This window comes from Diadema setosum, chromosome 20, assembly GCF_964275005.1.
Source record: "Diadema setosum chromosome 20, eeDiaSeto1, whole genome shotgun sequence".
NCBI classification, from domain to species: Eukaryota; Metazoa; Echinodermata; class Echinoidea; order Diadematoida; family Diadematidae; genus Diadema; species Diadema setosum.
Genome location: NC_092704.1, coordinates 1 through 144,179, shown reverse-complemented (window position 1 = coordinate 144,179; position 144,179 = coordinate 1). Strand labels below are relative to the sequence as shown.

The 144,179-nt window shown below is 38.1% G+C and overlaps 6 protein-coding genes across 6 annotated transcripts; 3 read left to right on the top strand and 3 right to left on the bottom strand.

The window, feature by feature from the left end:
- Window positions 1–8,403: 8,403 nt before the first annotated feature.
- On the top strand, window positions 8,404–14,090 carry LOC140243246 (uncharacterized). Its single transcript, XM_072322917.1, has 7 exons — window positions 8,404–8,527; window positions 9,008–10,036; window positions 10,418–10,553; window positions 11,143–11,307; window positions 11,495–11,643; window positions 12,048–12,139; window positions 13,872–14,090. Exons 1-7 carry the CDS (start codon window positions 8,404–8,406, stop codon window positions 14,088–14,090), a joined length of 1,914 nt encoding a protein of 637 aa, XP_072179018.1.
- A 3,297-nt stretch (window positions 14,091–17,387) lies between these two features.
- On the bottom strand, window positions 17,388–20,216 carry LOC140243291 (uncharacterized). The gene is made up of 2 exons (XM_072322960.1): window positions 19,946–20,216; window positions 17,388–18,832 (listed from the first exon to the last, which is right to left on the bottom strand). The coding sequence occupies exons 1-2, from the start codon at window positions 20,214–20,216 to the stop codon at window positions 17,388–17,390; spliced, it is 1,716 nt and encodes a 571-aa protein (XP_072179061.1).
- A 12,908-nt stretch (window positions 20,217–33,124) lies between these two features.
- Window positions 33,125–39,344, bottom strand: LOC140243781 (retinol dehydrogenase 7-like). The gene is made up of 6 exons (XM_072323451.1): window positions 39,315–39,344; window positions 37,934–38,074; window positions 36,738–36,964; window positions 35,481–35,739; window positions 34,573–34,742; window positions 33,125–33,315 (listed from the first exon to the last, which is right to left on the bottom strand). The coding sequence occupies exons 2-6, from the start codon at window positions 38,038–38,040 to the stop codon at window positions 33,125–33,127; spliced, it is 954 nt and encodes a 317-aa protein (XP_072179552.1). The 5' UTR covers window positions 38,041–38,074; window positions 39,315–39,344.
- Window positions 39,345–45,346: 6,002 nt separating this feature from the next.
- On the top strand, window positions 45,347–54,898 carry LOC140243973 (uncharacterized). The gene is made up of 7 exons (XM_072323635.1): window positions 45,347–45,473; window positions 47,143–48,171; window positions 48,779–48,917; window positions 49,861–50,025; window positions 52,309–52,451; window positions 53,675–53,772; window positions 54,647–54,898. The coding sequence occupies exons 1-7, from the start codon at window positions 45,347–45,349 to the stop codon at window positions 54,896–54,898; spliced, it is 1,953 nt and encodes a 650-aa protein (XP_072179736.1).
- A 9,393-nt stretch (window positions 54,899–64,291) lies between these two features.
- Window positions 64,292–89,276, top strand: LOC140243972 (BRCA1-associated RING domain protein 1-like). Its single transcript, XM_072323634.1, has 9 exons — window positions 64,292–64,377; window positions 66,490–66,546; window positions 69,214–70,531; window positions 71,923–72,003; window positions 72,613–72,785; window positions 78,287–78,447; window positions 80,363–80,548; window positions 81,080–81,201; window positions 88,935–89,276. Exons 1-9 carry the CDS (start codon window positions 64,292–64,294, stop codon window positions 89,274–89,276), a joined length of 2,526 nt encoding a protein of 841 aa, XP_072179735.1.
- A 7,513-nt stretch (window positions 89,277–96,789) lies between these two features.
- Window positions 96,790–139,008, bottom strand: LOC140243314 (histone acetyltransferase KAT2A-like). The gene is made up of 19 exons (XM_072322986.1): window positions 138,811–139,008; window positions 135,996–136,131; window positions 133,893–134,038; window positions 129,409–129,498; window positions 127,437–127,618; window positions 124,872–125,063; window positions 124,337–124,449; window positions 121,496–121,666; window positions 120,896–120,961; window positions 116,308–116,381; window positions 115,447–115,655; window positions 114,811–114,937; window positions 108,838–108,948; window positions 107,551–107,694; window positions 106,197–106,311; window positions 104,289–104,389; window positions 103,048–103,132; window positions 101,608–101,881; window positions 96,790–98,651 (listed from the first exon to the last, which is right to left on the bottom strand). The coding sequence occupies exons 1-18, from the start codon at window positions 139,006–139,008 to the stop codon at window positions 101,688–101,690; spliced, it is 2,454 nt and encodes an 817-aa protein (XP_072179087.1). The 3' UTR covers window positions 96,790–98,651; window positions 101,608–101,687.
- Between the last annotated feature and the right edge of the window lie 5,171 nt (window positions 139,009–144,179).

Genomic DNA, 144,179 nt, shown 5'->3' with positions numbered 1-144,179 from the left:
GACTGTGGTTTTTCTGATTGACTAGTGACAAGTGATCAAAGAAAATGTTTGATTTCAAAGTTCAAGTGAAGTAGGAACTGCATCTAGAGATGGAGTATATAATATGTAAAGTTTAAAAGTTCACTTCAAGTGCGTCTGTTTTTTTTTTTTTGTGTGTGTGTGTGTGCTTAAAGTACGCCAAGTGGTTCCTTCGATTAAAGTGATAACGCTGGCAGATCATTATCATTGGGACGTCCTATTCACTTGACAAGTTTTCGTGCTTGTCATTATAAATCTCTCTAAGATTTACAATGTTTGTTTTATGTTAAGTGCTGTCTGGGGCAAATTATTTGTATAGGGCCCATTCTCTCTCTCTCTCTCTCTCTCTCTCTTCTTTCGTTCTTTAAAACAATAACAACTCTCGTGCTTACTGAGCATGACGTTGTGGACCTCTATTATATGTAATATAATACTGCTAGATATAAAGATTATGAATATATGTAAACTAAACATATGGGCAAGAGGCTGCGGGGAATGGAAGTGAAGATAGAGGAAAGGAAGGAGACCGTTATCAAGTCAACTGCATTTTTTTTTTTCAAAACGACAGCAACGTACTGCATATCGCACAGAGAAGGATAAATCTAGGTTTGAGTATTCATACCGTACGATAAGCATAACTTATTGCAATGTCTTTAGGAGGGAAGATTCCAAAGCTACTTTACAAATTAGACTTTGGACTTCGCGATTTTACGTCGTTTGTCTGATGTAAAGACTTCCTCAATGAAGGTATGAGGTTGCTATAATAGCACACGACGATGTTGAATTCTCCTGCCAAAATGCCGACTGCTATCTTAGTAAAACTGCATTTCATAAAACTCTGACACTACAATGCCAGCTTGACAGCATAGGAATTTACATTGTCAACTTGAATGATCAGCCTGATTTCAGTGAATGACCCGTTTGTGCGCATGCACTCATTCATTGCAGTGATTTCTTTTTCGTTTTTTATGTCGCCTGATTTGATAGTATTGTAGCACACGCGAGTGCGTTGTGCTTGTTGTTGGTGGTTTTGTGTTACAACATCGCGAGTATCATGGGTGAACGGGGTCAACCTCTATACCGCTAGACCGGGTTCGAGGTATCATATTTCTGTGCACACATACAGTACGGTACATTAAATTATCCGAGCAAAGGCTCATTCAGGATGAGATCTTCGCATGCATTATCCTAAACGAATTTCAGAGTGTGGTGACGCTGGCCGCGCTGCGATTGACAGGTTTGTCACGTAAATTAAATGTAAATTATAAGATTTCCTAATGAAGATACCTACAATATTTAAAAGAGTATAAAGGCCAACGTTCCCTTGTATATCAACACAATTACCAAACCAAGGGTACTTTATAATCGTCTCTAGCTTTATGCGTTATATAATATGTGATTATGACTGGAGGGAGTACGAAGTGCGAACAAGCAAACGTGATCGAGCTTCAATATAATGCGACGTACGCGCGGTCGTCGTGCCTAGCGTATATATTGCTTTTTTTTAAATGCAAGGTATAATAAAGATACTAATAATCACATCATGTTTTAAACAATCCCAAATTAGAAATTGAAGGGGTCGGTGCAATATAGTGCTGACCCACACTTTTGTCAAGATTGAGTTACATGCATTTTCATAATCCTTATCCTTCAATCTAACCTCCGTGAAAATAATCATATTTGAATTCAACCTATAACATGTTAAAAAGCGGAATGCATTCATGTTTTATTAATGTACAATGTATGGACTTTCCAAATATTCAACAGCGATTACCTCAAAATGACTATTGTGTGGGTTAGCACTATATATATTCCACCGACCCCTTCAATTATTTCAAAGCTACATGAAAGCAAAAGACTTGATGTCGTGTAACTGATGAAGTTTGCAGGGGCGGCGCAGCCGTGGGGGCCGTGGGGGCTCGGGCCCCCACACTTTTTGTGCACCATACAAAGGAATACATAAGGTGTCATCACTTTGGCCCACTTTTTTCAACCCGGAAGTACGTAAGAGGCACTACAATGGGAGGGGAGAGAATGAGCCGAGGACCTGTTTTTTTGTTTGTTTGTTTGTTTGTTTGTTTTTTCTTTTGCTTGTTAGCTCATGAAACCCGGAAGTGGGCCCCCACACTTTTGAAAACAGTGCGCCGGCCCTGGTTTGTGACATGGAACTTACCTATATACAAAAGTCAATTGCAGTTTTGGTAATAGCCAATTAATGCAACATAGATCACATGTGATTTTATGGGAAGCATAAGGATACCATATTAAAACGCTCGTGAAGATTCGATCACCAGATAATGCATACTGGTCATTTACCTAGAATCTCAGCATATTGATATGTCATTTAGTGGTGTTCGGTGTATTCATTGTGATTAAGATTAAGTTATATAACATGTCAATCCGAGTGGCTATATTTGGGTAAGGCCACTGCAATATTGTTTGGTGCTCACACCTAATAAATATTGGTATCTTTGTATAATCATAAGAAGAACTTATGTATCAGCTCATTTCTCAAGCAACACAGGACCGTTGTAACTTTTCAAACAACTCTACTTGGATTTGAAATGAATAATTATGCTGTGCATATAAGGGCCTAAGCTGCACTGGTGTGAAGAACAGCGCCGGTCGCATCAATATAATGACCTTGTAAATTGGAATTCACACTTTGTGTCATCAAACTGGTCGTCCGGTCTGTCTTTCTATGATGTGAACCACTCCTGTAACAGTGAAACAATATCTTGTAAACATAATATGTGTATCTTAGTCTCTCTGTATTTAAGCTGTCCCTAAAAATCATCCCCTTTCTCAAGACCCAGTTATCGAAAAGCACATGGTAGGTAACTGTGTTGTCATAGCATAGCAGTATGTTGTCGTACGTAGATATGTCCTGTGACAAATTTTGACGCTTCAATACAGACAAGGCCAACGGCGTAGCCAGGATTTGATCTTAGGAGGGGCGATTAGTCTGCGAGGGAGCGAAGCGACCGAGCCCGAGCTAGCGGAGCGAGCGAGGGGGGGGGGGGGGGGTGTGGGAGGGGGGTGTCCCCCCTCCCACGGTAAGAACTTTTTGCATTTTGATGTTGCAAATGTGCAATTTGATGCATGTTTTTGCGCGTTTTATCGACGAGAATCAGTCCCACTTGTTTAAGGTAGCAGTATATTTTGATGTAGATTATTATTGAACAATTTCCCTGTAAAATGATATAATGTTACACTTCTTGTATTAATTCTTTTCACTGAATATCATGAACGCGACTGAACCCGAGCGAGCGGAGCGAGCGAGGGGGAGCGGAGGGTGTGGGAGGGGGTTGTCCCCCCTCCCATGGTAAGAACTTTTTGCATTTTGATGTTGCAAATGGTGCAATTTGATGCATGTTTTTGCTCGTTTTATCGACGTGAAACAATCCCACTTGTTTAAGGTAGCAGTATATTTTAGTGTAGATTATTATTGAACAATTTGCCTATAAAATGGTATAATCAACACACACTTCTTGTATTAATTCTTTTCACTGAATATCATGAACGCGACTGAACCCGAGCGAGCGGAGCGAGCGAGGGGGAGGGGAGGGTGTGTCCCCCCTCCCACGGTAAGAACTTTTTGCATTTTGATGTTGCAAATGGTGTAGTTTGATGCATGTTTTTGCTCGTTTTATCGGCGTGAAACAATCCCACTTGTTTAAGGTAGCAGTATATTTTAGTGTAGATTATTATTGAACAATTTGCCTATAAAATGGTATAATCCCAACACACTTCTTGTATTAATTCTTTTCACTGAATATCATGAACGCGACTGAACCCGAGCTAGCGGAGCGAGCGAGGGGGAGGGGAGGGTGTTGGAGGGGGGTGTCCCCCCTCCCACGGTAAGAACTTTTTGCATTTTGATGTTGCAAATGGTGCAATTTGATGCATGTTTTTGCTCGTTTTATCGACATGAAACAGTCCCACTTGTTTAAGGTAGCAGTATATTTTAGTGTAGATTATTATTGAACAATTTGCCTATAAAATGGTATAATTTAAACACACTTCTTGTATTAATTCTTTTCACTGAATATCATGAACGCGACTGAACCCGAGCGAGCGGAGCGAGCGAGGGGGGAGGGGAGGGTGTGGGAGGGGGGTGTCCCCACTCCCACGGTAAGAGCTTTTTGCATTTTGATGTTGTAAATGGTGCAATTTGATGCATATTTTTGCGCGTTTTATTGACGAGAAACAGTCCCACTTGTTTAAGGTAGCAGTATATTTTGATGTAGATTATCATTGAACAATTTGCCTATAAAATGATACAATTTAAATACACTTCTTGTATTAATCCTTTTCACTGAATATCATGAACGCTACTGAACCCGAGCGAGCGGAGCGAGCGAGGGGGAGGGGAGGGTGTAGGAGGGGGTGTCCCCCCTCCCACGGTAAGAACTTTTTGCATTTTGGTGTTGCAAATGGTGCAATTTGATGCATGTTTTTGCTCGTTTTATCGACGTGAAACAGTCCCACTTGTTTAAGGTAGCAGTATATTTTAGTGTAGATTATTATTGAACAATTTGCCTATAAAATGGTATAATTTAAACACACTTCTTGTATTAATTCTTTTCACTGAATATCATGAACGCGACTGAACCCGAGCGAGCGGAGCGAGCGAGGGGGGAGGGGAGGGTGTGGGAGGGTGTGGGAGGGGGTGTCCCCCCTCCCACGGTAAGAACTTTTTGCATTTTGATGTTGTAAATGGTGCAATTTGATGCATGTTTTTGCGCGTTTTATTGACGAGGAACAGTCCCTCTTGTTTAAGGTAGCAGTATATTTTGATGTAGATTATCATTGAACAATTTGCCTATAAAATGGTGCAATTTAAATACACTTCTTGTATTAATTCTTTTCACTGAATATCATGAATGCGACTGAACCCGAGCGAGCGGAGCGAGCGAAGGGGGAGGGGAGGGTGTGGGAGGGGAGTGTCCCCCTCCCACGGTAAGAACTTTTTGCATTTTGATGTTGTAAATGGTGCAATTTGATGCATGTTTTTGCGCGTTTTAACGAGTTGAAACAGTCCCACTTGTTTAAGGTTGCAGTATATTTTAGTGTAGATTATTATTGAACAATTTGCCTATAAAATGGTATCATTTAAATAATCTTCTTGTATTAATTCTTACTCTGAATATCATGAACGCTGTTTACAGTTCAGCAATCAAACAGAAAAAGCATGCACACGAGGGTGTAGATAGGGGCATATCCCCTCCCTCACGAAGGTGATTTTGCGTTTTCAGACCTGAAATTCAGCGATCTGGTGCAAATTTTTGGTGCAATACTTTTTCATCGAAGTGTTAAAATCACGGAATTTAGTTCATATTCCGAATGTGCACCATCTGTGTGAATGTATAAAGTCTAGTGAGGTAGAGCTTAGGGGAAGGGGGATTTCCCCTCCCGCTCGGGGAGCTTTTGCGTTTTTAGAATTGAAATAAAGCGATCTGGGTATAACCACAGTCTACTTCTATGCATGGCGGAAGGGGGGGGGGGGGGGGAGGGGCGGGCGAGCAGGGAGAAGGCGTGGGCGACTGTTATCTCCACCCTTCCCTTCCGATGGAGCTTTTGCCTTTTTAAGGTTGAAATTGAGATATCTCGTATACGCATATTTGATGGAATCAACATTAATTTTGGGAAATCACAAAAAAAAAAAGACTGATGGGGGGGGGCTGAGGGAGGAAAGGGTCGATTAAAAGGAGAAATTCCCCTTATACATGAGGGAACCTTGAGTTTTTTTTAATATAAGTGATAAGTCTTGTGCACTCAGAATTATTCATTTTTTTTTTTGTAAATCTAAAAAGTGTACTAAGCTAGGGAAAGAGGCACAGAGGGGGAGGGTTAGCACGAGAGATTTTGCATATTTTGAATTGAAATTCAACGATCTGGTGCACACTTTGAGTGAAATATTCAAAAAAAAATATCTTATTTGATGAAAGGTTGCAAAGGAGACCCGCTTCATGTGCATGCATACACTATACACGCATTTTTTTTCGCCTCCCAAATCCCCGGTCCAAATCTTAGGGGGGGGGGGGGGGCAACCGCCCCCATCGGCCCCCCTGGCTACGCCAGTGGACAAGGCTGCATCAAATCTTTATCGCCTCAGCGACAAGGACATCAATCATGCAACCTGGTCTTTCTGGTCGAACACCAGAAAAAAATGAAAAGATTTGAACTTCGCACGTTTGGCTCTTATACCCCTAAAACTCAACTGTTGCACAAATATTGTGTACCTACGCCTTATGAGTCCCTTACGAACGCCTTATTATACCCTCGAAGAGTTGTTTGACGTAAGAACTTGTTCGTATAAGAACGTGGTACAAATCTCCGTTCGTAAGGCATTCTTACGAAAGACGTAAGAGCCCTCTATGAACGACTTAAGGCGTTCTTACAATCATCGTAAGGATTTAAGGCTTCTAGAATTGTCTCTCGACCCTACAAAATCTTGCGTTAATTGTTCTTACGATGTTCGTACGACGTTCGTACGGCCGCCTTGCGAAGAGGGTGTTTCGTACGAAGTTAAAAAAAAATCGCGGACAAGACCATCGACCAGGCTACGAACTTACGAACGGTCTACGAACGGTCTAAGAACGCTGGTTTCGTACGGCCTTCTTAAGAAATTCTTACGAAATGGTCTAAAAATCGCTCGTACGGCGTTCGTAGCAGTTCGTCAAGGCATTTGTGACCGATCCTTATTCTATGTAGCCTATACACGAGTGAACATATATTGGCTATATATCCTTTTGGATCCGTACATACGGGACAATAATATATATATATATATATATATCACATGAAACATGGTAATTAACAGTTAGAGACAGGACTTGGGCTGAAAATACGTGGTTAGAAACTCTTCATATGTCAAAATAGTTTTTCAGCAGATTTTCTTTTTATATGAGGGGGGCCTATAATAGTAATAATGAAAATAATGCTGAATAACAGTTATATCGCACTTCATACAGGCGTTTCAGAGCGCATTAATCATGGAAGAAATATCAAATTAAAATACAGCATTTGTTTTCTATTACGAATAATGTACATACATTACTTTAAAAAATAGAATTGAGTAAATACATAGGCTTTACGCAATGATTCAAATTTATCTACAACACTTTGAACAAACATTTCCAACGTTAAAAAAAAAACAATGTTTGGCGGTATTGATATATTGCATGAGGCTAGCTGCATATATAAACTTTCTTAGTTTTTGAACATTTTGTGGTCTTGGCAAAATGTAAGTAAAAAACAGAGTACTTAATAGCCTAAAAGAGAGGGAATTTGGGAACCCACCTTGAAAAATGGTCCGTGTCCCTAATAGATTAATGCCCATTATTGGAATAATAGTTATTTAAAACAAATATAAGATTTTCTTTTGTTGATATGCTTTGTGATTGGTAGGTGTATACGTGTTTGATATCACAAAATGTATGATTGTACATGTATGTGCATGTATGCCCCATGATTTTACACTGTAATCTTTGTATGTTTACACATTTTATCAACATTTCGATAAATACAAAAAGAGAGCGGAAAAAGGATTACATCATCATGACGTGAGCACCACGAACAATCCCTTCCCTCCTGGAGCACCGAATGTGGTCCAAGAGCCTACAAATAAAAGCCCAGAGAGGATCTCAAGTACGAATATTCTTCAATAAGACCTGAAATGCTCTGAGTTAATGCGTGTACTTCAAGTTTTGTTTAATTTTGCTTTGCGTATTTTTTATCCATTTTTTTTTTTGGCCAGATTCAGGGGTAGCACCTGTCCATGCGTGACTAATAATGGGCAAGTTTCAAATTTTTTATCTTCTTTTTTTTTTTTGCGGAGTGTATTTATAATGTCCATGCGTGAATAACAGTGGGCAAGTTTCAACATTTTTTTTCTCTTCTTTTTATTTTTGCGGAGCGTATTTATAATAGTAATTATTTTTTTTTCTTCTACAAACTAGGTTGGCATTATTGCCAGCGAAAGATAATATGCAGGTAAACACCTTGCCCCAGGAGACCCAAACGACCCCCAAGTTTGCTTTGTACTTCCTTCAGATAACAGTTTACAAAATGCATAGGAGGTGAACTTGCAATACACTAGCACAGGTAAATGGATCTTTCGACGTGACAGTGAAAAGTAAACTGGACTTTGCAATCTATCATGTCAGACTATATGCTTCTCCGATTGGCTAGTGATGACACGGATTGTGTGTGACCGAAGAAATGTTTAATTTCGAAGATCGAGTAAAATGAGATCTGTATTGATAGACTCTGAGTATTAAATGTTTACTTCACTCCAAGTGACTCTGCATTCTTTCTTGTGTTGGCCTTAGTTCAGGTTCCTTCGATTGAAGTAGTCACATTACAAGACATCACAACATCATGGCGTCCTATTCTCTTTACAATCGTCTGAGAGTACTGAGCACCACTTTATTTCTCCTATCCGGACTACTCTTCTGGACTGCTCTGTCTGATTCACCGAGGCTGTGGCTTCGTCTCATATCTGGTAATTTCTAGCTGTCCACATAGCAATTTAGACGTGGACTACTCAGAGGGTGATTGTCCTTCAAAAATGAAGCGGAATATAAGATAAAACAGCAAGAGCAATAAAGCCGTTCTTTCAGCAGTTTCCGCTCTATTGTGTCTACTTTCAATGAACGATTGTCAAACCACTTGAATATTTTGATAGACAATCTGTCGATTAAAGTGATCTTTCAAAACACAAATCTTTCAAAAACCTATGAATATTTACTGTGAGAATCACGGCAATTACTAATACTTTCCCGAAATGATGTTTTACTTTAAGACATTCTTCCTTCGTGAGTGTCCACATCTCCATGTCCGAAGATGTTTGCTCATAGTTATCTCATTGGTAATGATGTCTCATTAATCACTGTTGTTAACGAATCGGAAAGTTTCTTTCACACAATTCCATGTTTATTTGCAAATAGTGCTTTCATTTCATATTTGTCTTATCTCCCTATAGGAACTCTTGGCCTATGTCTTCTACTTACAGCATTTCTTTATTTCTGGATTCTTATCCAACAACCAACACATCGTCAAAGCTTAACGACTGTGACAGCTCACTTCATTATAAGCTTTTTAATGAATTTTTTTGGAAAGAGAGAACTGAATAAGCTTTTTCATCGCTGCAAGAATCCAATGTACCATCAAGAGCGCCTCTTGCGGGAAATAATCAAGCGAAATGGAGCCACTGAGTACGGGCGCAAGCACCGCCTCATGGAGATAAATTCACTCGAACAATTTCGCAGGCAACATCCTCTCACAAACTATGAACACTTCCGGAGCTACGTTGATCGAATGATGGAAGGTGAGAGAGACGTCCTCATTCACGGTCAGCCTACGTCATACATCAGGACAACTGGAACAACAGGCAAATCCAAATACATCCCGCAGATTAAACGAATGGATATCATAATGCAGTTCATGGCCATTTTGAACTATGTCTATAATGATCTTTATCAAGTTGGTCCACTTAGGAAGAGCCTCTACTTATATGTTGCACCAGAAATTCAGAAAACGAAGTCAGGAGTAGATATTGAGACAGGAGCCACAATTGCTGAAGGGTACGATTGGGGTCTGAGTGGCTTCTCCACTCCTCCAGCTGGATTCAAGATTACCACCTTGCATGAAGCTTTATATGTGCAGCTACTTTTTAGTCTCCTTGATCCAGATATAGGTTCCATGGTATTGGGGTTTGTCCACTTTTTGGAGAGTGCCATGAAAATGTTGGAAACCAACTGGAAACAACTCGTCTATGACATAAGGCATGGAACTCTTAATCCAGCACTGAAGCTCCCAGCCGAGATACGCCGAAAACTCTCCGAAGACCTCGCCCGACACGGAGCCGACCCGAAGAGAGCCGCTCAACTTGAGAAGGAGTTTGAAAAAGGTTTTCGACGGATTATCCAGAGAATCTGGCCTCGAATTCGTGGGATCCATGGCGTCGATTCGTCTGGAAGCTGGCCGCGGATTAGTCAGACATATGCTGAAGGTACAAAATCGGTCTGTTCAGTTGCCTTGTACAGCTTAAGAGTCATTCGGTAAAAACCCCTTTAATGAAGCTAACGTGTAATTCAAGGTTCATTTTTTTCTTAAATAAAACATGCTTTTCAGAGCTTTGCATGCATATCTCTGTGAAGGAAAGCCTCAACACTTTCTACCGGTATTCACCTTAATAAGTAAAAGTAGACGCCTAACAGAAACTTAATTATATCGATTTTCTTCTCTGGTGAAGCAATTTATTAGGACGCGTAGAAAGACATGAATCACTAATCTGAGTTTACTTAATGGCAGCAAATACAACAACAGATGTTCCTTTTTAAGCATTCATCATTATACTGTTGTGTTTATTCACCAACGCTTTTGGCGACAGGACTCCCGTTGGTTACACTAGCCTACCTGTGTTCGGAGGCCTTCATGTGTGTCGGTCCAGGGCCAAAGTTCGTCAGGAACGGCTACCTCCCCCTCGTCCAGCAGATTTTGTTTGAATTCATCAGAGAGAAAGATATGTGAGTTTCAAAAGTTAATTTTAGGATCGTCAACTCTTCGTAAAAGGGAAAATGAAATGACGCTGTGATATATGATTACTTCAGGAATTAAAAAAAAAAGAATACTCCAAAGCAAAGTTGGATATTATTCCATCAGTAATGTCGATGTTACATATAGTTGAAATAAGGAATGATCTTAATCATACTGAGAACTCTTGAAGGAGATCAAAGTGTTGAGCAACACTATTAAGAGAGGAGAGGACTTTTTGTCACTGAGGTGACAATACTTTGTATCTCAAAGTTTGTTGAAAATGACTTTTCCGCGTAGTCATGGTCAGTAATCAGTTAAGTGCTGTTCTGTCCTAATCCTAGCTGTCTAACCCCTAAAATGAAACGACCACGGCATGTCAAAGGAAAGGCTATCTCATTTGAGACAGTTCTTTGGCTTTCATGTTGTTTTTCTGCTGTTATTGTTGTTTTTCTGCTGTTATTGTGTTTTTCCTACTGACAATTGACGTTTTGTAGATGCAGGGTCTTGTCGCCCTAGCCACGTTTTTCAAACATATGTCAGAAACATAGAAAACATCGAAATAATTTCTGTTGGCTACAGGAGTCTCGATAAACCACAAACCTTCTTCTTGAACGAGGTTGAGAAAGGACAGAATTACGAAATAGTCGTCACTCAAGGCTTTGGACTTTATCGGTATCGGATGGGGGACGTGGTGCGAATCGAGGACTTCTACGAGAATGCGCCGGTCATCGAATTCCTGTATAGGTCGGCCTTTTCTTTATCTATTTATTTCTTTACGCATGCTGTATTGATGTGACAGGGATAATAGTTATCTCTTCAGAATCATTTCAGAGAGCATTATTCCATATATATTTAGCGTGTTTTCCACTTTGATTAGATTTATTGAAAAGTCTCAAAATGTTTGCAATGTAACATGTTCCTTATTGTGTAGGACCGGTCAAATGCTGAACCTCCGTTTTGAGAAGCTGGACCAAACCGTGGTATTGGAGAGTGTACGAGCAGCAGTCAACCGCTGGCCTGGCAGATGCATGCTGGAATTCGCCGTGGCTGAAAGTACGATTCTTTCTCAGGACTGCCAAGGTATGACGACTTAATTTCGCCTTTAACAATATCATCACGGTTTTTCCCACTTTGACTAATGGTCATTCTGCTTGGAAAAGCGTCCATTTCAATTTTTCCACAGACAAACTGACAGACATTCAATGAAAAAAATCCTTTGATCGGGGCACATTGATGAAGCAATTTACACGGTACAGGGTATCATTTTATTTACAATAACGTACTTAACTGTTCTATAATCTGATTGAAAACAGCTATAGCAATATGCATATTCGATTTAAAAAGAGTTCTTCGTGTCATAGTACCTTTGCGATATTCGCCAGGAAAGCGGAATCTACGCCCCATGTTTGTTGTCCATGAAATTAATCAAGATTGTTTGTACCACTTGTTTACCGTGATTATCATTATTGTGTTTGTATGACCAGTGGCCGAACCGGACGAGTTAGCTCCTTACTACCTCTTCTTTATCGAGCTACTGGAAACAGGCAAACCCCTATCGGACGCAGAAAAGCGAGCAGTACGTACCATTGCATGGGTGTCACTCTATTCCTCATTCATGCAAAAAGAATATCTAAGTGGATATTTTGCAATCATGAAAGACATTATGTATTTGCCATTCCAAATCAGGGGAAATACATGGGGTCATCCTACCGAGTCATATACGGCTCACGAGCTGAAAAAAAAAAAAGATCCATAAGCCATACACCCCATGAGCTATAAGCAATAAGGACCATGACATTAGTCTGACATCTGAAAAACATGGCCCACAAATCCGACACTAAGCAAAAAAGGCCCATGAGTCTTACATTAGACAAACAAGGTCCACGATTTCGACACTAGACGAACAAAGCCCACGAGTGCGATATTACGTGTACAACCAGTTGAAAACACGGGGCCAAATATGTTGGCCAACTGTCCCTATTTCCTGCCAAGTTTCGAACTCGTGGGCCTTGTTTGCCAATAATGTCGGACTCGTGGCCCTTGTTTGCTTAATGCTGTTTTAATGGGCCTTATTTGACTAGTGTCGAGCTCATGAATTCTATGACTCGTGACTTGTATGAATTGTAGACAGTATGACTTGTGGGCAATAGCGGGCTGTAGGCTTATGACTGCTGTCACGGGTGTCGAACTTGTGACTTAGGCGTACACCCAAATGAATGTGTTATATAAGAAAGAACGGCAATTATAGAAATTAACTGCAGCTATAAGTTTGTCGTTTGGCTTCGCTTTAACGCATGAACTAATATCAGGCTAAGAATGTTGGCTGTAACTTTTTTCTTTTCTTTTTGATGGTATAAAAGTTGTCTTTGCGTGAATATGTACAAATAGTTACAAATGTAGCAAACAACAACTATAGCATTATACCGCTTGATATTGAATACTAACAGAAATGTTAGAAGCAGATAGCGCATATTCGAATTCAATTCTACCAGGAAGTCTCTGTATTAGTGGTTTATGTTTATGTTTTCAATGCAAAAGAAAGAATATTACATAAAACAGGTAGCAACCCCCCCCCCCCCCAAAAAAAAAAAAGAGTAATAATGATAATAACTGTAATCTCACTGTCAGGTGTAATATACTATATCAATACCGGACGATTTTTTTTATCACTTATGTTGTGTGTGTGTGTGTGTGTGTGTGTGTGTGTGTGTGTGTGTGTGTGTGTGTGTTTCAGAGACTAGCCTATGAACTGGGTTAATGTATTTGCTTATTGTGCTTGTTCTATAAGTTGTCGCAAATGCTGTATTATACACTTGTATATTCTTACTCATCCAACATACAGATTGATCATGTTTTGAATTTTTGTCATAGATGACACATGAAGAAGAGTTTAAGCGACCTGTGATCAATAAAGGAGATTAATTTTGTGTGAGCACAGAATCTTCTCCTCATGCATAAGTAACTTTTAAATTGTTCTACAACATTACAAAGTTCATCCCTGCCTAAAATGAAAGAAATAAAACTCTCGTGACTCTTTAAACTTTGCCGCAAGTTGCGCCCCATCCACTGGGGGGATGACTTGCTGACATCCTACACATTTTCATTTCCTCGTTTCTGATCATCTGATCAGGTTTATTGCATAAAACTACCGATGTTGTATTTCAAATCTACGTCTGAATGGCATGTTAAGTAAAGGCAACTTCTTCCTCGGGAATAAGGAAGAATAGTTCTAGGATTTTCTCAGATAACGTACGTAAAAACTAAAATAATGTTTAATATTTCTTCCCATTTCAATTTGTCCCAACCAGATCGACGAAGAGTTGCGCTTGCGCAACAGTGACTACGAACGGCTCCGTCGCGAAGTGTCCATCTCACATCCAAGAGTCTTCGTTGTTCGACCAGGAACCTTTGACGATCTCAAGAACTATCTGTTGGAAAACACAGGAGCAAGTGCCAACCAGTACAAGGTTCCCCGCAAATTGCGCACCTATGCCATGGTGGACGCTTTACTGAAAGGCGTGGTGTAATTATCACCCCAAATCACTGGGATCTGGGCTGAACTGATCCTCACATTAAGAGAAATGACACCATTACTTTATATCACTTATTACATGTATTATTAGAAAACTTAACATTTGTCTGCGAATCATGGTTTTTCACATTAAACACTTGACTATCAGAACTATGCGTAGGACCTACTTAGAAGTATTCGTTATCATTCCTCATATTCCATCAGGTGTTTTTTTTTTGTGTGTGTGTGTGTGTGTGTGTTTTCTATACCGTGTGTCTCCAAAAAAAACCTATACACTTTTGAAATGGCTGCCAAATAAGAAATATATGATTCTGGCGGAAAAGAATTATATGTATGGATAGCTTATGGACTCACTCAACTTTCATATGACACCAAAAAGTCTAAAAATAATTCATGCTTGAATGAGCACTGTTCACTTTCGTAAAGGGTATGAAAATTAGGCTGCGCAGGAATTAGCCTTCCAATTTTGCGAGAAGTGAGTTCGTTGGAGCTTACAAAACTGAAGTTGATATGTTAGGTAGGGATTATGTAACATTGACTATTCAATTATGGATTGTCCAAAAAAAGAATGTCAAAGATGTAAGCTATTTATTCTTCAGGTCAAAAGGTGTTTTCACATCAGCCCGATGTTTTGAATAGCGCGCTATTTTCTGACTTTTCTCCCAGAATCATATACAATGCATTTCTTATTTGGCAGCCATTTCAAACTTGTATAGTTTTTTTGTTGTTTTTTTGTTTTTTTTTTTTGGAGACACACGGTATACGTATTATGCAAAATTGTATTTGTAATGGGATTTGTTTGGTGGAATGTTTTGAAATATCTTTACATTCCCACCGTACATAGGCATGTAGAGAATATGGATAATTAAAAAAAGAAAGAGAATGATATATATATATATATATATATATATATATATATATATATATATATATATCATATACATATATATGTCTACATCACACGTACTTTGAGTTTGACTTGTTCGCCCATACGTTTATTGTATTCGGTTAGCTTGGTTTCGTGATTGAGTGAGGAAATTCAAGTCCCTGAGTGTAGGGCCGACAGTACATTGGAGGGTTTATTATGTTCTCTCTCCCATGATTTCACGTTTTACGTTTTTCATTATCTCAGAGAGTCATAAATATGGCAGTGATGAACTCAGCATAAATTGTTTAAACATCCGGACCATTATTCATATTACAGTTGTACTTTATTTTCAGTCTCATCAAGGTGAACACACAATTGCTTGTAGCTATCAGGCGCATCTCACAAATTAGCAGAACAGTATAAAGTCTTAAAATTTGTTGGATAAACAAAGTCCTGACGTGGGAGTTTACGAGGCGTGTGGAAGTCACAATCACATGAAAAACTGCTTAGTTTACATAGCCCATATCATACAGGAGTCAGTCAATGACTGCATGTATATATTTCTATTATCTGTTTGCATATCTGATATCAAATAGAGCGATAGGAAAGGAAAACGGTAACCAACGCACTTGAACAGTTTTCAGATGCATGACAATTGCTGCAAAGCTCTTGTATAAAACCCTAATTAAGGTGACGGTCGTACAAACACCCATTAGGTTTATGTGTCTCAATTTGTACTCTGATAGTTTCGAGACTGATATCAACTTCATTATGCTTTCTATAGAAAACGCTTACGTCACGTAAGAAAAAAATCATACTTATTTTGCTTTGACCTTGTTGTTACATCTTATCGCAAAGAGAAAGCAAAGTAAAAATGTCAAGCTATTATGACTGTCAAATAGACGATTATGGCTCAACACGCATCATTTCTGTTACTGCGTCTATTGTTTGTCAGTTTCATAAGATATTACATGTAGTAATACCTTGACATATACCACACTGTAATGAATAAATTTGAGTGATCGCACACCAATTCACGACTATACATACAAAATAAATTTCATCACAGCACATCCTGAGATCTTGAGCGTATTCTAATTGAAATGCTATAAAAGCCTAATATTCAAGTGTATGAGTGCAAGAAATTTGAATCCTTTTTATAGGAAATCTACTGTACGTGTACTACCGATACCGCATTTGTTGAGAAGTGATAATCGTAAATGAAAATCAAAGTGCCTAATGACCACCTGAATGTTTTTTCTACCATTAATAACTCACTCGGAACATCAGTATTGAATCTTGCAATCGCTGACGAGAGGATGATAAATTGAACAAAAAATAAACCTGACTCAAATAAAGTGTAGCTTTATAGATCAAAAAAGTACCAAGCTATTGATTGTTACACTTCACAGAAGGTAAACGGCTTGTCCATATGTAGTTATGGTTATATACCGACTTTTCACTAGAATATTTCAGGGCTCATATCGAGCATGAAATCACTTGTAATTCGTAAAGGGACTCTACAGTACTGGTTGAGGTCACGATTCAGCTTGTAGCGTTTTGCGAGATATTTAGAAACCACTCTCTGAAATGTTAAAGAGCATACAATTCTAAGGAAAATCAAAAGTTTATTCGTTGAAAATTGGTTTTGAAATGACTAAGATATCTAAAAACAAGGAAAAGCAAAGAGATCCTAATGAAAGTCGTGTCCTGTCACTTTTATTAGCATCGCTTTTTTCATATCTCAGCCATTTCAAGGCCAATTTTCATCAAATAAACGTTGAATCCTTCTTGAAACTACACGCTCTTTCATATTCATAAGAGGTTTCTCATTATCTAACCAAAAATGTTATAAACGTGAATCCTCACCTCAACCAGTACTGTATGTAAAGTCCCTTTAATCGAATAGATTTCTCAAACGCGATGTAACAATAACAATGAATAAAGACATTCGCCGCAGAAGCGTCCTTCAAAATTGGGAAAGGATGGAAAGAAATAGTTTCCAAGGTAACTGTTGAGACTTTGATTCGTGATCTTGTCTAAGGACGTAAATAGATATTGACTCTAATTCATCGTAAAACCGATAAAACAGATCAATGTGAGTGACATTGAGTGTAAAAATAAAGAGAAAATAAGTGTGTTCAGTCCGCATGGCATAAACATATTATTTTGTCACGGAACAGGGTGGATGCGAATTAGCAGAAAGCCTAGAAGTATCGAACGGAGACTCTTGAACAAAGTTTCCACGTTTACATTGAGCTGAGGTGTAGTTCTTTAAAAGTAAGGGACATGGGGCTATTTGTTATTCTCTAATCACACTTCAAACGCCATATCGAAGTATTTCGTTATTCTTTTCGGGATATGGGACAGCTTAGATTGAAAAATTCCGTACGCAAAGCGATCTGTTTCTCAATAATAGTCTTATTAATCTCCAAGGATAGTAGACATCATAGAAAGCGTAGGTTTTCGGCGGTAGATGTAGACAGATCCACGATCACAGAGAACAAATTCGTTGGGTGTAAGGCAGGTCAGTTGCAGCCACTCACGATTTTCATGCCACTCCAACTGCAACTCTTCAACCACGCTCTCGAGATGTTCACCCGTTGGAGCATATTTTCTTATCGTGGCGCGACCATCATTTGTCACCATGGCAACGAAAAGATTGCCCATTTCATCGCAGGTCGAAAAAGGAGAACATCCAACTCGGCCAACAATGTGCCCAATGGCACGGCCATCTTGACTCATGACTTCGACGGCATCTCGTAGACCTACGGTACATTCAGTGACGGCGATGTGACCAGACTTCATGATAGACATACACCACGGTTGTAAGACTGTTCCAATGTTCTTGATGAAACCACCGGAAGGCTCAAAGACTTCAATGTTGCTGAACTCAGAGTATCCCATATAGACAGTGTCCTTGCTGTCCACGCAGACACAACATGGCTTGTTGGTCTTTTGTGTAAAGAAGAAGCTGGATACACGTCGGCCTTCCTGTGTGATGATTCCAAGCTTGTTGTCAGTGGTGCACAAGATAAGATTCCCATTGTTCATGAGCGCCATACTACTGATGCGAATGTCGTATGCAATCCTGCTAGTCTTCTTCGTGTCTAGGTTAATGATATCAGCCCCACCGAGTCTGTAGCCTACTACTACCTTGCGGTCAGTCAGCTTTATGCAGACGTTCATTTCTTCTTTCTTATCTTCAGGTAAATCGAACTGCTCAACAAACTCCCATCCAGAAGCCTCCTCCAAGTGGCCTAGATAGGCGGAGGTACAGGGCACAAACTTCATCACCAGTTTGCTCAGGTTCATCAGGGGGCCGTCACCCATCAGAGCATTCCTGATCACTTCAATCTTCGTTACTGCACTCTCAAACTTTTCGGCGTCACTGACAAAGTGGCCGTTCTCTTGAATTTCTTTTAGAGCTTGCTCACAGGATTTTAGCTTCGATAGCGCGAAACCATACACATTGGGACTGGCTGACTTTTCTAAAACCGTAGCCTTTTCGAGGAGCAAGTCTCTCTCCTTTGCTAGCAAATCATGTGTCTCAGAGAAAGCTTTATAAATACCTTCTTTCATTACTTGAATTCCAACATGAGTGGCGGTGATTATACCACTCACTTTAGAGTCCCGCAACTTCTCCAAGCGTTCTCGGACGTCTTCTATCCGTCCTCCGCAGGTTTTCAGCTTTTGTTTAAGTTCGACATGGTAATCATTGATAGCAACAAATGAGTTTGATTTATGGTTATCTTCCAGACATCTCTCACAAATGATTGCTTTACATTTCCTGCAGTAGAAACTTGCTTCCTTGTACTTGTGATCTTTGCAAGTGTATTCAAACGTATCGTCGTTTGTCACGGGCTGGCCTGTTCCCAGAAAAAGAAAAAAAATTAAAGGGATAGTACAGTATTGAAGGAGATGAGAATTGGGCTTTTAACTTTTTGCGAGATACCAAGAAAACACTTATGAAATAGTACAGAGCATACCATTTTAAGAGGAATTCAAAGTTTATTTGATGAAAATCGGGTTTGGAATAACCGAAACATCCAAAAACAAAGTAAAACAAAGCGATCGTAAAAAAGTGTGGGTCCCACACTTATCAGAATTGCTCTGTTTTGGATACCTCAGCCATTTCAAAACCAATTTTTATCAAATAAACGTTGAATTCCTCATGGAATTACATGCTCTTTCATATTTCATTAGAGGTTCCTCATTATCTCACCAAAAAATGTTAGAAACCTGAAATTAGGTCTCAACCAAAACTATACGATCCCTTTAAACTATGACTTCATCACTTCTTCGTCTACAATAGTTCAAGGTTAATTATTTTCTTTGCTTCCTTTAAAAGAGACACACTTTATATACACAAAGTTGACCAATGCTCAAACTGCACCAACTATTCGGAGAGCTGTTGGCATTGCTGGGTTGCTTTTTTTTTTAATCAATTCTGTATTATGAATACCCGCTCTGAATCCCTTCTTCCTTGACACGTTACTTTCGATAGAGAGAGACACCTTATAAATGATTTATGAATATTAGATAGCGATGCCTGACACAGAATGAACGCATGTATCAGGAATGGATAAACCAGATGCTAATTATGGCACATGTATCATGATGTGGCTTCGAAATCACCAACACTTACTGTACGTGAAAATGTAGAATAGGTGTACGAAATGTAAAGACAGAAAGAAGTTAAATACTTCATTTCACTTCAGATCTGTGGATCTGAAGAAAGCGCATTAAGCTCGTGTGGACTCTTATGATTCAATCTTTGTCTAACAATTTTTTCCTTTATTTTATTATTTTTTTTTTGGAGGTAAAATTTATTTCAATTGAAAGGTATAAAACTTTGGTTCATTCAGGATGTGTTGAGATCCTAGAAACCTGAATCATATAATCGAATCTGGTTGCCATGGCCATCTCAATTATATTCATTTTAATAAAAGTACATTCTGTTTGCTAAGTCTGACGGATACCTTTAATTCTCCGTGCCAAATCATCCCTCTCAATGAAAGCAAAAGTGTCGGCCAACCGTTGCCGAGCGGTCTTTGGCTTCACGCTGACGTAGTTTTCCCAACTGAGAATGAGAGCTTTGAAGGCAGCGCCATCATCGTTAGGGTGATCAGCCTTAATTCGTCTCAGTGTAGCTTTGTCGTAATCGAGTTTCAGGCCAATCGGGTAGAAGTCTTCGGGTTGCAGCGAGGACACCAGATCAAGAAGTTCGGCGTCGGACAGTTTCTCGTCCATTGTGCTGATAAAAATTGAGATGGGGATTCAGGTTTAATCTTCTTTTTTGCGAGATAACAAATCACTTGAAGTATTGAAGACCGAAGAATTCTTGGAGAAATTCATCAAGATTATTAGATGAAAATTATTGCAAAAATGGCGAAGATATCCCTTAAACAAAGATGTCCCAATAAAAGGTAGGAACCACCCTTTATTAGGACCATTTCGTTTTGCTTTACTTTTGGATATCTCAGCCATCCAAAAAACAATTTTGATTGAATAAACTTTGAATTCCTTTTAGAATAGTACAATGTATACTCTTCAATATTTCATAAATGGTTTCATGGTAAGCCAGGTGACATTCAGTTACCTAAAAATTTGATTTAAGGGGAGAGTGCACTTATGGGAATCAAGTGAAGACTGAGAATAAAAAAGTGAAAAACAAGTGTAAGAGCCATTCTATAGTATATCATGTTAATGATACAATTTAGATAGACAATTTAAGTTTAACAGATATGTCTAGGTTAAAAATGTACATTAGCAAAATCTTTAGAAATGCAGGCGTTTTTTTAGCTATATCCATATAAAACTTTCTTGAGAAAATTGTCACATCTTTTATTATACAACCACATTGGCATGGTACAATTATGTATGTGATAACATGGTATGTTAAACGCGGATCTAATATCGGTTTAGAGTATCCTAGCAATCTCGCGTGCATTTATTTTCTTTCTTTATTGGGAGATCTTTCCTTTAAAGCATTTTGTAATGATGTATTTCAATTTGATAAAATCAGCCAGATTGGGAAACGTACGTCATTTCATAAAATGAATGACCACACACACATACACACACACACACACACACACACACAAACAAAGAAAATTTCTGTGTTACAAAATACTTACTTATATAAGATGGGGGACTGTGGAAAGCTATCCCGCCAAAGTTTTTGCATGCTTCATCAAGAAAGCATTAATTGATTGTGGATTTGTTAAAAAGAAAAAGAAAATCACAATGGATATGATAGCTTTTGCAAACCAAACGAGAGATAAGTACAAGAGAATGATTTATAGTTACACAAGCCAAGCTACTAAATAGAGACATCCTCCTTTAAAAAAAAAAAGCAATCACATTTTTTAGGACATTTTGCGGTCGGATGACAGGATGAAATCAGGGCAAAATTCTATTTCTAAGCATTGCTAAGTAAAATAGACTGTTTCCTCTTTGTGTTGCTAGGTGATGCTGGGTTGTGCAACAAACTACAATCATATCCCGGTGCAATACGTGAAATGGTAAGACGGTCGTGTCCTGTTAAGTGGTCGAGTTGTGACACTATACGTCAAACTGACTTGTATGTCATGACTTTTTCATTTAATTAGATGAAATGAAGCTCAAGTTATTTTTCTTGGGTAATGATTGATTCGTCATTTCCTTTAATTATTGCAAATAATGATAATTAAGATTGATTATCGTTACAAATACAAGACTTATCTACCTGAAATATTGATAGAAGGTTGTGACGGCGAGTAGCATGTTATCTTAACCTGCATGGGATTCTCAGCAATGCTGATTAGTAAACTAGCCGTAACCCAAGCTCGAGGCTAAGGCATCAATTGATGTACTCCTGATATGTGCTACTGGTATGTCCATTGCTCAACATTTAGAGTACGGCTTGCCCACAATCCACTAGTTTGTTTTTGTTTTTGTAAAGTTTTCAGTTCACTCTTACAATCTAATTAACTTCTTGCATAAACCCTGAGACCTACCGGGGCTACTTCAATACTCTCAATGTGTAAAATAGTATTGATGAAAGAATCGTTCTATATTTACATTATATCAACAACAAAAAAGATGTCGCACTCGAATGCTAGCTGCTTCAGCGTTAATATCGTTCTTAGCTGATCCTGTCATTACGCGATGAACACCATGACGGACATCACGGGTAAAACATCTTGACCAGTAGGACCTAAACATGGTAAGGGTGTATAACCTTTCAGGATTCGAACTAAAGACATCCTGTTTGAAATCCCACGGAAATACCTACTATACATCGTGTCCCAGAAAAAACGAAACCGGGTTTCCCTGCAACTTTTTAGATAGAAATCATACATTTTCTTTATGATATATATATCAATGGAAAGATAAATTTTTCTCCTTTCATTCGATGTACAACTTAATGTTCATTGTTCATGCATGACTGAGATACAACAATGAAAATTGGTGCCATCAAATTTTCATTTGCACGCGCAAATGGTGACTTTAAGTGAATTTTTCAGACATTCAACGTTACGTTTTCGAAAAACAAAGTTCATAACTCAAATATTCATATTTTCTTCTTTCATATGATACCTTATACGCGTCAAATATGAATAACGCATGCTTGAGAAAAATTTGTATGAAAGCATGCTTCATTTCTACCAATTCTATGATACGGATAGTGGAAGAAAAAAAGCAAGCTCTCCCGACTTAGCAGTAGGCAATGGGCTCATTGTGCACCATTGAATTCACACATAACAAATGCAGTGCTACAGTGAATGTTGTTTGGGGTGGGTGGGGGTTGGGTATCTACAGAGAATGCTCTATTACTTGGGTACCTAAGGGGGGGGGGGGGTCACCGTGCACCCCCCCCCCCAGGACTCCTCGAAACTTACATTTTCAGGATCCTCATGACATACCAAAACATAATCAAGATGTTAACAGGAACGAAAAGTGGCTGTTCTAGGTGAAATTTAATGTATTCTATTGTTTTTCATAATTTCTTACGTATTTCTTTGTTTTTCAACTTTTTCAACTTTTGTTTTTTCTTTGTTTTTCTATTGGAAATTGTCACTGACCACTTTTCTACCATAATTAGCACAAAACTAGTCAATGAAAGTGATTAATTATAAAAAAATAATCAGGTTTTCATGACCTTCATGACAGAGCACCTGTTTTCCATAGGAAATGTACACAAAATCACAAAATTGTGCCCGTTTTGGGGAGACATACCGTTACAATAATGGGCGTCACTTCGCAAAAGTATACGCGGATGTTGCAAATTTGGTCTCAAAAGTTGTGCGAGACTTGACCAAACAAAGTCAAGAAGCCTCGCGACAGATTTATAGCGCGAAACTTTGAGGGGGGGGGGGGGGTTGGCGGATCCCCCCCCCCCCATCCTTATGTATGTATGTAATATATAGTGCTTACATGTAGGGCCTACATAGTAGGGTACCTAAGGGGGGGGGGGGGGTCACCATGCACCCCCCAGGACTCCTCAAAACTTACTTGACTTTGTTTTGTTCAAGTCTCACGCAACTTTTGAGACTAAATTTGCAACTTCACCGCATACTTTTGCGAAGTCACGCCCATTTTTGTAACGGAATGTCGTCCCAAAACGGGCACAATTTTGTGCTTTTGTGTACATTTCCTGTGGAAAACAGGTGCTCTGTCATGAAAGTCATGAAAACCTGATTATTTTTACAATTAATCACTTTCATTGATTAGTTTTGTGCTAATTATGGTAGAAAAGTGATCAGTGACAATTTCCAATAGAAAAACAAAGAAAAAACAAAAGTTGAAAAAGTTGAAAAACAAGGAAATACATAAGAAATTATGAAAAACAATAGAATACATTAAATTTCACCTAGAACAGCCACTTTTCGTTCCTGTTAACATCTTGATTATGTTTTGGTGTGTCATGAGGATCCTGAAAATGTAAGTTTCGAGGAGTCCTGGGGGGGGGGGTGCACGGTGACCCCCCCCCCCCCCCTTAGGTACCCGACTATATGAGACGGACAGCCCTTTGTTGTCGGTGTTGATTTATTTAGAATAAGCTATGAGACATAACCAATTATTGAAGACTAATATCGTGAGTATTCTCAGGCTGCACGCAGTCCAATGGTTACGGGGAAGCAACATTACAACAATGATACACATTTTGATGATTTTGTACCTCAAACTTATTTCACTGGTTTTTTTTTTTTCCTCTCTACATTTCCCTCACGCGTGATTAGTCCTTCATCACTGACAGGGTTTTTAAGTTTTTGAAGGGGGAGGCGAAGCAGAAAGAGAGGGTATATCCCTTTATTTATCACTGAACTTGCGCTTCTAACATTTCAAAGGTGCAAGTGCAGGGCAGAAAGTCGTCTTTTTTTTGGGGGGGGGGGGGAAGGCGCCGCGGAACGTTTTTTTTTTTTTTTCGGTCCGTTACTCCCACCCCACCTTCCCAAACATTCCGCTGATGACCACCCTTTGCTCTGTAGTTAGCTGCATGATCACGTGCTAATTTACGACCCTATTCACAACCGAATCGTCTGTAACATTCTCTTTTACCCCCTCCCTTCATGTTTGTGTAGATTCATTGAAGCATGAAGGTCATTGTTATCTGCCAAGTCGGTCAGGCGTCGGGAGGAAAGCTAACTGCTCCTTTTTTACTCTCCATCCATCTGGTTAAAATGTAAGAATATTTTCAAATTAAAGTTTTCTCGAGCAGGCGTTGATAATTTTTTTTTACGCATGGGATATCACAAAAAAAATGTATATTAAAGCTATGATTTTATTTTTCGCAAAAGATTGCTGAAAAAGTCTGAAAAATTCATTCAAAGTCGCCTTTTACTCGTGCAAATGAAAATTTAGTAGCACCACTGTCTATTGTTCTAACTCAGTCATGCATGAATTATGAACAACGCGTTGTGCATGAAAGAAGAGAAGTGTATCTTTCAATCCATGTACATCTCATAGAGCAAATTATGATTATGATCGCAAAGAATTGCAATGAAACTCGGTTTCGTTTTTTTCTGGGACACGCTGTACATACTTAGTTACAGGGACCAATAATCCATCCATTTTTCTCAAACACGCACGCATCACACAAGCACACACACAACCATACACACACACACATACACACACACACACACACACACACACACACACACACACACACACATGAAACGCCCACAATGCATGTACACCGATAGATACTAGTATTCAGAAATTCATTCAAATATTCGAACAGCCCAAAATCTTTGTCACCTTTATTAGACCTACACTGTATTTATTGATAACTAAAAATTCAATACAGCACCAAATCCTACTAAATTAATCACGAAAACATGAAAATGTACATTGCTTCCATACCGATAGGTGGTAAGATAAGGGGATTGATAAACCGTATAGTGTTAGGGGAAGTTTGCTGTCCACATGTAACATATGGAGTAATATAGGAGAACGAGTAACTCACCTGACTTACTTCTGAGTTCTGAGTTTTCAACTGAGTTCTCAAGATCAATAATCCACGAGAAGATATCACTGAGATGCGTTGTGCTATTACTTTATGAGTAGGGATTAAGAACAGAGAAATGGACGATGAAGAAGGGTAAGAATTCTTCGGTGGTGGATGTTTCCTCTCCCCTTGAGTTCCGCTTACCAGCTTAGAGTATCATCCATTCATCCAACAGTCGACTCGTTCCGTTTCTTCAACCTTCCCCTTTACATCATGTCTCCTCTTCCCTCCCTTTCTCCCTCCCTTTCTCCACACCCCTCCCTCTCCCCCATCTCTCTCCATCTCTCTCTCTCTCTCTCTCTCATCCACTCTGTTATCCAGGCCAGATCGCAAACTCGTATCAGACTTCTGCCGTTCAATCGGTATGTCTACTTCTTCAGAGTATTGCTATCTTGCAGACGGGTCATCGGAGAAGGAGGGATGGTATAACCGGATCTCATTGCATGGCATAACCTCAGCACCTTTGATAATTGCAGTTTCCATTGCATCGATAATTGAAATAACCAATCATGTACATACGGGGATTCTGTCACTTGCTGTGATAAATTTCGTTACCACTTTCATACGACAGTTAAAGAATTTATTTGTTTGTAACTCACAGTGACAGAAGTGTGCACACATTCAATCTTCTGTGCATAGGAAAAGAATTAATCTTTGACCAATGGACTTCTTCTATTACTTTGTTATAAAGAATTTTTATATTCCCGAAGAACTCGTTCACCAACATTTCTTTTTTTTAATGCAAAATAAAAAGGAAATGCTACATATCATTATTATCTATGTACTTTTTTTTTTCTCTATGGATTTATCATAAACATAGATACGAGCTCTGCTTGGTATTGCATGTATTTACTTGGGCTCCTTCCGTTCATTCATTACAATTCATTTTATTTCATTTTTTTTTGCATGTTACTTTGTTCATTGATAATCGCAGAAGGAGACTTACTACTAAGATGACTGGCAAAAGCTTTCCGATAACTCCATCTACAACTCTATCCAATTAAAATGGTAGCTGTTTGCACGTCATAAAGAGCTGCTGTAATATTCCACGCCAAGCAATACCAAGATAGCGGACCTCGCACAAAGACTCACCCATATCAGACAGTGCTGACGGATGTGCAGAACGCTGGGAAGGAATTCCAGACGCGCAGGTCACTTGTCTACTTCTATAAATATCAAATCCATCTCGATCAGCTCGTGTACGTCATTCTATACAAGATTCGCTGACATTTAAAGCTCGAGGTTGTATACGTCTGGTGATACATGACTTGGCGTTCCCGAAATATTACTTTTATAAAATGATAATGATTGGCAATGGGATGTGTCGTGTCATTATTTATCGTCCATTGAAAAGGCTGACTCGAAAAGGATTTAAATCACATTTCCTGTCATTTAAACTTATCTAAAGTTCACTATACACATGTAACATACAGTGAATATAGGAGGACACTGGACTATCAGTTAGAATTCATCCACAAAAAGGGGTACTCGTTACTTTGTTAAAGGGTGTGTACAGTTCTGGTCGAGGTGAGGATTTAGCTTTTAACGTTTTGTGAGATATTCAGAAACCACTCTATGAGATGTCAAAGAGCATGCATTTCTACGGGGTATCAAAAGTTTATTCGATGAAAATCGGTTTGGAAATGGCTGAGATATCCAAAAACACGGTGAAACAAAGAGATCCTAATAAAGTTGTGGCATGTCGCCTTTTATTATTAGCACTTTTTTGGATATCTCAGCCATTTGAAAACCAATTTTCATCAAATAAACGTCGAATCCTTCTTAAAATTACATGCTCTTTCATATTTCATTAGAGGCTTTTCATTATCTCACTTAGGAATGTTCAAAACATGAATATCCACCTCAACCAGTACTGTACAGTCCCTTTAAACTAGCACTGTACTTTTTGTTCTGTTCTTCAAAGATACTAATTATTCATAAAGTCCTTGACAACCGCATGGAACACAAACAAGTGTTAATATCACCCTTAACGTTGAAAATATAGTAATATAAATCACACAAACAGTAGGCCTACCATCTTGTGTAATACGCAGAAGACACATACAAAGGCAACAATGGGGGAATTGTTTATTTATTTATTGGGTATGTCTCAGTAAAAGCACACAAATTAGAAATACTGGGAAACCGCATATCTATATGTCATTGAAATGAAAATCTGGTCAGTCATCGTAAATCTGTTCAAGGAATGAACTCTCTTAAGAATATAATTTTAATGGAAAGAAAACACGATAGATTGTGAGTTGCTTTTCAATTTGACAAAATAATCAAATCACGTGAAGAAAAAGCTTTCTAAAAATTGGCCAAAAACTGTGTGAGTTTTGAGTTTTCAAAGTTTCCAGTGCATCATTACTGTATTAAAGGCATCATCAAATATCCAAACTAGATGAGGGAATGACGACATTGTCTTCATTTTCTCGCACTATTATTTCTCGCTATTCGCTTAACACATCAATATCAGAAGACATGGTGCCTCCTTGCCATGTATTAATGCAATTCTAATGTTGCCCATCATTATATTCATGATTTGAATCAGAAAGGTTGCAAAGTTGTCAAACAGCTGACACAAAACGGTCTGATCTTACCAAACTTATTTCGATGTGCAGCCAATCTGTGAGTAAGGTTTATGAGGCATGCACATTCTCGCCCCTTCTGATTTTCGTCTAATTTTCGATATCACTGTGTCGTTGAAACGTCGTTAAACATACAACTTTTAATACTGAAGCTTAGATAGGGCCTTTGATATTTTCTTGAAAATTTTGTTTTGATGTAGCTCGTTAAAGTAGTTTCAAGCATGGAGCGGTGTTCAAGGATGTCAAAGGAAGCCATTTGACTTTGTAAAAGTGTCATAAATTTGTTTTTGTTTTTTTCGTGAGAATGGTCACTGTTTAAAAAAGGAAGGAGATACCTTCTGATCGGTGATGCATCCTTTGAATTTAGGTAGTCTGTAAGGTACAGTTGTTGTTGGTGATGCTTTGTGCATTGTGACTAGAAATAATACAGGCTCTCAGATTTATTCATTTTTGTTGATAGTACCTTAGTTTGATCGAATAGAATCATTCATTGCAGCCCGAGGCTGAATTACAAATGATTTCCCAAAGTCAATCAGTGTCAATCAGTTGCAATGAAAACATCTCGATGGAAGAATTTCATGAATTTGAATAACAAAGCAGTACACGCTGCATGCTATAAGGATTAGAACCAACACTTGTTGTCGGGCGAAAGCTCGGTGGTCTAGTGGAGATGACGCCTGTCCGGTGATCAGGAGGTCGTAGGTTCGAATCCTGCTCGAGTATGTACGCCCATGATTTTTTATCATGGCTCTTACTGAAACACTGATCAATTCAGTGCTTATTTACGTCGATGTAGGGCAATTTGTCAATCAGTTGCAATGAAAACATCTCGATGGAAGAATTTCATGAATTTGAATAACAAAGCAGTACCCGCTGCATGCTATAAGGATTAGAACCAACACTTGTTGTCGGGCGAAAGCTCGGTGGTCTAGTGGAGATGACGCCTGTCCGGTGATCAGGAGGTCGTAGGTTCGAATCCTGCTCGAGTATGTACGCCCATGATTTTTTATCATGGCTCTTACTAAAACACTGATCAATTCAGTGCTTATTTACGTCGATGTAGGGCAATTTGTCAATCAGTTGGAATGAAAACATCTCGATGGAAGAATTTCATGAATTTGAATAACAAAGCAGTACCCGCTGCATGCTATAAGGATTAGAACCAACACTTGTTGTCGGGCGAAAGCTCGGTGGTCTAGTGGAGATGACGCCTGTCCGGTGATCAGGAGGTCGTAGGTTCGAATCCTGCTCGAGTATGTACGCCCATGATTTTTTATCATGGCTCTTACTAAAACACTGATCAATTCAGTGCTTATTTACGTCGATGTAGGGCAATTTGTCAATCAGTTGCAATGAAAACATCTCGATGGAAGAATTTCATGAATTTGAATAACAAAGCAGTACCCGCTGCATGCTATAAGGATTAGAACCAACACTTGTTGTCGGGCGAAAGCTCGGTGGTCTAGTGGAGATGACGCCTGTCCGGTGATCAGGAGGTCGTAGGTTCGAATCCTGCTCGAGTATGTACGCCCATGATTTTTTATCATGGCTCTTACTAAAACACTGATCAATTCAGTGCTTATTTACGTCGATGTAGGGTAATTTGTCAATCAGTTGCAATGAAAACATCTCGATGGAAGAATTTCATGAATTTGAATAACAAAGCAGTACCCGCTGCATGCTATAAGGATTAGAACCAACACTTGTTGTCGGGCGAAAGCTCGGTGGTCTAGTGGAGATGACGCCTGTCCGGTGATCAGGAGGTCGTAGGTTCGAATCCTGCTCGAGTATGTACGCCCATGATTTTTTATCATGGCTCTTACTAAAACACTGATCAATTCAGTGCTTATTTACGTCGATGTAGGGCAATTTGTCAATCAGTTGCAATGAAAACATCTCGATGGAAGAATTTCATGAATTTGAATAACAAAGCAGTACCCGCTGCATGCTATAAGGATTAGAACCAACACTTGTTGTCGGGCGAAAGCTCGGTGGTCTAGTGGAGATGACGCCTGTCCGGTGATCAGGAGGTCGTAGGTTCGAATCCTGCTCGAGTATGTACGCCCATGATTTTTTATCATGGCTCTTACTAAAACACTGATCAATTCAGTGCTTATTTACGTCGATGTAGGGTAATTTGTCAATCAGTTGCAATGAAAACATCTCGATGGAAGAATTTCATGAATTTGAGTAGCATTTTGTAGCCAATGTACAATATAGGTAAAAAAATCAAGTTCAAAGGTCAAAGAAGTCAAAGGTCAAAATTCTGTGTAGAAGTTTTGAAGCCCTCACCTAGTGCCGTCACATAAAGCAAACGGAATCAAAATCGGGTTAGAAATGGCGAAGGAGTAGCATTTTGTAGGCAATGTACAATATAGGTCAAAAATCAAGGTCAAAGGTCAAAGAAGTCAAAGGTCAAAATTCTGTGTGGAAGTTTTGAAGCCCTCACCTAGTGCCATCACATAAAGCAAACGGAATCAAAATCGGGTTAGAAATGGCGAAGGAGTAGCATTTTGTAGGCAATGTACAATATAGGTCAAAAATCAAGGTCAAAGGTCAAAGAAGTCAAAGGTCAAAATTCTGTGTAGAAGTTTTGAAGCCCTCACCTAGTGCCATCATATAAAGCAAACGGAATCAAAATCGGGTTAGAAATGGCGAAGGAGTAGCATTTTGAAGCAAAATGTACAATATAGGTCAAAGGTCAAGGTCAAAGGTCACAACTGAAATTCTGTATAGAAGTTTCAAAGCTCCCATGTAGTGCTATCATATAAAGCAAACAGAATCAAAATCGGGTTAGAAATGGCGAAGGAGTAGCATTTTGAACATTTTGATCACACACGGACGCACACACGGACGGACGGACACACGGACGGACACACACACGTACGGAGCCCGTTTCATAGTCCCCTGCTCGAACTCGTTCGGCGGGGACAAAAAGGAGAAAATTATCAATGAAACAAATTAGAGCCTACGTAAATTAACAATGTGAAATACTGAATGACACTTTAATCATAAACAAAGGTATAATATAATTATGATACATTTCATTTTCCATAGGCAAAAGAAAACAAATGACCATTAACTTAAAATTAAAATAACTGAGAACAACATCACCGCGAGTAGTTCTAATTTGTCATACATTGTACATATGAAATTGAAATACCCATAACTAATAAAATTACTATTCCATGCATTTAGATATCTGAACTATTGAAAAAAAAAAAAAAAGCTTATAAACTCGTTAAAGGGATGGTACAGTATTGGTGGAGATGAGAATTGGGCTTTTAACTTTTTGAGAGATACCAAGAAACACTTATGATATAGTTCAGAGCATACCATTTTAAGAGGTATTCAAAGTTTATTTTATGAAAATCAAGTTTGGAATGACTGAAACATCCAAAAACAAAGTAAAGCAAAGCGATCCTAATAAAGTGTGGGTCCCACACTTTATTAGAATCGCTCTTTTTTGGATATCTCAGCCATTTCAAAATCAATTTTCATCAAATAAACGTTGAATTCCTCATAGAATTACATGATCTTCCACATTTCATAAGAGGTTTCTCATTATCTCACCAAAAAATGTTAGAAACCTGAAATTAGGTCTCAACCAAAACTATACGATCCCTTTAACGTCCACCTTCTGCAATGTTAGTTTATTTTCATATCATATATATTTTGCATAATTACATTGTATTACAAAATTAATGCATTTCAAAAACAAAATTGGAATAAAAAGTCGGTAAAAGCGACTGCTAGGTGTCCGCCACATCTTTTACAATTGAACGACAAAATAAATTAGTTAATACGGGGTACAAAGTTTCAAAATTTATGACGATTGGATAAGAAAAAAGGAATGTTTTCAAAACACTCATTTAGAACAAACCACAAATGAACAAGGATGGTGACATAACAGCTTTACCTGAAGAATGGATGGTTAGGGCTCAAGGAAGCAGAACAAAATAAGAAAGAATGTATGAATTCCCCAAAAGAGAACTCAAGCTGTATTGCAATAGAATATATTTATTACATTCCTTCATTTCTGACATACACTGTATGCAAGCCTTCGATGTTATCATCTTTCTTCAATGTAATATGTTTTGGGTTTTTATGAGTAAGTATAGGTTTCTATGTTCGAGGACCACAAAAATCTATATTGAACTGTCGAGTCATGTGTACATGGTATGAAATTACTTCCCTTTGTGTGGCAGGCAAAATGTCGCGCACATTGCTGGGCCGGCGCAGTGTTTTCAAAAGTGTGGGGGCCCACTTCCGGGTTTCATGAGCTAACAAGCAAAAAAAAAAAAAAAAAAAAAAAAAAAAAGGTCCTCAGCTCATCACCCTGTCCACTTCCGGGTTTCTTCAGCTGACAAGCAAAAAAGGAAACTTACGTACTTCCGGGTTGAAAAAAGTGTGGGGGCCCAAAGTGATGACACCTTATGTACTCCTTTGTATGGTGCGCAAAAAGTGTGGGGCCCCGAGGCCCCACGGCCCCCACGGCTGCGCCGGCCCTGGATTGTATTTAAGTGGGTGATAATGAAACTAAAGTCTTTCAAATGTTTTAGACAGCATGTCAACTATTTGAACTGGACAAGACTGAGGAGGTGGTTCCCATTATACCAGGGGTACCAAAATGAATGGTGATAAATGTAACATTACAATGTAAAAAGAATGGAATGGACATCTTCTGCGACGGGGAATTGAGGTCGTCGTTTCACAATACTGTTATGCCACATTGAATGCCCAGGGAGTCTGCAGAAGTGTGCCAGTGTACTATGAAGATCTAGTACTGACTGCTCACCTTTGAGAATCCAATGTGACAGCAATCAATAGTTGAACTATAACTTCATCCGACAATTCAACGGTTTGACTGAAATTACTTTACTTGAAATGATATAACTAAAACAGTTTTAAAGCAGTTTACAAATACAGACAGCACCGTTTTGGCAAGTCAACCCAGTAACCTGCAAGTACTCTTTGTGTTATTTAGTGTGTGTGCATGTGTATGTGTGTGTGTGCGCGCGTGCGCGCGCGTGTTTAAATGGAATGCGAAGAGTATAAAGAGATTGAACCGTTTATGGGACGAGGATATCGGCAAGACGAGTCGGCAGAAGAGACATGGGAATCCAGGCAAACTTGGCGTCCCAGCCCACCACGTAACGTGTGCGTGGCCACTTGGCGAAGAGGGCGTGCTCCATGGTATCTGTCACTTTCTGAATGTCGGTTGAAAGAAGCGACGCAATCCCGGCAAGTTTCGTATTGAGATCTTGGTTTGAAAACGAGAAAGGAAGTGGCAAGTAGAATGTTTATTAGGTGGCAAGAAATTGTTATGCTCTGCAAAATCACCAATTACGTTTTTAAATCATGTCCATCAGACACAGCCAACGAAACTGACATTCCTGTCCAATAGAGTGACGGTCCCGTAAGTTGGCCAATATTGTATAACCTGGGACCCGTTGCTAGAAACTTTGAACGCTGCAGCTTGAAAAATAAAACGCAAGTCCCCAGAACCGCACTCAACTTTGTGTGTTTTAACGCAAGTGCGTTGCTGAAAAGACTTCTGTTTGATTTCCTTTGCAAATATCAAAGCAACATTGATGTACAAAAAGCAACTTTGCGTTTGATTCTGATTCGTTATGGTCAATGAGTCTGCCGGAAAAAAGAAATGATTGCCTTCACCAGTTTGCTGATATTATGTTCAGCAAATGTTCAGTGGATTGTGTATGGTAAAACCAGTTTCCAAAACAATGCAAAAATAATATGAAGGTCAACTTTCATCACCTATAAATGATAAGTTACATTGTCTGTAAAAGTCCGGAAACAAACGACAGCAAGTGTACGGCGTCTATACGGAGGGAGACCGAGCAAAGGGTCGGAGGGGGATGGTGTACATCCCCCGGCCATTAGAGGGAGCTTTTGCATTTTGTTTTCAAAGTGAAATTCATATCAACGATCTGGCGCACACTTTCGACCTGACTTTAATTGGAATATCCGGAAATTTGTGTAAGAGTAAAAAGATGTGATGTGTAGTAAGAAATGCCCACAGGAGGGTGGTTTTGCATTTTCAGAATCTAAATTCAACGATCTGGTGCACACTTTGGGTAAAGTATTACACTATGGGTAAAATATTTTGACAAGTTTAAAGACGTGTCAGCCAAGACTGAAAAAAAAAACAGAAACTTTTTCTTTTCTTTTTTTTTTCTTCTTCTTCTTCTTTTTGTAACCCGGTTTCAGAGGAGAAGTGGCAGCAAAACCTCCCCTCTTCCCCTTCCGAGACAAAACGACTTCCCTGTTCCCATAAAGTCGGCTCCTTCGCTTTCAAACGTAGAGGCGGCCCTGTATCTGTTGCATCTGGCATAGAAACTATTCTGAGATTATCTACATTTTTGTAATGGAAACAAACTGTAACTGAAGATAAATACATGACTTGAAACTACTCCTTGAAAAGGATATCACAAAATAATATATAGAAGCAGCATGAAATAGTTTATAAAGCATTGTCATGTCATGCGATCAGACTTACACGTGTTAAGCATCTCCTCCGGAAACTCCAGTTGTTCTTCCTTCGTAAGTCGTTGCCAACACGATGTTACAGACTTCGTGGCTACTTCCCTTGATCCTACGTTTGTTGCGAAGAAGCCTGGTTCAATGATACTCACTTGGATTCCATAGCCCAGTGTTCTCACTTGTCGGCTGCAACACAATGACATCCATTTACGATTTCAATTTAACTCGTATTTTGTCCATATTGACCATCGTTTAATTGAACTCGAGTAATTAACTTTTTAAGTAGTGCTGCATTTACCAACCAGTTGCCTTACCCTTCTTATAGCTCTGTAATTGGATGTTGCAGTTTTCTCTTAGGCAACCGAATGAAATTCCCGTGAAGAATAAACAATCGAGCAAACGTAATGATCAAAGAATATATTGTAAAATATACATGGACACCAGATTGTTATGTTTGTGCAGTTTGATAATCATAAATATGCTAAACTGTAGAATTGTACGTTGCAAGATTTCACCCAGAACCTCATTACCACCATTGATGTGACACTCTGTCGGTCCTTCTGACAGGTCCTACTCTCATTCCCAAAGCATCATTACCGACATCGCAATCCCCACGGTCCCTAAGATATTTTTTTTTCTCAAGTTCACCTGAACAGACCTTAATAATTATGTGCAAGTAACATATCAGAAACTACCTGACCTATGTATAACCCAATTGCTGTCTGACACCCAAGCAAGACAGTCATGTGTGATTACTTGTACCAAAGTCATACAGTAACGTACAATGGCGTAAAACATATCGGATCCGAAATCGATAGTCCTATTTATGCGATGCTTTTTGATATTCATGAGTAATCTCATAGACATGTTGGAAATATTCTGTGCCAGTTGAAAGCAGTTTTTCAAGACAAAACTCTCTCTCACCGAACGACGTCAGAAAAAGCTTCCAGTGCGAACTTGGACTCGCAGTAGCCACCCGTCATGGAGGCCAATCGTCCAGCACAACTCGTGACGTTGACCAGTCGACCACGACTCTTCTTAAGAAGTGGTAGGAAGGTCAAAGTGACATCGATAGCTCCTAACAGGTTGACAGAGAGAACTTTTCTGTAGTCGTCTAGTTTACTCCACTCCACGTAGCCAGTGAGATTGGCTATTCCAGCGTTGTTGACCACTCCCCACAATGCTGTAAAATGACCAGTGAAAAATGAGGTATTTTGCCTTTGTCGTTGACATAATTATTATCAAATATTTTGTTTTATACAGCTGTCTTTTGTGATTAACTTTTTCAAGTTTATAAGTAACTTTCTTTTTAAACTCATTTCAAGGGCCAGTTGATAATCTTTCTACATCACATATAAATGAATCACGACATCTAGACGTCATAAACAAAGAATCGTTGGCGTATTTTGTTTTGATATCCATTACGTCCCTCATAACTAAGTATTTATGTAAGAACAATGGAACCTCATAATCTTTTTTTTTTTTATAGGGCTATGTGTACATCAATGTGACTGTGAAGTGACCAGAGTGATAATAATAATATCGACGTTTTCCATGCAAGAGGTTCAGGTTACAGGTTTGGATGGTCCAAAGAATTCCACATTTCGCAATTTCACAAACAAACGTTAAAGGTCCAGTTTACCTTTGGGAGCAGTGATTTCATAAATGTTCAAGATATCACATTTGATGCATATGTGTAGGTCTGTTGTATCATAAAACATCCTACCATATGAAATATTTGCAATAAAACCTAAAATATAAGGAGATATCAGGGTTTTTCTCAATAAACCGTAACTGTATACGGTTTAGTCTGGAAACATTTTTATTATAACTATTGTTCACATTTTGTGTATCTAACAACACTTAAAATCGATTACACGGATTCAAATTTTGACAGTGGTTGTTTCTATCCCTAACTCACATTTTAGAACTATTTTAGAGCACTAATGCTTTCATCTGCAAATGGTAAATTATGCCTTTAATATTTGTACACACATGCACGAACATAATCCGGTATGCAATAATAAAGAGAGATAGGTCCTATACTAATTTCATATAGATTCCTAAAGGCGTCTGGTCCTTGCTGCAAAAATAAATAAAATTATGGTGTATTTGTTCTCATTGTGTTTTCATTTTCTCTTATGTCGTGGTTTTATCTCATCAAAATACTTTGATTCTCACCTGCTTGGCGTGGAATTATTTTCTTCACCTCTGTGAAGACTGAAAGCACACTTTCGTGATTGGTTACATCCATCTGAAGTATGGTAGTGCGCTCAGAGGTCGCATCCCGCAAATTGGTACAGCCCTGTTCAGTCAGACATGTAGCAATCACTTTCACACCTTTGGTATCGAGCTGCCTGGCAAGGCCATTGCCAAAGCCCGTGTCACATCCAGTGATAAATACATACCTTGAAGAAAACAGGGAATGAAATCACATTTCAGTGTACTCATCATGTACATAGTAATGATATAGCTTAGCATGTGAGTCTAATGAAGTCAGATCAACGGACACAGGCCCGTAACTATATATAGGATTTTTATGGGGGGAGGTGTTTAAAATAGGTGGGATTATTATGTGGGGTTCAAAATTGGAAATAGTGGACCTTTCTGAGGGAGGTAAGCAACCAAGCGGGATAGGGTCTCACCCTGGAAGGGGTATATTTTGGACCCTGCTCGCTAGCCGGTGGGGGGCGGTTCGTTCGAACCCCCTGAACCCCCCTTAGTTACGGGCCTGGTACAGTTCAACCACACGATGGCAAATATACATATATATATATATATATATATATATATATATATATATATATATATATATAGTTGTGAGTTAAAGTCGAATCAGTTACAGGTATGATGTTGAGGGAAAATGCCGGAGCAACGTCTGGTCTATACTCGGTGAAACGTATCATAATATTTGCGCTTTATATTTTGGAGAGCCGGTTTTAGTACAATGCGCAGGCCTGATGTTAGAAGAGACGATACGTACGAAAAACGGGCGAACGTTCACTTCGCAGATCGTAACTCAAATGTGGATCTTCACATAAAATCCACTAGAACGAGTCATAATTTCTATCACAGCAATAAATTTCCTATCCTAGCGGAGACACAGGTTTTGCGTGAATTCAACTAGACCTTATCTATACTTAGCTTTACTATATACTTACTCTTAGCATTGGGAAACATTGCTATCTCATAAATTGAGACTTGATAGCAAAGAAAATAACCTCTCGTGGATATAGCTTTCCCGTGGTAAAGAAAAGAATGGTCTACCATTTCATTTACAGTGGTAATAGGACAAGCTAAACTCAGGCGGTTATTATGAGCTCATTATCGGGTAACATAAACATGACAAATTTGACAAATTCTAATTCTATACTTACTTGTCCTTCGTGATGTTTGCGATGTAAGATCTCCTCAGCCATGCTTCAAGTAGTTTAGCCACAACAGATATCAGGACAAAACCGAAAGCTACTAGACAAGCACCCATGGTAGATACACTGGTTGCTCGTGTCCTGTTTGCTCTATATATAAAAGGTAAAATAGTCTGAATAACGTTGAAAGCATAAGCTAACGTTACATGTGACTGTGATCAATGCCATTTCAAATTCTTTGTATTCATATATTATGCGAATCATGGCACACAAACTCAATTCATTTCTGCCCCTCTTCAATCTCATATCTCTCTCCGGAGGTTGTAATTGGTTCGTGGTGTTGAAACATACGGATTTAGAGACATGTTTGAACCCCATTGAGCTTCTCTATACACTAAAGCTCAACATTATCAGGGCCCTGGCCAGGAAAGCACGAAATAACTTCACAGTCTTTTCCCCCTTTTTGTTTGTTTGGCAGCTGTAGACAGCTAGTGTATTATGACCCTATTGTGTTACCTCTCGGAGTCATGCAGTCTTTCTCACCCTTGATTGTTATTATTCTCCGACTCTGATGGCCGCTCGTTCTAACACACACACTATACAAACTGTAGTTAGCTACAATGGCTGGATGAGTTACAAGAAAAGAAACGACATGCATGATTGCTTTCGTGCACTGTGCTATGAAATCAAGGAGGGTAAACGACTGCTATCAAAATAAATTAGATGCTTCTTGTAGTTTGAAATGATCAAGATGACTTCTGTAGAAAATAAGTTCTCCGTGGTGCTTGACAATCAAGTTGCCTTTAAGCAGCATGATTGTGTTGACCTTAATACACCAGTCCTAGATCAGGGGCGGATCCAGGAATTCCGTAAAGAGGGGGCGTGTTTACAAAAATAAAGGGGGGGGGGGCGCACGCACCCCTCCCCCATTTTTTTTCTTTTTATTTCTTTTGTTTCAACAAAAAATAAAGGGGGGGCGTGCGCCGGTTGCTGTCCTCCCTGGATCCGCCCCTGCTAGATTATCCTCTACCTCTGGGCGTTAAAGTATAAAGTAGTAGGTAACAATAATATTAACGACAACAGTATATTCATGGCTGAGAATAAAGACATGTACAAACGTGCAGTGTATGTTACCAACAGAAAACGTTCGGACACTGAATACTTTACATACAAACAGTCTGTTGTAGAGACCTTGGACCTGGCATCTGCACGCCTGCACACTCTGTAAGCTGTTTATCGTAAGCTGTTGATACAACTTTACATTAGATACACGAGGTCTATAGGCCTACTCCCAGCGGCCTACATAGCTGAATTCCGTTAGCGCTTTCATCTCACTAATACAAGCGTGTACATTTGAACTTGAGAATACTTCCTGTATTCAAGTACATACCTTCTAGTGACACTGTGGTTTTACCCTCGAGCTGCTGGTACGACAGGCTTACGCTAATAAGTATAGAGCCTGATGGCCGATGAGCTCTTGTTTGCGAGATATCATTAGACATGTTAGCAGAGTCGTCGAATGAACTATCAGTGGCGGATCCAGGGATTTCCGTATGGGGGGAGGGAGGCGCCTTTCCAAAATTAAATGGGGCGCACGCCCCCGCCTGCCATTTTTCGGCTTTTTTATTTCTTTTCTTTTGACCGAGAGAATAAAATAATAAATAAACCGGGGGGGGGGGGGGTGCCCAGTGCGCATCCCACTGGATCTAGCGGCCTGAGTACAGCATTCTGCAACGCCAACTAAACTTACGTCATCTAATAATCACTGTCTCAAACGCAAATACACACTCGCACAGGTTACAATGAAAGACAACAATATTATTCCTGTAGAATGGAGACTTGCATATATGAGGTGTCAATATCTGAATAGCAAACTATTAATTGCATTATAGACTAAATATGTTTACTACATTAATTACTCATTGTAGAGAAGAACAACGTCACGCTAGTTATGTTAATATACTAGATTTTAACTCGTAAATGGATCTAAAACCACTTATTATAATTGTACGTTAATTGAAAATTGAGTAATGTCAAATGGTTTCTGTATTATTAACTGTTAAGAACTAGGGGAAGAAGAAATTCAAGAAACTAGCAAAAGTCCTGTCTAAATTTGGCAGTAACCTGATCAGCAACAATATCAACAAGAGTGCTCGTGGAACGATTTTTATTCCCTGATTTCCTTATCTGAAACAGGATGCTAGTGGACTATGGATATGAAACAATGTGTAATAGATAGCTGTAAGTGGTTGATGAAGATTGTAGACTGAAATCATTTGCTATTAACTACGTGAAGATGATAAGTTTTTAAACAAAAGCTTAACCGCCGCGTCTGAGATCGATGTAACATTTTCTATGAACGGAGATTTAAATCCGAACCAGAAAAGGACTAACTATATATGAACCTTAGTCATGCATTTATTGGTCATGTTCGGACACAATACAAGCAATAAGGGAGACCCAAAATCAAACAAAGTCTACAAATGGACTTGGACCGAGGAGCGGAAACGAGAGTTCAAGGAAAAGGGGAAATGAAGCTCGTAAAACTCTGCCTCATCAGGCAGCCTCGTGTCGGATTTGCCGTATAAGAGTTTCGGTTTGAAATATTACTGCCAGTTACTCTACTTCCTCTATAGAGAAGCTGTTGCTATTGCAACCATCATGTGGATACATGTGGAAACTATACGGAACATAATACTTTATTTTCCATGTTTATGTGCTCTGTGTATGCATGAAGAAAAAAGGGAAATGGACAATAACACTGAAATCCCCCACTATATAGTTTAACGGGATTTTTTTTTCTGTCACAGTATAAAAGTGGATTTAGTGGATAAAACAATTTTAATAGAACTCATCAGTGAAGTTTGAGGAAAATCAGGCAGTCTACATGATCTATGCACAAGTAAAGAATCTTTAAGATTTTGGTTTAATGCCGTCATAGCTTGATACGAAGCTGCAACAGTTTGTGGTGTCTGAATCGACATAACGAAAACATAAAGAGAATTCCACAAATTTTCAGTTTTTCCAAAAATAACTTGACCTGGTTATTTCAGAAGGCGGGAAAAATGATATTACCCTGTAACATTTTCCAGTTGTTAGTAGTGGAAACGACAGTGCAATTTTCAAGAAAACGATCACATTTCTTTTAATTATCTTTGCGTTTTTCCACTTCTGAAAATGTGATATTGCAATACGAATTGCTGTTTGCAGTCTTCTAATTCGGCAACGTGGCACATGCTCATGGATCTAATCAAAACTTTAAAGACTCGAAAGTTTTGAACGAATTGTTAAAGCGTTCCCCCAAATCAATTTATGGATTCTTCAACACTTTATTGTTTCATTCACTGGTACCACATACAATGGTTGAAACAACTTCCCCTGTCAGATCGATCGGACCAGGAGGACCTCGAGTTCATCTCATTCGACATCAGCCTTCAGCACTCAGCAATATTTTCTGCGACGGGATGGACATAAAGCTGAATTGAAGCCAGGTCCTTCCTCGTTTTAGATTTCTTTAAACGCGGTATATGTCAAGCAAGACATGCAAAAATAAATGTTTGGTTAAAAGTTAACAATGTTGTCAAAAAGAAAGAAAAGCTGACACACACATATATTTTATATATATATATATATATATATATATATATATATATATATATATATATATATATATATATTTATACATATTGTGTGTATATATATTTCGATCAGAGGTACCGAGTTCAAAGCTCGTTTAAGTCTATTATACGTGCTCGGGCAAAATATTTTGTTCCCGTAAGAATCTTTAACGCGTTTTAAATCATAATTATGATCCAGTGCATAACATAGAAATGCAATATTTTGCATTATTCACACATGAAATAAAGAAAGAGATTTGTCTCTCAATGTAACCTTTGTTTTTGGTGGTTGATGGAAATTCTTTCTGTTAGTGTGGATAAGATATATGTATCATACACATGAATATACATAACAATTATACAAAATACATTTCTTTTTTTTTTTTCTTGAGGCTGCAAAAAAGTTTGCATGCGCTTGAGCTTGAAAAAGACCAATATGATGTGAGTCTCACTCCTGATGGGTGAAATTTATTCGTTTGTTTTCATTTTCCATCTGGGAAGATGGCTAGATAGCCCATAAGCTGGTTTTCCATTGGGTCCAGTTGGATGTGAGGGGGGACCACTTCACCGAGATATGCGATGAATAAATGAAGCTGGATCGACATGCATGAGTTATGACTCTCTCACACACGGGGCTTCAATCTAAAAGTCCGAGGGACAGAGTGTTCTGTCTCTTACCGCTCTTTCTAGAGGAGACGGTGTATGATTACACACGACACTACTCAGACCAGGGAATCGAACCCGTGTCCTTGGATCTGGCAGACGCGCTACAGTAACCGGCTGAGCCATCATGGGATTACACGATTCGAGCTTCTATACCCAAGACTCGGTGTGCACTGCGAATGAAAACTTATGGTGACGGCATCAATAAAAACAAATCAGAAAACAAGATGGACTATTACGCTTTGTTAAGAATTGTGATATAGCAAGTGATTTGTGTATGTGTGTATGTGTAAGGTTGTGTGTGTGTGTGTGTGTGTGTGTGTGCGTGTGCGTCGGTTGACACAAGAATTAATCAATACCTGCGAAGACAAGACAGCACTTAAAACGTTTTTCTGTTACGTAACTTTGAAGTGATATCTTATGTGTACATGTCCTCGGTGTGTCCATTGTGTGTCATACTGTTGACGCACTGTGTAGACATTAGTCCAGCTTCCCAACTTCAACTAAACACAATAATGTTAAAGTTAGCTTTGATGCACCATCTAGCTACTATGGCAGTGTTTGGTTTTTGTTTGTTTTTTTGTTTTGTTTTGTTTTTTTTGTCTAAATTATACTAGGTGCAAAGAAATTTATCGAATTTGGTTAACCTTAATATAGGTTTTCCCGGCCAATTTCGCACTTTTGTCAGTCTATTTGATAAAAGGTTCATTCAATTTAGCGAAAATCCTCGTCACTGCACATTCTGTCATTCAAAATTGCAACTTGTTCATTCAATTTAGCATTTCGATCAATGAAATTCGCACATGTGCCTTTCGAATTCGTAAAACGGGCATTCAAATTGGCACGTGATCTTCAGTCATTCAAATTCGCCAGCACTGGCGGAAAATGGTATTTCGGTCATTCAATTTCGCGTATGGGCAGTCAAATTCCAAATATGTTCATTCAAATTGGCGTAATGTTAATTCTATTTTGAAAAGGTGAGAACCGTGGTTTATACGTATTTAAAGGTGAATTTTTGTTTCATCCACACACTGTTAAGTATATAGCAAAGGTATCTTTGACCCTAAATAATTCAAGTTTGTTGTTCTGTAACACCCCTCTTCTTTTATACATGTTATCAGAACTATACATGCACCAGTACCATAGATCACTTCACTTTCGTATGTCCAGTCATGGCAGTACGAGTAAGATACAGGCGTATTTCTCAAGAAGAAAGGGAAACAATTATAGAAGCATTTGAGGGTAACAACCTTGACAAATTGATGGCTAGAGCCGATCCAAGAACTTTATTCTTAATGATGATTAACGCAATATAGCACCCATCAGATGAAAATAATGAAACATGCGGATGAAAGAAATAATCAAGATGTAAGAAACCTCCTTCTCCCAATTAATGTCAAAACAAAACAAGATTAATGTATCTGTGAATGAAATAATGCTATCCAACATTTTAAACGCATACACATATTTTGAAAGTACTGTTGCAAAGGTGACATTAGAATAAAGAATGAATACGAAAAATGAAATGTTAAGATGCTTGCAAACACTACCTATGATGAATGAAAATGGAAAAAAGGAATAAATGCTTAACGTGTCTGCTAAATTGACTGCAGTAAATGCGAAATTGGATGCCCGAGAATGAATTCGAATGAACGAGCGCAGCGTATACGTGATCACGTGACTATATCATGCTAAATTGAATGAACGATTTGCGAATTGGTGCTTGTCTTACGAATTTGAACTGAAAAAGTACTGATTCGAATGATGTTAAATGTAATTTGAATGCTCCAAAATGAATTTGAATGAAAAGATTATAAAATTGAAATACCGAACATGCCATCTAGGCTAAATTCTGCTAAACTGAATGCACAAATTAGGAATTGGACTGAAAAAAGTGCGAAATTGGCCGGGAAAACCTATAGTAAACGTTGCTTGGCACATACGATGTCATCCCCCTCAAAGTTTCCTTCGGACCTGTTGTCTTTTCTGCACTGCATTTTCGTTCTACACCCGTGAAATAAAAGGGACAGGAAAGAATTTGGTCCACAACTCTGGGAATCAACAAAAATTGTAAAGCTTTATTAGCAGCGATTTTCAGGGGCGTTGTCTCTTGAATTTCAAATGCAGCGACTGAGGCTTGTAGTGTTCACTTTACATCACATTATCATGATTTGAGTTCTGCCGTATAGGAACGTATTACATGATACGTTTAATCAACTTACGAAATTTTATGCTGTCACGATGTCATCGCAAAAAGTCGAACTGAATTGCTAATGTACAGCATTGGATGCAGGAATGCAAATGAGGCTGAAAAACACAGAGTTGAAGTACGCGTAGCATGAAAACACACAACATAATGTTTTAGTGGGTCTGTGTACATGTCATCCCCCTCAAGGGGTGGGGGGGGGGGGATGACAACATAATCAAGAACATATGAACGCAAACTTTTAATTTAGGTACAAGAGTATAATAAAATAAAATGCCACTTGTAAAAATCGCCGCATTGTGGAAAGAGTGAAAGTGTTAGATTAAATTGTCCTTTCCATATTCTAGCATAAACACAGCACATAAATTTCTGCTAAATACTGATTTTCTTTGAATGTTCACTTTAAAAAAATCTCATTCTTTCCTTGTCGTGCAGGTTGAGCTTGCTCTCTCTTTCAATAGAACAATTCAACCTATATGAACAGACCAAACCTGCTTGCAATATCAACAACAGCGACATACACAGCGAGACCTTACCGAATACAATAGATCGGCAGACCGTGGAGCTATAACAGTAACTCCATCGGTAAGTTATATGAATTTCACACAGCCTGTTTTGTGCCCGCAGCAACCTTTGTCAAAGCATTGTATGACTTTTTTCCCTCTCATGACGGTAACCAACGCCCTTCTGACTGCTCCTCTGTCCGAACGATTACCCGCATCACCCAGTAGACCTTTCTTTGCCTGTTCACTTAACAGTTCTCTCCACTCATCGCGTGTAACATACTCTAACGACGGCCGTCCTGTTGCTCGCGAACCGAGAAATCGAGGGGATAAGGAATCGAAGACTGTAGAGATTATCCAAGCTTGTTATTTCATATATTATAATTTCATTATTCTAAACATACGTCTGTCAACCACTTTTTTCAAATCCAAGATGATGTCCTCGTCAATTTCCATCAATCAGCAACTTCTCCTCGTCTCTCTTCTGGCCGCCATCGTTGGATCCTGCAGCCTAAACCATGCTGCTAACTCAAGTTCCGGATGGCGACTTGGTCTATCAGGTTTGTCTTTTCATTGATATCTTTTAACCCCTCCTCGTGAACTAAGAGCTTGAGACAATAAACGCACGCAAGAGTATCGCACTCGATCTTACAACCAGTAGTATATACCTGGTTTAAATTGCACAAAGGTTAGGTTTATCTATAGGCTTATGAAGTGGTTGTGTTGCTTGCTAAAAGCAGTACATGTAGTACACAGGAGTTAACAACAGTGGAGGGCTGGGGTGCTTTGTTTGATCAACCTGGTTTGGTTGCCTTAGTTGCCCATTAATATGTAAATAATATCCTGGTTTTAATGCCAAGGTTGTTACCACAATCTAATGCTGTCATGGATTCTTTACCTGTTAGAATACGATCATGATAGACGATACAACCATGGAGCTACTCTCTGTTAGTAGCTCCATGATACAACTATACACTATTGTGACGGGTAGTACAAACTGACCGTGTATAGAGGATTACTCTCGTGATACCATCACCTAGTTCAATGATACAGTGAAAGGTATCAGCATCATGAATGCCACTGCTGCTTATTGTACATTCTATCTATCTATCTATCTATCTATCTATCTATCTATCTATCTATCTATCTATTTATCTACTTATCTATCTCTGTATCTGTATCTATTTCTTTCTCATCTAAATCCCCCACTCTTTTGATATTTCGCTTTTTTGAGGGGGGGGGGGGGTAAAAGATTCAAGTGACATGACATGTAAATTTGTCTTTACTGATAGTAGCGCTCTGATATTTGAATGTGTCAGACAGCGAGACAGCTACAGAGAGAGGGGGGTGGATAGGTAGAAAGATGTAAGATAGACATCAACTCTGAAAATTTTCGAAACTTTTCCATAATGATTGCAATGTATTCATATACATCAAAAGAAACAATCTCGCGTTATACTTGTCTGCTTAGTAAAGCAGACAGGTACTCCAGGTGGGGTAACACGGAATCAGCCATTTTGCTATTCATAGTTTGTTACGTGTAGTCCACATACGCGCTACTCTGCGTAATAAGAGAATCGGAGCATTTTGAATTTTACACTCTACGGAAATTAAAAAAAAAATGTGGGTTTATATACAATATACTAGCATCGCTAGACTGTATCATAAAGGTATTGTATCACTTTAACATTCTAAAGGCATTTCCTAAATGCTTTTTGCACATATTATTGAGAGTAAAGAGTAACTACACGGGACGTTCACACAAGATATGGTGGATAGGCAGCACATTTGCACGCCAACCACACCAAGTCATATCGTCGTTTTCCGATGAAAAGCATCAACGCATGTGTTCAAAAGAGAGCGAGCTTTTTTTTTTTTTTCCCTATCCTCAGTCTAGTTTCGAAATGGCAGGAAGTCCATTCAAATGTCTGGCCGTGAACTTTGAATTTTCATTTCAGTTTGATCTGAATGGCGTCGATTTGTGAGAAAGAATATGTGTGTCTGCAATATTTAAGGGCCTATAGATAGAGCAAGGACACAATTTTTTCCTGTTTGCTCTGTTTACAAGGTCTGTGCTCTGACTGAATCATGGAGCGCGCTGCTTTACTAGTGTCCCTCTATTGTTTTCTGTAGAACAATATGATTTCATGTTTCAAGTAAAGGGATTAGTTCATCAAGACAACCCATGGAAATTGATGCTTGTTTTTCGTTGCTACTTATTGTCAACAGGGTTTACCGGTCTCATAAGCTTTTTCCTGGCCATCGTGTCTCTATGGATGTCCACATATCGCATATCCTACGGGCACAATCTGAAGACAGCATATATCCACTTTACTTTGGTGGTTATCTTCGCCATTATTCGGTTTCGAAAACTGTCAAGTTTGCAGAAGGCATGGAAGACTCCTCGCCAAGCACAAGAAGACTTACTGAAGTCCTTTCTCCAAGCAAACGCAAAGACAGAGTACGGGAAAGATTACAATCTATCGGCAATCTCGTCTTTGGAAGACCTCAGGGAGAAACACACATTAACTGAATACGAGCGATACCAGGCGTATATAGAGCGGATGGCAAAAGGAGAGACGGGTGTCCTTACGGGGGAACCTCCTGTACGATTCTCATTGACCTCCGGGACAACGGGAAACTCCAAAATGCTACCTTATCCAAAGTCTTTCTTCTCAAGAGTATACACAAATTTCATAGCAGTAGTTGGTCACACAACGACGCAAAACTTTGGTAATTCCTATTACCTTCAGCACGAAGTCTACCTATACACTGCCCCTAAGATGCGGTACACTGAAGGAGGTACACTCATGGCCCCTGCCTCTATGATCCCTGCCTACATGAGACCATTACTGGTCATACATTCAACGCCATCAGACGGCTTTGATATTTTCGACCCTTATGATGCAATCTACGTTCACCTCTTGTTTGGCCTGCGGGATCGAAACATCGGAAGCTTCAACGCTAGCTTTACCTCAAATCTCATGTCTGCCATGCGACAACTCGAGAAGTGTTGGCCTGACATCGTTCTCGACATCGAAAATGGGACGGTATCCGCGAAGAAGCTGCCCCCGAAAACTCATCGCGCTTTGGAGCAAGCAATGGGTAATGGAAATCCAGAGCGAGCCGCAGAATTAAGGTCGGAGTTTGAAAAAGGCTTCGAAGGTATCATGGCAAGGGTGTGGCCTTACCTACTCAGAGTACAAGCCATTGACTCTGTAGGCCTGAAAGACGAACTCTTGAGGTCGTATGTGAAAGGTGAATCATATATTTTATATAAAGGCACAGTGTTACTTTTTTCTTCTTTTTTTATTCCACTGGAACTGAAACTAATCTCAGCAACGTATGACTTCGGCCAGGTGTCAGTGCGCACAAAGTACTGAAGTAAGAGAATAGACAGATATTAAGTAGATAAGTAGAACGGACATAATGGTATATATGTCGGAAATTATGAAAGGCAATATCTTTTGGCACGTTTGGTTTTGTTTTAAGGGATTCTCAAGTAATTGGTATGGTCATCCATATCAGATTCGAGACTAGTTGGAAATCTCAACCTCTCATTTGAAAATTTCTCATGAAATGCATTCATGCGAATCCAGCCTTGTTCAGATAATCAGGTATATATGTTCTATTATGGCAAAACAATAACTTTACATTTTGGCGGATTATGCCTCATGTTTAAGGAGAAACGCTCCTCTATCTGTCATCAAAATCTACATCAAGCTATATAGGTGACTCCGGTGGAAATATTTAGTAGGCTGGCAGAACTTGAAAGCATTCATGATCATCAAAATATTCAAAATAAAGCCGATCCAGCTGAGCAGCATTGTATCCAAATGTTGCTTTGCTCTCATTTTGCCACAAGGACTACCCCTTTACGGTGGAGCGCTTGGTGCCACAGAGGGCGTGATGGCAATGAACATCACACCGACCAAAAAGGGAAAGGACGAGTTCGTGCTGATGCCAACATTTACTGTCTTTGAGTTCATCCCTGAAGAAAACATGTAAGAAAAGTGTTTGGGGTTCAGATCCACCCAACAGATTTTCAGTCGACGATGATTATATTTGATATGGTCATGATAAGTCTTTCCAAGTACATTTATGTCACAAAGTATTAATGCAAAACGTGCTGGATAAATCATAACAAAAACAAAAGGCTGTGGATTAATCCCTTGTGCGATGTAGTAACGGTAACATACACCACAGCACAAATTAGTGAAAAATGTTTTTAACATAAACAAAGAAAAAGAAATATAACGATCAAATAAAATGATACGTAGCAATTCAAAAAAGCTGATATGTCAGGAGGTGTTGACAAGAAGATGCTCGAATTTCGATGTAAGCTCATCTTAGATTGTTACTGGGATCACGAATTCAAAAATATCAAAAATGATTTTCACATTATAGATAGTACAGAGCTCTGCCTATTCTTTAATGACTGAAAAGTCATTCTGTTCATATCAAAGCACATGTTTCAGAAGTATTGTATTTCTCGTGAAACAGGCTTTTTCCACACATTAAGTAGAATCAAATTTCCGAAATTTTCAATTTGGAATATTATTTGTATTACTTTTGTTATTATAATTATTATGATTATTATTATTATTATTATCATCATTATCATCATTAGTACCATAATTATTATCATTATTGTCAATTTATTATTAGTAGTAGTATTATTAGCATTGCTATTATCATTATGTATTTTTATAGCATCTCTCTTTCTTTTTTCTTTTTTTATATTGAGCGTTATCATTCGAGAGCCTTTACAGTTTTGTTGGGCAGAACGGATATAAAAGGTATAAATTTGTATTCGAATACCATTTTGTTTTGTTTTTTGTTGCGTTGTTGTTTCGTTTGTTTTAAGAAATATATATATATATATATATATATATATATATATATATATATATGCATGTAATATAATCATATATTTCGTTGTGACAGGCACGAAGAGAGCCCACAAACATTCTTCATTGACGAGTTGAAAGTCGGAGGCGTCTACGAGATGGTAGTCACTCAGATCTTTGGGATCTATCGATTCAGATACGGCGATGTGGTTCGAGTTACACGATATCATGAAAACACGCCAGTTGTCGAGTTCATGTACAGGTTAGTGCCCAGCAAATTTTACCTACCCCCCCCCCCCATATTTTTGTAGGCTCCTACTCCTTTTCTATGGGAACCTTGTCATAATTCCTTCTCTGTAAACTTGACCATGTATTCATGGCTACATAGGGCCCATCTCTCCTCTACCCTGCATGCCCGTATCTGGTACGAAATTGCATTTCAGTCCAATCTTTAACACAATGTATCTATACCCAGCAAATAAAGAACACAAAAAACAGAAACCTGATTTTACAACTTAGAGTAACATTTGCAAACAAGAACAAATATCGAAATGACTAAAGTAACATAACTTAAGCTGTTTTCAGGCATTGTTTAAACAGACAAGAATATTATGTTTGCCGGAAATAATGAATAATACACTCAATCAATCAGTCAGGAGTCGACCCTATACAAAGCAGATGGAAAAGAGTGAATCTAATTGTTATATTTCAATGTTTTCATCACATCTTATTTGAATATACAGATGTATTGCCAATCGAATATTTATGCAAACTACAGAGTATTCCCTTCGAAATGTAAATATGTTTGCCAAGACCAAACACGGATTTTAAACGAAATAGATATTGTTTGATAATATCTGGCGCAATGAATGATTCAATAATCTACCATATATCACATTTTTTATTCGATTCGATTTGATTTGATTTATTGGTTTCTCTGTCATCATTGTACATACACATTCATGTACAAACATAAATATAAGTTGTTCGCAGAGCATTTTCTTCTTTATTGCCTTTGTACAATATACAGCAAAAGTACAACAAAACATACAACAATGAATAATACACAGGGGCTACAGCATAAGCGTGGCTTGATTTACGTGCAGCCCCCGTAGCACTATAACATAATATTATAATATACATCGGAAGGAGAATAGGAGGGAGGGGTGACTTGCGTAGAGATAGGATAGTTGAAAGGAGAAAGGGAAAGGAGAGATTTGTCTGTTTTCAGTAAAGGTTTATACAAAGTAAAATCACCTGTATCACTGATTAGCAAGATATGACAAAATATTTTCTCACCGAGGTACAGGTGAACAGGTACAGGTCATGGTCGGTTACATAATTATTATTACAATAATGAATTGAATGCGTCGATATTTCTGCAAAAAACCTTCGTGTTACGTACATTAACAATGACAATGGAATTACTCATATCCAGAAAACAACATTTTTTTTTTTTTACATTCAATCAAGCAACAAAAAACTGTACTTTTAAACAGAATGTTACAGAATATATGTTTTAGGTTATATTTAGAAATTGGTATCTTTCGGTAATCATTATACCCATTAGGGGGGGGGGGCGCTGTGGTATAGTGGATAAGAGTCCCGACTCCCGAACGGAGGACCGTGAGTTCGAATCCCGCCCAGTGCTTACATCCTTGGACAAGATGTTTTTACCCACAATGTCCCTCTCGACCCAGGTGTATAAATGGGTACCTGGCAACGCTAGGGTAATAGTAATAGCAGGGCCCTCTGGTAGAGCAGTGGCAACACTGAAGAGGCTACCCTGGGTAAATAAGACCTTATTATTATTATTATTATTATTATTATTATTAGTTATTTAGTTGTGATTACCCTTTCGATGATTATTACCACTTTTCTGAATACGATGGCTTATGATTTCATTTATTGTTCTAATGATACTTTCCATATGTCTTTGCATGCAGCCAACACACACTTATATACATTATATTATCGTTTGTAGGCCCTATAGATTTGTGTTTTGTGTTGTTATGTTCATTACAGTTCTTTACATAATTTGCATTTTGTAATCTAGCAGAAGTTTTGAGAGTGATGCTTATCAAGTTTAGTTGAAGTTAAGCATGGGTTATGTTATTCTAACAAAATAGGTTAGTTCAAACCACTTTAGCATCATGCTTCAGAAAACAAAACAAAAACAGTATTGCGAATCTTTAATTTAATTTAATTTCACTTATTTCATATTTCTCAATGAATGATAAAAAATACATCGAATCTTAATCGCAAAAGAGAAACAAAATTCCGACAGGGCTGAGTTCAGATGTTAACTTTTAATTTATGAATGGACCATGATTATTTTCCAATTTCAATCAAACTTACGTTATATGACTTTGTTTTGTTTTGATTTTTTTCCGGCTCAATTTTTGCTCACTATCATCAGCTAGGTATTAACGTGATATGTCACATGTGTTATGCTTATCGAAGGTGTGTACACTTGAATAGGCCTACAAAACATGCACTTTTTATCATTTTGCTATTTTTTGAAACTTTCAATATGTCTATCCAGGAAAGGCCAAATACTGAATGTACACTCTGAAAAGTTAGACCAGCAGACGGTGCAGCAATGCATGGAGGCGGCAGTAGACCAGTGGCCTGGCCTGGAGTTGATGGACTACGCAGTTGCAGAGAGCACTCTTCTTAATCAGCTGGGTTCGTGTCTCAGACTGAGGTGTTATTTATTGCTGACAGGGATTTTAGATTTGAGCTAGGGAAAGATATGCATAATCATTCCTCCCCTGCCCGACACACACACTCACATTTACTTAAGTGAATGTATATCTTATAATCCATAATGTCCTCCCGATATCACTGAACACAATATTGACAAAACGGGGAAATCCCCCGAGCCCGACACCCACAACTCATAACGGCCCAGGAGTTCGACACAAGACAACAGAGGGCCAACGAAATTGACACTGCGTTCATTATGCCTCTTGATGTAATGCCATTTTTGCGACCCTTTTCTTTCTTTCTTTCTTTCTTTTTTTGCCTAGTGTTGGACTCATGGGCCTTATTTCCCTTTATTATTAATATTATATTATCCAGCCCGTGGGCTGCATGGGTCGTGACAAGCACCCGATAAAACAACAAATATGTAATGTCTACAATGATTTCCAGAAAATGATAAATCGAAATTAACGACAGACAATTTCTTATAGGCTGAGAACAACGTGTATTAAAATAATCATGAAGTGCGCAGTTTTTATAGCATTCACATATCCTATACTAGGTATAGTATAAGGAAATTAGATAAAAATTGCCAAGAGACTACAATACAGTTTCAACTTGCAATTGATGTTATAAACGCTTGACATCCATAACTGCCAATAATCAGTGACTTCTTGTGCTCTCAGTATACCATAATAGTTACCATAATGTTTTCAAACGTCTTTAGATAAGAAACGTATTTCCCAACGTTAATGGTTTGGCTTCTGTTTTTGATCGCTTAGATAAAGATTTTCTCTATTAGTCAGGAAGGAGAAGAATTTTTTGCCTAGCTCAAAAGATTCAGATTACGATAGCAGATTAATGTCTATAGCCCCCATATACATGATATACTTATGCAATGTATTATTTATTTATTTCTATATTTATTCATTTATTTATTCATTTATTTATTTCATTTTATTTTGTTTTTTTATTTATGTATGTATTTATTTCTATTTTTATGATTTTTTTTTTTTTTTTTTTTGGGGGGGGGGGGGGATAAGCACACATCTTAATTAAATTCTTTGTAATGATCACGGCCAGGAATAAACCGAGGTGTCTGGTGTCATGTTTCACAGTGTTTCATTAATTCTCGTTAAATGAAAGTTGTTTGTCGTGATAATAACAATGAACCCATTTTAATAATTTCTCTCCCTTGGATGCAGTTAAGACAGGATCTGAACATCGACCCCATTACGTCATCTTCTTGGAGCTAGACCACACACCATCTGAGAGAGAATTGACTCATGCCTGCCTCAATAAGGTGGATGCACTTCTTAGACTGCTCCATTTAGCTTTCTTCACATAATATCTCTTCATTAATATTTTGGTAGTAGCTATTAGGAAAAAGCCACTCAGCCAAGCTGTGGTCATGTCAATCGCTCTGATCTCTCTACAATACTTTGCATATCAATACAGTGTACAACTATCTTAAATTCTTTCTATAGTGAGATAGTCTGAAACATCCCTAACATAATCTGCAATGTGCCATTTTCTGTAATTTAGATGAATATCTCGCAGAGTCATAATCCTTCAATCTCATAATATGTTGCAACACAATGAAGGTGAAAGGGCGTCTGTGGGGGAATCCAGTTGATCCTAACCAAAATGATTGCATCTGATCTGTGACTGCCAAAATCCTAGGGACTTACGAAATCGTTTTGTTGTATCATTTAGACACACCGCTGCCACATAATAAATTAAAAACGAATTCATAATCCGGAAGAACATTCATAGAATATAATCAGTCTGCATGCGTGTTCATTATCAAAATTTGTATTACATGTAATAATAAGGCTCACTTTTTGTATCTGTTTAATGTGAATAAACATCTATTGTTTTGTTTCATCTGAACATTCACATTAAGGACACGCAATTCAGCCTCTGGGCTGCTCTAAAATATACTTTCCTTTTGATGAAATAAACAAATATCTATATCTATCTATCTATCTATCTACCTATCTACTTATCTATCTATCTATCTTCTCTCTATCATAAAGTGAGCGTCGCACTTCGTGAACTTGTATATTGTAAATTAGTGCTGCGGTGTTGCTTGTAAAAAAGGCCAAAGCTCAATTACGTACAGTGACATTGTGCTTCAGTATTTCTTTTTGTTGTTATCGATTTTTTTTTTTCAGGTTGATGATGAGCTGTGCCGGCTTTCGTTCTCTTACAACTCATTTCGGGTAAAAGGTTCCATTGCTCCCCCACATGTTCATATTGTGGAGTGCGGTACTTTCAATCGTCTGCATGAGTTCATTCTCAGAAACAGTGACACTACGCCTAACCAGTACAAGGTACCGAGAAAGCTTCGCACGACTGCCATGTTGGATCTGATGCTGAATGGGTCTATGCTAAGTACCGAAGTTAATGAAAATGCGGCTAAGTAATACCTCAAAGTGGCTCTATGTGGCTTAGAAACAATATTAATTACACAGGGATGAATGTGATTATAGGCCCATGATTTATTATCTCTGCAAGTCAATGTCCCAGTAAATCACCCTATGTCAGTGGTTATCATGTGGGGCAAAATCTGTGTCCCTTACTTCACTGCGGCACGTTGTCAAATCAAAGGACACGTACAATCAAAAGTTATAGTTAAACAAACATGTAAACATGGTAATTCCTAAAACAACCAACGTCGTCGCGTATTTATAAAGCGAGACATTTTCCTGAGAGTGTGTCAATGACAGCATTGTGTCAGTTTTGACTTTGACCGTTTGTTGAACTCCAACTTGTTGAAATAAGCAACTTCCGATGATTCATGATTAGTTTACTCATCGTGATGAGGGAATCCATAAAGGATACGTACAAGTCACGTTGATGATATTCAAAGACAGTATCTTTACATAGACCACCTTTTTGCACACAAGGCATTTAGGCCTATACAGTTCTGATCGGCACAGAAAATCCGATAGCGTTGTACACACTGTCCCAAGTTCCTCAGAAAGAGTTATAGAAAGCAACAATCATATCTAATGTCCCTCGCTATGATAGTACACATATTTATTAGGTTCTTGTCTCTCCCTTCGTTCCTTGCTTCCTTACTCTTCACTTTAAAACACAAACTTGACAAACACAGAGGGGCAAACAATATAAGCTATCACCAATGGACAGGGGGTATATCCCACCTCATAGGTCTAGTAAACTGTATAGGGCTACCTTACGGTCGGTCAACAGGTCGTGAGAAGAACATCTTCACTATAATTATGAGTGTTATGATGTTGTTGTTACTTGTGTTGTACCATCTTATTATCGAATAAAAGTGGTGGAACTGCAAGTGCTCTTTATTGTTGGTACCATTAATCTATACAAACTGCAGAGGTTACATAATGTCTTGGTAATAAATAATATACTTATGTGTGTGGTTTCTTGAATCACAGTTAGATGAGTATAGATGTTGGGTACAATGAGCTGGTGCCTGATATGCAGAAACGAAGAGGAACAATTAAAACAACATGTACCACAATCGACAATTGTATAATTGTGTCTAACGTAATGTATTGTGAATGGCGGCAGATTTAACGGTTCGTGTATATGACTTTGCAGTAGCATTATGTGGACTACAGGGTATTTCTATGGTCACACTGAGGTCAGAAATATATCAGTACATTGTAGTGTAGTTGCACATTAATGCTATGTCTCTCATGGTCATACTTTGAAGTATAAGTGGATTGCCTGTACTATTTTAGGGGGCGTTGAAAGAAAGTTGCAATCAATAACTGCAACGTGCAGTTAGCAACGGAAACTTGAGATTTATTGCAAGTTGCAATATATATTTGCAATCAATTGCAACTCGACTTTCTTACAACGCCCGTTATAGTTCACGGTGTGCGGTACCATTGTACTTCGCTGTGGATTATTGCTGTCTAAAATTGTGCTTTTCATTCAGTATTTTTGGCTGTTACCTTCATGACGATGTGAATGTTATTGTTGTTGTTTTTTTTTATATAATGTTCTTTGTCCCGTTCTTTATGCAGTTTAACCCTAAAAAGACTGGGGGGAGCATCATGCCCCCCCCCCCCCCTCCGGAAATTTCGCGATAACTTCCAAATTATAAGATCTCACCGCAAGACTTCACGACTTTTTTCTTTAGAGTATTACGCATCTTTTAATAGCTAATTTGCGTATATTAACCTGCAGCGGTTACGGTGTTACGTAATATTTTACGGTCACATGTCAGTCAAAAATGGTGTATTTGTATGTGTCTACGTGTAAAATTGAATGAGGTTTTGCAAGATTCTAATGTGTTTCTTTTGTTTTTCTTGCACAGTCCATTTTCAGCTATTGAAATCTGATCTGAAGTTGAAACTAATTGTTCTGAATATAGAAAAAACCATAAAAGAATAGAAATCATAGGAAATAAAAACGATATTTTACATAAGAAATACCGAGATACTCGAGTTTGGTATGTATTACGAGTATTGTTTCATTAATTACCTAATTTTTTATCTTAGACAATCAGTTTTCTTACAGATACACATGTCAAACAATTTCCTTTCACATATTTCACAATTAAGGGATCACTAGACAACCATCTTGTCGGATATGCAGCATAAACTAAGTGCATGACGAATTTGGCGACAATCGGACATTCCATGGCCGAGATTTTTTTTTTTTTTTTTTTTTTTGGGGGGGGGGGGGGGGGGTTTCATGATGTCCCCAGTCCTCAAAACCTTCAAAAAAGCCCAGTCTTTTTAGGGTAAAGGCAGTGTCGCAGTTTCAGATAGAAGTTTGTCTGTACCTTCAAATTAGAAATACATTGAATAATATGCTGATGATTAACTCCACACATAATAATTATGATTAAAGGAGACTAGACATTATACGGTGCACGAAATATTCTAAAAAGTTATTTTCTTTATGTAAGTTACAGATCAATGATTCTCGTTAACCCTCGTTAGAGTGATTCTTCGCACTGCAGTCACCAGCTTTGTCTGTAATTCAGCAATCATTCATTTCCTAGTTTATTATGTTAGGCACCTGTCAGGTGCACAATGTCAGAATTTAGTCAAATAAAAGAATCAGTTGCTTCCGGTAGCCGATTGATTGGGACACTGTCTTTGCTTTTGCTTTCATTTCCTTTTATGCATGACATACTGCTTGTATTTCCAGTTGTTCCAACTTGCAGTACAGGCATTTACAGCAAAGTGAGAACTTTGATTAAGATTCGCGAAATTAAAATGCACGCGAAATTTCTTGTCTACGCTATACATTGAACGCCAGCGGCATTTCGCGAAAATTTCATGCCACGAAAAAGGCCATCGGCTCCAATTCGCGAAAATTTCGTGCCGCAAATATATCATGTTTTACAGTACCTCTCAGGGCGCTAGCAACGAAATATGCATGTGATAGGACCCCGTATCAGCGCACTACCCCCCCCCCCCAAAAAAAAAAAAAACAAACAAACAAACAAACAAAAACAAAAACAAAAACAAAACTAACTAACTAAAAAAAAAAAACCAAAAAAAAAAAAAAAACCAGGTGGTTCTTGTTTTTAATCCTTAGAAAAAAAAATCATCCACAAATTCCTTCTTACCATGCAGGATGTACCACAATGACCAACGGGTAATGCTGAGGGGGGGGGGGGGGATGAAATATAGCATTGATGAAAATTGGTGATAAATATATACACTTTTGTAAGTCCATTTGATAAAAGGTTCATTCAGTTTAGCGAAAATCCTCGTCACTGCACATTCTGTCATTCAAAATTGCAAGTTGGTTGTTCAATTTAGCATTTCGATCAATGAAATTTGCACATGTGCCTTTCGAATTCGTAAAACGGGCATTCAAATTGGCACGTGCTCTTCAGTCATTCAAATTCGCCAGCACTGGCCGAAAGGGGTATTTCAGTCATTCAATTTCCCGTATGGGCAGACAAATTCCAAACATGTTCATTCAAATTAACGTCATGTTATTTATTAGGAAAGGTAATAACATTTAAACACGTATTTCTATGTGACTTTTTGTTTCATCCACGCACTGTTAAACTCGAGATTGTTGTTCTGTAACGCTCATTTTCTTTCATACATGTCATTTTAGGCCTACATGACCAAAACTACAGATTAACTTCATCTTCTAGTCATGACAGCACAAGTTAGATACAGAAGTATTTCTCAAGAAGACAGAAAAAGAATTATAGGAACATAGGAACACACACACAAACACACACACACACACACAAACACACACACACACACACACACACAAACACAAACACACATACACACACACACACACACACACACACACAAACAAACACACACACAAACAAACACTCTTTCTCTACAATTGTGTCCTTCCTTTTTTCATGGGTTTCCCAGACTTTTAGTCTGGTGCTCACAAATACACGCAAAAACAAATGCAAACACGCAATGTGCACCATTTTCTTTTCAATGTATCGTGTCATCATAGTAATTTTGACTGTCTGATTGGGATTAAATTATCTCATATTATTGCCTGAACCGAAATCTGTAACACGAAATTTTTGAGCAGTGAAAGTTTTGGTGACAGAAATATTCAATTAATTTGCTGGATGTCTCCTGCGGTCTTTTATCAAGTGAAAGTTGAAACTTATTCCACCATTTATCATATAATATCGCACACACTATAAGAAAAATAGTTTCAACTTTGCACCTTTTCCTGTGACAAATCATAGCACGTTACGGTTGCAATTTTGCACCTTCAGATCAGTGAGCACCTTAAAAGGCGCAACTTTGCATAATTATTCATGGTCTGAAAGGTGCAAAATTGAATCCGTAAAGGTGCTACAATTGTGTCTCACGTATTTTTCTGTGCAAAGTTGATTCTATTTTTCTTATAGAGTGTATTCATATTAATATTCAGAAAAAAAAAAACACGAACAAATAGAGCGGCGAAATTATCGCTATAGAATTGGTCAAAATAAACACTGGTGAATATTGTGAACTTATATACGCATGTTTTCCTGAGTAGTGATACTATCGTTACTTTATTACATGAACTTGTGATGTCTGTACCTTATGTCAGTATTTAATTGGCTTGCGAAGTAACCTGAAATCATTTCAGATATGATTGTTTTCCACACAAAGAAATATATATTCGAATTTTTCAATAGGTATTGTAGTGAAAAAGAAAGTAGGGTTTGACATGCGTAATAGCAGATTAAAAGGAATATTAAAAACACCCAATTACACAATGTAATGGAACGTTTGAGTAAACAGTCGATTGATTATTTTTTTTAGATGATAATAGAAAATTATGAAATAACACAATGGTTTCAGACAACGACACCAGTTCAACGATGTTGATTGATTGACGTAATGAATTAGCCAAACAAATGAATGAGTGTAACATCACTGTTGGTGTATATTTCATTTCATTTCGTTTCTTTTCATTTCGTTTCTTTTCTGTATGGTACAAAATCAACTTTGTTCACTTTCAGAAATATACACATGGCTCATAATAATTCATGGCTGATTTTGCACATGAAAGGTAAATCATTGTGACAGAGATGGGAGACATAATATAGTATATACAGGCGCGGTGGAGCACCCCAATTATCTCGCAGAAATCCATCGGCAGCCGAGCCTCATTTGCATAAAGTAAACAACATGTACTCGCGTAGTTGAGAAAAAGTAAACAACTTCTCAAGCTAATAACAATTTAAGGAAGCCTATTTTTGGATTAAAATTGAGTTAGTTTGAATTTGAAAACATGTCCGAATATTCACATATAACATATCAAAGGATTTGACAATGATAAAATGTGAAATTTTAGCGAAAACCTGGCGAGCAAAATTACCAAAAATATGCCTCGAAAATCATCCTAAGATTCACGAAGTGTGATTGCGGAACAAAAGCGCCATTCGGACAAAGTACACCGACATTTATTTATCTGCTTGCATTTTAAATGTCATACCGTAATATTCCCGGCCATGGTTGTGTCGGAAAAAACCAGAAGGTGATGTCAAAAATGACACGAACGCTAAGCGTACAGGTCGGTCCCATGTATATATAATCGCGTCACTGTAGCGTTGCATGTCACAGCACACACAACGCATTGCTGCATGCAGCGTGCGCGGCAGCAGCTCAGCAGTCACCGCCGTGCGACACTCGGCCACTGCACTTTTATTTGATCGAATAAATGTAATTTCTTACCTTCTACGAAGGAGATATTTTAACAGAAACAAAAACACGAGAAAGTAGAAGTATGCAGACTGAACTGAGCTGACATGTTAATCTAAAAACTGAGAACTGTGTTCTGAGACAATATAGATCTAAATGCAAAAAATCTACTCCTGTGTCACATTATATGGCATGTGTGAGGAAGAAGAAAATTTGGCCTAGGGAAGGGGGAGGGGGGAGGAGGAAAAACTATTTGTTCATAAATATGCGATGACACAGAAAATCCAATCTTTATCATTTTTTTTATTTATATGATTATTATTTAAATCATTATTTTTTTTTTTTTTGATTACCTTCTACTGGGTGGATGGCATAGTTGGACGAAAGCAGATGGGGGGCCAGTTTATGTAAATCTGAATTATTTTCAGCGGCCATGTTCTTTATTGATGTACATGCAGGTAGGCATTAATTTTGTGTGTGTGTGTGTGTTTATCACTATCATGTGTGTGGTACTGTCTTTCTTCCTACGTACATTGTTTTAAAGTGTTTTTATGTATTATTAAGTACTAGTAATTTTTGCTACAATTATGTGTATGCACCTTCTTCCAACAAATCCTTCCATATTTCCTCTCAGATGTTGTCCACATTTACAAAATCATGTATCATCCTTCTCACACATTCCAATAGCAACATCACTTTCCTCAATGATTGCCTCTTCCAACTCGGTGCACATCAATCGTACAGAAACGCATAAACAGAAGTATGCATCCCACTGAAGCTACGGTCACAGAAGTCCTTACGAACACTGTAAAAATGACCGATTTGTACAGCCCCAAATGGACAAAAATCTTTGTACGGCATTTGCAGGGATATCTGTGATCGTAGCTTTAATTCCGAGAGAAGTAATATTAGATTCTAGTTCACAAGTTAACAGAGGGATGATCTGCATGATTGAGTGCTTTGATTTCTACTTGAATTTTATTATAATTTAGAGTTTAAATGTTAGTGTTACTTAAATACGGTGTTATTCATTCAGCTTTGCTGGCCATGGTCATTGCTGAATTCATAACTAGGAATAGAAAATTTCATAACAAACAGATTCCTGCTTATGATTTTTATGAAGAAGTTAATCGCATGTGCTACCAAAATCGCAAAAACAACGCGCAAAATCACAAGCTTCACACCCGGGCCTCACACATTCACAAACACAATCACAGGCTCCGCTCAGCTTTCTACCAACTGCTAAGGTCCACCGCCCGGGCCGGCCTGGCCGGGCCGAACCTCGAGCTCGGCCTCGACAGAGACGCGCCGCAGAGTCCGATCAAAACCACATCATGTCAGACCGTTACATTGTTATGATTATTTTACTCATTTAAACGAAACATTAAGATGTTTGTAAGAAATACAACATTCAAATATGATTATCACGAATGAAATTTCATCAAACTTCCTACTTACCAAATCACACAGCACGAGAATCCCAGCTGGCAAAATTGACTGCGGCCGCACAGCGTCACATGCAAACCAACAACAACGCACGAAATCCTGAATCTCACGTATCCACGCACGCATCCCCATGTTACGGGAAAAGAAATGACGTCATTTTCAAATGCTTCGCTGACTACAATTTTCTATTCCAAACCCTGTAGAAACAAGTTGATTTCTCAAAAAGTACAGGTTGAATCAAGCGAAAACTTTCACCATACATGGATTGAGGCCTGATGAACTTATGTTGCCAATTTCGGACACATTGGAGCCCGGCCATGGTCCAGTCGTAAAAAAACAGAGAGCATGTTTTGCGAGAGGTGATTTTCAAAAAGCTTTAATATCTCAAGTTCTAGTGCAGCAAATTTCATAATTTTTTCATCAAAAGGAAGATTTTTAAAAACTTAGATAGTGTGGGAAGTTTGAGTTTACTAGCGGCACGCATAGCGGCACAAGGAGAAGGTAAAGATTTGACTTTTTCATGCACTCAGTTTCGGGCAGCCGTGGATGCCCGTTGGAAATTCAAATAGAACGGGGCGATAATGAGATGCAAATTGGGGTGCTCCACCGCGCCTGTATAGGTTTTCCCGGCCAATTTCGCACTTTTGTTAGTCCATTTGATAAAAGGTTCATTCAATTTAGCGAAAATCCTCGTCACTGCAAATTCTGTCATTCAAAATTGCAACTTGTTCGTTCAATTTAGCGTTTCGATCAATGAAATTCGGACACTTTATGTGTGTCTTTCGAATTCGTAAAACGGGCATTCAAATTAGCACGTGCTCTTCAGTCATTCAAATTCGCCAGCACTGGTGGAAAATGGTATTTCAGTCATTCAATTTCGCGTATGGGCAGTCAAATTCCAAACATGTTCATTCAAATTGGCGGAAGTTATTTCTAATTTGAAAAGGTGAGAACCGTGATTTATACGTATTTAAATGTGAATTTTTGTTTCATGCACACACTGTTAAGCATAATTCAAGGTATCTTTGACCATGAATAACTCAAGTTTGTTGTTCTGTAACGCCCCTCTTCTTTCATACATGTTATCAGAACTATAATGCATCAGTACCATAGATTCACTTCACTTTCTTATGTTCAGTCATTGCAGCACTAGTTAGACACAGGCGTATCTCTCAAGAAGACAGGGAAAGAATCATAAAAGCATTGGAGGGTAATGACAAATTGATGGCTAGAGCTGATCCAAGAACTTTATTCCTAATGATGATTAACGCAATATAGCACCCACCAAACGAAAATAATGAAACCTGTAGATGAAAGAAATAATCACGATGTAAATTGAAACCTCCTTCTCCCAATTAAAGTCAAAACAAACTTAATATTCATGTATCTGTGAATGAAATAATGCTATCGAACATTATAAACACAGACACATATCTTGAAAGTACTGTTACAAAGATGATATTAGAAAAAAAGAATGAATACGAAAATATGAAACGTTATGATATTTGCAAACAATACCTATGATGAATGAAAATGAGAAAAAAATGAATAAAAGCATAAACGTGTCTGCTAATGACTGCAGTATGCGAACTTGGATGCCCAAGAATGAATTCGAATGAACGAGCGCAGCGTATACGTGATCACGTGGCAATATCATGCTAAATTTATTGAATGAACGATTTTCGAAATGGTGCTTGTCTTCCGAATTTGAACTGAAAAAGTGCTGATTCGAATGATGTTAAAGGTAATTTAAATTGCTCCAAAATGAATTTGAATGAAAAGATTATGAAATTGAAATACCGAACATGCCATCTATAGGCTAAATTGTGCTTAAATTGAATGCAGCAATAGGAATTGGACTGAAAAAAGTGCGAAATTGTCGCGGCCGGGAGTACCACGGGTCGTATCCTGCGCACTGTGTGCGCTTGTATACGTACGAGTGTACGTACACTCTTCGGTGCAGGCTTTGATAGGCACTTTATATAAATGCATGCAAACGCGGCGGCGCGGGAAGGTTGAATTCTGTGGCGCGGCGTATTGCGTATAATTCCAAGCAGACTATAATCATAGTCATATTTGGTATAGACATCCTAGTTCTGTTTGTCACCCGCAAACTTCTTATGAATTCGATGTAGATTTATTTGTCAACCGTCATTTCATCGTTTCACTTGAAAGGTGGTTGTAATAGACCCTGTGTAACGTTATAGAGGTTCTACTGATGAGCTATTCAAGATGACCGGAAATGTCGGCATGGATTCGTGGGCTTCAACAAAGAGTGCTCTGACATCTCTTGAACGATCTCTGTCATGTGCAGTATGGTAAGACCTTTGTGTAATTACTGTAACTCAGGTTAGATATCTAACGTTATAACGTTAATCGTAAAAAGTAAAACTCACTGCAACCTAGATATCTGCTTAATTTCTCTTGAGCTTGAACCAATAATATACAGCAGTGTTAGAACAACCAAAGTCCAAGGGCAAGGTGATAACTTCTGACACCACTGTTAAACTATTAAACTATAGTAGGCAAGTTTATTCTGTCTGTAGAGAACTTCTAGATTAAGATATAATAAAGCCATGGACATGGTGTATTTGATAACGTCAATTACGGTATTAAACTCTACCATTGTTAGGCCTAAGTCGCCACTGCCGTAAAGTCGCCAGACATTCACATCGCATGTAAATTTAACGCGCGCCGCGATCGGAGATAGGTTACTTTAATTGTAGGAATGGCACTATTACGTGTTAGCCTAGCCGACATTTGCTGGGTCAGTTGAATTTTTTGCGCATTTCCCGAAACCAGAAACTAGCGCGAAAATAAAAGCACACAAATATTTTTGCTTGCCATATGTTCCAGTAGTTGAGGTCTTGAGTCCATATGGAATTAAACACCCGAAATTCTTTGTAATAACATATAACAAGCTAAGCGCATAAAATTAGACGCGCGAAAATCCACTTTTATGGTAGGGGCAAGCATGGTATTACTGGACTCATGGTATTACCGGACACGCACATTTTTGCGTACTAATGACATTTTGTACGCGCGAGACTTCGTAGAGTAGCCTCACAGAACTTTGTGTGGACCGAAATCGCAAAAAACACCACATAAAAATGTGAAAACACGAAAAAATTCACATTTTACCTCAAATTTATAGTTGAGTGACCCGCACCTCGTATAGTTAATATTCATGCATGTTTGAATCACATTTCACGACTGAAATTCTATGAAATCCCACTCACATACAGGAAAAATGCTGAAGATTCCAATATAACCAAAATTTCACTGATTGATATCGGAAATTTGTAGCTATCATCCTCAAACGCGAACGATGCGGAATAGTTGTGCGCTAAGGGGCCCGCAACTCATCACCCGCGCGTGCAGCTCCCATAGACTTAATTTCCAGGAGTCTGTGAATAAGTGGTGTTATTTTTAGCCGAAATTTCATCCTCCGAGTACAGAATTCAAAGCCACGAAAAAAAGCGTCCGGTAATAGGATGTATGGTTGGGGCACCACCTATCGACAGGGCACCTTCCCATCGACACCCTGCGTATCATGGCTGTTTGCGTATAGAACGAAAAAGTACGCGCGGGATTAAGTGTCATTAGCTATAAAAACAATAAAAACGAAGAAACGAAAATCAAACTCAAACAAACCAAGCTAAAAATTACACATCCGATCAGTTACGACGCATGGCTGTGAAATTCACGTGTATTACCTATGGCCTGTGAAATTCACGTGTATTACCTATGCTGTGAAATTCACGTGTATACCTATGGAGGAGAGGGGGTGCCGATCGCAAGGTTCCCTTTTTAGCTGCGCGAAGAAAACGGAACGCACGCACTAAAATTGCGCTATTTTAAAACGGAGATTCATAATCAACGAGACGGTCACGACATTCAAAACTGCAGTATTCATGGCATATTTGAGGTAAGAATTAGGCGGATTTGTATTATATTTTTAGAATAAACAAGCTACAGATCCTTAGGGTGTCGATACGTGGTACCCCCAACCCTACCACCCTACTAGAGGTTGGTTATGACGTAATTATATGTGTGGACAACAATACAAAGAAATGTAATGAGAATTTCACAAAAATTCAATTTTCTAGCATGATGAAAGAGCGCTTGACTAACCGGAACCACTTTTAGAAAGCAGGGGGAATATTAATCGCTGCAGGTACCCTTACACTTGTAACTATCATGTCAGTATCAAAGCACAAGTGATGGAATGTGTAATATTCATGAAAAATGAATTTTTGTCCTGAAGTTTCCAACCATAAAAAGGAGATCAACGGGATGGCAAAGTATCAATTTTCAAAGCAATGTATAGTCTGAATTAGCCAATAGCTGTTTAGTCTATTCTCTGCTCGAATACTTTCAAACAATATGAAGTTGTCAAATTTGATTATTTTAATGTTTTCTTATTCTAGCCTTCAGTTGCTAAATGAACCATGTACCCTGGGCAGCTGTGCTCATCTCATTTGCAGGTAAGTACATGCGGATCATTTTTACTTTAGGAAAACTTACTAATACATGTACAGCACAAAATCCTAGTTTTTAACTCAGTTACATGATGAATGAATGAGAACAGGATGATGTTGTTTTTGTTATGTAAGCCTACAGATACAATGTAGTTTCAAGTTTTTCCCCTCAATTTCTTAAAATTTATAAAATACAAGTTATAATTGTGTACAAAGGCCTATGTGTCTCAAGTTTAACTACAGTAATACATTGTAGATCTTACTATGGAAGTTTCATTGCATAGGCCTACAATACATCTATGTTTAGTACAGCCATTTACTATGAGAATACACTGTAGATTTTTTTATAAATTAACTTCACAACAACAACAGCAACAAAAAGCCATGATGCTTGAGCACTTTTCACATAGTTGGACAGATTTTCTCATTGAAATTGATCCACACTGTATAACAGCAAACATTGCTGAACTTATGTGAACAGTAAGTTTCTCAGTTCTAGTATATGCCTACTGTATGTCATAAAGGTTGCCCAGTGCAATGGAATGACCAATAAATGATAATCTACACTTGTTTTTGTATGTTCCTGTTCATCCCTGGGTTGATTGACTCAGTCTTACAAATTTTCTTGGATTCTCTTTCAATATTTCTTCTATGAACAACATGACCTCAATTGTATACTTTTTGATGACTTTCTCTCTTGTTGGAATAGATTATTCATTAACACTCACACATTGCTTCTGTTCAAAGTGTTTTGTAAATTGTACTTCTGTAGAATTAATGCGGGGAGGTGGGAAGCATCTCCCTGATTAATGTAATCTTCTCCTGTTCACTTTTCTTTTTCGAAGTACACTTTGTACGGCACTATTGTATGTGTGCGCATGTAGAACGATTATTGTACAGTGTAGATTATGGTTATAAAGTAGGAGGTCAGTGGAGTCTATCAAAATCAGGGCATCAGAAAAGACCCCTTTTATGCTTTAAGACTTTGACATTGAATGCTAAGAATTCTGACTTTAATGCAGCTGACGTTCACAATGACATTATTGTAGTTTTGTAAATTCTCGATGCATATTAAACCACAATGCAGATACTAGCAATGTTTTAATGCTAAGCTAGAGTACTGCAGAGTACTGCACATTCATGCAACTTTGGTCCAGAAGCTTTGCTGCATGTACTCTTCCACGTCTCAATCTTGTCTGTTTCTTCATAACTTCACTCTACTTTTAAACATTTTTTATGCCTCCGCCACGAAGTGGTGCCGGAGGCATTATGTTTTCGGGTTGTCCGTCCGTCCGTCCGTCCGTACGTCCATACGTTCGTCCGCTTTCGTTTACGCGATAACTTGAGTAATATTTACTGGAATTTTACCAAACTTGGTCCCAGTATGAAGTATGATGGGGCAACGATTTGATAAGATTTTGGGTGAAATCGGCTAAAGGTCAAAGGTCAAGGTCAAATCATGAAATTGTATCCGTTTACGCGATAACTCAAGACTTAATGGAGCAAATTTCACCAAACTTTGTTGGAGGATGATGTATGATGGGACAATTACTTGATTAGTTTTTCAGTGAAATCGGACGGAGGTCAAAGGTCAAAGATCAAGGTCAAATCCTAAAATTTATCTGTTTATGTGATAACTCAAAACTGGATGAAGCAGCTTTCACCAAACTTGGTCCAAGGATGATGTATGATGGGACAATTAGTTGAGTAGATTCTAGTGACATTGACAAGAGGTCAAAGGTCAAAAGGTCAAGGTCAAATGCAAAAAATGTTGCTATTTCCCCCATATCTATGCAATGCCCGCAGTTATTTTCTTGAAACTTAGTGTAGACATGTACTACTGCGTAAGGATTCTCCAGAGAGAGTTTCATGTCATAAGGTCAAAGGTCAAAAGGTCAAAGGTTAGGTGAAAATGTTTCAATATCACTTTTCTCGCAAATGGTTCGATGTATCTTCATGGAACATGGTACATATGCATGTACTGACTGGCAGGGATTATCTAGGGAATTTAGGGGTCATGGGTCAATAGTCAGGGGTTCAAAGGTCAATGTCAACTCCTCAAAATGTTACTGCTGTATTTCCCTCATACATGTATACTATTATGCAATGATCGCATTATTAGTTTTAAAAGTGTTTAATATATGTACATGTATTACTTGATAGAGATTCTCTTGGAAATTTCCAGCCAGAAGGTCGAAGGTCAAAGGTTAAGGGTCAAAGGTCAGGTTTAAATGAAAAAAAATATTTTGTACTGTAATTACACTCTTTCTTCATACCTTGAAAATTATACTCAATGCATAAACTTATAATAAGGTCGGTCAGAAGTCAAGTAAAAATTTTCAATTCCCAAAATATGTGTACCTGCACTCTTTAATAGACAATTATAGCAAACCCAGTTCGTGGAAAGTGAACATTCAAGATATTTCTGACAAACCTGTTATTTCGATATTTTGCCAGTTATGTGAAACTGTCATCACACATTGTCAAGACATTGTACTATACACCTATTGGGAGAATCATGCATTATGGCGGAGGCATCAGTCGCTGTAGCGACATTTCTAGTTTTTTCTTTTTTTCAAATGGGAGCAGTTAAAGTATTCTGAGAAATCACAGTTATTACAATGTAAGTCACATTCATGAGTTACTCTTTCATACTAACCATATTGTTGCCAGGGATTGTGCCACGCAGCATGTAGGAAACTCCTGCCCTGTGTGTCAAGCTCCTGCCTGGGCCAAGGATCTTCAGATCAAGCGAGAGATTGGTATGGTTGTCAGACTGTATAGGAGATTACATCGACTCATCAACTCTGCTCCTGAAAACGATGCCACCGTGAAAAGAAAACCAAATCCCGAGGAAGCTTCATTCATGAGTGAGTCTGCTGAAGGTGAAGATACTGCAACCAACTTCGATGTTCATGGGTCTGAAAGTGAGTCCATGTCTATGAATAGTTCAGAGGGCACTGCTGAAGAGAGTGTGCTTTCTAGTCATATACCAAGAAGATCTCGCTCCTGCAAAAGAGTCCAGCCGTGTGATAATCATAATGCCAATGTTTCAAATGCAAAGAGAATGAGAGAGGAACTGAGTAAACCAAAAGACACCAAGTGTAGAAGAGACTATCCTGAGAATTCTTTGCAGGAAAGGGAAAGCTATGTGATACAGAGCAACACACTATGTGAGTCTTTGGACACAAGGGAAGGCATGGACACTCTGAAAAAATCCACGTCAGAACAGATGTTAACATACATTGATCATCTTGAGGCTTACCCAACACGTCGGAAAACACGCAAACTTACAAGAGAAGAGGAGCTTAAAGCTAAACGTGCTGTAAAGTTAAAGAAACTTGCTGCAGCCAACCAAATGTGGCATACTGTGGCCACTGTGCAAGCACCTGAGAAGGTGTCTTGCAAGCATGTGTCTTTCTCTGATGGAAACCTTCAGACTTCAATCAGTGCTAAGGAAGAAGGATCACATGACCACACAATCAATGACAGTGGATCTGTTGATACAGTAAATGTTGGTGTGTGTGAAAACATGAAAGAAAATGAAGATGAACAAGCCACAGGAGCAAAGAAGTGTGAAACAAAATCTTCCTCTCGAGTAAGAAGAATGAAATGGAAGGGAGCCAAAGATGCGAAGCACTGTGACGCTGGGATAGCTGCTGCAAGATCAACATGCGCAGAGAAGAGAAAGAGAAGGTTATCTCAAAAGGAACAGGGAAAAACAAAAAAGCATCCTGAAAAGGTAGCCAATGAAGAAGAGGACAAGTCTAACTCTGAAGTGATTGTACAAGGAGACGTGCAGACAACGACTGGAAAAGACAGCAAGATAGTACAGTCACCTGACTGCAGTCTGTTAGGAAGTAGCAGAAAGAAAAGAACTTTAGGGGGACATGGGCCCTCTTCTCTCAAACCTAGCTCTGCTGCACTACACAATGGCATCATCAAGAAGAACAAGAGAGGAGAAACTCCACTGCATGTTGCCTGCATTAAGGTAAGTTTGAAATAAAGAGAGAGAACAAAAGAGTTGTAACATTGAGTGTATAAATATTTATTGCTATTTTGTATTTTAGAATCTTTGATAGGACAGGCAAGAGATTGAAAAACAGTAACGACGATTTCAGAGTGTGTTTGTGGTGAATTTCAACTATCATTCAAGTTTTCCTTTGTTTTTTACTCTTTATATCAAAGTTGCCTTTCTCTCTCTTTATCTCGCAATATCAAAGGTCATGTTCACATCGTGAAAGTTATCTATTTTTTGGTGGGGTGGGGGGTGAGTAAATTATTGGGCATAATGTATGTAAAATGTTTTCTCAAATTTGACAAAGGTATAGAAAAACAGAAATAAAGTTTTGTAAGATTTGAGGGTAAATTCAAGGTTCAAGTCTACACTGGACAATTTTACAGTATAGGCTAAGTCTTGAAATAATTTTCTTTATGTCCAGCCTGCTGCATTGACATTTACAGAGACTGACGAATAAGTGACAGGTTTTGATTAAATCTGTTCGCTGTCATCGCTGGAGAAGGAGTGTACTGCGATTTCTAACATACTCTAGCCATATTAGAGCAATAAGGAAAATGTAAAGAGAATTCTACAAGTAATGAAAGTATGCATTCCTTGGTTTAATTCCTTGGTTTAATTTCTGGAAGGTGAGTCAAGTGCTTTTTATTATGCTAGGAAAATGAAAATGTGTGGAATTGTGTTCATTGTCTTACAGTGTATATTGTTTTACTGCTACGTGACATAATGAACTGTTGCTGACTTTATATCCGGAGATGGCAACACCAAAACTTCAAAACATATTTATAATAACAGACTGTCCAATTATCCTCAAACTTTGCAGATGTGTTTTACTACATTTTGTAATATTGCTGCATTCACAGAATCCTACATTTTGGTTGAATTCATCTCTAGAAAAACTGTTTCAATTACATTGTACAGTGTATTTTTCCTGGTAGGGGCATGTCTGTGCATGTTAAAGATCACTGAACTTTGGCTAAAATGTCATTTTTCAGCTTTAACTTTGTCTCAGAATGTCCAGTAAGACTCGTCAATGTTTTTAGGAAAAGATATTATGCATTCCACAAAGTTTTCAATAAGTGCTTGTTGTAATAGCCCCTAGTGTCATTATCAGACACTTGAACCAGCTTTCTTTACTACAAACTACATAATTGTAGATTACTACCCTCTTTTGTATATTGGTACTGTCATATTATAATACCCTTGTTTGATTTAGGCAATGTTACTTTGTGAATATCTAAAGTACAATGTAGTACACTTAGATAGTGATGTATTGCCATATTTGCATGTTGTGAAATGTATGGTTTGTTGAGTGCTGTGTCTTGACTCTCAGTCTCTTTTATATGTCATGTGGCTATCAATAGGGAGAGATGGATGTAGCACAGTCCCTCTTGGAGAGAGGAGTTGACCCAAACGTCAAGGACAACGCTGGCTGGACACCACTTGTAAGACCTCATCAACTGACCTTTTCTTCTCAAACTTGTCTTAATTCTCTCTCGGATTTAGCACACTATTGATTTATTGGCTCCCGGCCCTTTTGCTAAAAACATGACTTTTGAGTAAAGGCAATTTTATTTAGGATCAAACGCAAACAGACCCCTCAAGTTGCATTTAATCTTTCAGCTGCATTGCACAAAAATACAGTGTACTTGTATTTGATTTCTTGAGTTGCTTTGAAATGCAAAGTTCAATAGGGCCCTGTTTTGCAAAATGTGCAAGCAAAATTATTAAAGAAGTTGTTAGTGTGCCAAATGTATTTGTGCCACATATCAAGGTATGAAATCCAGCAATGAAACTTGTAAGTGAAAGTAATACAAGAAATTTAGTAATCAATCCAGACTCAAGAACCAACTGTAGCTCCTTAACCCGTTGAGGACGAGTCCCGAGTATACTCGGGCAGGTGTCTATGGGAAATGCGTGTTGTAGCAAAATCAAATCGTCCTCAACGGGTTAAGCAATCTTAGTTTGCATCACACAGTGTAACCGTATGCAAACCTTGTACTGTATAATCCCTGTGATAAATTTCACACTGACAAATTATTATCTATACACAGCATGAAGCCTGTAATCATGGTCACACTTCTCTTGTTGGCTTGCTCCTGGACTATGGAGCTCTCATCAATGCTCCTGGTTTTGAGCATGATTCTCCACTCCATGATGCTGTCAGTAATAACAGGCTGGATGTTGTGCGTACTCTTCGACAGCGAGGGGCATCTCTTCAAGTCAGGTTTGTACAAGCTCAATGAGGATCAGTGGAATGCATTCAAAAAGTCATTTCTGTGATATTCTCTTCTAGTATCTTGATCATAAAGATATGTTAAATCATTGAGATTCTTTTTTTTAAATGTAAAAACTGAAGAATTAGGAAGAGATCAGTCTTGGCATTGTTTATTTGAATTGGATCAAAAGTTTTCTGCTGCATCTCCACTTTATTTCTTCACTTTAAACTGGTATGAAGACAGTATTGAAGTGACTCTCAAAAAGATAAGGATTGTCCAAGGAAAATGAATTTGTTAAAAGATCTTTCAAAACAGTGATATCACTATGTGCACTGTTTGTTTGAGAGACGTCAAAATCAAAATTCATACCTCATGTCACAAGCCCTCTATAGGTTTGGAAACGCATCCATTTTAGATATTGAGAAACCAAGTGCCATAGAAGCGAAAGAGCCAAAGTGCAACCTAGGTATACATCACGATCTGAAGTTGTAATCGAATTACATCAACCATAAACTCAATTCTGGTGAACAACCATAACAGTCATTGTACTTTGTAATCATCTGTGTTGTTGGTGCTAGTAGAGCAGAGAGAACTTTCCTTTTCTCTCGCATAAAAGAAAGAAAAATCGGCTATGATTGAGAAATACTGGAGATTTCAAAACTCAGAAACTTTTCTCCATGCAGTGCTGGTCAAGTAGTGTGAGCAACATGTTATGCAACACTTGCATATGACATGGTCACACACACTTCATGCTGCTTGCATGATGTTGAAATGCTTTCAGAATAGCTGGTCAACACTGCAGAGAATTGAACTCCCCATACACTAACCTGTTACAGACTTGTCCCAGAATACTCTGGCAGGTGTCTCTAGGTGTATATGTTGATAGCAAAGTCAGCCCGTCCTCAACGGGTTAATGTTTGTATATTCTTGTGGGAATATGTTTCATTATTGGACCAAAACTCTCATCACACAACTTAGTATGCCTCCGCCAACGAAGTGGCTGGAGACATTATGTTTTTGGGTCGTCCATCTGTCCGTACGTACGTACGTCCGTCCTGTTTTGTTTTTGTCGATACATGTATCTCAAGAACTGTGTGGTGGTTTTACATCAAACTTGGTATGAGGGTATATCCTGGGGGGATAATACTTTTTTTGGATTTCAGGGTCGCGGGGTCAAAGGTCAAAGGTCACAGGTATTTTGTGAAAAAAAAGGTTGAAATTCATGTTTTTCTCCATATCTCGCAAATGGTTCAAGGTATCTTCATGGAACTTAGTATATGCTTGTTCCAGTGGGCAGTGATTATCTAGGGAAGTTGGGGGTCATGGTTCAAAGGTCAAGGTCAACTCCTCAAAATATCACTACTTTCCTTATGGGCAATTCCGCGGTTAGTAACATTACATTTAAACAAATTTAGATATTTATTTTTACTACTAAATCACCATTTATTCATTTCAAGTCAAAATCATGTTAAAAACATGTTCATCCTTCCCAGGTTTATGATATAGAAAACAATGAATACAATCAGGGAGGTGGACTCCACCTCCCTGATACAATCCAGTAGATATTAGAATTGCTATGGCAACTTAAAGGGCTGGTTAGTAACATTACGAAAAAAGGACATGACAAAAAAATCATTGTCTTGTAACAAAAAGTGTGCAAAAATTCAAGTTACTTCAAACAAAGTGTTGCATTAATTTCAATTATTGCATCATGACAAATGTTCACACAAATATTTTTAGCAGTTCGACCGATATTTTATTAGCTAGACCCCCAAAAGCATGGTTAGTAACGTTACGGTTAGTAACGTTTCATTTGTCTGGAGTAATTCTGCAGGTCATTTCACCCTTTTGTAATTGAAAAAAGGTCACATGACTTCTTGAGTATTTAAATGTATTCATCTTTTACCCTTTAGCAAAACTTTGAGAAAAATTTTCAAAGGAATCCACTGTAATTTGCATTCAAGTGAATTTCAGCACCCCCAGTCCCACATGTACATTTTAAATGATAGTTTTAGATCTCGCAAAATCAATAAATACGAAAAATAAAATCTACTGAATTTGAAAGACCTTAATGATTGCTTAACATCCATGGTATTAGTTGATACCTAAATTAAAGAGTAAGATAAAGAGGCACATTTCTTTTATCCATGTCATGTCCACCTATAAACTGCGGAATTGCCCTTATATTTATGCAATGCCTGAAGGTTTTTTTGTCCCCGCCGAACGAGTTCGAGCAGGGGACTATGAAACGGGCTCCGTACGTGTGTGTGTCCGTGTGTCCGTGTGTCCGTGTGTCCGTCCGTGCGTCCGTGCGTCCGTGTGTCCGTCCGTGCATCCGTCCATGCGTCCGTGTGTGATCAAAATGTTCAAAATGCTACTCCTTCGCCATTTCTAACCCGATTTTGATTCTGTTTGCTTTATATGATAGCACTACATGGGAGCTTTGAAACTTCTATAAAGAATTTCAGTTGTGACCTTTGACCTTGACCTTTGACCTATATTGTACATTTTGCTTCAAAATGCTACTCCTTCGCCATTTCTAACCCGATTTTGATTCCGTTTGCTTTATATGATGGCACTAGGTGAGGGCTTCAAAACTTCTACACAGAATTTTGACCTTTGACTTCTTTGACCTTTGACCTTGATTTTTTGCCTATATTGTACATTGGCTACAAAATGCTACTCCTTCGCCATTTCTAACCTGATTTCGATTCCGTTTGCTTTATATGATGTCACTAGGTGAGGGCTTCAAAACTTCTACACAGAATTTTGACCTTTGACTTCTTTGACCTTTGACCTTGATTTTTGACCTAAATTGTACATTTTGCTACAAAATAATACTCCTTCGCCATTTGTAACCCGATTTCAATTCCGTTTGCTTTAAGTGATGGCACTTGGTGAGGGCTTCAAAACTTCTACACAGAATTTTGACCTTTGACTTCTTTGACCTTTGACCTTGATTTTTTGCCTATATTGTACATTGGCTACAAAATGCTACTCCTTCGCCATTTCTAACCTGATTTCGATTCCGTTTGCTTTATATGATGGCACTAGGTGAGGGCTTCAAAACTTCTACACAGAATTTTGACCTTTGACTTCTTTGACCTTTGACCTTGATTTTTGACCTAAATTGTACATTTTGCTACAAAATGCTACTCCTTCGCCATTTGTAACCCGATTTCAATTCCGTTTGCTTTAAGTGATGGCACTTGGTGAGGGCTTCAAAACTTCTACACAGAATTTTGACCTTTGACTTCTTTGACCTCTGACCTTGATTTTTGACCTGTATTGTACATTTTGCTATTAAATGCTACTCCTTCGCCATTTCTAACCCGATTTCGATTCCGTTTGCTTTATGTGATGGCACTAGGTGAGGGCTTCAAAACTTCTACACAGAATTTTGTCCTTTGACTTCTTTGACCTTTGACCTTGATTTTTTACCTATATTGTACATTGGCTACAAAATGCTACTCCTTCGCCATTTCTAACCCGATTTCGATTCCGTTTGCTTTATGTGATGGCACTAGGTGAGGGCTTCAAAACTTCTACATAGAATTTTGACCTTTGACTTCTTTGACCTTTGACCTTGATCTTTTTACCTATATTGTACATTTTGCTACTAAATGCTACTTCCGGCGGGGACATATATTACGCACCGCGTAATTTCTACTTTTCCTTGTTTTAACTTGATGTATACATGTATTACCCAATATATATTCTGTGGGAAGTTTCTTGCCAAAAGGTCAAAGGTCAAAAGGTCAAAGGTCAAGTGAAAGTGCTGAATTGCACTTTTTCCTCCATATCTCAAAAGTAACTCAAGGTATCATCATGAAACTTACATATTTATGCATGTTCAACCTAACAGTGATTCTCTTTGGAACTGTGAGGTCAAAGGTCAAAGGACAGGTTTAGATAATGCTATTTTCCCATTTGATACTGAAATTATACTTTTTCTCAATACCTTGAAAATTACTCAATGCATAAACTTATAAAAGGGTCAAAAGTCAAGTAAAAATCATCAGTTCCCCAAATACCTGCACTCTTGACATTTTAATCATTCATCCAATATGAAGCTAGTTCTAGGAAAGTGAACATTCAGCACATTTGTGTCAAACCTGTCATTTTGATATTTTGCCAATTGTGTGAAACTGTCATCACACATTGTCAAGACATTATAGACCTATTAGGAGAACCATGCATTATGGCGGAGGCATATCAGTCGCTGTAGCGATATATCTAGTTGTTAGTTGTGATATGAATACAGTCAAACCTGCTGTAGCGGCCACCTGTCTATAGCGGCCACTGAAAAATCCCCCCGAGAGAAAAGCAATGTTAAGACCCTGTGTATAGCGACCACCTGTCTAACGTGGCCAGCGGCCACAAATTTTGTTTCCCGCAGTAGATTTTAACCTGTCTATAGCGGCCCAAAACCCAGTGGAGCCGTAGCTGAGCCGATAATTCAGTGTGTTTTTCTGCTTTGTAGCCGTGCGGGCAATGTTCAGTGATCGCCACCGCTGCATTCATCCCTCATTCAGTCATAATAATGCACTAGTGTTAAGCTTTCTTCACGATAGTACACATACTACTGTGCAACAATTTCTTATACACTGGCATGGTTAAATGCATGAAACACACGTGTGCATACGTACACACATACATTTACATGTACATGTAAGGATACAACAGTGACACGTGTACATGTAAGCAATGCAAAGATAGATTACCTGTCTATAGCGGCCACCTGTCTACATTATGTATAACGGCCACTTTTTCCGTCTCCCTTGGATGGCCGCTGTAGACAGGTTAGACTGTACTGTAGTTATGCACACAGACGTTATGTATAGAGTGTAGAAGTGATGATGTCACAATCTTTTGTTATAGCTTGGGTTGGAACCAAGTGCATGCCTAAACACTCGAACCAGGGCTCCATTTCATAAAACTTGTTATTGCAGTGACAAGTTGTCATAGTTGTTAATAAGTTGCTGAAATCCTTGCATCTGATTGGCTGAGAGCAAATTTGTGGCAGTTGTCACTGATAACAAGTTTTATGAAACAGACCCGGGTGAGGTTGTGTAGAAACAATTTCCATCTCAATGAATGGCTGAAAATCATACGTTGGTAATCCATAGTGCTAAAGAAATCTTTGTTTGTAAGCCTTGTAAAATTTAAAGTATCCTTGATATGTCTTGCATAGTTACAGAAAATATGGCATCAGTTTCATGATACCAGGGCCCTGTTTATGAAGAGGTATGATTATGAAGTTTATTTCTATCACAAGTCTGTGGCAGCATGTGTGGTAAGGAAATTTATGATTGATTATATTTTTTTGATAAAATGGGGCCCAGTTAGTTGTGAGCCCTCTGATAACTGTCAGTTATCTTATTTGTGTCTATGTGTCTGTGTGTCAAAACCAATCCAGTTCATAAGAATTGTCTTTAGTAGGGTGATATCAATATCTTCAAAGGTAATGGGTAACCTTTAAACCACCAAACTCTTGTTCCTCTGTTAGGAATGTCCATGGCTTGACCCCCCTGGACCTTGCTGCTACATCACAGATGAAGAAGGCTCTCATGACCAAACCATTGGCTGATGTCACCTCAGACCGAAATATAACCGGCACTTTTCCCCGCCAGCATCTATGGGATCAGCACCCTGTCCTCCTGGCCTCCGGTAAGATGTACAGACAGACAAGGATTCAATAAAGTGACTTACTTTATTATAAAAGTACTGGTAAAGGAAAATTTGTAGTGTACATGTAGTTGAATTGCAGTACAAGGAGGTCATTGTTAAGTATACATAAGTTAAGATGAAATTTGGGCTTCCTTTTCTTAAGATAGGTTTTATTTCTGTTTTGGTATTTAATGAAATTTATTAGTATTATTTTTTTTTTCAGGTCTTTAGCTTGGCACCCATTTTCACTTGACCTAGCTACTGTACTTGTCTCATTACCTTCATTAATCATATATTTATATGTGTTCGTCCATTTCACTCCCAGCTCTGTCCCACATCTGATTCCTTTGTTCAAGTCAGTGTTATGTAATCACCTTAGCTAATTGTCATCTTTGCCCTACCGGTACTTGCTTTGATTGGTTGTTTTGGTAAATTGGGTTCTTATATTTTAATTGGCCTCCTCCTGTCCTTTCATTCCTCATGGTTTTTAGTTTATAATTTGACAATAAAAGCATATTCTATGTAGATTAGGTTTATCACTCTAAATTTTGCTGAGGGCAAGCAGCTGAGAAATTATGCACTTCAAGACTTATTGAAAGTCCACAAGATTTATTTTGTACCTGTGTCTGCTATCAGTAACCATTGTTGCTTGATGTAAGATGCCTCTTGTTACTATGCTTATGACAAGATAAAAGGGGACTACAACATATTGGGAAGAACTAAGTGTTCTTTACTGACAAAGATATACTGTTGATTACAGTGATTTTAAATGGCAAGAGTACTAAATGGTCATGTAATCACTACTAGTAATATGCAGATACAATGATCATATCCCTAACCATAACTACTCAGTACCCCATGCTTGCTGTGTTTTATTTACATGTTTATCAATACAAATGCTGCACTAATAAGACTGATTTGGCAATCAGCTTTATTCTCCAGTCATCACACATATGAATTGTGGATATGGCAATGTAAATAATTATTCACCAGAGCACTAACACATGAGAATATAAAAACAATTGCTAATAAGCTGCTTCCACCTCAGTCACAAAGTATTGATACCATTGTACAATGAATCCACTGATAGAAGACTGAAGTAGCCTAGCATTCCTTATTGAAGCACATTGAAGAATATCAGAATCATGAATAAAGGATACCCTTCACTGTGAGATGTCAGTGTGTGTACCAGTTTATAGATGTATGAGCCTCCAGAAATTTGTGTCTCAGTCTTTACAATTGAAATTCACAATATGTATCGAATATGATGTTAGAAAGCATGATAGTTTCTTCTTTTAATGTCTGTAAAAGTATGTGTCTTTCATACAGTCTATGAAGATGCTGACTCTCTAGGCAGGAAGTGTTGATCGTCTTACTGTTGCAGAGAAAGTCCTGAAAAAGAGGAAACTGATGTTTTCTTTCACTTGAAATATTTGATCCTTCTTTCTACCCTTCCTCCAAAAGAGAGCACTAGTGACCACCACGACTATCAGCTTTCAGCCTTAAAATATGATACGCTTCAGTCCAATGAACTTGATTTAAGTCAATTTCTATGTTACACTGTATATTTCCTACATGTACATACAATGTACCTGGACACTAGGCTGGTGTATTGATAGAGCCAGCACTACATTGCAGTCATCATTGGTTGAGAATAAATGGGCGTTAAGTTGCTTCAAACACTATGGGTTTAGTGGCAACTTCATGCCCTTATCATTTTCACCCGATGTTTTGTTGATGTAAATACATGCTGGGCAGTTTGTTAGTCAGTTTGCAGTAAAAATAACTTGATGTAAGAATCATTAATCTGAATCATTATGCAATGCCTGCTGCTACTAGGGACCAGAACCAAACATAGTATAATATGTTTTCAAGGATTTGAAGAGGCTGACTCTGTATTCTATCTGTCATTCAGGGCTTCAATCTAAGGAGAAAGCTGCTTTACAGACCTGTGCCAAACTACTGAAGGGGAGAGTGGTAGAAAAGTTCTCCAAGGAAGTCACACATCTTATCACGTCTTGTGAGGAAAGTAACATGTGTTTGCGCACCATGAAATACATGCAAGCTATTCTCACCGGCAGATGGGTCCTGCCATTTAAATGTAAGTGTGCTTAAACTTTACACTGTCCTCAAACCAAGCAAACAGTATTATTGAATACACCTAGCAGACATTCCTTAGATAAGCAGTTTTTGATGTTCATATTTCTTGGGATAGATTTGGGAGGCTTTAGGTGTATACCTCAGCTTTGAAATTTACATGAATCTGGGATACTCAGGGTCATACTTTTCTCAGTCTTTGCATTCTAGTAGACTCACACAGAAAAAAAAATGAAAATGAAAAAGAGACTGTCAGTGTGTCTACTGATATTTACAGAGATGATAGCATCAAGGTGAAATTAGACATCAAATATATATCTCTAATGTTAGAATTTTAAGAAATGTATAGTGTCATCCCAGGCATTTTGCCCCCCTCCCCTCCTATTTTTTTCCCACACTGTAACCTTGTCAGAACAGATGGCTTACTTTCTTCAAACTAGCTAATATTCGTAAGACATTGTATTTAAGACCTACTAAATGTAACAAACTTAGTTTCTATGTACAAGTGTAAGTCTCATTTTTTGTCTCTTTGCAGGGGTGGAGAGCTGCCTCAATGAAGGAAAGAGAGTTCAGGAATTTGAATTTGAGATTCAAGGAACAGTAGCTGATCCTGAGAGCCAAGCTCCTAGGAGGGCTAGAGAAAACCTGCAGAAACAGGTGAATTCTTTTCTTCATACAAAGACACTGTCATAGTCGTGACCTTACAGGGATCATCATTTTACAACCAATCAACATTTGCTTTTTAGCTCTGTAGACTTCAAATGTGTACATACAGTGTACAATGAAATATTGAATCATAACTCAAAATAAATGTTGCAAGATCATTTTTTTTTGGTCTTATTATGAAGGAAAGATTGTAAGCTGTAAAATGATGAATACTCATGACAGAATTACATGACCATGATCAACTAAATACAAAATCCATGGATTTCTGGTAATCAATGCCAATTCAGTAATGTTATAGTTGTCCATGTGACTCCAATTTTAACAAGAAAAATGTGACCATGCATTTTTCATTAAAACAAAACCTGTTTAACACAGCTGCACATATGTTGGTACAGAAATGTAATTGTGTATAAGGTATAAGTACAAGAGTCCTACAGTTAGGACCTATTTCAAATGGGAAAATCAGTCTGCTTGCATGTTACCGTGTCAAACCAACGGTATTCCGAGTAGTTATTTTGAAATATACAGTCAACTTCGGATACCTCGAAGTCGTCGGGACTGAAGAAAATGGTTCAAGGTACGCGAAATTCGAGGTACGCGTATGTACGTCGAATTTTCTTCGACTTATCCGACGTTTATCGATGTTCAACATGGTATCTGTTTTAGTGCCTACCGATTGTTTGCATGCTTGTCAATTGGAATTGAATCGACTTTTATATAAATGAACTGAATCAAAATCGGAATTGAAATCAAAATTTCAGAAATGAAGATTTTGGTGGCCCTATCGCGCCACCAAAAAAAAAGGCGGATGTTTGCCTTTACTTTTGAAAATGAACAGCAGTAACAATCGGCTCCGTAAGATACTAAAATAAATGTCAGATATTTGCTCATACTTTTGGAAATGAAAATCGATAAGACTCGGCTCCGTATGGTGCTAAAACTAATGTCAGATATTTGATTTTGCATTCGGAAATGAATAAGGATAACATTCGGCTCCGGAAGACGCTGAAATAAATGTCGAATATTTGCTAGACGTTCGGAAATGAAAAACAATATTCAACTCCGTACGATGGTTAGATAAGTGTCGGATGTTTCCTTATACTTTCGAAAGGAAATAGCAATAACATTTGGCTCCGGAAGATGCCAAAATAAATGTCAGATGATCGCTTTCATGTTCGGAAGTTGCAGTAATATTCTGCTCTATACGATGCTAAAATAACTGTCTGATGTTTGCTTTTAAATTTCGAAATGAAACAGTAACATTCAGCTGCGTTCAATGGTAAAATTAATGTTTGATGTTTGCTTTGACGTTTGGAAATGAGTAACAATAACATTCAACTCCTTATGATGATAAAATAAATGCTGGATGTTTGCTTTTACGATTGAAAGTAAATGGCAATAACATTCAGCTCTGGAAGATGCTAAAATGCATGTCGAATGATTGCTTTTACGTTTGACATGTTTGGAAGTGAATAGCACTAACATTCTGCCACATATGATGCTCAAAAAAACATTGGATATTTGCTATTACATTTTGAAATGAATAACAGTAACATTCAGCTATGTTTGATGGTAAAATAAACGTCTGATGTCAGCTTCAACGTTCAAAAATGAAAAACGGTAACATTCGGCTCCGTACGATGATATTCTAGATAAATGTCGTATGTTTGAAATGAATAACGGTAATATTCTGCTTCGTACGATGCAAAAATAAATGACAGATTGTTGCTTTTATATTTGGGAATGATTAACAGTATTAATCCGCTCAGTTAGATGCTGAAACAAATAGCGGATGGATAAGGATAACATTCAGCTCCGTAAGATGCTAAAATGAATGTCGGTTGTTTGCTTTTACATTTAAAAATGATTAACGGCAATATTCGGTTCCGTAAGGCGCTAACAGACTAATAAATGTTGGATGATTGCTTTTACAATAGGAAATGAATAACGGTAACTTTCGGCTCTTACCATGCCAAAACAAATGTCGGATACTAACAAATGTCGGCAAATGCTCCCACTTTTTCACTTCAAACGTAAGTTTTGATCTCCTAAATATATAGACATCAACTTTTATAATAATCTATGCACCTATTTACTAAATCTTAAAACACAGAATAAGATGATTGGATTTTTCTATTCATTTGTTTTAGACATGGGCATCTGTATCACTTTAATAATGCTTAATATCCATTTTTCTATGTTTAGTACGTTGTAGGACCGATTTAATTTTTCTAATGTTTTTCTCCATTTTTTTTTTTTTGTGTGTGTCGCCAGATATTAATTTCGAGTAAATTCGACCACCAAAAAATAAAAATCAGTGATACTGGTGGCCCGCTAAAAGTTAGTGTGGAGCTCTGTCTATTCTATTCTTTATTATGCTCGGCCTATACTTCCACATCATATTCCACAATATTTTCATAATCGCATTGCTGAAAAAAAAAAAAAAATCAGTGCGTGCGTTCTTGGGGAAGAGTAAATGAAACATACTTCATGAAAGGCAAAAAAAAAGTTTAAAAAAGGCACTACGCAGGAGATTGATGTTTGGACAGTGGACCGTGATTAATGCCAAAGATAGAACTGTCAACACCTACGCAGGTGCGCCACGACGGTTTAGAAATCTATGTGCACGGTATGACTATCATGATCAAGAATTAAAACACAGTGGTTAAAGAAAAGAAGATGATGGGGCATAGCATAGTGCTATCGTAAGCACTCCATTGGCAAGGGTGCTATGTGCATACCGTGTACGTATGTAGGCAGGTGTTGGGGATTTTTCTTGTCAGCTGTGTACCGGGTATTTCTTTGGGCGCGCGATTGTTCTGGTCGGGAATTTACAGTCGAGTGTGAAAAGATTTGTGACATGTCTTCTTCGCTGTCCACGCGCGCTTAATCGGGGATGCTGCTGAGTGATGTTTGCAATTCGGATTCGAGCTACTAGGCCATGGGGTGAAGCGGAAAAAGAGGCTTAGAAAATGGGTTTCGTTCCAGCAACACTGGCACTACTTTTTGAATGCGGAAATGTGATGTTTTGTACATCCTAAATATACAGTAAAAAGTTCTCCTCGAAATATCCTGTAGTTTTTGCGAAAATCCATATTTTATAAACTGCGACCAGCAGCCCAATACACATATCGTAATGGGGCTGCGGATTGTAGCATTTAAGATCATGACAGGCTAGTATTGCGGACAAACGTCAACCTTAAATCGAACAAAAATTTTTCAATTTGAAGACTTACAAGTAAGATTGAAGTATTGACAACAGGGTTCGTGCAAGGTTTGATTCTACAAATAGTCATTTTCTGTTCAAATTGATGACTTAATATGACTAGGTCGAGAGGAATCTGGGAGAGCTACGCTGAATTGACGGTCGGCGCAGGCGCACACATCACTGCGCACAAATTTCGAATCCATTGACTGGATATGATGTCTGTGTGCGCATGCGCTGGCCGTCAATTCAGTGTAGCTCTCCCAGTTTCCTCTCGACCGAGTCACATTTAGTCATCAATTTGAACAGAAAGGAACTATTTGCAGAAGCAAACCTTGCACGAACTCTGTTATTAATACTTCAAATTTATTAATAAGTCTTCAAATTGAAGATTTTTTCCCGATTTTAAGTTGATATTTGTCCGCAATAAAATATCCGTCATGATCCTGTATGCTACAGTTCACAGCCCCATGACGCTATGCGTATGGGGCTGCTGGCCGCAGTTATGCGTATGAGGCTGCTAGCCGCTGTATAGTTCCCATAGTGTTTCTAAGCTGAAATACATATACACATTTTGTAAAGCACTGCTTTTAGCCATATAGTACCTAGAAAAAAAAAGTGAAGTTTTGGTTTAATAGTTGCATTATATCTCATGTTTCAGCTTTTCCTGATGTGTATCAGAGGTCAAGGCAAATGCCATATATTCTGTTCAAAGACATGTTATAAATCAAATGACTAATCATTCAAGGCAAAAAAAAAAAAAAAATCAGAGCGTTTGTTTGTGTGTGTGTCCGCGTGCATGTGGGAGAATCTTATTGTACACACACACACACACACACACACACCCTCACATGCACACACACATACGCACACACATAGTTATGAAGATACCCAAGTGTATTACAATATTATTCTACATGCCTTGGCCATTTATCACATCAGCATCATAAAAAAGATCATCATAAACATGAACACACACAATGATATAATACATGTATTGATCAGTGCATTACACATACACAGGTGCATAAAAACGCTGACATATTATATACACTCACACGCACACATACAAACTCATTTACACACATGAGACATTACTATTAAACAGATCATACTGTTTATCAGTAAACATGTTTTTCTTTTCTTCTTCTTAAGAAGCTTTAATATATTTAGATCACATAGCAATCACGTTGTTCATGAAATATTACAGTACTTTAGAAAATTTAATCTTCATAAAATTTCCTGAAGTTTTCATTGCTATCATTAGGTTGGTGGGACACTACCTCCTTTCATGTAAGTTAGCTCAAAATGATAATCAGTCAAATTTTCTAGTTTTAATAAAATTTCTGGAACATTCCATGGTTCAAATATCCTTGAAAGGGTGTAAAAGTTTTGAAAAATGCCAATATATAAAATAAAGGCAATATTATAGTTTACCCATTCATGAGTGAAAACTGCTGGATTCTGTATTGGAGGCAATGTGTACCTGAAAATCTTGGAGAGAGTAAAACAGGTTTGGCATTAAAAATTATGATAATATTGCAATTAACTTCCAATATCAGAGGATCTGTGCAAACCTGACTCAACTTATGCACAATTTTCATTTGGCTGGTATTAGTTTTAGCAAACTGATTTTGTACTCACACCTACATTGCACTGACCTTTCTACATGAACATTGTTTCAGTATTAATAATAGTTACATATTTTTTTCCCCCAGAGTGGGAAAAACAAATTTTAATCGTAGTCATTCAGTTTTATGAAAAAAACCACACTTAGGAAAACATCTTTGTTCTTAGAATAATTCAACCCTAATCAAATCATAATAGTGGGCAGAAATGTTTGCTAAAGGGCGAACAATCACATACTGAGGCAAGGAGTCAAAACATGTTGCATAAACATTGGCATTCAAAATACAGGAAGCAATCTGTATTACAAAGACATTTTATCATGCACAACTTTGGTAAGATGTCAATTCTTGAACACACTTGACCAAAGCAATGGTGCATATACAGTACATTCTGTCGTTTCTGAACTTTGCACTGAAGTTCTTTGTGTATGTGTGTGAATGTTTCAGTGGTGTATATATATTGCTCCATTTTATCAAGGACAACTTATAGTAACATGACAATGTTTTCATGCTTCAATATCAATCATATTGACCTATTTCCCTTGGCAAGTAATGAGCAGGTTGACTCTGTTGCAAATGATGCATTTTACAGGCAACACAGCAGAACCTGAAGAGCTTCCAGAAGAAAATCTTGATCTTGATGTGAGCGTCTTAGGGGAGGAAACAGATGCTCCTGCTGATGGACCAGGCTCCTCCTTCAGCTTTCGTTTCCTAGCGAGATTCAGGCGTTTGCTATCTATAAACCTCTTGTAGCACGTTTCATGGAATCCTATTTAATACAATGGAGAAATGAACAGCAATGATTAGCCGTTGGATTTTGTTAGGGGGAAAAAAAGGCTAAACGCTAGGGGGAGGGGTTGAACATTACACTCAATATATCATTAACTGTACGGTAGACTATTGACTGCCAATATTTGAATCTTGTAATTACCAATAGGCCCTAGTACTATGCCAGGTAATCATTAACACCTCATGATCATTGTCATCATCAACTACTTCAACTTGTACTTGCAGTGCAATTACTAATTTTAAATGACATCTACAGCTTTCAGCACCTGATCACATGCAATATCAATTATCATAATTATGAATACAACTGCCTTATCATCATTAATACTAGTAATCCTTGGCCTTTCACTATCACCGCCACCCAGTGCCACTGCTTTATAATTTGGCACAACATAATGGTAATCATATGTTTTAGGGAGTTTAATTGTTGAAATTATGTCATTATTGTCATTGTTGGTTTTTTAGACCTATTATTTATATCAAATATTAATAAGTTAATTTAATGAGATGCTAAATGTGTGTTTTGAGGGGGGATTCGCCGATTTCGGGGTGAGAGAGACACGATGGATTTTTAATATTAATACTCCATGGCCATGATTATGAAAATATAAATTTACATGCAGTTTAGACCTTTTTCAATCCAGTCCTGTGTGTCAAGATTTTTACAAAACAATATCACCGATCAGCTACATCAACCTAACCTGGGCTGTACATAGAACAACATGTAAAATTCATCTAGGCTACATTATAACGGCGCTATGCCATGCCAAGGTGAAATGCAAGATAATTTATCTAAAATGTAACAGACACGCTAACGGCTAAGCTACAACATTAGCGTCCATTATAACATACACAAGCAACGTTCATAACATAGCTAACGTTGTACTTGTAGTCATTACGCATATATGAGACTGCACTGCAGTGTCGACTGCTACGACTGTACGCACGTAAACTAACCTGTAAATTATCCTATGTACATGTAGGTTGCAGCAGTCCCCCTGAGCAGCTGAATCACTTCGTTCTGGTTTGCGATTTCACGGTCTCCCCCACTCAATTTGATCCACTATTTGGCACACAAAATAGGTTTTGTCTATCTTAATTTTCGGCAGAGCAGACGACGTAGACGCGTCGACAATCTTACAGGGGGCGGCCATTTTGACTCGTAAACAATAATTCTCGATTCGGATTGGATAACATACATCACATGATCGTTCGCGAATGAATATCGTACACGGCAAAGTGTACATATTCAGCTCCTCGGTGACAAAAAAGTTCATTGTTTCCCCCTAAATTACCAAAATACTACAGGAGGGTTTGTGTCGAACTTTTTCCTGTAGCCTTTTTGGTTATTTGTTTACACGTAGCTGTGGAGAAATTTTAGTGCCGCAGTTGTCGGAACGAAACAAGCGAAAAAACCAGCTCACCCCATGGCCTATACATGCTGGGAAAAACAATAAGTTAATTAAGATCAGGGGGGCGTTTCATCAACGAGTTCGTCGGAGGTTTTCACCGACGAATTTGCTATCAGCCAATCAGACGCAAGGATTTACACTGACAACTGTTAAAAGCTAATGAAATCCTTGGTCTGATTGGCTGATAGCAAATTCGTCGGTGAAATCTCCGACGAACTTGTTGATGAAACACCCCCCAGGACAGTAGATTTCACTTCGAGGTAACCGAACTTTGAGTTATTTTCTTCGACCTACGCAAATTTTAATACACGGAAACTCCATAAAAACAATCGGACTTTCATTTTGCCCCCGAGGTAAAGTGATATTCGGCTTATCCGACGTCGAGGTATCCGAAGTTGACTGTATGTTCATTTTAAGCATGCGTATTTGAATAAATGCACCTTTGTAAATACAAGTGCGAAGTGTATACCACTCTTATGTACAATTGGCAGGTAATACAAATTACAAACAGTCTGCTATAGACAGATTTCTTTCAGGTGAGATTGTAGTCAAAGCTAACTCATTGCAGCCTGTACACACTGTATTGTGTGGCAATGTTAATGTCAATGGGAAAGGCATAGTATAGTGAAATGAAACTTTTTCTGATTAGTAAAGACACTTTGTCCCTTCACTTTGCTCTCATTCTAATAGTTCCCAGGACTGTTTGATGGCTGTCACTTCTACTTTTCTGGCACCTTCACACACCCAACACCTTCCAAGACTGAATTGGCTCACCTTATTCAGCTAGGAGGTGGGACTATCCTCAATAGACAGCCCAAACCAGATGATGACGTCATCCAAGTCTCAACCATTGTTCCTTACCACGCCAAGTCCGGGTCAGAACTAGCAGCCTGTGCGCACTTCATCCTTTATGACCACCTGGGCAAGAGGATACCTCCTTCCATACGTACAAACAAAATTTGTACTGTTCCTGTGTGGTGGCTTTTAGATTGTGTCTCACAATTCAGCATTCTAAACCCACCCAAAGAATGAACTCACCACTGCTTTATAGCTTGCTTGATGTCACCCCCCTGTGTAGAGACCACTGTATACTGTATATTGATATGATCAGTAATCATAAGGCTGTTGTCACAATGTCATGATTAGAATGACTGTAATTGATTTTGATAAAGTGTAATACAATTCAATTTTTGTTGAATAACACCTCCATGTCAGTTTTCCTTCAACAACTGAGTTTTGAAAAAAAAAAAAAATCTGCTTCTCTTTTTATAGCATAATTATTTCAAGAACAATGAAACGTCAACAAATGTTATCCCCTTGAGTTTTGACAGCTGACATTTGAAAGGGGATTTATTTGTAATAACAACACTGAATCTTGAGTACCAGGTACTGTATCAGTGAAAATTCCAATGCAAGAAAAAACAGACTAGTTATTATACATTATATAATGGGTCATGACCATTGTGTAGCGTACAGCTGACTTCATGTTTTGTATATACTGATATTATGTACCTTCATCATTCATGAAGAATGTTTAGAAAGACATAGATGTTTAGAATAACATACAATGTATATCACAGTTACATGTGCATGTACAAATTGTGTTTGCGCATTAAAAAAAAAAAATCATCTTTTTGCTTGTATTCTGTCAGTTTAAAGAAGTACATTTCCTACTCTCATTTGACTGTTGAAGAGGGTCACTCTATTTGGTATTGTGTTCATTCATCTTTATCAATTGAAAAAAAGAGATTACATGACAGTATGGTGATACTGACAGTGTTAAATACAATGTAACATTACAGTGCATATGGTTTGTTGAAAGTGATTGCTAGACAATTTGGTAATCATGAGTGTACATTGAATTTGATTGTCATTTAAAAAGACATCATTTATATACAAGTATCTCGATATTAGAGTGAGCATGCAATTTCATACTCAATTTGAATACACTTGGAAGCTGTATTCGCTCCCCATTTTTTATATATGCAAGTCTTCTACATAATATTTTCTCTACATTTTTTCTTTATTACATTGTATGTATTTGATTGTATTTGATTGTTATTATTATCATTTTTTTCTTTTTACTCCATCTGTTTATCACCAGGGCTGTACAGTCATTACTAAACAGTCATTACTAAGACCTGGGATGAAGGGACAATGACAAAAAAATATATATTTATTTGATGTGGAAAAATAAGTTGTCCTTTGAAAAATAATAATAATAATAATAATAATTGATATGATTTATATAGCGCCAAATCCACTCTGCAGAGTGCTCTAGGCGCGGATAAAATACTGGTGTACCTCATTAAACAATAGAAAAAAGTCCTTATGTTCATCAGCTTGCAATCAAGCCTTACAAGCAGTGTTGGATTAACCTGTGTTCTAAAGTCAACATTTTATAGCCTTGATAGATGCTTGACATATTACACAACTGATTTGAGGCTAGCATATTGTCACATTGCTTGATTAAAGGGTTGAGGTAAATGCATTTCTGTCCAGTCATGCAAATACAGTACACGTACATGTATTTTGCATGGTTTGAACATGTTAATGTAAAATGTGTTTGACCAAGCAAGCCTGGAATCCTACACTATAACGGTACACACCACATTTCTTGTGTATAATCTGCTCCATGGTATGTTGTTTTGTTTTGTTTTTTTAGCCTGTTATGGTCATGAGATGCAATTTCTTCAGCTGCCGCAATTGCAGTGGCTTTCCTGTTATCTTTCATTCTCTTTTCCTCCGATATTTTCCACACATTCTGAGACCACATTTGTGAGGATCAGACATGGTGCGAGTCATAGACACTGTACATGTACATGTAGTTTTATTTCACATGTGGATCAAAATGTTGGATACTTGCATGTTCGTTATCCTAAATGTAATGCAGTGCTAATTTCCACAAACCATTTTCTCATTATATGCTTTTTGTGAATGATACAAGCATAGTATGTACACTTCAATTAATGTACATTGTAATTGATGTACTATTTGTGGTCAGTAAAACAAAGTAAAACAGAAACCATAAAAATAAACAAATGCATAACATTTGGCAAATAGATGGATGGCTTCAGTAATGCTGCAAAAATTATACAATGTATTTGTTTTTGTTTTTTTTAAGTGAATGACTGCCATTAGGTCAAAGATAACCAATCTCCAAGTCACTCTTCACTTTTAGATAACAAGTAATGGCAAATATAGTGAGACTGCAAAATATGTGGTAAATGTGCATGCTTTAGTTTATTAATGCTATGTTTCCACCATGTTCCCGGCAGCCAAGGCAGCCATTTGCTTGAAATGCAGTGCGCCATGGGGAGAGCCGTTTGCTTGAAATGCAGTGCACCATGGGTAGATAGGATATTCTCATGTTTTTCCCCCTCCATATTCTAGTCTTGTTCGTTCCAGTTCGCTCCAGTGAGGATAGACTACACATTATTTTCCATCGCATTCCACTGCGGACCACCGCCAAGTTTTGTTACGGCCTGTCATGCTTTGTTGCATTCACTCTGTTTTATTATGGCCTAAAAGGTTTCTCGTTAGCACAGGGACTGCCGAGGCAATTTTTTTGACAGTTGAAAGACCCAACATGGCATCCACACCAGTCATGGCCTATCACGTTTGCCCATCCCTTCCCACCACATTGTCTCATGTCCATCCCTTTTTGTCCACAGTGGCCTGAAACTGTCGTGGCTGCCAGGAACATGGTATATACACAGCATTAGAAACTACATGTAGTAAGCAGATGTCACAAAAATGTAATTAAAAAAAAAAAAAATCATTATAACCCTGTTGCTTGTATAACAGCCCCTAACTCAGACATGCTAACTTTCATACTGGCAGAGCAATCTACCATAAAGACTCACTGTATGGTCTTGCTAGAGTTTGTACATATAAAATCAAATATGTAACATATGTAACAGATATGGAAAGATTATTTTATACTAATCTGGCATATATTTTTCATATACAAATGTACAACTGTACTGTATCATGATTTCTTGTTTTTTTAGAGGGAGTGGCTGTGCATATCTTTTTAGGAGAATCTATATTATCTTTTATGGAGGAATAATTGTCTCTTTTTTTTTCCAATTTCCTGTTGCACATATTTTAATTTGAAAGATTTTAAATTACAGATCACAAATCATTGCACAGAAGTAAGTCATCAGCATAACTTTTTTAGCTCACAGAGTCAAAGGCTCAAGTGAGCCTTTGTGATTGCTCTTCATCCAGCATCTGTTGAGTATAAACTTTATATTTTCATGTTTTTCTTAAAACCCCATGACGGATTTTCACCAAACTTGTCAGGTTGCATCCCTAGGATGAAAGGATATCAATTATCAGTTTGTTCATATGGGCATTATGCCCCCCCCCCCCCTCCAAATTAAGGAATCTTAAAGGCCCTGTCACACCTTTCTGAGTAAGCTACATGGGCTTGTTGCGAGTAGGGGTTTTCCAGTACACGGGAAAATTTTCTGCGGGTGGACAAGGATGTTGGCGAGTTCCGTACTTGCGTCTAGTACGTACACTGTACCTGCTAGGCGCAGTATACAAATGTACTTACCTGCTACTTGCGTGTATTCACTGTACTGGCGAGAGCTTCAAAACCTATCCCATTTTCAGCTACGAGCGACATACGGGGGCTGCGAAGTACCTGCATGGGAGTTGCCTGCGAGGTGCTGCTGCTACTGGTGTTCTACGTGTACCTCTGCAAGCAAACCCCCGCGACTCACCTGGAACAAGTTTTGAGCATGCTAAAGGACTTGTCACACCATGTCTACTTACAGGGAAAGCATTGTGGGTTTTTTTTTTTTTGCTACCCGAACCTCCCAGCAGTTGGCCCACACCTGACAGTACATAACGCGTTTCTCGCCCATAGTTGCCCGGAGGTGTGCATGCAAGTCTGATTTTCTGCAGCCAAGCTTTGAGCATGACCAAAACTTTTGTGGTCGAGTCCTGGAGATTGCCTGCACAGGTCCACGCAGAACACCAGTAGGAAGCACGCGAACACTTGTAGATGCCACAAGTCAAAGGCAGTTGACCCGCTTGAAGCATGTAAGTTGCCCGTGGATCTATACTTTTGCGCCGCAAGCGCGTGTCATCTGCATGGCATTCAGTTGGACGTCTGCCATATCAAATTCCTTCAGAGGAATTCCTCCACGGAGTTGTTAGCCCTCACTTGCCATCCATGCGCCTACACGCAGGTCATACGGAATGGACTCAAGTAGAACATAGAGTCTGTACATAGAAATTCTAGATGCCAAGTTCAAAAAATTTTTATGAGTGAGATTTTCATGACTCAGCATCTCGGCGCGCGCATGTGCCTGAGCGAGGGAGTGAAGTGACTGAGCGAGAGAAGGGTGTGGGAGGGAGGTGTCCGCCCTCCCACGGTAGGGAGCTTTATCAATTTTTAGCTCTTAATGGTGCAAGCTAGTGCATACTTAAGTGACTATTTTTTACTTATTTTGAAAGACAAAAGGGAAATATGCCTTTAATTGCAACTCTCACTTTCATCCTTTAAGCTATGCTCCCAATGCGTGAGAAAAATGGGTGTCATGCGTGAGATCGTGAGACAGACCCTAAATGCTTGAGTCTCACTCACAATGCGTGAGACTTGGTAGTTGCTCTCTAAACATAAGTAGCACGGGTCCAGCAGGTAAGACACATGTGAAACTTCCTCAAATCCTTGTCCACCTGCAAAAAATTGTCCTGCGTGTAGGGAAATCCAAACACACATCAAGCCCAGGTACATTTTCTTGCCCGGAAAGGTATGACAGGGCCAAAACTTGGCTGCAGGTAAAGAGGACTTGCATGCACAACTCCGGGTAACTATGGGTGAGATACGTGATAGGATTAGGTACTGTCAGTTGCAGGTCATGTGAGGGTCATCTGCTGGGACCTCCAGGTTGCAAAATTTGTTATTTGCAAGTAGCATGCAAAGCTTGCATGGAAAGGTGTGACACGGCCTTTAGAAATCTCTAGAACTGTTTGAAGCTCCTTGCCATAAGTAATATACACGTGTAAGTTAATACAATCAAACTTGTCTTTCATAGCGACCACCTATTTATAGCGGCCACATGCCGTATATCACCAATAAAAACAAATCCCTCCTAGAAAAAAAGCAAGTGAAAGAACTCGACTATAGCAGCCAGCTTTTTTGTCACCCTTATGTGGCCGCTATAGACAGGTTTCACTGTACTACGTGTATATACATGTACTGATACATTAGTCATTACCTCTGATTGTGCAAGAATATGTGGAAAGATCAACTTGTGATACCGTTGGTACAGTACTTGGGTTAGAGTGATGCATAATCATTACAATTTGGTACTCGGTCTGTAACCGTCAGAGGGAGTGATATGTGTAGGTAGCCAGTTGGAATGTTTTAATACACTGTTATAGATGCCTGTGATAAAGAATATTGTATGTAAGGGCTCATTTCTTTGGTCTGTGCCGGTGGAAAGTCTAACAGTGATGTACAGTACATGGACATTGTATGTACATGTAGTTTCTTTTCTGTTATAAGGTTATGCCATACAGTACATGGACTATAGGTAATAATCTTGCCTTTTTGTAAGGATAAAATAATTCTTTTAAGACAAGAATCTTTCACAATTCCACTTGAAGTACAATGAATGTTGTGTAAAGTTGACATACACAGGACCAGAGAAAATCTGTTGACTTATGTGGATGTTTATAGCCCATCATTCAGGAGACAAATGTTTGCTTCGAAAGCTGCTTTTTACATGTTCACACAGAGTGTGTGGAATCTTAAAGCAACCTCTAAATCATTAAACACATGTATGGTTGTAGGATGATGTGACCACTCCATTAAAGACAAGCTGGTTCTCCCACACGTCTAATTGACATCCTTTTCTACATGTGTACAAGTAATGTCTTAGTCCTGCTTATGTGTTCAAGAAATTTCTCCATGCATTGAATGAATATTATTTTTGTCTGCCATAACCTGATGCATTGTACATGTACTGTAAATTCTCTGCAAACGAAAGTGCACTGTACATGTACAATGTAATTTGACTAGTCTCAGGGTGATATTGTATAAAATGAGAATCTATAAATTGTATGGACACACCTACAGTGCATTCGTAATTACTGACAAGGTGACACTGTACTCTATTTCTGGATACCAGCCTATTTTTAATAACTAAGGCAGACTTTTAATCAGCTATGGTATTTACAATGAAGTAGGAAATGTTTTATTATCCAGGACCTCTGTCTATCAAAATATTATTTCTCACTAGGCGTTTTCACATCAGCCCGATGTTTCGAAATAGTGCGCTATTTTCTACTTGGGAAATTTTCCCAATAGCGAAATAGTGTGCTATTTGATAATGTGAACACAAATTAACGCGCTAGTTGTATCGCTCTGATCGAGAAAATTTCTTGAGTCCAACTCGGAAAATTTCTGAAATAGCGGGATAGTAGTACGCTATTTGATAATGTGAAAACGACTTGAGAAATTAGCGCGATGCATCCCATCATGCCTAGCGTGTGTGACCCGATCGATTGAGGCAAACTGCACACAAATCACAAGGAATTTTTGAGAGGGCACACACATTACTTATGCTGTTTGCACATCCCATACTCAGCTGTCGAATTAGCTCGACAAAAATTCGGGCTGATGTGAATAAGAAATGAAATAGCGCACTTACTCGCTATCTCGAAAAATTTCTCGAGCTTGGATTTTTATCGGGCTGATGTGAAAACGCCTACTGTCACATGCACAATATCCAGACAAGGATACATCTTGATGTGGTTACAGTTTACACATGTCGGCCTTGAGATGGCAAAACAATGTATCAACGTCTAACCTCATTTCCAGTAAATCAAGTTTGAAGTTTTGCCAACCTATAGTTCTTTTTGTGTTTTCATTCAACACTTCATATGAAGAGTTTGTTTGCAAAAACTGATAAGTCCATTTTTGAAGATTTTGAAGTACGGTCTCTGTCATAAAGTACAAAACAATACCTTTTAAATGATATATTGGTCACTACATATAAACGTATATTTTTGAAGTTATGGTCAAAAGAAGCAAAAAATTTCTTATTATTTTCTTTATTTTTCTTGACCTTTAATCGCAAATATCTCCATTTGACAAATATGGACTTATCGGTTTTTGCAAACAAACTCTTCATATCTTACCCTAGAAGGACCAACACTATCAGTAATACAGTGCATCCAAATTGGTCTCACTAGACACTCTATTTTTAGAATAATTTGAAGGGTTTGTTTGCAAAAACCGATAAGTCCATTTTTGAAGTAAGATCTCTGTCATAAGGTACAAAATAATACCTTTTAAATGATATATTGGTCACTACATATAAAGGTATATTTTTGAAGTTATGGTCAAAAGAAGCAAAAATTTTCTTATTCTCTTTATTTTTCTTGACCTTTCATCACAAATATCTCCATTTGGCAACGACCAGGGGCAGAAATATGGACTTATCGGTTTTTGCAAACAAACTCTTCATTTGCAAAAACATACATTTTTCAAAACATACATTCTGTCTCAATGTAACCACAGTATCGCCATTGATATGGCAAAACAATGTAGGTCTCGATCACTTGCGCGCGTATAATGTATTAGAAATGTCAATATGCGCGCGGCTGGGCAGTCTATTACTGCGTAAACATTGAGATGGTAAAACAATGTAACGCATGTAGATGCATTGTTTTGCAAAGTCCATGCCCATCGTGTGTTGAGAAGCAGGGGCAAGCGTATCGCCGCTTACATTGTTTTGCCACCAAAATTTCAACAATTTCCAATGGGAGGGAGCATCATATCTCAGTAACGGAATGGGTTCAGATTTCAAGATTTGGTCAAGAGTTAGATTATACTAAAATAAGCTGAAATATGTGACCAAGTCAATTTTCATGAATTTTCAACTTACATTGTTTTGCCATCTCAAGGCCGATGTGTACAGCATATACATACATACATACACATTCTCTGAAATGTTTTGTACTGCACGGGAGTAACAGTGTGCCTTACCCAAGTTTCACGATAGAGTGTACGCCACACAGCATTACAGTACCTTTTGTAACAAAACAATAATTTATTCACACATATGCACAATGCTGAACATTATATTGGTCTGCATATTATGATGGAATTCTTGGACATTCAAGGATACCTAGTAAAATACACACTGTACATTCAAAGTCAAATGATATACATTCAATCATAATCTGTGGTACACAACTTCTTTCACTGAGAAATCCAGTGTAGGGCAATCTCAAATCAGTTTGGAAAAGGAGGCTAAAATGATGCGGCCATAAACTATTGGTTCTTTGCTCTGAAATGTGTAAATAAATTATGTATTGTGGACTCGCGTTATAACAAAGTCCTCGGGACGGCAGTTTTCTTTCACTATATTGAAGTTTTGTTATAATTGAACAAATGAACAACAGAAATACAAAGAACGGATAAAGCTGCGGCCTGAATTTTCACTTCCTTGTAACCATAAGTTTGTTAAAACCGTGTTCGTTATAACAGGAGTGCACTGTACATGTACAATGTACAAGTATTCTTTCAAAGAACACAAAATACATATGTACACATTCTTGTTTGGAGGAATGAGTTTAGATGGCATCAACCTATTTGTAATGCGGTAGGTGGATATTTGTAGTAAACGGCATTACAGGAAACAACTAAAAAATAGTCTGAGTTGGCTATTCAATGTACAAGTACACACACAAGAGGCAATTCCAACAGTCTGTTGACCACGCTGCATCATCACACTTGTTCAGCTCATGTAATGAGAATATCATCTCTCTAATCAAACAACTTTTTAACAGTCCAGAACATACATTTATAATGATCCAAGCACACACCTTCAAGACTATGAAAAACCTGGGGCAGATGCATAGCAAGCATTTTCCTTTTAATACCTGTCTTGCTTGACATGCCATGTTTATCGGTCAAGGTCAGTAATTCAGTCACTATTTTTACAATCTGGAGTAACAAGCAACCTGCATATTTCTAATGGGGGTTTGAGACTTCAGTCCACACTATAACTCAAGGGATGCACTGGTTGTCACTTTGCAGTTTTGTACTCCTTGTACAGTGTATCAATTCCTGGAACACTGGGCTTGACATTGAGCATGTTTCTACAGAGCAAATGAAAATTCGAGGTGATGCGAGGCGATGCGAGGTGATTTGCAGTGGTACGCGGTGATGCGCAGCAATGTGCAGTAACACCTCAAATTTTTCCTCAGTAGAAACACATCGAGTAGTGGCCGATGCGCGGTGATGCGAGGTGCTCCGTCATCCACTTTTTGAGGTGGTTGATGCGTGGTGATGCGAGGGACGATTTGTCAGTAGACACACATCTGGAAGCAAAATTTGCGGTGTAGCGAAATTTGCCATGTACCAGTCCGGGAACTCTAAAATTATTGGGAAATTTTGCCAGCGTTATTCGTATGGTCACACACCTGCTTTGCGTTCACAGCGCTAACGCATCTTGTGTGTTGTAGTCCTATACAATACATGCACTATACAGTCTACACTGTACACTTAGTACTGCGTACTGTTACTTCTTGTTTCATGGCTTGAACCACCAGATACTTGTACACTAACTTGTTTCTTGTTGTTTGAATAAATTATATGTTGGAGAATGGATCTGCAGCAATTTTTGATTTTCAAGCGATGGCAGATGACAGATTAGTAGTGAGGGGCATTTCATTTTTGGACGCCAAAACAAAACGGAATGCCGACAGAATGCTGTTATGTAGCCTATCATACATGCTTCATCTCCCTATGCAAAACATTCAGCCACCTTCTTCTCAAAGCAGCAGATTGAACTTGACTCCTTACTCTCTGACTGGCAGTGAGAACAATACAAAAGTGGAAATACTAATGCACATTTCACCTCCCGATCTAGTTTGTGCCATCTTGATCATTTTGTTCACTGTCCCATACCGCACGCCCTGCAACCACATCTGTAAAATATGCGACTTCCAGTTCACAGCAAGTTCTCTTGCATCTTCTCGCATCACCACGTATTTATTGCTAAGTAGGAACAGTTCTGGTAGTCATAAAATATGAGGTGATGCAAGGTGATACGAGGAGATACACTACAAGGTGTCCCCTGTAGAAACATGCTCTTAAGAAAAATACAGGACAAATAAGAGCAATGGTGACTTTAATCTACATGTAGTAGAAGACAGTTTGACTTTATCCTTTTCTGTCAAAAAAAAAATTGACATCAGTACACACCAAGACAATAAAAACAATGCAAAAGACCTCTTTAGGGAATACCCATTATAATGTGATATACAAATTAATAATGAATGTTTATGAGTGCAATGGACAGAATACATGTATTTCAAAGGTGAAAGATGAAATGATCCATTCAATGAGGCACAGCCTCCTTGAATGGATCAAACATTTCATCTTTCACCGAATGAAATATTGTGTCCATTGCATGAATGAAAAACATTTATTATTTGTTTTATATAACGCCTTAAATAGATCCTTGTCATTTGATGTTTTATTGATTTAGAAACAAGAGAGAATCCGAGATTGCAAGAGTGCTCACAGAGCGCTTTACGCCAGCGTGCTGTCACATACACACACTGCAAACGCAAGTGTTTAATACGCGTAGTGTGCCGGGCTCTCAGCGAGTGTGTAATGGAGCAAATCGTATGGATCCAAATTTGCACAGTAAATGGAGTCAAAATTGCACGCATGACGACGTCAGAGTGAAATGGGCCGAATGATCAATGTCAAACAACCAATCAAATGACAAGGATCTCTTCAGGTGTTTCATAATTGATAATAGTCCCTGTAGTGTGCAATGATACATTGCACTTTATATATCAAACCATCTTAGTCTCTCTACCTTCCTTTTTGAGGGGTTGTGTGTAAAACGGCTATTAAACATTTCAAGGTTATATTCTCTCGTGAAATGAAACTTGAGGCAGTTTAACGTCACAAATGGTAAGAGATGTCATCATGCTACAGTGCAACACAACCAATGGGCAACAGCACTGATAATTATAACAACAGTTTTACAGCTTTATTTCCACAGTATTATTGGAACCACAGCCTGCTTTAAAATATGCAGGGTATATTTTTGGAAAAACCATTTCCTGCAATGTCCCTCATGAATATCTAAAAATGAAAGCTGAACCCAGAGATCACATGGATTTCATTTTCCGTACAAGAATGATCATTTTTTATCCAATCCAAAAAACTGAAGTGTCCTGATTGCATGGTGAAGAACCTTTTTCATTGTGCATAAAATGTTTGTAGGGAAATGAAAAATTCATACACTGAAAGGTGACATTGTGCTTGTGTCATTTCCAGCACTCTCATTCTTCCCTTACCCAATGCAGCACATGTGTGGAGAATCACCTTCCACCTTCCAGATGCCCCTCACATACTCTCCCACTATGCGATTCTGTACACGTGTACAGCATGTGTGTGAGTGTGTGTGTGTGTGTGTGTGTGTGTGTGTGTGTGTGTGTGTTAGCGTGTGTTTGACAGATTGAGACAGAAGAAAATAAATGTATTTGCATGAGATTTCCCATTTTATACACTGTTCACTTGAAAAGTGTAACGAAACACCTTGATGTCAATATCAAACAGTACTGCCTTTTTCTGGGCTTTGATAAGGCCACAGGCATTGTGATTTGATATGTAGGTCTAGCTTGCAGATTACCTTGCAGAATGAATACCTGCAATAATGCTTGTTCCTGTGAATCTGCCCAACTATGGGACTACAGATTTACTTTGACTACTGCTATGTCTCTTCTTCTTGTAGTGCATTTGTACAAGTTGCCATGGATTGATATCACATGGTATCATAGAGCTCTATAATGCATGGTTTAGTGTAATTCCCAAATGGCAAAGTGAGGGCTTTGTGTTGGGTGATTGGATAGCAAGAGCTTAAACAGGAGAATAACTTGTTTCCCAAACCCATCCTGCAATATGTGATTTCCATTGCACTTTTTTTTTTCTGAACCCATGAGCTGTAGTATTCTACAAGACCTATTGAAATGTAGATATTGAGCATGCATCAATTAAACCACTCCTCCTATGTACATCAAAACAAAGCAATATGAAAAAAAAAAAAGGACAGCTTTCTTGCACAAGGCACTCTAGTCCAAGGCACAACCATATCACTTTCAATCTCATCCCATATAGCTCTACAAACACTGGTTTCATTCTGCTACTCACAGCTGTCCCCCACAGTGAAGTCAGTTTGTGCATGAGACATCATCAAGAGAAGACAAAGTCACAAATAATGACACATTTCTAGCCACATACTTGCCTTGTTCCATTTGTCTCATACATGCTAGTCTTATGTACTCAACATTGTGTAACCCTATGACCTACTGTTTTGTTGATGTATTCGGGTCAGTAAAAGCATGGCCAAGAAGTTGAAAGCTGACGGCACCATGGAGTAGATAAATTCCTCATTTGTCCACAAGACCCAGTTCCTTGATCTTGTTCATAAAGAAGCGTTCCAAAGTGTTGGCACAGCGAACATACTCTGTATCAGCAGTATTGTAGGCTCTGCAGTTGCTGAAGATTCGCTGCATGTCAGCAATGAACAGTTTTCTGGAACTGTAGTATTTGCTTTTGAACCGCTCTGTCATTGTCTTTAGGTCTAAAAGAAAACACAGACGAAAGATTTTCTGAAGTAACTGACATTGATGTCATTGTCTCAAAAGCAAAAGAGAACTCACATTTGAATCCCTTGATGACAAACATCCTACAGAGTCATTAAATCATACATATTACGTGCCATCCCTTTGGAGCCTCAAATGACTGGAGTCATTTCCATGTCCTGTAGATTTTTTAGCATGACTTTCTTCTGGAATTATGCATTAGAATAGACTTCCTACATCTATAGAGGTTAGGCATAGGTATGTTGTATTAATGAAAATAATAATAATAATAATAATAATAACAGTAATAATATAATACAGGCGCTTAATATGGATATTTCTAAGCTCAGAGTTTACTGTAATGGATTGAACCGAGTCATGAATACTGTGCTTCTTACAGATACAGTGACACTGATATCACCAAATGCATGCATTAATCAAGAGACGACATATTAATGATCTATAATAACATCCTTATAAAACGTCAGAGCAAAACACAGAAACATACTACACACTTCCACTGTACATCATCAATGTCAGAAAAAAAAAAGATGAGCAAATTCTTAGAAATAATAACAGGTACGATTTTGCATTTTATTTCCTAAACAAACATATGCATGCACAAATGACCATGTACACACCTGGCATCACATTTTGAAAAGTGGAGGGTAGTTTATATTTCTGGTGCCACTTTCCGCTTTCATCAGAGAACAAGTAAAAAAAATAAATAAATAATAGGCCTTCTATGCAATTTTCTGCTGCACTTCCGCGTTTGTTCAGCTGACACATAAAAAAAAGCTTAACCATGAGTCTAAGACAAAAATAATCATGCTTTTATGAAATTTGATTGAAAGCACAGTAAGCATTGAAACTGTACATGAATAAATGTTTTTGCACAAGCTTTGGTCCGACATGCATGCACATCTCTATTCCTAATTTTGAAGCCGAATGCCTGGGTGTAGCAAATTTGGTATCCAAAGGTGCTTGAGAGTTGAAAAATAAAAGTCATAAGACATCACGTCATTAGCTTCTGGTAATGGCAAAATACCTAGTATAACTGTGCACATTGAAGGGGGCCTTCCAGCCACCCCCCGCCTTGATAAGGTTTAGCCTTCAGCAGAAAGCAATGGTCTCCATTCTGCACATACTGTATTGAATGACTCACCCATTGGGTACTTGATATGTTCATAGTAGTCTGGAGCTTCAGACTTCTCTACTGGCTTGAGGAAGGGCCAAGCGCTGTTATGATTCTGTTGAAGCAATAACCATTATCAATACTTTGGTTTGTAAACTGTTATTAGAACTTGTTGGTATGAAGAAATTGTCACAAACCAATGATTTTATTGCTAATTGATTGACAAATTCCCCTTCATCAATGATAATAAACACAGACTATTCATTGTCTGAGTAATAGCAATGAAAAACTCACGGGCACATGAATGCATATGTACACTGTATGCCCACAGATGATTTGCTTATTATGGCTATTACTCAGACATTGAATAATTGGTTGGTGTTTATTCATTTTTGATGAAGGCAAATTTGTCAATCAGTTAGAAGAAATCTCTTTGTTCCAGGAATATTGATTCACATACAAGTTCTTTACACTTTGAGACTGCTGTATACTGTAAAAGCGGATATTTTCGTGCGACTAATTTTTTCGCGCTTGGCCGGGTAAGAAGAGTTTCGCACGTTTTTGATTCCGCGTAATCAAGACATCACACACAGGAACATATGGCAAGCAAAAATCTTCGCGTGCTTTTATTTTCGCGTTAGTTTCTGGTTGCGCAAAATGCGCGAAAATTTCAACACCGCGAAAATTTCCACTTTTACAGTGTACTACTTCTGCCAGCATAGTAGTAGGCAAAAGTTCTTGTGAAAACAATAATAAAAGTAATAGTAATGATGATGATGATCCTGATTATAATGATAATAATACTAACAATAACAATAAAAACAAACAATAAAAAAAGAACTCTGTTTTATGTCCAGATATAATACTTAATTTTGTGCGTTGACCGTTAAAATCTAGAGTACCATTTCATACAAAAGTTGTAGAACTGCAATCTAAGCAGCAATTAATTTAGGTACAGTGGACTCCCGTTAAAATGAAGTCCTCGGGACCGGCAGTGTTCTTTTGTTATATTGAAATTTCGCTGTAACTGAACAGCTAAACAATAAAAATACATGTTGCAGCCTGAGTTTTTATTTCGTTGAAACCGGAATTCCGTTATAGCCGTGTTCGTTATAATGGGAGTGCACTGTATTACATATCTCGTGTCAATGATTCAGATTGTAACATGCTGATTTCATCTAGTCTTTATGTCGTCTTTATCTTGTATATACATGTAAGTGAGCAAGTAGTCTCTATCATGGTATAGAAGCAAAGAAATGGTGATAACAGACCTTTACAGCTGTAAGGATGGTTTTGAATGAAGTCTGGACTTGTTCTTCAGACAATGGAGCAACTTTGGGCTTTTCTCTTACAGGACGCCATCCTGCCTCCACTAAGGTGAAAAGATGAAGAATTGAGATTCAATTTGAGCTGATACATAATATAGCTGAACTTCTTTTGATCTTGGGCATACAAGTAAAAATCCAAAACACATTCCGATACTGTACAAGTCTTAGTGTAATATAAGAGATTCCTCAATATAGTCTTAAACAGACAAATTATTTCATTAAAGCAATCTGTTGGTGCTAAAAGATTGGCAAGCATGTACATGTATGCCATAACAATGATGAAATTAATTCAATGAGCACTTCCATTATTAACCCATTAACCCTTTGTGCGCCCTGGTATTAGGATGTAACCTGCTGTGCTACTTCATCAGCATTCAGATAATTCCTTAAAACTTGACTGTATAATAATTGCAAGTTAGCCAGCCCACTAAGCTGTAGCAACTTGCCCATGACCAACCAGGAGGCCATGGTGACACAATATGGGAATTAGGTTATCTCATCTCTATCTATTGGACACTAGTTGTCACACATCTCCATTAATCAGTGAACAAAGCCCAGTAAGAGCTAAGTTCATAAAACCAGGATAAAGCAAGTGATAAAAGTCACAATGATATCACACAAGCAAGACTAGATAGCCATGACTGAAATGTACAGTCACTGTCAGCATGGAGTGTCGTCAGGGATATACTGTAAACACAATATGTTCGCAGCAGGAAATCTTCGCAAGTTGCCTGTAACATTCAATGCATATAGTATAGACAAGAACTTTTGCGTGCATTTTAATTTTGCGAATCTTGGCTCTCATGAAATTTGTGAAATCACAATGCACGCAAACATTCCTCGTATTACAGTACCCCAAATAGGAAAAGGAATATCCCATGTAGAAAGTATGCATGTCTAGTGATTGTTTGCTTGTTTTTGAGGGATACCTGTCTCTGACAGTACTCTATTGATGGCTTTCCTAGATTGAAATTCATGGGTCCCTCATAAGGAGAAACCGTTTGATATCCCTCTTCCCCTCCCTCCCCCCGCCCCCCCCCCCCCCGCCAAAAAAAAAAGAAAAAAAAAAAAAGAGAAGAAAACACACACAAACCCACACAAGTAGGATGATGAGAGAAGTATGATTGATGAGTGAAGTAAAGAAGTTCTGACTCAAGGTATTTTTATACAAGTGTGCATACACATGTCATATTTCTGTACTTCCACACTAAGCTCAAAGTGACTTAAAATGAAAGTTTGAAGTAACTTTACATAAAACGGCACTCAAAAAACTGAACCTAAAATCTGCATTAATCGAAGAGGTAAATAATAGCACAGTGGGATATAGGTACCTCCTACTGCATGAATATGGTCATTTAGTTTAAATCAGCAATCTCTGCACAGTGAATTGTAACTACAATGACCCAGACAAAAATACAGAATATGAAATAAGATGAGTGTATTATATAATTTCAATTCAGATACTCATCAAAACAAACAGCTGCATTTAACTGCTTTCAATTGGAAGATACTCAGTGGTGTATTGGAGGGCAAATTACACAGGCCTTCATAAAGTATCATCTTTTGCAGTCACTCAGTTGGTAGGCAGAGATTTCGACTGAGTAGTACCAGGTATAAAGACACTTACACTTATCGTCAGCTGAGAATGAGAAGGACATTAAATTGCCTTGAACACTGGGTTTAGTGGCAATATAATGCCCTTATGATTCTCACCTGAAGATATAATGTAGTCACTGTGAATTAGTGTGATTACTGAGTAAAGCACTGACCCTATTCAACATATCTAAACATTTGTACATGTCACAGCTTGACAGAAATAATTTAGTTTAAATCCATTGTGTGAAATCTGACCTAGTCCAGGAATACTCTCCAGAGGAATCTGTCGCACTCCTTCCTTGAAACAAGTCAATCCTGGGTAGACCTTCCTCACCTCCTCTTGTTTTCTCTCTATCAGCTTCTTGACAATCTGTTCAAACACAATGATAAAGACACAGACAGTGACACCATTATGCCTCACTAGAAATGTTTCAGTGACCTTCTATTAAAGGTAGGGGATACCTTTTACAGACCTCCCAAAATGCAGCAAAACATTCAATATGAACCTCAGGGGACTTGTTTAGGCCACTGCTGAGAAATTTGGAAGTCAACAGTTATCTACAATTTGAATAATGCACAAAACTCAACTACTCAGTAGTTCTGTGTGTCAGCCACACTTAAGCCTTTTTGTTGCAGTCTTCTGTATTTTTTTTTTTTTTTTTTGTCTGTAAACACAAATCTAAAAGTACAAGAGCTGATGTAATAACATACAGAGTGTGTAGCAAGAATGTATATAGAAATGTTTGTAAGTTTTGATGAACTTTCTTCACAAAATATACATGATGGACACACATGCAGTGCATGGGTCTGCAAAGGTACCCTAGTAATGTACTGGAATTTACGGTGAGCCCCGAAAAAAATTCCATTCAAAAGCTAACGGTCAATAAAAATGTACTAAATGTTACCTTCCACTTTCAATACTTTATGGGAGTTTCTAAAATGATACTCTCTTCAACATACCACTGTATTTATACAACTCTTCATTTAAGGCATGCAAATGGGATTCCCTACCTTTAAGAACACCACACCACCATCAAAACAAAAACGATTCCCTCACAAATGTTTCAGTTTCATTTCCTAGAATCACTATAAATTAGTTCATCAAGGTGTGATGTATGTCTAGCACTACTCTGCTTCTTTTTTGGTGACATGAAATGCTTGACTGATACCATTGTTGGTCATGTAGACACAATCTGCAGGGTTTTAAAAATTCACACCTGCTACTTGTGCATCAGAGGTAAACAGCTACTTTTCAATGCATTTTCCATATCACTGGCACAGTAAGGAAATGGGGTCTTTCTTTGTTTTTGTTTTTTGCACACAGGCTGTGATTGATAGACTCACGGGAGCTCCAAGATCTACATCTGCTGCAGCATCTTTTCCTTACATCAGGATGTTCTGACAACACACAACATTGGTTCAGCTTGAAGTGACCTGCTTTACATGTCATCACAAATGTTAGACTTTACGTAATACCTTCTCTACTCTATTCACTGTGAAGCTTTGAGAAATGAAGAAATCTGCATGATCTATCAATACTATGGAACATCAGACTACAGCAACTCTGTCAGATAATGTCAAGTAATGAATCACTGATGTATAAACATACCTTCTTTTGTTTGTGGATGATGAGAGAGAACTCTCTGTGGGGGATGCGTGGATTGAGCTGACAGCCCATCAGTGTGGCGCCCTCGTAGTCCTTGATGTAGCCTGCATAGCTAGATTTGGCCAATTTGATGTCCTTGGAGAAGCCCTAAACATCACATGTATCAAATCATTTTTCTCATGAGTGAATCTTAACACAGAAAATATGACAAGCCAATGTATTATGAAGTAACTAAATGAAAATAGCAGCCATCAAAGTTTTGTATTCTCGTTTTTTTTTCAATGTCAAATTAACTCAATTGGCGTAAGTGCTTTGGAATGACTTTTACATATGAAATAAAGATGCCAAGGACACACACCTATCATCCCTGGAATGCTACCTGCTAAAGTTTGGTGATAATTTGTAACATTTTTTTTCTTCAGAAAAAGCTGAAATTGTGAAAAAAAACAACAATTAATGATGCCAGACAATGAATGATTGCATTTTTAGCTCACCTGAGACTTTGGGTCAGGTGAGCTTTAAAAAAGAAATACTTGATCATAAAACAAGAGCCATACAGGAAGCGGCAGTCTCAGAGGCTCAAGATCAATAAATACCCTTATCCTTGATGTAGTCATCCTGAGGTGACCTGAAGGTGTCGTTCTCTTCAGGGCCCCTACAAACAACTAACCTACTTGTGAGTAATTGAAAACATCTATACAAAATATAACTTACCCGTAGGACTGGATAAATACTTCATGCTAAAAATCAGATGGTGTTCTACGTAGTCCTGAGAAGATTCATGGACCACATGTTCATATGGAATGGATGAAAAGTCTGCATTCCTAACCATTGTGGATGATTTCTGCCGATTGTGATCTTGCAATTTAGAATAAAAAATCAGGAATGGATTACCATTCCTGTTGGACCTAATATACGTTGTCAATTTTGTCATGAACATCCTTCCTCAGGTACGACATTATCTACATATATTGACACCTGGGGGTCTCAACAGAGCATCGCAAGTTCACATTTCCCATGCATTCTTGCAGACTGTTGCCTGAGAACATAGCTAACTTGGGGGCAGTTCAATCTGCTTACTCATAGCGCTAATTTAGCTTTAATATCTCTTCTAGTTCTATAGAAGAAGATGTGTACAGATTTCTTTGATATTGAGGCTTCATCTCCCCCTGAGGCACAACAACTGTCAAGCTTGGTGAAGCCTCCTCTGAAATCACCTCTAACCAACTGTTCAAACTGAACTATTACCAATCTACTGACATAAAGTAAAATGCAGCCAATGATAGGCACCTGTTTTTTAAAGTAGCCAATTGCAAACTCATCAGCAAAGGTGAGAAAGTGGAGAATTCCATGTTTGATGTGGTAGTCTTTCAGATGATTCATCAGGTGTGTACCGTAACCCTGTGAGACAGCAAAGAAAACACAGCACAGCAATTAATCAGCTAACCAAAGAATGATGGATACTAAAATCTGGCAAAAGTGCAGTGGGTACCATTCAAACACAGCAAATGATAATCCACAAGCATCCCTTTGATCTGATGGCATTAAGCAAGATTCCTGTCTTTAAGCATTTTACCTTGAACTCCATCCATTCACCACTATCACATTCCTGTGCATCATTATCAATGTATTTGCACCCTGTCCACCAACATGCATCACTACTGGACATTCCTAGCTGAGGTTACAATGGAAAATAGTGTTTTCACAAAAGTACATGTGAACTTTGATCTTGACCATAGTCTACACCGTACATTTATGAGTAGAAAATCTTATTGCAAGCTATCACCAAAATCAGCTAAACATATCAATTTACTTCTTCAAGCATCATTGACTTGTATTTGAGGTGAAATTAATTGTTCAAAACAATGTCAGAGAGATTTATCAGAATAAAACAGTGACTAAATTTTCCTTCTTATATCGTTGCTGTTCCACATTACGAACACATGATAACACACATACATCACTATGTGACATGTCAGTGCCGCTCGGCCGTCAGATGGTAAAACGGTCTAACTCGAAAATTTGACTTTTTGAGGTAAGTTCACTTTCCGGGATATGTGAGGGTGCTCTTTCCAATGGTGCTATCGAGAAAATCCCATCATGTCTTGTTTTAGAGATAATTTCCGCTATCTTGGTACTTTTTTGTATTTTTCCTTCAGATTTGATGGTAAAACGGTCTATCTTTGAGTTAGCCCATTGTCGGTAATATCGTTTGGAGGTAAAACGAGCTATCTTTTACATAAACCTTTTAACCTTCTTAAGTGAGATTTTTTGATCATCGCTGTCAGATGGTAAAATGGTCTATCTTCGAGTTAGACCAATTTACCACCTCACGGCCGCGCGCTGCTTGTATATGTGTGCGTACGTACGTCTGATCTACAGGTAAAAATCTCTCGCGGGACTAAAATGTTGGAACAGTCGTTGAGTTGGAGACGTGGTGACTGAAAAGGGGACTATTTCCTTCGAATGTAAGTAGATTAGTAAATAAATACATAGTTCTCTACTGCACTGCATAAGGGAACTTTAAAATTTGTTTTGATCTAACAGTTAGATATATAACTTTGATTTGAGATTTGGTATAAAATATCAAGGTTCAAGCGCTAGTAGAATCTAACGTCTTAGGCCGATGCCTTATGACTGCATTTCGCACCGATCCAGCGGGCATGCCTACCAACCCCCGGGCCGCCACCCGACCGTGCCGGCGGTGTGGAACACCGATTATTCCGTGTGGAACACCGATTATTCCGTAAGGCACGTCTTGACACGGTGCGAAAAGAGGCCTTGCTTGTGGTTTACGTCTAGATTTAGGTGTCTTGTTCGATCTAAGGTTTCTAATCTATGGCCTCATCACATGCAGTTAGACTGAATCCTCGTCTAACGTTAGGTCTATGGGATCTAACGATTACACTCTCTTTAACTCTGGACATTAGCTATCATTAGGGGTTAGAATGTGTTAACTGTTAGGTGAATTAGGGCTCTACGCCTGTTGGTGTTAAGTGTTATGCCAAAACAATTATTCAATCGAGCTAACCGTTAGGCCTTAATCACAATGAACTTAACACCTAACGTTAGCACATTAGCAGTTGTATACCGTAGACAGTACAGGCCCACCCTATTAGGCCTACTATTAACGTTAGATGTACACTGTATTTGTAGGGCTAACGTTAGAGCCAGGTCCAGGGCAAGAGACTGTTCATAGTCTATACAGAAGGTACCGTATAGCGTAGTGCTCTAACGCTAGATCTACTATTACTAACGTTTAGAGTCTAATCAAATACAGTACTAACCCTAGTTAGACCTGTATAATTATCATAAAATCTAACGAGTCTTAAGTAGAAATATCTGGCGTCTAGTCAAAATCTGGGCCACTGATTCTACCTAACGTTAGAGGTTTCTAGTAACCTTACGCTAGTATATAATGGCAGTTTTATTGTAAGACCCAGCCTACCATTAGATAGACCTAGGTTTAGACATCTAGACCCTCTTGAGGTTCTAAAATCTATGCATAAATGATACATATTATACATCTAACGTTAGGCTAACTTTGCTCCATAAAAGTAAGAGTTCACGTTAAATCTAACATTTCTAGATCTTGATCTGAATAGAATATCCTAACATTAGCTCTGAACGTTAGCACTAATTAATACTAGTCTCTAGAGTAGAGGTCTGCCAGATTGGAATGTCTTTTTTTTTTTTAGGGGGGGGGGGGTCAACAAAAGGGAAGTGAACTTTGCCTTTCTTCATCATATGGAGGAAAATATATGACATGTTGGTCAGAAAAAAAAAAAATACCCTGCACATTAAAGTGCTTAAAAAGAGAAAACTTCACAAAGGAACAGTTGCTGAATCTGAAAGGAAATAGCACAGAGCATATTTTTTTCTAGTTTAAGATATAAAAGACATCAGTAAAAGGTTCCAACCCAAACACCAAGTACAAGAAGTAGTGAAAAGAATATGATCTGGTCAAGATGTATGTTTTTCCAGTTGTTATTTTTTTTTATTTTTTTTTTTAATACTATAATATAATTTATGTTAGCTATTCAGGGCCCCAGCAATGTATTCTGGTACTTGGGATAAGGGAAAGTATTAGAGGGAAGCATTACCCACATGTTTTGGAGAGGTGATTTTTTTTTTCTTCACTGAGAGACGAATGTTCAGTACAGATATCTTATCGCACTGTTCTGCAGAACACAAAAATAATATCAGACTAAAGGTAGAATTTTAAAATTTTGGCAGTCACCATTCTAATGTAGTTATACAGTGACGAAAGTTCAATGCAACAGCGTACAGTCATAATTAGCTAGGATATGTAACCAGAAACTGTGAAAAAGATAGAGATATTGAAATATCGCCTAAAGAGAAAATTGTGTTTTTCTAACAGGTGTAACGTTTGTGATGGTGGACACATAGCATACGTCACATTAAACAAATAGAGTTTATCAATGCAGTTAATGTAGTCAGTGCAATTTGTATTGTTGATTTTCAAAGTCTTTGGATACTTTGTCACAGACATTTGTTCATGATAAAAAAAAAGATCACTGAGGACTCATTCTTTCATTTAAGAAGATTGCTTTCAGATGGAATTTTTGTTTTTGTTTTTAGATGTCCACAAATCGAGACTGAGGTTCTTTACCTTCCAAAACGAAATAGATAAAAAGCATTTTGATAACCAACAACATAGATGTCAAGTGCTACTTTTCTAGTAAATGTGCGCTGATGGCAAATCATTATTTAAAAAAAGAGAGAAATTGCTTCGTTTAGTGTTTACTGTATTTCATTGTGTGTTGATATAGTCCGTAAACGCAGTTTGAGACGATGGTTGCGAGCGTGTGCACATTGTGTAATACGTTTTGTTGGTTGACTGGGAATTTAGAGTGTTTATGATAACTGAAATGATTTTTTTTTTTTTAATCACAAAGATGTGATAATATAGAACACACACGCAAAAAAAAAAAGACAACAATCGAATTGCAAACAAACCATTTGTTACATGTCTGCTCCAAGGTCATAGAACTTGGCCAAGGATAAATATTATAGAGTCGATGATTTAACCGACTTAATGATGGGAAGGGGAAATGAGGCTGTTATTGCATTGTTCGCATTTCATTTCTACTTCCTTTTTACTTGTTGTTTTCTTTTTTTTTTTGAGGGTGATATTTGCCTTATTATTTTACACAAATTATCTAGGATACATATATGATATTCTTATGTCGCCGAATAATTGTGCGTTCCAAACAACGCTCATGTAAACAATCAATCATCATAAAAGAAACATTTAGTAAGTCTTCTGCGGGAGGATAGATCAAAATTAAATGCAAACACCTCGCCTTAGAACATTACAAATGTAAAAGTGCTTTCGTGCCTATCCCTTGCAGGGCTGCGTTTCAGGGCCCAAGAATGCAAACTATATAGCATTGTATTGATAACCATGAATTCCCAAGCTTCTTGGGGGGGGGGGGGGGGGGAGGGGGAGGTTGAGTATGCAGGATGGGAGATTTGGTACCGTAATCTTGCCAAGTAAAACGTGATTTGTTATCACGGTTTCCATGACAACCATTTCCAAACATAGTAAGCAATCTATATATAACTGGTATAAGCAGGTTTCATTGTTAAACAGATTAGATAGATTAATACATTTCTCACACACACATACAAAAACATGTTTCAACACTTCTACGTTTTAAAATCATGAATATTTGAAATTTTCTGGGAGTGACCTAAATGATCAGTTGCCATGGTAACAACATTACTGACCAGCCCTCTTTGTATTTTTTTTTTCTGGCAAATAAGCACATTTCAGTCATATCAAGGTGCCACAAAGGGTTTTTGCAGTCAGCTATCCAACCTGTCCATTGACTTCGCCGATTATGTAAGATAAGTATACCTACATGCACTATACCATGTACAATATATATGGGCCTACGCTATACATTCGATTTTCCATTCAAAATGCGCATCCAGTAAAAGATACATCGTCCCATTTAGGATAACATAAAACAAGTTATCTTTCGCCTTATCTTATAATTTCTTTGCTGCATAAGATATCAGAACATAAATTATATTTCGAACAAATAAAAACGTTTGAATAGACTGATTTCGGTAGTTAAAAAAAAAAAAAAAACACTTTGAAATATTGGTAGATTCTGCAAAGTAAAATTTTAAGTAAATCACGGTTTTATGTTTCATTGCGCCATATATGTGCGTGTAATATTCTACTTTCAAATGTATATTAGTTAGGTTCTACACTTGAAATGGAAGGTAACACATTTCTAGTTTAAAAGGTACTTATATACTATTAATTTTTTCAATAAAAAAGTAAAAATCTTGATTTCTTTGATATTCTTTCAAATTTTTGGCTAAGATAGGCATTTTTCGGCAAAAACGCGCTTGACATCCGGCCGTACGCTAAACTTCAGTATTTTTGCAAAACTTTCATCTGGGAAGAAAGACCACTTTAAAACCATAAGATAAAACGGTAAAATGGTCTAACTAAAAGATAGACCATTTTACCATAGTATGGCAATAGTGTTTGTGGTCTATCTAGAAGATAGACCATTTTACCATCTTATGATGTGTAGCGGAGTGTATACATATGCTGTGGTTAAACAGTCTATCTGCACAAAAATCTCATTCATCTTATAATTAAAACCCCAAATAAGCACAAAATTCTTCAGTTATCAGTGTTTGATATGCTTCTTCTTATCCCATTGCTAAAAATGCATTATACCCATCTCGTAAAAAAGCTCAAACCTCTAAACTTTAAAGTCATTTTTCTCAGAACAGCAATTTTCGAGATAGACCGTTTTACCATCTGACGGCCGCGCTCAGTGCTGCATTTGTTTTTTGAAAGTTTTTATGTGCTATTTTTTCCAGAGTTTACATGGTTTTTACAGAGTTCACTGAATTATCAAGTTGTTTCTCTTTTTCTATTTTCCACACAGAAACATTTTTCTCAATCCCAATCCCAGTCTTCGTTTTTACATCACATGAACAAATTTATACAGAAAACATAAACAAACGTAATTATCTCTTGAACAAATGTTTTAATTCCACCGTTCAAATATCAGCATCTTTTTCCTTCAAGTTGAAGTGATGGTAATGGCTATTCCATATACAGTATGTAGTTACATGCAATCATGTAAATTATGCAAACTGTAGAGCATGGACTTTGCATTCCATATGTGGTGATTTTTTTACGATTGAAACCAAACACAGATTGAGTGTTACTGGAGTGGGGAAGAACTATAAAACAGCTCAGCTTACCTTGACCTGCTCATTAGAAGTAACAGCGCAGAAGACAATTTCAGTGAAGCCTTGGGTAGGAAACATTCGGAAGCAGATTCCACCAATCACCCGATTCTCTTTCACTAAAGCCAGAGTTTTGTGTTTCCTGATGACAAGAGGCAGACAGAGAGGGAGAGAGAGAGAGAGAAATACAGAAAGATGTAGTTAACTTGCTCAATACATACCCTCATGTAGGAAGTCTAAAGGTCATTATATCACGGCTTTCCTCAATGCTCGAAGTGTGTTACACCAACTGTTTATTTTATAATTCTTTTTTTAGTTGTCTCGTTTAGGCAATAGATGGGAAACTTACCTGCAGTTCATGAAATCTGGTCTTAGTCTACAGTATTGACTTACACATCTCTTTTAAGTAAAGATTACACGTAGACTCACATGCATGCCACGCTGTATCTCTGAGTTTTCATTTGTGTGCCTTGTATTTGATTTATGGCTCAAACAAATTGGTATGTACATGTATTCTAACATAACATACCCAAGCTTGTTGAGTATATGTAGTAGTTTCTTTACAAGTACATGACAATGAAACTGATGGTTGTATCACTACTGAACAGTATGATGGTTTATAAACTTAAAGAGAAATAACTTGCAGCTTACGTGTCAAAGACAAGCCTGGTGATGTATTCCTTGGGCATTCGAGGAAGTTGGTGTGAGAAGACATTTTGCAGTCCAACCAGCCATATGAGTGTCTGTCTTGATGGCTTGCGGGTCACTGAATTACCAATCACATGGAACTCTATCACTCCTCGACGTTCCTCATTCCGAGCTGCTTCATCTCGTGCAGAATGAGCAGCAAAGAGATTTCCCTGTCATCAAAAATTCACAAAGTGAACTTCAGAAAATTCTGTGGACATCATAAATCAATATTAACACCTCCACACAGATTGATAACTATACTCCAAGCTTTCTTCAGATATTAATTTTCATGTACTTATAGCCACCTGCATGATATTAACACAAAAAAAAAAAGAAAAAAAAAGAAGATAGATATCCTGAATCAATTCCAATTTAGTAGACAATTACAGACTAATAAACTTGAATTTCCTCTTTTTATGTTGCCAATATTCAGCATTCATTGTAATGAATCATTGCAATAACTTTTTTAAAAATATTTACTGTCATTTTATACTATACAGATATCACTGTACATGCACCAATATGTTTGAATGCTTATCATCAGTAAATCTAATCCACTTGTGTCTTGGTGCTTACAGGTCTGTCAACATTTCCACATCCACATCAGGGAGATTCAACACAGCAATCAGGGAGATATCTGTGTGTTAAATGCATTTCAATTAATAGGTGAAAATAATTCCCAAATCAGGGAGTTTTTAATATTCTCTTATTCAGACATGAACAGTTTTTGATATTTTCAGAGAGACTCCTGCAGAATTAGGGAGACTTGGCAGCTCTGTGATTAGTAGTGCCTGTATATCAAACTGGCTCATGTTAGCTCACCTCTGGTCCAACCATGGCTGCAGGATCACTGACGGTTGACAACACCTCACCCAGGATATTGTTGGGAATATCCTCTACAGAGAGATTAAAAGCTTAGTCTTTAAACCAAGTATCCATGTACAGAAGGCATAAGACCACAATGAGTTATCTAAATACATAGTCTGTGAGCATATGTTGCATCATATATCATATTATTACCCATATCAGGCATCTGAGCTGTGGTTCTACAAAATTGTATTTCCTTTGTATTACGCGCGGGATTACGCGCCACCAGGAAGAGGAGCAAATTTTCCATATTCCCCGCTTTGCCAAATACCTATAGGATTTGCATGTTAAAAACGAGGGGAATATAGCATCCGGGCACTTGAGCTCCTCGTGATGCAAATTTGCTGTTGATGACAGTTTCTCGCAGAGTCGTTTCGAGACGAAGGGCAAATTCCCATACAGTGGCGTATCTAGGGAAAACGGCGCCCGGGGCAAGCACGAAAATTGCGCCCCTAATTTCTGAAAAAGTGTTCAACCCCAACACCATCCCGGTAGGGACTTTAAACAAAGTCCACATGATGCTTTTTCAAGCACTTACAAGGGATCTTTTGAGGGTGATTTAAATGTAATGAATTTTGATAGATTTTGGCGAGCGAGCGCAGCGAGCGAGCCGAAAATTTTTGTATTTCAGCTTACAAAACATGGAATTCTTGTCATTTTTTGCTTGCCAAATCTTACAATTCTAATCAAGATATAGTGACGGCCTTATAGATAACGATATATACCAAAAAACTGAGGACTTTAAAAAACTCTAAATTAGTGCGCGCGAGTGAGCTGAAATTTGTATATACATTATGTCCTCGTCATCATCACGTATTGTTCTTATCTTTTTTTATATAAATTTTGGCGAGCGAGCGCAGCGAGCGAGCCGAAAATTGTTGTATTTCAGCTTACAAAACATGGAATTCTTGTCATTTTTTGCTTATTAAATCTCACAATTATAGTGACGACCTTATAGATAACGATATATACCAAAAAACTGAGGACTTTAAAAAACTCTAAATTAGTGCGCGCGAGTGAGCTGAAATTTGTATATACATTATGTCCTCGTCATCATCACGTATTGTTCTTATCTTTTTTTATATAAATTTTGGCGAGCGAGCGCAGCGAGCGAGCCGAAAATTGTTGTATTTCAGCTTACAAAACATGGAATTCTTGTCATTTTTTGCTTATTAAATCTCACAATTATAGTGACGACCTTATAGATAACGATATATACCAAAAAACTGAGGACTTTAAAAAACTCTAAATTAGTGCGCGCGAGTGAGCTGAAATTTGTATATACATTATGTCCTCGTCATCATCACGTATTGTTCTTATCTTTTTTTATATAAATTTTGGCGAGCGAGCGCAGCGAGCGAGCCGAAAATTGTTGTATTTCAGCTTACAAAACATGGAATTCTTGTCATTTTTTGCCTATGAAATCTCACAATTATAGTGACGACCTTATAGATAACGATTTATACCAACAAACTGAGGACTTGAAAAAATACTCTAAATTAGTACGAGCGAGTGAGCCGAAATTTGTATATTTCTGCGTCATTACGTTTTTTTTTTCTTATCTTTATTTATTTTTTTTTTTTTTGCGCCCCCTTCCCCCGTATGTTCGAAATCATTGGCGTCCTCTTTTGATCCAACCGGCGATCGCTTCAGAACGAATGAAATTGCAGTCGCTGCTCCGTGTAACATTTTTCCTGCTAAATATAAAATGACATGAGTGAACACAATAGACCTTATCATTTTGTCCGCGTCATCGTCACGTTTTGTTCTTATCTTCTTCCCTTTTTTTAATACAAATTTTGGCGAGCGAGCGCAGCGAGCGAGCCGAAAAATTTTGTATTTCAGCTTACAAATCATGAAACTCTTGTCATTTTTTGCTTATTAAATCTTACAATTCTAATCAAGATATAGCGACGGCCTTATAGATAACGATTTATACCAACAAAATGAGGACTTCAGTGAAAAAATATTCTAAATTAGTGCGAGCGAGTGAGCCGAAATTTGTATATTTCCGCGTCATCATTACATTTTGTTGTTATCTTGTTTGATTCGGGTTTTTTTGCTCCCCCCCCCCCCCCCCCCGTATGTTCGAAACCGTTGGCGCCTTCTTTTGATCCAATTGGCGATCGCTTCAGAACGAAATTGCAGCCGCTGCTCCGTGAAACATTTTGCCTGCTAAATATAAAATGACATGTGTGAACACAATAGACACTGTCATTTTGTCATCATCACGTTTTGTTCTTACCTTCTTTTTTATATAAATTTTGGAGAGCGAGCGCAGCGAGCGAGCCGAAAATTTTTGTATTTCAGCTCACAGAACATGGAATTTTTGTGTGAACACAATAAACATTGTCATTTTGTCCGCGTCATCATCATGTTTTGTTTTTATGTTGTTTGATTTGGTTTTCTCCCCCCCCCCCCCCCCCCCCCACCATCCTCCCTCCCCCCTTCCGGGCGAGTTTTTTTTTTTTTTTCCTTCTTCTTCTCCTTTTCTTTTTTTTTTTCCTTCTTCTTCTCCTTTTCTTTTTTTTTTTTTCTTCTTCTTCTTCGTTTTTTTCCTATTTTTTCTTCTTCTTCTTCGTTTTTTTTTCCCTTTTTTTTCTTCTTCTTCTTCGTTTTTTTTTTCCGTTTTTTTTTGCGCCCCCAAGGAGTGGCGCCCGGGGCACGTGCCCCCCTTGCCCCCCCTTAGATACGCCACTGTTCCCATAGGTTTACACGTAAAACTGAAGGAAGATCGCTGCTTCTGTGTGAGCTGGCTGTTTCTATGCGCGCTGTATACCCGAGTTTCGCGACAGAGGGCAAATTCCCATAGGTTAACACGTAAAAATAAAGGACGATCCCTGCGCCTGTGAGAGTTGGCTGTTATATGCGCGCCGCATACCTGAGCTGTGTATAAGCAGGAAGGTGTTAGAAAAGGAGAGACAACTCTTCGTAATTCATGCAAACACATGTTTTGGTTCAAAGCGTTACAGTGGGATGTCTAGCATTCCACTTTACGCTTTAAACGTCATGCTCTGCACCGCTCTAGTTGCAAGGCGAAGTTCGGAGACGAAGAACGCATTTCACCTTTTGTTGAATTACAAGCTTTATTTCGCCCGTAAAATTTTAAATGAAATACTCAAATTGATTAAGAGTAGTTTAGGAAAGAATTCAATATTATAAACATGTATTTCTACTTTCTTCATAATGCGCAAATTGAAATGAAATAAAAATTAGGCCATCTTAAAAACCTAATATTTTTCTATAATGCGCACATTTCCTCATGTTAGTTTTCTATCCTTTAATCTGGGATATTTTGATCTTTCAAATAAAGTACTCCGCTAAAGCGAGCACCAGCATGCTCTTAAACTATTTGCTATTAAAATTGTCAGTTTTACACTGCATTTTGATTCGCTGCTCCAATTCAAGGTACACAAATTCATTGTTGCCATCACATTGAAAGAGAGAGAGAGCGAAATGCAGTAGGGGCAAGTATTTCTCTATGTGAGAGCGCTAGTCCCGATTATTGATGCTCTCTTTTGTCAAAGCACCTGATTTCCACCTGTAGTTAAGCGCATAACTTCTCTGCGGTGCTGCGCATGACTTCAAAGGAGAGCAGGAGTTGTCTCTCCTTTTCTAACACCTCCCTGGTATAAGGATGTAGTGTGCAGTGTGGTGTAGAGCTCGAGCTGGCGCCGAGTGGAATACCGTGAATTGGGAAGTTGTAAAAAGTTTACATTGTAATGATTTATCTTACTGCTCAAGATACCTGAAAAGGGTAATGATAATAATGATATGGACCGTCTACTTTCGGGGGATACGACATTAATTGCTTCACTAAAATTGTATTGCCCGACTTGAGGACGAGGGAAATACAATTCTAGTTCAGGTAATAAATGTTGTATCCCCCTCAAGGCCAGTCCCTATTATATTAATATGACATCTTATACTATAAAAGTGGATATTTCTGCTCAAATAATTTTTCTTGCTCAGCTGGGTACGATGAATTTCATGTGTTTCTAATTTCATGAAATCAGAACATTACCTACTGGAACATCCAGCATACAAAAATATGTGTCTGCTTTTATTTTCCTGCCAGCTTTTGTTTGAGTGAAATGGGCAAAAATTTCCACTTTTACAGTAGCAAAGTTCATTATCATCCTTGTTGGCACATAAAATTGATAATTTCCCTCCTTTCGTAACCTTTCAGAAGCCCACCCATAAAATCACAACAGTGTTATTGTTTTTATTTCGAGAATAAAAGTGTGAAAGTTTAACTTCATATTTCTGTTATCACAATCTACATTTAGGCAATCTAATTTTGTTTAAATAATTCAGTTCTCACAGGAAAAAGCCTTAAACTTTGTGATGATATTCTTTCTTACAGAACAAATTTTCAAATATTTTGCAATTAATCTTCTAGTCAGATACACAGGATCATATGATTATGCATGATGTGAAATAACTCTTACATGTTTTCAGGACTAGGAAAAAAAATAGGTAAAAATTCATATTTCCTTCATCTAAGTAAAATTATGTTGGATTTCTGCAAAGTCTATCTTACCTTCTAATCTTTGCCTCTTGATGTCCTCTTCAGAGGGTACATCTTCCATTTTACGCTTTTCTGTGGCTAAAAACAACAACAACAACAAAACAGAATCATCAGGCTTGTAAGTACCTACTTGGCCTACCTATGCAGTCACTTACACAAGTTGAGGGATGCCGTATACACATGGCTGCTATAACCCTCAGTAGGAAATATTGATGCAGCAAGTAAAAAAAAAAAAAAAAAAATAGGATGATATCATATTTTGTTTTATATTTGAGAAAACTCCACACATAAAACACACCAAAGTAGATTTCAGATAAAGACAGTTTTCAATGAAAAAAAAAAAGAGAAAAAAAAAGATCTTGTTAAAATGGAAAAACATGAAATATACCGTAAACACATCTGGCTGGTACTGTAGCTCTGCATATGGTATTCTGGAGGACTATTTAATGCAAAAACTATGATCAATGTGACATTACTGTGACCATAAAGTCACGATTTTATTATTATGCTGTTCTTATAATTTACAAATGTACATGAGTATTATGTACAAGTGTACACTGTAGACAAATGAACTACGTAATCAGCATGTTGAGCAATACATTGTTTGCCTACCTTGAGTTGCTGCTAGAGCACTGAGTCTTGCTGCCCTTCTTACATTCACTAGACCAGGACTTAGGTTGAAGGATGTGTGACCATCAGCCATTGCAGGGGCCCCAGTTGTAGCAGTTGTCACAGTAATTCGGCCAAGAGTGGGCACTGCTGATTGGTCAGCCTGACTGGAATCTAGAGATAAAGTGCAGGATCTTCACTCAATTTGCTTCCCACTTACAGCAGTATTGAAGTGTGGTCAATGTCTGAAAAGAATTTATCATTTGTCATTTTAGACAGGCACTCAGCTCCTAATTTGTAACATGCATATAATCTAAGTAGCATGGGCATTAAGTGAATGATGTTTTATAGTGTTTGGGCAATTCTTATTGAATGAATATTTTCTGAATAATGAAAAGCACTCTTCTCAATAAATAGGATTAGAAATCTCAAATACATGTAGCAAGTAACTTAGCACTATAAAGGTAAAAAGACACAACTCCCATGCTTCAATATTGTTGTCTGTTGGATAGAGCTACGAAAAAAACCCCAAAACAAGGCAAGTGCCAAAATGTGTCCCACCCATTTGCGTAGAAGAAATTAATGTTTTTCTAACTCCCGGAAGTTCATTGACCCTGCCTATAACCTTTGACCTTGTGGTGACCGTGAACTCCCCAAGGGACATTTACCAGCAAAGTTTGGTCACAAACAGACATAGGGATCATAAGTTAAGAGTCATAATCAAAACGCGCCATAAAAACTTGACATTGGGCCATAAAAGTTTGTTGACCACTGTCTGTGACCTTTGACCTTGTGATGACCTTCAACTCCCAAAGAGACATCTTCCATCCAAATTTGGTCACAAACGGACATAGGGATCAAAAGTTAAGAGCCATAATTGAAACATGCCATAAAAACTTAACATTGGGCCCTGAGAGTTTGTTGACCCCGGTCTGCGTCCTTTGACTTTGTGATGACTTTAAATTCTCCAAGGGACATCTACTGTCCAAGTTTGGTCACAAACGAACATAGGGATCAAAAGGTATGAGCCATAATTGAAATGCGCAGTAAAAATTTAACATTGGGCCCTAAAAGTTTGTTGACCCCTGCCTATGAGCTTTGACCTTGTGGTGACCTTGAAATCCCCAAGGGACATCTACCATCCAAAATTGGTCACAAACAGACATATGGATCAAAAGTTTTGAGCCATAAACAAAATGCGCCGTACAAACTTAACCCTAACTCGGCCAGGGGGAGGAGGGGGGGGCCTCGAGGTCCCCCCCCCCCTCCACATTCCATGCCATTCCGTAGACAAATTTCATGGAAAAACAATGAAAAACTTAAAGTCGAAAAACAAGGAAATACATAAGAAATTTAAAAAACAATGAAATACTTAAGAAATTTTTCTGATTCCACTATTTTTTTCTCTTACATTTGCTAAGGACACTAAAAAAAATATTTACACTAACAATGTGCCTGTTTTGAGCTTTATTTAGTGACTTTTACCAAATTGTCTGATTTCGTGCACCATTATGGGCTCAACAAAAAACAACGAAACAAAACCTAATTCAGGATGTGCATAAAACCTCTCAAAAAGATTCACAATATTAAAGCAACTGATCCTATCTTTTGGCACATTATTTTCTTCATTGCGGTGGCTTAAGGAAAAAGCATGAAAATGCGATGCTGACGGAATGTTTGTCAACTTTATAGGCCCTACGCTTCTTTGTCAAGTTCAACACAATGAACATTATGTTATCGGTCACAAAACGAGAAATCTATGTCTGCATATAGGATTTTATCATAGCAACATTAGAAATTGAATGTGCTCTATTAAGAGCGGCAAAAGAAAAATTTCTTCTCATGACACTAGCTGTGCACTGTGCAGCATATTAAGGCAACCTTCTCATGTCATTTTGACAAAAAAAAAAAAAGCATTCGAACTGATTTATCATCCTGCTAAATGACATCAGCTCTGTGATGAACAGATCATAGTAATGGCATAGCCCCTTTACTGCTAATGATATAACACTGATTTTGTAAAAGACCATAATTTTTCTTATAAAAATGAAATTAGCAATAAAATGTTAAAACCCTTTCTCTGGATGAATTTAGAAATGTGATAAGAATTGAACACTTATCACTACTGCTTAAAAAAAAAATACAGGTACAGTCCAATGTTGGTTATCCAACCCTCTCTTATCGGGACTTCTCTATTATCTGGACGCCTCCAAGCAGTGAAGACAAAAACAAAAAGAAAGAAGGAAAAAGGATTTCAAGCATTATATTTAAACTCCTACAAAACTCACACAATTTTTCTATGATATTCCCTACAGAAACATGTTATGAATGTTACTCTTAAATGTTTCAATTTTATGAGTATTATTTGAAGCAGACTAAACATAATTAACATTACTGCTGCAGTGCATTACTTTATGTAGCTACCACTCGGTTGGCAGCCTGCTTGTACTCATATATTAGATAAACATTGTTCCTCCTATATCTGGCATATCAATTATCCAGGCTGGTGCTGGTCCCCACGTGGCAGGATAACTGAGGTCAGACTGTACACTTTTTTAAAGACAATAATTCTTCAACAAAAATGACAACAGATGACCTAATGTCAAATCTCTCTTTCTCATAATGTGAAATATCAAGACAGGTTACTTTGCCTTGATATGATTATTCAAAATTATTCTACAATTTGATGAGCTTTTTATCAATATTTTTAAAAGGACACTAATGCTTGAATGTCCCTGAAAAGATTTCCTCAGTTTTCAGTGAGGAAAAGTCTTGCAATATTTACTCTATTTCCCATAAACTATGTAGCGAAGACACACAGGTCTTGAACAGATTAAGGCTCACCAACTGCTGTGTCTGTGGATGACATGGAGTCCACACCTTGAACTGGGGCAAAGTCAGGATCCCAGATGGGGGAACTACTGTTGTACACTTCTTCTTCCAACATGGAAAGGAATCTGACAAAATGTAGCAGCAATAATACTCAATGAAACATTTGGTTAAGGTTTATGACAAACTAAAATTGATCATAACTATGCAATGACCTGAAACCTTTTCACCATGTTGTCAATATGCTGTAACTCATTTCATGCCACATACAAGTCATTAGGTAACTATCAAAAGGCATTTAGTGTAGAGAAAACTGCTGTGTCCTTGACTACGTATGTACTTCAATATCAAACCTTCCTCTGTACCTTCTCAGATTAATCTTATCTGGAGATATTCAAAGTGGAAGTAGCGTAATCTGTTTCTTCATTTTCAATCATTTTGCACTTATGTAATTAGGTTTACGATTAAAAAACAATATTTCGTACTTGATATAAAGGTACATGAACAAGTCTCTCAAAATAGCATTACTCACTGGGATGATTTTCTTTACCTGGGAAAGTGAGTTAGCACCAAGTTGCGTTTCTCAGCTGGCATATTGTCCTTCTCTGATCTCAGCATATCTAGTACTTGTCGACGCATGGCAGGAAAAACATTCTTGAGTAGAGTGCGACCAAAGATGTCTGTTGGTTCATGATGTTGAAGACTATCACAGAAAGATGGCACATGGCAATAACACAGCCATCTGGGAGGAGAAACAAGATCAAAACAAGATGCAGTGCAGTTTTACACTGCCTGAAACTACATTGAGACATGCAGACTATAAGAAAGCAACTCTTGTCTCAATAAGCTAAAAATAATGATACAAACATATTACTGTAAAGGTGAATATTTTCGCGCGACCAATTTTTCACTCTTGGCTTGGTAAGAAGAATTTTGCGTGTTTTCAATTCTGCGGAATCAAGACATCAACCACTGGAACATATGGCATGCAAAAATATTCACTTGCTTTTATTTTCGTGCTAGTTTCTTGATGCGTGAAATATACGAAAATTTCTACTTTTACAGTACAACATGCAAGATTAACATTAAAAAACAACAATGATCCAAACATATTACATCATGCTCGAATAGCACTATAGGCTCGGTCACACAGCCCAAAAGTCGCATAAACACATGAATCATGCATGAAATTTGGTTGAGGGTGCTTGTCCGTCAAGAATTTTTGCTGATTTAGGTGATGAAAATCACTGATGAATTCGGCAAGAACTATGGAAAAATCACTTACAAACCACACATTTTCAGTGCATAGGCACGCAAAGGCCCCAAATGAGGCGAATACGTGGTTGTGAGCGACGTCTGAGGTCTACGGAAAACCATGCTTAATCTGCGCATCACTAATGAACTGCATGTGAATCGCGCATGAATGCGATAGCGCCAACATTTTTGTGAACGTTCAGTGATATTCCATGCATATTTCACGCATTCTTCATGTAAGAACTACGCAAACTACGCAAAAGTTACATAAAACAGCGCAAAACTGCGCAAACTCTTACTCAAAGTCGAGTTTTGAGCTGCTCAAAACCTGGAATAGCGTAAAGCGCCGATCTGGCACACATCGGAGGACAACTACGAAGGTTCCACGTCAGACAAACTCATGAAATGCGCAAATCACGTATGTACTGCGTAAGGCTTGAATTTCTTGCGTGATTCATGCATTTTTTTGAAATTTTTCTGAAAAAGACTTTTACACGATGACCTAGAATTTAATCATTAGGGTACCGGAGAACAGAATGATCAATTTTCATGAAAAATGTAGATATACGTACACTAATTAATTTCATACAGCAATAAAACTCATTGTATGAACTTGAAAAAACAAAAACAACAACTATATACTCCCAGTATGATAATAGTGGTTTCTATGTTTGGATCAAAGAGTTACAAATGTATTATTCTGAGAGCTGTGAGGTGATTCCAGCCACCTGTTAATGGGTAACAGACCCAAATGAAAACTGGTATGATGATGATCGAAGCAAATAATCAACGTTGGTGAAGGTGATGGGACAAACTATCACTTCCAAGGCGATCTGGATGTAGCTATCTTTCCGAAGCGCAGCTGAGGAAAGATAACGTACACATTCAGATCGCCGAGGAAGTGATAGTTTGTCTCATTGCCTGAAACTAACAGTTGATTATTTGCTTTATATTCCACATCTAGGGTCCTAAGATATTCCCATTTTATTCCACATCTCACACCGTTTTAAGCTGACTTTAGGTATCCTTACAGCTTCGGCTACGTAGATTACTTTAGACGTATGCGCATATATGACAAAACAATGAATTTGCTCCGCGCACCACGCAGCACCGAAATAAAAGTGTGTTGCACTGTGGACTATCAAGTGACCTAGTTAAAGCCTTACAATCGTGGCGAGTTTGTGTGGCACAGAGGCGAACGCAACACACTGCCTCTCCCCATTCTGTATCAAATGTCATGACACCGAATGAGAATAGCGCTGGCTCAATGAGTCAGGGAACACACACTGGTCTCAAAATCACCTGACCCAAAATGGCTGTCCGAGCCACGCGAGCTTCCGAATGGACGCACACTCACAGTGCGCATGCGCATGAAGAGAGGCCAAAAGAGCCCACGTCTTCTGGCCTCTCTCCTTCAATCACCACAGCTCGTGGTCACAATGTTTGTGTATGGTGCGTACACACACACACACACACGCACACGTGTCTCAGTGGCAGCATTGTCCCACAAGCATTGCAGTCTGGCATTGCACAATTGCCGCACAAATTTCGTTCGGAGGAGTTACACAATAACGTACCATTAGGGGTTAGGATTGTCCGACTTTAAATGATAGTCCACAGTGCAACGCACTTTTATTTTGCGTGTACTCATCTTGCGTTAGGACTGTATGGACTGAAGCGATCAGCGAAATAGAAGGGACTATCAACATAGAGTGTAATGAACTTTTCTTCTCGGGTGATGTGATAGGCAAAACTACGCTTTATCACGTGATCAGCTCTTGACCAATCCTATGGCAAGATTGAATGTGGAATACTGTATAATAGCTTTTAGCATCACAAAGTACTGCTTGCAACCTCTGACCTTGTGTATGTGACTTTATAGGCACTAGCCTCATCAGCCTGGGCACGCTGCTTCCTGGCAGTAGGTGTCTCCAGCTTCCAGTGATTCATGCAGTGTAGAAACATCTTGGCAAGGTCATACATAATCATCCACTCCTTGTGAGCAAGGGGACCAAACTTGTAATGGACAAAGTTGGAAACACCCTGTAATCAATGAGATTGAGACAGATTACACTCACAAGCAGGCTGTCATCACAATAAGATCAAACCAATGTGATAGACTTGAAGGAAATTCCCTTCTGAGTGCGACATACTTTGAAGACAAGTAGTAAACAAAAACAAAAATAGAATAAAATAATCAAAATGACATACATTGTAATTGTATTAGCACAAAAAAAAGAGAAATGCAAAGTTCTACTACAAAATTTAATGATGCCATGCACACTGTAGAATTGTATAGGACTGGTGCGACTTAATCTTGCATTTTTTTTTTTTCGTTATCTTGCAGCAAATTCATAAAGACATGCTGTTGTAGTTGGTGTGAAAATGGACTTGTTTGACAACAAATTTCAAACATAAAAACCTCACTGCATACATTATCCCTCCCCCTACATATTAATGGGTTTTGTGAGAATGTCAATGCAATTCAATAGGACCTCACACTATTAACCCTAACCAGCCCCCCCCCCCAGATCTCGACCGTCGATCGCGCAATCGGCACGAAAATTGGCATAGGCATTACCAGTGGCGTAATCTACCAAACTATACAAAAAGAAATGGAAATTTTTGTCAAAATAATCAATGCTAATATATGCATAATGGCATATACTGTAAAAGTGGTCTCTTTCGCGTACAGAAACTTTCGCGGTTTCCATTTGTGCCGACTTTTTCGCGTGTGTTTAAATTCGTGGTCGGTAATGATAGCGTTGTAACAAGCCACGAGTTCAAAACATTTTCGCGTGATGTTAAATTCGCGGTTCAACCTCAAAGCGCGAAAAGCGCGAAAATAAAACCACCACGAAAGAAACCACTTTAAATACAGTATTTTGCTCTAAATCAGAAAATAAAGCTAATAGAATCCTAATTTTTGGTGACATTCTTTGTAGCATTCCTAACAATGTACTAAGACAAAAAAAAAATCTGGTATCAAAATCGATTTCTTATGTATTTTATTGTTTTATGAATTTCTTATGTATTTCTTTGTTTTTCGACCTTATGAATCATTTTTTCCTCAAAATTTACGACACAACCTATTTCAAGCATAATTATGCTAAAATTAATTAGATTCAGCTTATGAAAGTGAAAATAATCATATCTTTATGTATTAAAGATTTAAAAATCCATACTGCATAGACTGTATACACAAAATCATGTTTTTGAGCCATTTTTGGTCTGACAGGCATATGTATATAAGGTCATAATTGTATGCTCGATTTTTGCGAAAATGGTGTAAAAAGATGCACAAGACTTGTAAGTAAAAAATCAGCGAACGTCGCGGTCAAAAACTTTCGCACGACAGAGTAGTCGCTATTATTCCCCCCCCCCCATCTTTTTAGGGTTAAATATTTAGAAGCAATTTTCTGAATGCTGCTCCCGAAAGAAAGTAATAACATTTTACTCAGCTACTATCAATCAATCCCTCTTGTCCTTGATATCCCACTGTTTACATGCTGTACTTTAAAGATGCATTGTAGAATATGGAACATCAACATATAGTGTACCATAGACAACATTTGTGTATACATACATGTATAACCTCATGATCTATATCCTCGTGAAGATCAATATAACTAGGATACATGCAATGTTCCCTTAAGTTATTTTCTGAAGTTTATTTTCTGTTTTCTTAGTTTTTCAAGGGGGTGATAGTGGGTGGGGAAAGTACCGAGGACAGACCTTTTCCAACCAAAGCTAATCTAGGAATATGTATTTTTATTGAAAGTGTATGAAAAAACACTACTGAAATAACACTGTTCTGAAGGATGTTGGTTTACCTTGGCTATGCTGGGCTTCTCAAAGGGAGGTCTTCCAAGGGGTCCTTCCACTGAAGGTGAGCTCATTTGTAAGATGCATTTCCTAAGGAGCTGCTCAGTGCAAGAATAAACAGATTTGAATCATTAAATATAGCAAGATTCCAGGAAAATAGTGAGCTAATCAAATTACAAGACATGTATTTATCTTACAGCTGTCAATGCTCCCAAATCATAATTCCAATGTATTTCTAAAACTTCTACATTGTAAACATCAGCCCATGACATTTTACAGAACAAAAGGCAACATAAATCTCAATAAAACGGGGGGGGGGGGGGGGGGGCCTCCCAGGCCCCCCCCCCCCAAATCTCGGCCCTCGACCGCGCGATCGCAACGAAAATTGGCACACACATTGCCTATGATGTAATCTACAGTACCACAAAGTTTAATCTTTTGAAAATAAAATTATCATTTATGCTTAATTATGCTAATTTATGCATAATGATACATGAAATCATACAATTTGGTATAAATCACCAAATAAAGCTCAAAATTGGCACATTTTTTTTGGGTAAATGTTCTGTTTAGTGTCCTGAGCAAATATAAGAGAAACAAATTGTGCCATCAGAAAAAATTCCAGAAGTATTTTATTGTTTTTGATGAAACTTGTCTGCGACATGGTTCCGATCAAGAAAATATGTCATTAATTAATTTTAATCAATAAAACCCCAAATAATCATACTTTTATGAAATTTGCCTGTAAGCACAGTTTGCATTTAATTGTACACGAATTCACGTTTTTGAGCAATTTTTGGTAGACATGCACGTACATATTTATGCGCAACTTCGGAACCGAGACTTGAAAGAAAAAAGTCATGAAACATCGCGGCAATAGCTTTTTGCGTTAGCGATACATCGCGCAGAATGTCGAGGGGGTGGACGTCGGAGGGCCCCCCCCCCCCCCCCCCCCGGCCTAGTTAGGGTTAAGTCAAAGAAATCAGCATTTACACACAATTCCTCCTAAAGAAAGACAGCATCACTCATTTAAAGTGACCTTTTCCTCAGTTTTTCAAGATGAGTTCGGCCGTAATCTGGGAGAACTCCCTAAGTCGATTTTGGTCGATTCAGGTTTTGAGTGTTTTGTGTGTTTTTTCTCATGCTCTTTCAAGTGGGCCAAAAAATAAGTTGGGATTCGGTACAGAAAGTTATTTTTAGAAAGTAATTTTGGCAAAATTCCTGAGGAGAGAGGGCGATTAATCTGGCAGAACTGCGTAAGTCCAGATACGAAATGAATTTTTTAATGTTAATCAGGCAGAACTGCGTAAGTCGACTTACGACAACGCTTGGACCAAGGTGTTCCTGCATCCCGCATGGACATGGTATATCTTAACACGCGCGTGCGCGACCTTGGTAGTGATGAACGCGCTGCGCGTTCAAGCCAGCAGTGCAGTGCCAACTAGCTAGCTAGACACGTCGCGTCGTACGGCTATGTGTATTGTACACGACGACAGTCACGCTGAAGCAATAACCCTCGTTACTCTTGGGGGAAATTGCCACTTTCTTTCCCTTCATAGACTAGCAGGCTTCAAAGCAGGTCAATATATGCGGTATGCCTTACTATTAAGTTATGCTACAATCTAGTGTTTTTTAAGCCTAGAGCATTTCTAGATCTAACAAACGTTATAGTTTGCATCTTGTCTGACATCACGCTCCAGTCAACTTTAGGCCTACTTAGTACTGCTGCAGCACTTGTCCATTGTTAGTGTACGTGAAATCAATGTACTGTGCGGTAGCGTAGGTCACGCGAACAACAATATCTGTAATCCATTGACCATAGCTTCTTATTTTGTTTTTCGTTGTAACAAGCGGTTAGTGGGCTTGGATCTATGGGATTGATCTCGAGAAGTTTAATGAATATCTAGGATGCCGTCCATAATGATGGCATTTTTTATCCAATCCTACAGACGTCAGAAATTGACCAATACTAATACTTTTACAGTTTACTTTTTAATACCGGTACCGTACCGGTACTCCCAGTAGAGTTGTGCAGTAGGGGCCTACTAGACTACTGGGGACTACCGTTACTTAACTTAGGCTGAATCGCCGGTTATTCTGTCTTTACTCAGTTTTCTATTTTTCTAAATTTGATTCGGCATAGACATTCTTTAAGTCTGTAATATGAAGAATCTAGAATCTACAGGATAAACACTAAATCATAACCATTTAGCCCTAGAAATAGATCTGAAACTTAAGATTTAGATCTGTGATCTATACATTACTACTAACACTAGGCCTATAGTATTACTAGACATCGATAGGCTATAGACTTTATAGACTTACCGTTAGTCATTAGATAGGCAGGTTAGGCTTTACGTTGTTTTTAGATCTACTATAACATTAGTACTAGGCCTAGATCCCCAATAGACAGTCTAGCTGTAGATTTAGCCCCTACCTGGATATAGAGTCTAGATCTAGAGTCTAGACTAGAAAATCTAGAAAATAATTTTCATTGATATGACTAGTCTTTTATAATGACGCCCCAAAATAGACGTCTGGATGTTACATCTAGACCTAGACAATCGAGTAGAAAGAGTTCGAGAGTTCTTGTACGTTTTTAATAGGCCTGCGTAGATAGTAACGGTTAGAACACTACTACCCTAACGTTAGTACTGTAGTAGGTCTACAGTAGGAGTCGACACAAACGAGACCCAGGGTCTATTTTTTTTTTTTCTGATAAAGCTGTAAATAAACTTTTAGTCAGGCCTAGCTCCTAGTATTCCTTAATTAAAATAGAATTTAGGCCTTCAGCCAAAAGGTTCTAGGCATGCTCTTACTTTGGGCATAGAGTAGGATAATGATGAGATAAGTAGGCCTATCGTATGCAGATTCCTACATACCGCTCTACTAGTCTCTAGATGTCTAGTGTATCGTTAGGCCTGAATAGACTACGGTCTAGACGGTCTACAATGTAGTACCTGAAGTCTTGATGAACAATATAGCTTAACATCTAGAACCTAGTCTAATATCATTCTTAATCCAAATGCAATGCTTCATGAGATCGACAATAACCCAAGCAGCAGCCAGGCTTTTGATGTACAACTTGTAGCAGTACTTCTTTTGCCGCTAAATAATACTGAAACATGAACACAGACTGACAACATTTGGGGAAAGCAAGTTATTTTCCACATACAAATGAATGGATAAAATGAAATTAAATGTAAATCAGTAATGATGACGTTATACAATAGACAAATATTTCAAAAAAATTGTAATCGATCTAAAATATTCATTGTTTTGACACTGCATCCGCTGAATAGTAAGGGGGTGGATGGTAAAATCCGATAGACAACCCGCAGAAAATAGACCGAGATACGTAGTTCTGGTTGATAAACCACGTGTTTATCGGCCAGAACTGCGTATCTCTAGGAGATACGCAGTTCTGGCCGATAAGCACGTGGTTGACAACGAAAAGAGGTCATAATATATACGTACTTCTGCCTGATGAAACACGTGCTTATCAGGCAGAACTGCGTATCTCCTAGAGATACAACTTGTACGCAGTTCTGCCTGAAAAACCCCCCGCATGGCCAAAAACTTACGCAGTTCTGGCTGATCAACCTGGGCACCTGACCAGAGATACGCAGTTCTGCCAGATTACGATCGCAAAAATTTGGCGACGATTGATCTGGCAGAACTGCGTAAGTTTTTTAAACTGGTAATTTTTACTACTTAAAAAGGTCAAATTGTCATTTTTTTTGCTGGAAATAAATTCTTTACACAAATTATGACCAAGAAAAGAGGAAAAATGCAACTCATCCAAGGTGTAACATTGAATCTTTAAACGCGATTTCTGGCGTAATGTGTTAAAGGAGATACGCAGTTCTGCCAGATTACGGCCGAGTTGTGGATTGTACGTACAAGTGTGTTACACATGAATGTCTTTCATGAAGAAATTAAATTATTTCAAATAGCACACCACATGTAAGAAAAACATTAGATATACTGTATCTTTATCATGATCATTGAAGAGAAATCACTGTAACGATTTGTTATTTACAATACTTTTGGCTGTTTTCAAGTATAATCACAATGCCAATATTTAGTACAGTGTACAAAATATGTTTTCCACTTGTTGCAATATTGTTTGAGGTGCTTTGTTTCTATCAACGTGTAAGCTGCTATTGGTTAGGTACAGTACAGTGGGAACACAAGACAGGTAAAGTATCTGACAAGCTGACAGAGACAAAAATAGCAATTAAGAATATGAAATGTACTTCCAGCAAAAGACTGTAATAATTTGTAATATACTTTTAATAAGCACAAGATGGTTATGCAATTTAGTGTCACACTTCATTCTGTTTACAAGTAGTAAATAATCTCATCTACAACCCAAATGGGAAATGTTTTTCAAACTGAAAATGATTTTTAAAAATCATACCAAGGAAATACACCAAACAGTGAAATTCCAACTGTTTTTAGTTGACAATATTCTAACAGTATCTTATACCTTGAAAAGATGAAAGTAGACCTGCTTTGTGTCTGCATCTTCTTCCTTGTGAACTGACATAAAGAGATGTTCCACATCAACCACGATTCCAAGCAGTCTGTCAATCTCTTCTTCAGCTACATCTTCCAGGTGTGAAACATGAGTCGCTAGAAGGAGCAAAAGTATGGTTTGTAGTCAAACTTTATAGGAAAGGTAAATCATTTGTGCATTTGCTTTTGTTACTTTAACATCAAAGTGGGTTGGCAATTCTTGCTACATTTACACTAGTGATCTTTTCAAATGTGCAACATCAAAACAAAAGGATCCTATTAAAAAGTCGCTGAGGGTTGAGCCGAGAAAATCAAGTTTGAAGTCAGATCATCAAAATCAGCTGAAGCGATCAGATATAATTTGATATTTTGTTGTCTAATATTTCATCTACATCACCTGGTGAAATTCTGAAGCTAAATGATCAAAGGACAGGCAAAAAATTAGCATTTTCTGGGCCATGATTTTCTCACTTTCAGCGGAACAGAAACGTGTCCAAAGATTTGGATTTAGTGCCGCAGATAGACTCCCCCCCAGCAATGAGGGAGTGATCTTATTGATGAGTGCGTGGTACCCTGGTTACTGATTGGTTGCGCGTAGACCGCTGGCACTAAGCTTGAATGAACATCACAGAGTTTCCTATGAGCATACCTTCTATTTTCAAGAAGTTGTCTTCATACCTCCCCTTGATCATGGTTACGTAAAGAAAACCTTGAAGCTGGTTTTCTCGAAATGCTGATTTCCTAGACCACTCAACATGGTCTCATAAATTCCCTAATATCTTCACAACCAAGTACTTTTATGAGTCTTTTTATGTACAAAATTAAAGCTAAAGAGTAAGAGAATAATGTCATGTCATTTTCAGAAAATTGTTCTCCCCCTACAACCTTTTGTACTTTTGTACTTTTGGATCCTTTTGTTTCAGCAGGTCACAAATGCACAATACAAAATAATTATGTCGTATTCATTTTGCAAATTATTGAACTGTATGCATCAGAAGTCAGACATGAGGCAAAACACTCAATGGGTGACTGCTCCAGATTTGCAGGAAAATCATCACATTTGCTATAAATAGTCAGAAGAGAGAAGCACCCTTTTCACAAACATGATGGGGTGAATTTGATGTCAAGCAATGCTTTTCCTCCTAGAGATGTTTTAATGTACTATTCAAGCACTCTTCAGTCTGACAAAGGTGGCATGCATCAATTGGTAGGACTTTAAAATCTGAACTACATTGTATCTTTTATAACATAGCTCTAAACAATTCATTAAGGTCACTATCATAGAAAACCATACAAATGTACATGTTGTCAGGTCGTCAAAAATATAACATTCCTCATCACCATATCCTTTTTTCCCCAGTGATCTCTAAATGACTGTATAGCCACATGAATTCGATAAAATTCGAATATAAAATTGAGATTTCTACCACATCAATTCAACAAGACCAAATGAACTTAAATGTGCACCAAACAAACGACACATCTTGAATGCCAATAATTAATAATTTTACACTCACAAGTTGCATTGAAGCTGAGAAGGACATTCGTCTGTAATTCAGCTTTGTACTGTGTACAGTATTCCAAACTAAAATGTAATTGAACACCAACAAAGTTGTGCACCATGGAACAATCCGCACGCCTTGCAACCCCCCCCCCACACACACACACACAAACACAGACAAACACACACACACACACACACACAAACACACAAGGGGAAATAATGTAAATATTACAATGTACATGTAGTACCGTGGCCGTATACATTGTAGACATAAACAAATGGGAGGAGATAATCCATGCTTGTTGGAATCAACACCATGCATTCTAATGGTAACAGGTACAGTACATACATTATGTATTGTAAAAGCTTGAAAAAAATTGATATGGTCATTACCTTAATGGCAGCAGAAAGTACGAGTACATGTAGTATCAGTGAGAAATACAAGTAAATCTTGTGTAAATTAACTGTAGATCTTGAATATAATTGCTACAGTCGGACAAAGGTTACTAAATGAATACACACGTCATTTTTTTTTTTTTTTGCCGCACCCAAATTAACCGAAACACTTACCTAGCTGATGTCCACAACTTTTACAAGGATCAGAGCGGCTTGCTAATGGTGTTGCTATATCAAGACGAGATGGCTGAGTCGGAGTAGGGGGTGGATTAGGATTTTTCCAGCCATTACACTTACATGAGTCTTCAGCCTGTAGACAAAGGGTGGAGGAATGTAGATCTATATTGCTATTCAATTCAAATAACTAAATGTACATGTAGGCCCTATGTATTAAACATGTTATAAGCACTGATAAGGGTTTTAATAATAGTACTATTTTATAATAATAATACTAATAGCAAGGAACATATAACTGCATGGTATAAACCAAATTACAGAGATTTCCATCCCATTATAAAATTTATAAAATGCAGTTCAGACTGGTCTAATCTACTTGAGAAGCTTTAAGTCAGTGCACAAACTCGTAACTGAATTGGCATATAGAGTTCTATAGATCTCATGATCTAGGATATTACACTGCAGTCTAGCCTACTAGCCTGACCAGATGCCGTAAGTACCGCTACTTACTATGCTTACTACAGCGACTGGGCTGTGTATAGAAGGTGTCTAGTTAACCGCAGTCATACCTACTACTACTAGCCTGACCAGACCGCTGTGCGAAGCACAGCGGTCTGACATGTGTTAGTGTTTAAACGTTGTAAACGATCGTCACTATTGACAGCAATATCTCATAAAATGCCTTTTATTTTGTTTGATTTTAAGAGTAAGATAATTTTTACCACTCACCTACAGCGTATTTTCCTGATGGTTGAGTTGAATTCGGCGTTTTTTTGGTATCCAGACCTTATTGTTGAATTTTTCGGAGTAGATTGTGCAGTGGCATCTTTTCCTTCGAGAGCTTCACAAAATCAACAAACTACCACGCATGCGGAACCGGAAGTGGTTGCGTTTTACGTACGCCCATTCCCCCGTGCGCCCGTGTGTTTCATGCGTTACGTACGTAAAGCTACAGCACTCGTATCCGCGCGTGCTGCGCCGGCAATGATTTGACCTTTTTATGGCATGGGTCATCCCGACTAGCTCATCACTTCCTACGTTGTAGTATAGGAGAGTGAATGCCATTCAAATAATAACACACAGATGAGGAGTGAAGCAATACGGACGTTTACAGACCTGACTTTAGCCACGGATTTCGGTGAGTTTTTGACGTAAATTTAATTAAACAAAAAATTGCATACCGATTATTGAATGATTATCATAGATTACGGGGAATCCTTACAATGTATGGTAGCCCTACTACATATCGACCACCCTTATTGAAACCGACCGCGTATAATTCGCGCACTGAACACTTAATACGCACTTCTCTGCGCGCAAAGCACATAAAAATGGATTGGCTTTGAATGTAGATTAGGATGGTGTGGGAAAACGCGATAATTCACTGTTCATTAATGGTTTTAATCAAGGACAAAATTTCGAATGAATATTTTCACCGAATCGTAATGACAGCACAATGTAATGTCTATGGAAGTTTCTAAAAGGCTTCTAAAAAGCTTCGTACAACACGGTTTTCAATACAACTCGGTTTACGTGCATTGTCAATGCAAAATCAGCGGTCGATCCTAAAAACGCGATTTACCGCGGGGAGCTGAAACGAGGCAACGCAAGTTCGTCGGCGATATTTTTGAACTGAAACTTCGAATCGAAAAGGGAACAACGGCATTTGATAGAGCTGGATTTTCTCAATCACGTAGGTCAAGTTTTTTACGTGAATTTCAGTGTTAAATATTCTTATCAAGCAAATAAACATTAGGCGGTCCAACCCTATTTTAGTTTTCCACGATTGATAAAGATATTCATGAAGGAAACGCATACCCACCGCTGAAAAATAACGTCTGCAAAAATAGACGTGCAGCTGCTGTCGCTTCACGACAGCGGCTGCGTGTAGTTAACTTACTACTACCCACTAGGGTCTAGTCTAACACTAACAGCTAGTCATACAATGAATAAGTATCATAGAAGAAGTAAACTGTCTGTGTATCTATAAATAACCGGGGAAAACGAAAACTGCAGTCTGTCTCCCCCGCAAAAATGTCGAGGCATCGAAAAAAACCCTCATCGGGGCTCCGAACGTCATCGGCTCACATTTAAACAGTTCAAGAGGCTCCGCTCCGGCCGCTGTGCTGCACGCTGCAACAAGCTGCATTTAACTTATGTATCATTGACATTGTGTATGGTAGCCCTACTACATATCGACCACCCTTATTGAAACCGACCGCGTATAATTCGCGCACTGAACACTTAGTACGCACTTCTCTGCGTGCAAAGCACATAAAAATGGATTGGCTTTGAATGTAGATGAGGATGGTGTGGGAAAACGCGATAATTCACTGTTCATTAATGGTTTTAATCAAGGACAAAATTTCGAATGAATATTTTCACCGAATCGTAATGACAGCACAATGTAATGTCTATGGAAGTTTCTAAAAGGCTTCAAAAAAGCTTCGTACAACACGGTGTTCAATACAACTCGGTTTGCGTGCATTGTCAATGCAAAAACAGCGGTCGATCCTATAACGCGATTTACCGCGGGGAGCTGAAACGAGGCCACGCAAGTTCGTCGGCGATATTTTTGCACTGAAACTTCGAATCGAAAAGGGAACAACGGCATTTGATGGAGCTGGATTTTCTCAATCACGTAGGTCAAGTTTTTTACGTGAATTTCAGTGTTAAATATTCTTATCAAGCAAATGAACATTAGGCGGTCGATTAGTAGTAGGTCCAACCATATGTCAAAGGCATTGACCTACCACACACGCAAAAGCAAGTATGTGGGCCAACATATATCTGAGTGAACAGTAAAAAATACCTTGCAGGACGAATACACGCCTAATTTTTCCAATTTCTTCGTTCGTGGGAAACTCCGAACTTGAGCCTTTCGTTGTGCATTTCTTTGGAGATTGATAGATCGAGATACTTCAGTAGGATGAATTTGATTGCCCGCTGGTTGTTGCGGTGCTTCTCCCGCTGTGCCAGCAGCGCTTTGTTCTTCCGACGGCGACGCCATTGCTTCAAGTAGTGTGATTCGCAATTACGTCGTGTAGTAATCATTTGCAACACAACGTAATTATTTGCGTCGCGTAGTAAATTGGAATTATGATACGACGTAATTATTTACGTCGTGTAGCATTATGAATAGCAACATGACACCGTGTCCTATTCATTCCATGTCGGGACGTTAAGTCGTTGAGCAGTAATTCGTAATACGTCGTGTAGTAATTCGACACTGATTCATTTCACGTCGGGACGTTAAATCGTTGAGCAGTAATTCGAAATTACGTCGTGTATAGTACCAGTAGTTTAAATTACGACACGACGCAAATTTTACGTTGCGTAGTAATTCGAATTACTACGCGACGTGTATTCATGTTTTGACGGGCTCACTCTTCTATTTCTGGTTGTATTTCTTGAAACCGATATAATGTTTTTATATTCAAATTATCTCCAACTAAATTGTACATCCATATGCTCATATCAATGACACTTATCCGATATACAATTTTCGAACTACGACAGTATCGGATAAGCATCGAAAGTGAGATTTTTTTTTTTTTAATCATCCACCTAGTGTAATATTTATATTCATACCTAGGTTAAGGGGTTATGGTTAGGAGTAAACATTTACGTCAGGATTGTGGTTATGGTTTGGTTGCGGTAAAGGCAAGACATTAAATTTTGTGACATGAGAGTTCCACAAAATTTAAACCATTTAAAAACCTTTTTTTGATTTCCGGTCTTACAGCTTTTCTGCTTGAGACAGACTTTTGGTTTTTGCTTCTTATTAATTTCTTCATTTAGTGTTGGGGTTAACCTTAGGGTTATGGTTAGGATTAGCTATAGAATATTGACACATACATAAAATATGACTCCCCCTCCCCCCCCCCCCCCCAAAAAAAAAGGACACGAAGTTCCATGAAAAACAGACTGAGTCGACAAAAAAAAGGACTATGAGCCCCCCAAAAAAGACATGATGAGTCAAAGTTGAAAAAAAAAAGTTCACTGGAAAGGACATTTGAGTCCCTTTTTAATAATCAGCTCTTTTTGCTTTCCACTTTGATAGAAATTGTTGTTTTCTTCATGAATTCTGTATTCACGAGATCTGTTAGTCCCACAAAAAAGACCTGAGCCCCCCCCCCCCCCCCCAAAAAAAAAAAAAAAAAAAAAAAATACCGAGTCTAAGAAAAAACGACTGCGGGTCCCCCAAAAGAGTATGAATCCCTAAATGAGATTCTTAGTCACCGAAAAAAGACATGTCATGAGTAAAAGAAACAGACTGAATCTCCTAAGTAGGACTATAACAAATGACATTGGGTCCCCCGTATGGACGATGATTCCCCAGACATGATGGACCGCGAGTCCCTCGAAAAGGAACAAAAGTCCTTCAAAGACGAATGACTTCTCCTGTCGGCCAATGGGCGTAATTGTGTTTGTTCATAACAGTGCTAAAAGGCTGAAAAAAAAATGAGCTTGATTTTGATATTTTCAATGATTTAAATACTTGTAGTATGAGAACTTTTTATGCTCGAAGTCAGTTTTGATGAAGAAGTTAGACTACATATTTGGTTTCTGTTGCTTTTTCAAAACTTTAGAATACCAGTCAAGAAAAGCAATTTCAATTTGTGTACATTCATTTTTTTGTCTTAATAATCATGATCAATATTGCTATTGATGATTCCGCAGTTTATCATCTGATGTCCAAAGGCCCATAGTCATATGAAAATGTCATCTCTGTTCGGATGAAGTACTGAGGAAAATGTATCAAAAAATTAAATGTACAGAGTTAGGGTTAGAGTTAGGGTTAGGATTAGGGTTAGGGGTTAGGGTTAGGGTTTAGGGTTAGGATTTGGGGTTATGGTTAGGGTTTGGGTTAGGGTTATGGTTAGGGTTAGAATTAGGGCTCAATCACATAAGACTGACCCAAATTGATTTGGGAGATAGGCCTAGTCGAGTTATACAAATTCCCAAACTGTTAGATCTTAACTCCGAGTAGTCTTCTATCAAGCCTCTTTTAAGTTTACCATTTGATTTTGTACATTAAAAAAATGGAAGCAGCTGGAAGAAAGACTAATTATATTTAGGAACTCAAACTTCACAAAATAATATGTATTGTGGTGGTTTAAGGTCCAACATTAGGGAGCTTTAGATTTTAGACGCGCGGACGTTCAAAGGAAAAAAAAAAACATGTTCTGAGCGTGCGCAGTAGCGCGCGTAAAGTCAATCTATTTTTAGCTTGCGTCGCCTGAGTTTTTCACTACGCGTACTGGGCTATTTTCACGTCCGCACAGTTTGCGACGTAGAGAGCTTCTTCATGCACTGATCATATGGGGGCGCGATTTTGTTTTTTATACGTTACGTCCCAGCGTAATCTAAAGCTACTTTTCCACACGACGCAGGGAGAGGAGAACGTCCAGCGCAAGCGTCGGCTCAAACGTCCGCGCGTCAAAATCTAAAGCTCCCTATTTTTGCTTTTCAGACCGAAAGTCTGTTTAGTCTTTGTTCCAGCCGTCTTTGAATTTTTCGTATACACTTTACATACAATATTTTAAAGCGGCTAGAAGGAAGACTAATCATAGTTATGCACTCATACTGTCAAGAAATCATTGCTTGGGTGGAAGGTCCAACATATTTAAATTTCAATGTGTAACTCCTATTAGTCTTGCCTCCAGCTCTCTTTGAAATTTTGTGTACAAAACCTATGTGAAAAAGAAATTCCTAAAACGTGTTTTACAAGTTTTGGACCATTTGGAACGTTTTCTAAAATTAAAAAAAAAAAAAAAAAAAAAAAAAGTCATATGAAAAAAATTTTGAAAATGTTCTATTATATTTTTTATTGAACTTTAGAAACAATAATCAAATATGAATATATACTTACTATGTCAATGATGGAGTCATCTGCCGCCACCTTTAGGATTGCTGCAGTATAACTCCTAGCATGTCTGCCATCGGTTGGAACACCCTTTCTTGTTTACGAAGGGTGTTTCGTAACTCGCCATTTAACATTATCCGTCCCTCAGTCATCGTCAGGTCGAAGCCGAAGTGCACCTCGAGGTAGTCTAGACAACGTGGCGGTATTAGTTCCATGAAATGGCTGAACTCATCCTCACCCCATCGCATCTCATGTTGTATTAGGGCGAATTAGACATAATAGTAGTTGACTTCTCCTTCGGTCCTGATGACTCCCTGAAGAAATATGAGACACAGAAAATTTGATTTACATAAGCGGAATTAGAAACTTTAATTGCAATCCGCCCATTGAAATAATCCAATTTCATCAATACAAGCTGGTCAGTTTATCGCTTACTTCATCATACTTCGTCACACTTTTTTACACTTTGTAATATTTTGTCCTATTTCATTTTAAATTTGTTTCAATTTAGCAATGATATTTACTTTTGTCTGATGCTATTTTACTGACGCTAAAGGATAGTTAGGGATGGGATAACAATGTAGGTTGCAACATTTCAAGAACTCACTTCTATCCATTCTCCAAACGCTCTCCAAAGTTTGCCGTTTACCATGATCTGGTTGTGTTTGGTTTCCTTTATCACTTCTTCCACCTCTTCTGCCGTGGTGAAGTGTGTTACCCAAATGTTGTCGTGACTAAGGCCCTCGGCTACATTGAATACAAATAGGAAAAATGTACGTTTAAAACAAACGAGTAAAGAACAATTAGAATTGTTTTTTCCCCTTAGGTTTTTGACACAACATTTTCTAAGTCTTTTCCTTTAAATCCTTTTTTAGAAAATGTTGGAAAACAAATTTAAAGAATTATGTTAGTTTGCACATGTATAAAGTACAATAATGTCCTCTTGTGGCAACGGCCTAAATCCGTACTGAGGAGTGAGGGGGGGGGGGGGGGGGGGTGATCGGCGATAGTCACCATCACCACGATTACAAGCCCATAACCGGACCGGCGCAGCCCTTGGGGGGGGGGGGGGGGAGAGAAGCTTGGTTTACCCTCCACACACACACACATACACACTTTAAAGGGATCGCATGTCCCACTCTTTTGCAGGTGGGAGGGAAGTGGCAGCAAAAATATGAAGACTTTTTGTTCTTGTCTTTTGATGTTCTTTCTTTTTGACTAACAGGCGATTTTGACACCCCTCCCCTCCCTTTCAAAAAGGTAGCGCAGCCCTGAATGCTTAAATAAATTCAATAAAATGGTATTTAATTATTATGCATATCCATTTCTTTGTATGTAATAACGTAGTAGATATTTTCCTGTAGCTATTAATTGTATTCTTCAATTTTCTTGATTTAAGTCAATAAAGCAATCATCCCAGGGGCATCGTTCCGTTTTAATGATGGTGGGTGCGGGAGAAACTTGGAGTTGGAATATCTGTGCGAGGGAGCGGAGCGACCTATGGGGGAGGGGGAGAGGGTATCCCCCCTCCCACACGAGGAAGATTTTGAATTTTCAGACCTGAAATTCAACGATGTGGCGCACACTTTTGGTAAAATTTGGGATTTTTTTCCAATCCAAAAACAAGCAAGAAAAAGAAATATTCATACATGATTGAATGACTACATCGTGCTATTTCAGCTCTTGCTCCGCCTGTGCAACATCACTGTGAAGGCCTACTAAACATTGGGGCCTATAACCGGCGTAGCCAGGATTTGATCTTAGGGGGAGTGGTTGGATGCGACGGAGCGAAGCGAGCGAGGGGGGAGGGTGTGGGAGGGGGTTTTCCCCCTCCAACAGTGAGAACTTTTTGCATATTGATGTTGTAAATTGTGCAATTTGATACATTTCTTTGCATGTTTTATCGACTTGAAGCAGTCCCACATGTTTAAGGTAGCAGTACATTAGTGTAGATTATCATTGAACAATTTTGCGTATATTAATGGTATCATTTAAATAAACTTCTTGTATTCTTAATTCTTACACTGAAGATCAAGAGCGCGACCGAGCACGAGCGATTGGAGCGATCGGGGGGACACCCTCCTCCCAACCCACACCCCTTCCCACGGTGAGAACTTTTTGCATTTTGATGTTGTACATGGTGCAGTTTGATGCATGTTTAAGCGCATTTTGTCGACTTGAAACAGTTTCACTTGTTTAAAGTAGCAACATGTTTTGATGTCGATGATTCAATATACAATTTCAGTATGAATTGGTATCACTTAAATAAACTTCCTGTATTAATTCTAACACTGAATATCATGAACGCGACC

Excerpts from the sequence above, each read along its gene's own strand:
- LOC140243246 (XM_072322917.1), top strand. The coding sequence starts at position 8,404 with ATGGCGTCCTATTCTCTTTACAATCGTCTGAGAGTACTGAGCACCACT. Across the intron at positions 10,037-10,417 it reads TAGTCAGACATATGCTGAAG|GACTCCCGTTGGTTACACTA; the intron begins GTACAAAATCGG and ends TTTTGGCGACAG. Across the intron at positions 12,140-13,871 it reads CGGACGCAGAAAAGCGAGCA|ATCGACGAAGAGTTGCGCTT; the intron begins GTACGTACCATT and ends TGTCCCAACCAG.
- LOC140243291 (XM_072322960.1), bottom strand. The coding sequence starts at position 20,216 with ATGGACGAGAAACTGTCCGACGCCGAACTTCTTGATCTGGTGTCCTCG. Across the intron at positions 18,833-19,945 it reads TTTGGCACGGAGAATTAAAG|GCCAGCCCGTGACAAACGAC; the intron begins GTATCCGTCAGA and ends TTCTGGGAACAG.
- LOC140243781 (XM_072323451.1), bottom strand. The coding sequence starts at position 38,040 with ATGGGTGCTTGTCTAGTAGCTTTCGGTTTTGTCCTGATATCTGTTGTG. Across the intron at positions 35,740-36,737 it reads AATAATTCCACGCCAAGCAG|CATTGTGGGGAGTGGTCAAC; the intron begins GTGAGAATCAAA and ends GTCATTTTACAG. Across the intron at positions 34,743-35,480 it reads GCTTTTTCTGACGTCGTTCG|CCGACAAGTGAGAACACTGG; the intron begins GTGAGAGAGAGT and ends ATTGTGTTGCAG.
- LOC140243973 (XM_072323635.1), top strand. The coding sequence starts at position 45,347 with ATGATGTCCTCGTCAATTTCCATCAATCAGCAACTTCTCCTCGTCTCT. Across the intron at positions 48,918-49,860 it reads TTCATCCCTGAAGAAAACAT|GCACGAAGAGAGCCCACAAA; the intron begins GTAAGAAAAGTG and ends TCGTTGTGACAG. Across the intron at positions 50,026-52,308 it reads GTTGTCGAGTTCATGTACAG|GAAAGGCCAAATACTGAATG; the intron begins GTTAGTGCCCAG and ends ATGTCTATCCAG.
- LOC140243972 (XM_072323634.1), top strand. The coding sequence starts at position 64,292 with ATGACCGGAAATGTCGGCATGGATTCGTGGGCTTCAACAAAGAGTGCT. Across the intron at positions 72,786-78,286 it reads GGGGCATCTCTTCAAGTCAG|GAATGTCCATGGCTTGACCC; the intron begins GTTTGTACAAGC and ends TTCCTCTGTTAG. Across the intron at positions 81,202-88,934 it reads GAGAAAACCTGCAGAAACAG|TTCCCAGGACTGTTTGATGG; the intron begins GTGAATTCTTTT and ends TCATTCTAATAG.
- LOC140243314 (XM_072322986.1), bottom strand. The coding sequence starts at position 139,008 with ATGGCGTCGCCGTCGGAAGAACAAAGCGCTGCTGGCACAGCGGGAGAA. Across the intron at positions 129,499-133,892 it reads TCTACTTTCATCTTTTCAAG|CTCCTTAGGAAATGCATCTT; the intron begins GTATAAGATACT and ends TGCACTGAGCAG. Across the intron at positions 120,962-121,495 it reads TGCTCTAGCAGCAACTCAAG|CCACAGAAAAGCGTAAAATG; the intron begins GTAGGCAAACAA and ends TGTTGTTTTTAG.